Raw genomic sequence first — 113883 nt, forward strand, 5'->3', positions numbered from 1 at the left:
CCAGTTCCCACTAGCACTTACAGAACTGACATCTGTCCCTTATTCTCATTCATCTTATATTTGTCCCAACACAAGTCAAAAGAAACCCCCACAATGAGAGGAAACATACTAGTGGTGATGGCAGGATTTATTTAGCTAAATATATAAACTGAATAGTTTTGTGTTGCTGTTGGAACTCAGCAGGGTTCAGAAATGTTGTTTTCATATTCCCATCCTATTTTGCTTTTATTTCAGCTTCTTAAAATTTTTTCCCTTAGAAATTTGAAGCTGGGCAGAAACATTCAGTCTGGCAAGAAACTATGAGCCACCAGGAACAGAAATAAGGAGCTGATCCTTCTCACTGCCAGAAGCCCTGGTGTCCTACAAGGCAAGGTGCTGGTAGGCAGTTGCAGGCATCAACTGAGAATGATGAACGTGCGCAGTGTTGGTTTCAGTCTCACAAAAAATTACTCAAGCTCTGGAACTCCTTTATAAGAAAGTCAAGGTAGCAAGTAACACCATAGCACTAGAAGTTTTAAAAATACCTACATCTGATGAATTTGGGAAGATAATGCTCTGATCCTGTTGATTTTAAAAGAATTGTAGGCTTCTTCCTCTTCTGTATGCCCATCTCTGGCATGTGAATGTACACGCTGAAAACTTGCAGATAGGTTTCAGGTAGCTTTGAATTTTCTGTTTATCCAGAGAATAGAAAGGGCAGCACGGTTATTTTTTGCTTTGCCTTTCCAACCTAACTCGTAAGGAATGCCTTCAAAATGAGAAGGATATGAAGTTCCTTTCTTACCTCTTCCTTAACATAGGATGGTTGGTGTAACACAACTACAAAAGTGCACTTCATTTCAACAGAAAGTCTAAGCTCTGTACAACAGGAGTTAACATACAACATGACAGAAACAGAAAATTGTAACATTCATTGAGTTTATGTTTCTTTTACTAGAAATGGAATTAATGGCATAAAACGCAGTTTTATGATACACCAATAGTTCTACCCCTATTTTAAAAAGTGGTGGACACTTTTAGTGAGACAGCAAAGGGATTTCATTAAATTGAATAAGTAATTACAGCAAGACTCACAGACATTAATGGAGACCTAGCGTGACCACGGCAGTAGCTGCAGGTCTCCCTGACACTTGTCATAGGGATGATGACTTTGTTGCCCCTTTGTGTCCTCGTGAGTTTGGCCAAAGCAGGTGGAGGGAAGGACAGTATCTTCCGGATTTCCATCTAGAATTCCTAATGTCCGTTGGGTTAGTTTTGCTATAATCGGCTCATTTCCTTGTGTTGATATATGTAAAGGCATTTTGCCACTCTGGCTCCTGTCTTGGAAAATCTCAGCTTGTATTCTTGAGTAGAACATCTTACTAATTTTAAAGAATTACCACAAGACCACAAGATCTGTTCCTTTTTGAAGGCATGAACAGTTCATAGAATGACCTGGCTTCTTCTAGCCATCCCATCTCAACTGTAAAGTAAGTCTGTAAGTGTGAAAAGGTAAGGACATTTACCAGTTATTGATTCCTGGAAGGTAAGTATTTCACTGCCAAACAGTTGTCCTTCCAGTCTTATATTTCTATCAACAAAAATTTCTGGTCTTAGTGTATTTTGGAAGATTTTTATAAAGCTCAGCAGAGTAGGTTTTATATTTAGAAGATATGCATGGTTTTGCATTGAAATCAACATTAATAAAGAAAAAATCCTGCTGTTAGAATCAAACCCTTCTTGGAACCTAAATCTCAAAATGAGATCAGAAGTTAAGATGCTTAGAAACAGATATAACATTTTGCTCAGAACCTCTGGCATTCATAGCACTACACTAACACATCAGTCAGACTATTCAGTGTATAAAATACAATGTATTATGACAGATTACAAAAGATTAATTGTGCCTGCAGCTTTACACCACTGATAGATCATGCCTGCCTTGGGAGCAGTGAAGGTGCCAATGGGGATATTTTATAAAACAGTGCTTCACTGTGTGCAAACTTTTATGTAGTGAGTAAGACACGTGAAGGCACTGGGTTATAAAGTATGTACATGCACATATGAATGCACATACACAAGACACTTGTGTGCTGTGAAGCACACAGTAAAAGTTTGGACATCTACTACCTGAACAGCATCTGTGCACATTTACATCTGGAATATGTCATTCAACTTAGAGTAGATTTTTAAGATTAAATAAAACACCTAAAATAAATACCAGTGAATAAAGACACATTTGCACAGCAGCAACACATGTATTTAAAATAGATATTATTGTATTTGGTCTCTTCATATCTACTACTGGGAATGTTTACTTTCTGCCACTGAAAATTTATATACTGTAAACATTGCTCCAGTTCTGCAAATACTGAAAATTTATATACTGTAAACATTGCTCCAGTTCTGCAAATTCTAACACATGATCTTGAGCCTTTGCAAGACAAGGACTAGGATCCTCAAGTCTTGAGCAAATAGACACTCAGAAACATTTGCTATCTTAAGCCAAGTTGGGCAGATGTTGGGAGATTCGTTAAAGTGCTGCAGCTGGCCAAGAAACTGGTCTTTGAAGAATGCTGGAAAGTCACAGGAAAGGTCACTTTTCACATCAGAATAAAGCACAATAGAAATAAAGTTTCTGTTCAGAAAAATATACCTCTCTCTTCTGTCACTAAAGCATGAGATTCTGTTTAACTTGTTTCTCTGCATAATGCAATAGCTTCAGGTGTTGACAGTCTGCATAATTTAGCTTGAAGGACTGAATTTAAATGGGATATAGTCTTTAGGTTTACTTATCATCCTAAATTTTCATTACTTTTTTTTAAGAGAGAGATCCAGATTCATCTACGAGCACGGTGGTGACTAAATTGCTCTAACCAGCATGATTATTAGAATTTATAATACAGTCTGGAAGTTCTGAAGCACTGTCTCAAGATGAAGCTGAAAGGAGATAAATACAGAAATAACTGAGGCATAGAGTTTGCTAAGTGCCCTATACTCAGCTGCAGCATCTAGTTTATGGTGATCCATGCCCAGGTATGAGTTACCATTTCCAAACTTTCGGATACCAGTTGATCTATATATAAATGCAACCAAATAACTGGTTTTCTAGAGGCCATACTTGTTGATAAAGGCTCTCTGTAGATACAGTGGTGGAGACTGTGGAAACCAAGAGGATTTGGGTTCTGCAGCTTCGTAACACATCAACTTGTAAGCCTGCACAACCTCTCCGGACTCTCTCTCTTCACATATAAACAGAGATAACCAACTTTACACTCAGTTCTGATATGCTCTTAGTAAATCAACATAAGTTCTTTACAGATACTTTTGAGGTATCATATCATTATAATTGGGGAAGTCTATGCCTTGTGTCCCTGCTAGAAAGAGGACATAAAGAATTATGGGTTGGCTTCCCAAGGACCATGTAAAGGGATCTGTAATACCTAATAGATGATATAGCATTTACATACAAGCACTGCAATGACATCTCCTAAAGGATATGGAGTCTGTGTGACTAAAAGGCAGGCAGGAAACCTTGGTAGCACTGTACACCTATTGTTTTCATGGATAGTACACCTACTGTATACTGGGATCCAAATTTATTCTGCAGCTGTATCCAAGCTTCTAACCCCCAAAAGCTAACTGGAAACTTGAGAGAAAAAAGAGGGAGAGAAAGATTTCTTTGTTTATAAAACGTGAAATATTAGGCAACAGCAACACAGACAAACATTTTTCAGTGTCTGGCAGTCTGCAACAGTCTACTAGCTGCAGGGAACTTTTTATTTTATTTATACAGAGTGTTTGCACCTAATTAAATGAAAAAGTAGAAATGTGCAGAGCTACCTGAAAGTAATTCAGGGAGCCGACAAAAAAGGAGAAAATTTTTAAAAAAGGGAAAAGACATATTTCCCCCACTTTGTGGGTGGTGGGTTGAACACAGAGACCTGTGTCATGGAGCTGCTGACCCTAAGAAAGAGTGTGATTCTTACACTTACATCATGTTATGTGGGGTCAGGCGTTGTCATGTGACAGGCCATGACCCTCATATAAATCATTGCCATATAAACTGTAAAAATCACACTTCATTTCTTGGAGACTGAGCAGTCTCAAGAAAAGAATGAAGATATCTGGTCATAAAACAGCAGCTGCAATATTAGTGATACACAAAATCAATTCAATTCTTTCTTCTGACAAACAGAGGTAAACAAAACTTTTGGCTGCTCTTGGTATTATTTGGCTGGGGGAGTGTGGTAGCTTTCACTTCTTCTTTTTTTAAGGCCTTGCAGCACTTTAATGGGTGAAAGTTATGTAGCAGTTTAGAAAAGTACTTAATTTTACCCAAAGTGTTTCTCTTTGTTCTCTGTGGGCATCTGTAAAAGTCTAGGTGGATAAGAATCTAATACCTTGCCTAGATTTCCACGTTGAGCCTGCAGACAAACCACTCCCATTTCACTATTTCATCCAGTTTCTCACACTCTCCAACCTTCACCAGTCTGCAGTTAGATGAGAGAGAGCAATTAAATTCAAGGCTGCCAGCATCTACCCAGTCTATAGCTCCTGAATGCCTCACACTGTGGATATGTGGCATGGCATGAGCATGCATGGAATGTGGCTCACCCTCTCACAGTCCCAGGGCAACAACCAGATACAAGACAGTCCCTTCCTGAGGTCTCACTTGTGCTGTGAGTCTCCTCCAAAGCAGGGTGCCCACACCAGCACCTGTACCTGCACCAGCAGGTGCTGTGCTGCAGTCCCTGCACACACAGGGCCAACAGGAACCAAAACACAACAGCTGACCTTCAGCATTTATCACACAACCTCACACCGTCTCCCTCCACTTCCACTTTGAGTGCCTCCAGCCACCTGTGAGCCGCACTGCATGGAGACCCAGGAATACCACAGGGCCAATGGCAGGAGGACTTTGGCCCCAGCAAATTTTTAAGTTGCCACCTCCCTGGCACACAGCACATGGCATGGAGTTTCCTTCCTCTTGCAGAATTGTGCTCCGGCATCTCAGCTTTGGTTTCCAAAGCGACACGTCCAGTCCTTCCCTTTGCAAACAGACCCTTGCAAATACGGGCGAGTGAGGGGTCCCTCTGAGCTGCAAATGCTCCAAGCTAGCAGTGGGGAATATACAAGGCCATGGTTGTAGTGTTTGTCATGCTTCCAGCATAGAAATTAATCTGTCATTTATTTTACCAGCCACCTAATATTTTGACTTTTGTGTCTCAGCTTCCTTCTCCAGCTATTTCCTAGAAGTTTGTTTAACTGCATTCTCAGGTATGTTCCCTGGACCTTACGGCACCCTAATTTCTCGTTAGGTGTTAGCTCTGCCCTCTAGTGCTGTGTGGGACACAGGGACTGGGTGTTGTGTCACACAGCCGTGGCTGGTGCTCAAAAGCTGACTGGTCAAACGCTAAACTGCCAAAATCTTGCATGTTGACTAAACTGACATTTTTTATGCCTCCTGGGAGTGGGTTACCAGTCTATTTGTAATCGTTTAAACAGCAGGCCTCTTAAATACAGCCTGCCTAAACCTCAGCATTTTACAGCACTGACTGGTTCAACTAAAATCTATTTATTGCACATTTTTGTGGCTCAACCTGTGGCTCTGATCCACCCCACAGGTTCTCAGCTGCTGGGGGTGTGATCAAGTGCTGCGTTGAGCAAAGGCAACTGAGAAAGTTCTTCACCTCAGTGCCTGGAATTCAAGGTCGCAGTGGAAGGAACAGCAGAGCCAAAGGGAGCTCAGGGCTCTGCTGAAGCAGAAGGTTTTTATGGCAGACTGTCACAGTAGCCAGACATGGTATAGTCATGAAATGTAAGTGAGTTTTGGCCTGGATGCTTTGCAGTTTGCAAACCTTATGCAAGAAGTTGTGATAGTGCTTTGCGCTCAGCCAGTAGTATTTTTAAGTAGAGTTTTATGCAAACTCTAAAGTGCTGTGTTTTCCTAATTCCACTTGGGGAAAATGACATTGCTCAAACATGCTGTAGCAGTTAGGATAAAGCTGTCATGTTTCCTAACCCAGCAGAACTGAGGACAGAGAGTTGAAAGCAAGGCTGTTGATACCAATACTTGAAATGCCTTCCCTCCTTGCACAAGCCAAGCATGCCATTATTAAGGTCACTGTAAATTTTCGGTAAGATAATAAATAATAGGAAAGTGGTAAATGCTGAAGAAGCTTTGAGTCTTTCTTGTCATAGCTGCTCATTCATAGTTGGGAAGAAAATAATGTTCCACCCTCCCCATCTTCCCTTTTTCCTAATGTTTTCAAGTCAGACGTCTTTCACACCTCTCCATCATCTTTCCAATATATACAGGTACTTGAGAAGCATGGAACTAAGCATTTGGGAGCATAAGGCTTCTGAGTGATATGTAAAGATCATTGGAAGAATTAGTATAACAGAGAGTAGATCAGAAAAGCTCATGCAGATGCAGATGTTTTCAAGCTACTGTGGGAGTTTGGGGAATTGAAGCGTGAAGAGGATCGAAGGAAAATTATCACGCTCTTTTCCTCTTAGGCTAGGGAAGTCTAATTTCTGTTTTCTCAATTCCCCCACCTCCATCTTTTTAGAAAATATGTTTATCAGATTCCTCTCAATCTCTTCTCCTGCATCTTTTTGCATCTTTCCTCCAACTCTTTAGCTTCTGAGTCTCATGCTGACACTCAGCTCTTCTGGAGTGGGATGTGTGGGTGTGTGTGGGGCATGTCAAACACCCAAGCAACTTACATCAGCAGACCTACCTGCCATCAGTTTTACAATGGTTAGGGTTCACTTTGGGAGCATCACCTTGCGTCTTCTCCCTTTCAATGCACCCTTCAGTTTGTGTCAAGGAAACGGATGAACAACATTCAAACCATGTTCACACTGCCTGCCGAATACCATCCAAAACATCTAAAGTTCATTACACTTCCATCCTTGCAGTAAGCCCAGTAGTCAGGAGCTGACTAACGATTGAACTACTGTTAAGGCAAACCCCACAACCCCCTAAAGGTGATGGGGGTTGGGCAATAACATAATTTGTGTACCAAAATATGGTCTTAACAGTCTATGAGTTACTGTTAGCCCCTTGAACTGGTCAGCTCTTGCAAATGGGTTTGAGTTGAATAATGTAAGGAACTGGTGTGTCCACAAATGCCAGGCTACTAACATTGCAACCACTGATTTTTATTACCCACTACAAAAATAGTAGTGGATTATTATTAGCTAAAAAAACCCTGAAAATATAAATATGTTGTCATGTTAAATTTAAATGGACACCAAAACATGCACTTTTAGCAGTGGAAGTAGGCAGGATATTTTTGATATTAAAATATTTATTCAGAAAAAAAAGACCTATTATCCCTCATTTGGTAAAAAAAAAAAAAAGAAAGAAAAATCAACACTGTGTGTCCTCAAAGAATTGACCATTTTAGCTCCCTAAGAAGAAGGAAATTTGTAATAACTCTCTATTCCTCGGACAGTCCAGGGGTTGAATATTCCTATTGAGAAGATGAGTAATTTATTTTTTAACATTTTAATCATATATTTCATTTGCAAACAAAACTGAACCCTGCCCTAAAGTTTGGAACATCTGCAATTTGTAATTGCACAAAGAAGCTGGGAGAAGAGAATCGAAACAGAAGCTTTTTGTGTGTACGTGCATGCATGCATGCACACCCACATGTGTGGGTGGGTGTACTCGTGTGGGTGTAGGAGAAGGAGGGAGGGAGAGAAAAAGGGAGAAATATTTTCCCTGGTTCTTTACTTTTGCAGCTCAGGAGCTGGCAATAGGTGATTTCCAGGCATGGATCTAATGTTGCAGACCTCATCATATGCTGATAACACCAAAATGACATGGGTGGCTAAGGCTTCCTACTTGGAGAACTTCTGCATTTTTTCTGTGTGCCTCATGAGTATGTGATACGTTTCATTACATATATGAAAAAGATGCTCTAAAGAATGAAATTAAGTTAGATTTAAAGTTCAATATTCGCACAAAAAAAAAAGTCTATGAGCTAGGAAGGTTATCTAGCAAAATACATATGATAGAATATTTTAATAAATAATCCAGTGTTTATTGTACAATAAATATTACCTAATTTCAGTAGCTGAGGTATTGCTGTCCAAATTACTTTACTAAAAGTCAATTTTAAATCCTCAATGAATTATTGACCAACACACAATGCCTGAAATAAGTCCTGTCTCAATCTTGTTTGGTCTTTAGTTATAGCATATTTATCAATCCATCTTTTCTCTTTATTTGCCTGATCATTTTTGGTCTCTTTTGGTCTATTTGTTACCCTTGCAGAGCACAACCAGTACTTACTACTAAGCCAAGGAGTCTTAAGGGAGGAGAGATGAGAGAGAGCTTTGCATGTGAATGCCATGTGCAAATACTCTGTGCCTCTGCGTGCAATAGAGAGAAGTTAATGATAATTCAAGTTTTTTCTGTGTTTCAACCTTTTACTGGTCAGAGTTGCATCACAATAGCCATCTTAGCTTCTCATCCAAGTCACAGAATCAACGCTTCTCTGGTTATGTATTCAGCACTCAGTGAGAACACTTCCTTCCGGGTAGACTGTATACAAGGAGACTTCTTCTAATTTTAGCTTTGCATTTGAAATCGGGGTGGGGGGGGCGGAAATCTGACATTTACCAAGGTTAAATATGGCTCATCAACTACAAGAAGGCTAAATCCAACCTCTCGAACTAGATAACACATTAATTACTCTTCATTCCATAGGGATGTGGGATACATGGAGTGGCTAAGCAGGTACTAAATGTGACACATCTATTTCACAAGCTGTAAGAGTAGATGTTACAGCTACTCAGAACATGTTATGGCTCATGTTACAGAAATCTTACAAACTCACTGACATATTTAAAAGAAGATGGGAGGCAATTCGATGTATATTAAGTAGGACATCTCTGAATTTTGGGGCAGAGAGAGAAATATAAAAGAGTCAGAGCAACAGAAAGACAATTCTACATCACATGAAAGGGATAAGAATGCTACAGGAGACACAGTAGCAAAAATATACGGAACAGTAAAAGGGGAAGAAATTCTAAAATAGAGAAGAACCTTCTACTTTGAAGAAATAGCCAGACTTCTGTGTTTTTCTGAATTGTTCGTTCAAATCTTTTGCAAGTCATGTGTCACATGTACTCAGGCTACCAAAAATCAGACTGTGATAGCCCTCAGCAGAGTTACATACCTGCTAAAGAAAGCAAATTTTGAAGATTTAGTTTCAGACCTAAGAATTTAAAGAGTGTCCCTCCAACTGAACTCTCTAAAAAATCTCGTAATTTCAAGTTAACTTGGCCCTCTAGAAGATACATATATGCAGAACTACACGAGTGTGTAGCATTTAAAACTTTGAAAATACCTGGTCTCCAAAGGTCCACCTGTTGCTGCCATTTACTTTGGCAGGGCTAATCCTTGGCTAAATATTGGCACAACTTCAAATAATTAATTAGAGATACATAGCTATTTATAGCTATTTATAGATTCCAGAGCTCCAAAGCAGCTGTCATACTGAAGGACAGGTATAGGCAGAATTATCTTCGCTCTTTGTTAGCTTTGCTTTCTCCTCCTAAATCTTTCCCGTAGTGAATATTTCCATCCTCCTGCTTCATCTTGGTTTCCACTCTCACCTTCCTTTCTCTTTCTTGTTTCATTAAGTTGTTCCCCTCCTTCCCTAGCTCTCTGTTCTCATGTTTTTATTCATACTAACTTGTCCACTTTCTTTTTCTGCTGTCCTACCCTAGACTACAGCAAACAAAACAAAACACAGGGTAAACAAGATGAACAATTTCACCTGTAGTAAGCTTATTACATATCTTAAGCTATTTGGTACATGAAACCTTAGCACAGGGCTAGGGCTGGACTTGAGAAATACTAATTTTTATTTGGAAAAGAGAAAGCAGCTTTCTAGCACACATGGTTTCTGAGAAAACATATTCTGAGCCTGAAGGCTAAGAAACCAAAGGCAAATAAAAGCAACCTCAAATTGATTATTTTTAAGCCAGAAGGCAAATAAAAAGGAACTCAAAATTGATTATTTTTAAGCCACCCTCATCACGTATGATTTTGGAACACTTAGCACTGGCAACAGTGCAGCACAGATCAAGCAGAAGACTTGCAAAAATCAGCTTGAGCTTTCTCCATGCATTTGCTTCCTCTTCTACTCTTACCTGAAATCTTAGTGGAGGATTTTTTAGGACTGACTGTTAAAATCTACTGCCTGCAAATCAGCAGTGTGCACCCTGAAAATTGGTGAAAAGAAGAAGTGGCAATTGAAATAAGGAATAGAGGAATTTTGTGACTGTTTTGCTTCCCCCCTTCTCAATTCCCAAGTGAGAATGGACTCTGAGTCTGGCCCTGAAAACAATGTACTCTTCTGCATCATTTCTATGGTGGGTCCCCCCAGGCCACCTGGCCTCCTGTGATTGCAGAGATCAAATAATGGCAAAAAAGAGTGGTAGGGTGACAACACTGGCAAGTGGTGAACATTATTTGTCCTGAAGTTCCCAGGGATGAAAAGGGAACATGCTAAGCCACAGCATCATCTTTACCTTGAGTGTGAGGGGTTTTGCTTAGCTTGGTTTTTAACAGCCCCAATGATGTCTCAGTAACAGCTCAGCTTGCATACAAAACTTCTCCAAACTTGATCAGATCTTTGTGATGGGTGAAAAAGTGTTAAATTCTTGTCAATATTTGTATTTTCTACTTTGTTTTGTTATGAGAGGGAGCAGAACCATAAAAAAATTACAAACCTTTGATGATGTTCCCAATCCTCAGTTGTTTCCTTCTGTTTGTGAAGACATAGTGTCTGGCACCCTGATCATACTGGAAATACCCCACAATATGTGCCTCTCTGTGCAGCTGCTGTCTTGTTTTTCAATCACTTCCAGGTGTGAATTTATCTATTCCTCTCTAAGCGGATCTAAAGCTCAGAAATCAGAAACTGTGGAATCCATAAGACAAATAGCATACAAAGACTAAAATCAGCTATTTACAATTATAACGACTGGGGTTTTTCCAAGAAATTTTTATTTTGTGTATTCCTCTGCCCACGATGTTTCAGCTTCTGTGGTGGATAGTTTGATGGATCTGAATTGGAATGGCGTGCAACAGCGACAGGGCAGAAACAAATGCAGAAACCTTGGCAGCGCTGCAGTTGGCTGCCTGCTGGGGTCAAGCATATGGAGGCTAATCGGCGGTGGAGCTCAGGACACAGCGAGTTAGGGCTCAATTGCTGGAAGCCAGCCATGGAAGGGGTTCAGCAACTCCTATCCAAGTAGAACTGAGCAAAAGGGTTTTGTGGGTGTATCAGAGGTGCGTGCCTGCTGTGATTGCGTGTATGGCGTGAGGAGGAAGAATGTCTCTAACGCCTCAGCAATGCTAGGAGATCACAGATTCAGGTTCACCTTTCCAGAAGTGCACCAAGTTCTTTCTGCATGTTAACACCACCCTGTTCCTCCCCTACGTGCAGGCACACCTGTCTCCTTCCTGAACATTCTTGCCATTTATAAGTTTTCATGTTACTGAGTAAATGGGAGTAAAACAGGCTCTAAACTTACCCTGCTTCTTTCCTGACCTGCACAGGAAGATAAGGTGCTTAAAATCTGCAGTAATATCCAAGGGTGCACGGTGCATTTAAAAGCTGGCAGAAAGTGTCCTTTGAAGCAGCACCTTTTTGAGAATCAAAGGGTCTCTCAGAGATAGAGCCAAGATGTTAGAAAAATTCCTGACTGTAACGCTCATTTGTCCAGTTCATAAATCTGCCTCCCTATTCTTCAAAGTGCCAAAAGTTATCTAGCCAGACATCCAGCTTTTATAAGACAGTCTAACAAGCTGTCTGGCTCAATTAGTTGAACTCTGATGGTGCTCCAGATTTTCAGTCAGCAGACCACTTTGTAAGGAAAATATCTACTTGCAGACCCAGTTCCCTTCCAGTACTGGTAGCTTAACCTACGATGTTACAGTTCTTAAATGTTTTTTTCAATGAACCACAAGAAAAAGCTCTGCAGTCCATCCACACACCACAGTTTCAGCTCCTCAGTTCCTCAGCCCCTTTTTTTCTTGGCCTTCTTCACTGTAAATGGTGGAAGCAATATTTTCTAGGGTCTGGTTGTGCAGAACACAATGTAAAACAAAAAGCTACATGCTTGGTTATGACTGAGAAATTCTGAGTACAAAAGTACTATTTAGGGTTTCTTCAGCCTGAGCTCACTCTGTTCTTGGATAATCCTGTAACAGACAGTTCTATATGAACATGAACGTAAATAGTCCCACAGAAGCTGGACTCTATTACCAGGTTAGGCTGTATTGCCAGATTATATCTAATTTCTGTTTCCATTATAACTTCTAGTACAAAGCTGATATGGCTCAGTTAAACAGAAGCAGTCCTTATAAAAGCACAGTTAGGACTTTTGATCAGTAAAGAGTAAAATAACAACTAGAATTACAGACCTGATGTGATGCCTCTTTCTAAAAAATGACACACTTAAGAAAGTAACTTTTTTTACTAACTACCCAATTAACATACATACTGAGAGATTCACTTTCTCTCCAGGCAGACAAGGAGCAGAGATGTTTTGACCTTCCTGTGTTTCTACTGTTCACCACTAATCACTTCAGGAACATTCCCACCAGTAGTCCCAAGAACCTGTCTGCTCTGGTGATCCCTCACTAGTGATGTAGGCAAAAAAAAGTAAGGCAGCCACACAGGCAAAACTTTAAGGTACAAAATCCAACCAGAAACCTGAAAAACTGGAGTTTCATAATAAATTGTTCCCCATCATTTCATGCATGATTTCCTTTTTTTTTACATTGGCCATGCAAAGCTTATTCAAATATGTTCTATCCTCTGACTGAAAGTTGACACTGATAAAATTCTCAGTCATGCAAAACACAAAGAAAAAAGGTAAATACACAGTAGGAATGCAGCGTTATTACAGCACTTATGTGTTCAAGATTTACTACATTTCAGCAAGCAAATTCAGCAAAACCATGTAGATTAATTTTTGTCTGTGTTTAGTTTTTGGATTTTGAACAACCTTTAGCAACACAAAATGAATCCAAATAAGATGCTACTTCTGTATAGTACATCATTAACTTAATTCAGTACAAATTTTTCAACTAAGGGCTTAAAGTATCAGACAACAACTTATCATCCTGTATGAAGAAAGTATCAAGAAGAAAAGCTATTTTTAAACTAGTTGCATTGACTTCAACACACTCTAGAGCAGATCTTATTTTCATAAACTTCACAAGTTAATATGCTATTTTTATGAGAGATAATCAGCAGGATTATGTGGAAAGATGTTGGCACTGTAACGCACACAGTAAAACAATTCTCAAAACACTAGTCATTATTTGCAATTACACTTTCTATTCGATTGTTAGAAGCCAGTCTTGTTGATCCAGCAATATACGCTTGGCTTTGCAGCCACTGTTGCTGCTTAGTAATGTCTTGGGAAATCCTATGCCTTTGAAACTCGATGCAAATCATCTGAAAGGAGCCAACATTAACACTCAGACTGAATTAGAAAATAGAAAAATACATGAAGAAAGTTGTTTAAGGACAAAATTGTCTCCAGTTAAAATTAAGCACTGATTCACAGTGACATTATAAAAACACTAAACTGTACATTAAAATTCCTAAACATTTCTGCTATTCACAACAGGCCAATGCAAACATTTGTTACTTCTCTGTCTGAGAGGGAATTTGTAAGTTAGGAAAATGATGTCAGTATAAAAGAATTCAAAACTAATTTTATCTGATTGGCAAGTGAGTTAAAGTACCGAGATACTAAATAAATATTTGACAGCACCATTCCATAGTATAATTTATTTCACATATGCACTAAATTAAAAGGAAAGCTTTCCTAAACTGCAAGCAATTTCCAGGCAAACCACTAAGCAGGATGATGGTGATCACTGCCATTGTGTCACGGTACAGCAGCTTCTTACCCTTGCAAAGGTCACCAGAGTTTTGAGCAAATAATCAAAACCACAAGGCAGAAATGGTATAGTAGGTTCAGTTTTGTCGCACTTGTGGCAGGGAATTTAATTTTATACCACTGAGCATTTCTGCTTATGAGGATGAGGAAACAATGCTGAATGCCTGGCCTTGTGTTTGTGTCAGTAGGGCTATAGCTATTGATAAGGAATTGAGAGTTTTGCCTAGTAATGGGGCACGATAGGGCTGTTGTTAAGATTCTATTTTAAAACTTCGATGCGTCTCAATAAGGGAGTGCACGGAAATGTGCTATTCATGCAATGACCATTTCTCATGGCTACACAATGGCACAGTGAGAGACACAAGACATGTGCAAGGACTATTAGATGGGATGTACAAACAAACCCAGGACACAGAAATGCCGTCAGAGAGTATACCAAGATAGAGTGTGCGCCATTTCTTCTTGTGTGCCATTTCTTGTTGTGTGCCATTTCTTGTTGTGTGCCAAAATGGCAGTTGCAGAGGTGCTACACATTTAGGTCCCCACAGTTTTGGCAAGGTTGGTTGCTATGCAGTCATTCTTTCCAAAGCAGATTTTCTATGAAAAGTTTGGTTATCTGACATACAAGCAAAGAAGAAATAGTCTCACATCATTACAAGGGTATGGAGCTGCATTTGTAATACTGTAATTATGGAGATAGACAATCAGCCTGGTTTAGACCTTGCTGAAACCCTAGGGTCAAAGTTAGAACTGAAATTCCCTGAAATTGAGAGATTTTTATGAAGGATTTTTATTAAATCCCCTGTGGAGACAATAAATAGCTGCAAAGTTCAGCTGGTTTATATCCCAGAGGACTTATCAAGGGCAAGGTTTATAACTAATTATGGGGAAATATAGGTAACACTTAAAAAATGCAAGCTTTAGCTATATGTAATATCATATGGTTTGTAATATTGTATGCTTTTAAAATTGCTGTACACCTTACAACAATGTTTCGGATATTAAATGCGAAACAAAAAGTATTCAATACTAGTTTCACTTACAAAACAATCATCATAAAATCTGTGCTTTTTTGCCCTTTACAGAAAAAGGAGAGTTGTAGACACCTATTGTCAACAAAACAAAACAAGTGAAATGCAAATGAAAACCTGATTTACACAGTGAGACTAAATTCAGAATGACAATTTTCTTTCTTTCTTTTTTTTTTAATAGTACATTTTATATTTTTTGCTTAATTTTCTCCCATAACTCAGAGAAGCCAGGAATATCTACTGATTATCCTACAAATTATGAAGTCTTAACTAACATGTCTTTAACACTCTTGAACTATTAAAAGGAAAGTGAATACAGATAGCATTGAAGGTTGTACATTATTCTTCGCTCTTAATCTAACAATTTATATCATATGTGAATGTACACGCTCTCCTCTTCTGGACGTACTTTCTGTCATGTACGCAGGGTCCTTTTTCTAGAGAGTGCTAATACAGAAGCATGCATTTGTTGTGAAGCTTCACTAATACAATGCCGGGTCTGTATGGCACTTTGGCATTGTTCTGGGTGAAAAGCATTACATGCACGTAAGCTGTGTCATTAAAAAAAACAATTTGGGAGATTAGACAGCATGAAAGCGAGAAAGAAATTGGTGGTTCTGAAAGAAAATAGTGGTGCTAGGAAGTCAATGATTTATCTTCCTAGGCTTGCAGTGCAACATAATCACCAGTCTGAAGTAGCTGTTCACTTTGTTTATCGTTATAAAATAAACCTTCTTTGTGGGCATGTATGTTCTGTTGCACTTTGGAATTGACTACAAAACATGTCTATGGAAACAGCAGCAACAAACTATTTTCTAACAATGAGCCAGAGGAGTCAGAAGGTTGACTCATAAGTCAGTACTTACTCAGTTACCTACTACTACTAGCCTGATTTCCAAACTTCAGAGGTCTCAATATCTTCTTCTGCAATTTCTCCTGTTTTAAAACTTCTAGCCTAAATGTCCATGCACAGCCGCTATACTTGCAATCTTATGGGCAAGTACACCTGTCCCCAAGCTGGACATGGACTGGATACAACTGTTTGGTTTGTAGAAGTTGAAAGAGTTATTTGAACGACAGGCCTAGGTAATTTGATGTATAATTTGTAGCAGGTGTTTGGACTGTCTGTATTACTTCTAACTACAGGGAAAATAACAACTGTTAAATTTAATAGCATCTCTGAGAATATGAATGCGTGGTATAAAGTTGTGGCATACCGAATGAGAGTTGTTAGTAACACTTTAGTTAAACAGCTACTGTGAATGCCAAATCATGTGTGCCTAAATAGGTGAAATTCAACGAAAATATATTGCAGCTACATCTACCTCTGACCACACTTGGTGTGAGCTGAAGCATGATATATTCTGGTATTTTATTAGGCTAAGTGCTACACAAGAGTGGACTTATTCTTTGGTTACTACAAAATTGACAGAAAACACCTTGTTTTTGGCAGGAAATAATTTCAATAAAGGATATAAAGTATTGTCACCACAATACCTTACTTTTTTCAATGTAATATTACTAAAAATACATTTTTGGTAGGTGAAAAATTTTATCATGGGATCTAAAGTCAATTGCACTTCTCTTCTTCCTCTGAACTTTAAGTACACTGACTTCCAGCTTTTCCTTCATTGTTCACTCCTGTCATGACCCCAGTGCAGTGCTGAGTAGTCCATCAAACTATACTAGTTTCTCTTCTGGCCTTTTTCTGAGTACAGGCTTCACTTCCCGCTGATCTACATGGTGCCTGGAGAATTGGTTAATTTTGAAATGAGGTTGGTTTACCACCCTGTGTTGTAAATGTCACTCTAAACAGTGCAAACACATATGGTGGTTTGGCTTATCCGTGTCTTTCAAATCCTCTATGTTATGCTCCAGTAAATTTTACCACAGAACCTTTGCAACAGGCACATTCCACCCACCCAAAGCCTAATTTTCTACAAATATGCTCACGCAAATGCCTTGCTTCTCAGTATCATTCCCTAGTTTGTTTCTGTAGCTTGGCCATTCTTGCTGCCAAGTGTCATTTTCATCTGGAAAGGGTAAAAAGACAAGCGAAGAAAAACAAATATGTCTACAAAATTAAAAAATAGGTAAGGCAACTGGAACTGATGTTTGTTTGTTAGTGGTCTCAGATTTGCAACAAAGGTGTGAAATTAAGATTCTCAGACTTTTGCTCAGCTGAGGAAAATCAAATGGTGGGAGCAAAGGGATTGCTAAGAAAGATTGTTAAGCCAGTCAGTGCCTGACTCCTGCCTCACTGAACAAGGAACCTATCTGTCTCCATTCACTACAAAGGAAACACACACATGAGTTTATACAACCAGCACATACAATACATGTACTTCTATGGCATCCATTACGCAAAGGCTGCAGCTTACCTGGGAATATCTGCAGCCCTGGATTATCCTTACCTTTTCTGAGAAGAAACACCCTTTGATTCATCCATCTGAAGGACAGCTGGAACCTTCAGGCTCCAGGACCATGCCAACAAAAGAGGTAAGTGGAAGAGATAAAGCCAGAACAAAGTAGCATCTCCTCATCTGGGCCACAGCTCTCTTGTCCTGGGGGTCAGCAAGGCAAAGCATCAGCAGCAACAAAGAAGGCCAACTGCATCCTGGGCTATGTTAACAGGAACACATCCAGCAGTTTCTCCCTTTGCTCAGCACTTATGAGACCAGATCTGGAATACTGCACAAAGTTTTCGATCCCCAGTACAAGATAAATTGGAGTAAGCTCAGTGAAAAGCCACCAAAATTGTTAGAGAAGGTTGGAGTGCTTGTCCTGTGGGAAAAGGCTGAGGGGCCACAGCTTGTTAAGGCTGGAGGACAGAAGAATTTGGACCTAATAGAAGACTGCCTGTACCTCTTGGGAGGCTGTTGAGAAGATAGAGACAGGCTCTTCACACAGTGGTACAGGATGGAAGCACAAGAGACAACAGTTACAAGATAAAAAGCAGGCTTTTACCAGATATTAGGAAATCCTTTTTCTCTATTAGGATGATCAGGGAGTGGAATATGTTACCTAGAAAGACCGTCTCATCTCCGTCATTGGAGGTTTTAAAGACCAAACTGGCTAAAGTCCCAAGCCACCTGCTCTGATCTTAGAGCCAATCCTACTCTGAGCAACAAGTCAGACAGGATGACTGCCTGAGATCCCCTCCAAGCTGAATTACTCTGTGATTCTGTAATACTAAATCATTATGTGTGCTGTTCAGAAAAACAGCTGCTGGAAAAGGCAACTTTAGTTACCTCTTATGTGTTGATTTTACCCTGTCTGACATTCTGCGCTCAGAAGAATGCCGGGTTGCACTCCAAAAAATTTTAAGGCTAGTCCAAAACCATGCCTCTCTTCCCAATTAATAACCTCTATAGAGCTGACTCTTGGGAAATGTAGAGACTTCTTGTGTTTCCATTTGACTTTTTTTCTTCCATCACCCTATGTCCCAAATCCACACCTCAACCCTGTTCTGCTGCTGTAGTCAGTAAATGCCAGGAATACAGCAGGAGGATGACCATGGATAATTCCAGTGCAACCACATAAAATCAGAGGCAAAACATCAGGAATAAATAATGCTGCAGAATGTTATAAAATAAGTATTTTCAAGCCAAGTAATTTAATTGGTATGTAAAAAGATTTTTTCCTACTTTCCTTGCATAAGATTAGCTTGTTTGCTGCCCCTTTATGATTGATGCTTTTTCTCAGAAGATTACACTATACAAAGCCACAGTATACATTATTGGTATTAATAGCTTAGCATCAAAATCACACTTTTAACAGCGATGACTCTTTCTGCCTGAAATCTGCTATTGCTTCACCCTGCTGCCAGCACTCCTCTGTAAAACATCTGTTTTTCATCCATCCTCACTCTCCTCCAAATTCTGACTCTTCTCCCCACAGTTTCAGAGATCCCAAGCCTGCTCATTTTCTGGCTGCTTCCTGCCTTCCTTGTTAGCCAGACAGTGACTGGCAGGAAGTGAAAACATGTAAGGTCAATCAATCTGCTGCAGAAAACATACACAACAGATGCAACAAATGCACAGGCTTCATAATAATCCTATGGATGAACAACACAGGAGGTAAGGCATGATCCAGCAAGTGACCTTAAACAGCACATTAATTGGCATAAGAAAGGAGACATTGCAGTTGAATTGACTATCTGTAAGAATGTGAGAGCTGGCACCCAACATCTGTGCTGTCTGTAGATGTCACTGGTTTTCCCTAGAGGCAGGTGATGTTCAGGGTCTACAAGGAACAACTTGGGGAACATCTGTTTGCCTCCTCCCAGTAATGGGATATCACACCTATGTCAGATGGGACCAACAGCAATTATTCAAGGGATCAGGCCTTCTCCCCACACAAGGTAAATGCTTTTATACCACTTAGCACTGGATCTAAAATGTTCATGGAGTTCCAAGGAAATCATAAACCATGCCAGATCTTGACCCACTGATGTCAGTATCATTTTTCCAATGGACTTACGGAAATTGGGACCTTTCCCTAGAGTAATTAAAGTAATCGTTCCATTCTGTGTCTTTGAAATATTTTCTCTATATCAGGTATACTGTGGGTGTTATTTGACGTAATTCTGGAAAATATCTATTCCTGCAAAGTGCTCGTCCTCCAGAAAATTAAAACAGCATCATACTTTTCTATTTTCCAAATAAAGTACAATCAAAAGAAAAAAATATAAGTGAATTGCAGAGTATGAATTCCTGAACTAATTTCATTAATGCCAGTAGAATCAGAATGCAGATTAATTTAATTCTGTGACTCTTAAGGAAAGAAACTGATAAAGTTATGGATTTTTTTGTTGCGCCTTTATTTTTCTGGTAATGAAGACACAAAAAAATTCTTTCCGTGTGGATCCCTATATTGCCTAAATAACATATTCAATATGAAGTGTGATTCACCCCTCATAATTTATTATTCTCTTCATAAATGTGCTTATTACAACAGGTAGTAGCAGCATTGCTATTAGGATTTTGTCACCATTTCATGAAAACCAAACTGAAAGGTATTTTTATATCTTGAGTATCCAATATTTAAGAGATATTTCCTACATAAAAATGTAGAGATTATGGAAATTCTTTAGAAATATGGTCTTGGCCTTGTTTTCGCATGTTCTTCTATGTTATTGCACACTTTTTTGGATATGTTACAAAATTTCCAATCAACCGTTATTAATAGGTTTAGCAGTTGTTTCAACCTCCCTCAAAATCCTTGCTCTCATTTTTATTCCACAGGAGGCAATTTAGGGATCCATCTGCAAACACTTGATATCCAAAGCAGTGCTTGCTACCATTAATAGTCCTTGTGAAATCAAAGTAGCAAGTACTTTACCTAGTAATGGGAATCTGGAGGACTGGAGATGAGGTTGCAACTGCTCATTTAATTTCGGGAAGACATTCAGGCAGGCCATGTTTCACACTACAAGTGTATACCATGTTCACTAACACCTTCCTTCTAGTTCTAACACTGTCTCTGCCCAGTTGTACGTCATTGAACAGGGGTCACACTGAGTTGTGCTTCAGTTTATCTTGATTTAGAATAGAAACAAAAACTGTTCCTGGGCATTTGGGAACAAAATGCTTCATTAGATAATTTGAGAACTAACAGTGCCAACGACAGAAGTACACTGAAGTTTTCAGTGGAAATGTACCCTTCTGAAAATCCATGAAAAGAAAAAATTTCAAAAGATCTTACCCTATCCATCATTTCTATATGGTCATCACATTTGTGGCTCCCACTGTTTCTATATCCAGTGGTCCCACCCAGGGGTCCATTACACTGAACACTAAACATCCTGACAGCATTAATATTTATGCTTCACTTTGTACATATAATTGTGTTTGTGTCTTGAGACATCTAATTTCAGGCTCCCTATACAATCAATAGGGAGCACGTGGATTCTTTATTTTTCACAGGTGATTATAAAGACAAGATGTTCTTCTAGCCTAAGCAGCTAATTTAGATGCTTAAAACTCAGCTGTGTCCAAAACTGTGCATTGAAGCAACAGAATGCCAATGAAAGAAAAATCTCAGGCATGAAGTTTGAAGGGGTAATTTGGGAAGCAATCATTACCAGAAGGAGCAGTGACTACATAAACAAGGTATCTTTGCTGCCTCTTCATCTGTGTTCTGTACTGTGCTCCAACCTTTTGTTGGCAAGCCACACAAGGACCTCTCTGCATTTAAGTCTAATCCAAAGAGTCCAGGGTTTCACAATGTTTGCTTTTTCAAAGAATCAAGCACATTTTTAAAATTTAAGAAATCACAAATAAGAAATATATGATAACGGAAATGGCAGAGGCATGAAATATCTCTTCTGTTAAAGCAACAGAATGTTTTCAAAGTTTAGAGAAAATAGACATCCTGCCAAGGTATTTGACCACAATAATTTTCATTTTTCATTTAAAATTCTAGTATTTATCTTCTGCTTTGCTTTTATACAATAAAACTCCATTCAGATTTCTACCTACTGAGACAAAAAAGACACAAGGATTTTTAGTTTAGGTGACCAACAACAAACTACATTAAAAGGCTTTTATTTCACAGTTGCAAACTAACATTATTGGAAAATTCCAAGATGCGATTTACAGCATAGAATGGGTTTATCAAATGCAATTTTCAAGCTGCGGAATTGTTGGAAGCTCTGACTCACATGACCTAAATTCAAATTTTAGGTCTCCTAAATTTTATTAATAATTTGAGTGCAACAAGCTGAGATTGTTTTCTGGTACTTTTATGCAAATAAACACATGTGCGTTCCCCCAAAATACAAAGGTCAAGAAAAAAATCTTTGCAAAGCATCTTTAAGAGTTCACACTTGTATCCTTTAGTGAGTGGCTTATAAATGTCCTTAAATTAAAAAGAAAAAAAAACAGAAAGCACTGCAGCACAGTGTATAAACAAAGGATTTTATTGTACTTACAAAGGGTATCCTATTCCATCACTGCTTCTGCCACCCTCATAAGTTCACGACTGCAACAAATGGGAACTAATTCAAAGGAGTATTACATAGAAAGTTTTATTGGCATTTATTATGACACAGACAGAACATTAGGACATGCAATAAAATACCACTCTGCTTGTGAACCTAAGTTTTATTTATATTTTCAACCACACAAATCTTACTACAGTGAGTTTTAATACCTCTAATTTTGCTTCATATTTTTTTAACAGAGCTGCAAGCCAACTATGCTAGGCTACTGGGGAAACCATACATGGTGAAGCTGCTACCAAATGTCTGTACCCTGTGTACTGTTGATACATGTATGCAACAGCAGCTAAACATATGTACTATGTCCTTCTCTGGAACCCAAGTTAACTTCCCGAACTCTTATCAAACTAGTTCTCCCAAACAAATATTTTCTAAGGGCAAATGTGATAGAAATTTCAACACCTCTTATTTAAACTGGAAATTAAATTAAAAACAACTGAGCAGAGATCCTTCTGCATGGCAAATGAAAGCGTGCTCTGAAATGCAATTTAAATATACCGTGTTAGAAGAAGTATATAGTGAGAAAATTCTGGATCTGGATGTGGAGGAACCTCTAAAGCAGCACTCTGGTTTTGTGCTAACTGAAGTATATCAGGAAGTGAGGGAAACTAATCACAGGACTGATGCTGTGGCTTATCAAAGCCTCTCACACAGACGATAACTGTAAAACTTTGCCAACTCATTATTATTATTTGACTGTGGTAAAGTTCAAAGATTTTATCTGGTTGAATCTTTGTTCTTTGTTTCCATAAAGTAATTTTCTGCTGCAAAGATTCACTTACACAAAACTGAGTCTAAAAACACCACTTTTGAATTTTTCTAAAATAATGAGAACACAAAGGAAGGACCAACCTTGGCCTATCAAAACTAAGAAAAACAGGTGTTATGGGAATGTCTTAAACACAAAGCTGTCACACATCTTCATGCCTGAAAATACTGTCTGGTTGACATTCAGAAGACTTCCTGTAACTCCTGTAAGTAAGTGCAGGTTACTCATGACCTTGTCCAGCCGTGTTCTGAAAATCTCCAACATCGGAGACACCATTGTGTATCTGACCCCTGTTCTAGTGCACAGCCACTCTTATTGCTGCAAACCTTCTTATATCCAGTTGGAATTTCCCTTTTTGCAGCTTGTGACCATTACCTCTTAGTCTTTCACAGGACATCTTCAAGGAGAGTCTGGCTACATCTTCTCTACAACCCCCATTTCAGGTAGTAGAAATTAGATCCCACCTGGATGTCTCGTCTAGATTAAATGAACACCTGGTCTCCCCTTGCTTGGCACAGTCTGCAGCCCTCAAACACTATAGTGCTCGTACACTGGATTCTCTCCATTTTGTCAACACCTCTCTGATCATGAGGACCCAGACCTGCTCGAAGCACATCAGATGCAGTTTCTTGGGTGTTGAACAGATGGATACAACCACTTCTCTCAGCCTCCAAGCTACTCCCTTGCTAATGCAGTTTTTTGTTGCTGCCAGAGCTCACTTCTGACTCATGTTCAGCTCATTGTCCACCTGGACCCTCAGGTCCTTTTCTACAGAGCTGCCCCAGACTGTGCTTTTGCAGAGGGATACCTCATCACAGATGCAGGACTTGGCATTTGCCTTTGCTGAGTGTCCTGAGATTCCTATCAGCCCATTTTTGCAGCTTGCAGAGGTCTCTCTGAATGGCTGCCCTGCCTGCCAGCAAGTTACACACTTCTCATGATCCAGGGAGTGAGGTGGCTGAGGATGCACTGTGCCACTTAGTCAGTGTTGGGAGGAATGAGTTAAATGCAGAAAACCAGCAAGGAGGACTGTAAATCACTCAATTGACCTTGCAGCTGGGAATAACTCTTGATGAGCCCGTGTGAAGAGCATCCCAGTGATCCTCTAGCATGGATTGCGTTTAACGGTGTCTGTGTCTCTGCTTGGGTATCTCTGCCCAGGTGTTGCATTGGGGATCCCTTAGTTAGCAAGGTAATGGAAATAAATTTACTCTTAAATTTAAGACTCTTAAAGAAATTATTTTCTAGCTGTGAGATTGTGGTTGTCCCAGCTGCTGGACTCTTTCAGCTCACAGGCTTTTTTTGATTAAAATTTTCTTGAATTTTCAGGTGATACCACACTATAGACAAAAAGGAGTCCAAAAAGTCAGTGGTGTGGTGCTATAACACTATTAGTTGGTCCAGACTCAAAGTGCTGGATTTTTGTCTCTCACATCCTAAATGAATACATAGGTGGCAAATGTATGGCTGTTTTCTCTTTCTTGTGGGAAGAAACAAGGAGCTTTTTTTCATATAGTCTTTTTATACATAAAATATTGATTTAAATCTATTTTGGACTCCTCCTGACAATTTTCAATCAAATGAGAACTGATGTTAGGCAATGGAGAGTCTACTCACACATTTGCCTCCTGTCTTGCAAGACACATCCGAATTTAGTTAATAATCCTGAATTCCTCTTCATTGAAGATGCTTGATATTTTGTAATGCCCCTCCTTTTTGCAAAATCAGATCTTTTTTCCTTTAGGTTGCTGCAACTTGAAATAATTCCCTAGATTTCTTTCTTTTTACTGTGGTGATAGTGAAATTTGTCACTATCCTTATAATACAGTCCAGAGATTTTCCATGTGAACTAAAAAAATATGTATATATATGTATCATGGGGTAATAATTTTTTTTTTTTAAATGTGAACCAATAGAATTTAGAAACTGCTAGCCTGGGCCCTCTGCAGTTCGGCTGAACATATCTAAATTGTTTATACATATTTCACATTTCTGAGGCTTTCTTCCCTACTATACAAACCAGATCAGCTGTATCAACCAGGTCATTCTCCAAAATCTGGAGAGTAGAAGACAGCAGACTCAGAGATGTGCCAACAAATGGTATGTGCATGTACCAACTATTTCCGTGCGGGTTCTGAGAAAGGACAGTTTCGTAAGAAACTATTTTTTACTGTTAATCAAACCAGAATGTTTCATTCCTTAAAGGAATGAATGCAGCCCGTTCCAAATAGCAAACTCCTGTTACTCTGCAACAACCACTTATGATTCTTAGAAATCTGACGGACTGAATCAACAGAAAACAATACCTGCTGGGGCAGTTTTTTCTTCACAATTTTTCCCATCTCCTCATTTTTGCATGTGATACTGTGACTGCGGAACAGATGTGACCCGTAAGTGTGCTACTAACAATGCTGTACTTGGCTTTGACAGTGGTTTTACGCAGAGAGTGTTTGCAGAAGCAAGCCGTGCTCTTACTGACAGCACACATTGCCTGAAAGCTCTTGGCTGGCTGACAGACTGGCTTTTGTGGATTTTTCCGTAGCGATATAGGATATTATCGTCGCCTGGTCATCTATAGTTGTGGTTGCAAGCTGCAGCCCCCGCGGTGGCCAAGGCAGCATCTCGGACTGAACTTGTCAGTGCTCTCCACAACTACCTGATGGGAGGTTGTACCCAGGTGGGAGCTGGCCTCTTCTACCTGCTTGCAGTGAGAGGACCAGAGGAAATGCCCGGAAGCTGAGACAAGGGAGAATTAGATTAGATATTAGAAAAAAAAATTCACTGGTGGTTAGGGTGGTCAGGCATTGGAATAGGCTGCCCAGGGAGGTGGTGGAGCTCCCATCACTGGAGGTGTCTAAGACGTGTCTGGATCTGGCGCCGGGTGATGTAGTTTAGTGGTTTAGGGGTGCCAGTGGTAGTGCTGCGTTGATGGTTGGACTTAACGACAATTAAAGTCTCTTCCAACCTTGACGATTCCATGATTCTGTGTCTCCGGGAGGTCACCCTGCCCAATACAAATACAATGCCAGGCTGCAGACGGGAGGTGCAGGGTGCAGCTACACCCGCGCTGGCAGCACGCAGCCGACCCCCGGGAGGGCCGGCAGCCACCCCGGCCCCTCTCCCGCCCGCAGGGCCGGCTGCCGCCGGACGCCAGCGCCTTCACCCGGGAGGCGGCGCGGGGCGGGCCGGCCCCACGGCGCAGGGGCGGTGCCGGTCACGCGGGAGCGCGGCGGCCCCGCCCCGGCTCCGGCGGCAGCGGCGGCGGCGGGGGCGCGCGGGCGGGTGCACCTGGCGCCCTCCTCGGGGCTCCTCGTCGCCGGGACAACCGGGATCGCCGCCGCCGCGCCTCTGCCATGGTGAGGAGCCCGCGGCGCGGCCCCGCCGCCCGGCTGCAGCGGGCTGGCCCGGCCGCCCGGGGCCCGGGGCGGGGAGCGTGTGCCGGCCGGGCCGTGCGGAGCGGCCCCGGGGCCGGGCGGCTCAGCCCGAGGGGAGGGTGGCGGGCGGGGGAGCGCGGGGCGCGGGCTGTGCGGATGCGGAGCTGGGCGTGCGGCCCCGCGCGGGGCTGCGCCCACCCACGCTGTAGACGAGGGGAAAAGAGTGTCTGTCTGCCCCTCTGTCTGTCTGTGTGCCTGCCCAGAGCAGGTGGGGCCGCGCTGTCCCTCGCTGTAGCACATGCCTGCGTGTCTGTGGTGAGGTGTGACGGGCGCCTTGCCTCCTCCTTCTCCCCGTGTAAGGCCGGAGCAGCCATGGCAGGGCTCTGCCTGGCGTGTGGCGCGGGTCAGGTGTGTTGTCCGCCTGGATAACACAGAAGGGATGGTGTGTTTATACGGGTGTGTAGGGGAGCTGGGGAGGGATGGAGGTGTGTCTTAAAAAGTCGAGAGGAAAAGCCAGGGCGTGTGTCGGTGCACAGGGCAGGGATGGGGTGTCACCGCGTGGATGCACGGGGTGCTGGGTTTGGGCGCTGTGCTGTATCCTTATGCATGTGCCGTGAGCCAGGGTGTGGCCTGGGATACGTGTATACAGCACATATACAATCGGACATGAATGTAGTGCTATGGCTCTGTGTGGGTCTGCTGTGATTTCGGCTTCGGGTATGGTGTGTTTGTGTTGTAGCAGAGATGTGACATTGTGTGCAGGGCCGTGACATGGCATCGTATGTATGTAGTTGTGTCTGCCTGCTGCTGTCTGGTATAGGCTTGTGCCTGTGTGTATATATAGCAGATATTGGGTGTGGCATAATCTGTGGATATTTTTACAGGCATGTATGCTATGGGTGTGGCAAGGATTATCTGTACTTCTGTATGTACATAGCAGATACAGGGTATGGTATTTTGTGTGTACAGAGCAACAGTGTCTTGTGTGTGCAAGCATTCATAGCTGTGATGTTGTGATGTGTGTGCACAGATGCATTTATAATAGACTTGTGGGGTGAGTGTGAGCACAAGGTTTGTTTCACCTGTATGAAGGGATGGCATGAGATGGAGCATATGTGTGTGGAGGGTTGCAGCAGAGGAGGAAGAGTGGCTGTGGTTTGCTCTGTGGGGAGAGCATGTGGGGATGTGACACAGTACGTGTGTGCCATGAGTGGCAGGGCAGAGATGCATCAGGATGTTTGTGAAAGGAAGATGACAAGGCATGTAAGGGGGAATGTGTAGGGACAGGCACAGCATATTTGGAAAGATGATTGGTTTGAGCCCTGTTTTCAATTACAACTTAATTGTCTGATGCCTTACTGCTTCACAGTGATAGTTACAATGATAGATGCAGCAAGAAGGCACAGTTGCCCATCTTTCCCACATGGGGAAATGCACAGTGTTTTAAGGCAGACGATCACTTTATGTGTATGCTTATGTGTGTGTAACGATAGTAGGTTTCCTGTATTAGGTTCTGGGGAAGCGGAGGGAGCGTTCAGCCTCACAAAGGGAAGAGCTATATTCCTGTGGTGTTGCAACTTTTCTTCCTTTGCATGAAGGCTTGTTCATGCACTCCCTCTTTCTTCCCCTACACATTGCCTTCTGTTCCTTCCCAATTCTAGGCTGTATGTTCTGAACCTAAACAAAGCAACCTTGAAAACTAAAATGTGAGGTGGAATTAAAGTATAGATAGACTGTGTATGATTACAGTATACTTCTGTGTAGAATCAGTTTGGATTTGCTTTGCAAAGGTTTTGGGATGTATCTGTTGCTACAGGGAGGAGTAAACCTCAGTGAATGAGGCTGTGGATGGTGTAGCATTGGTGGAGTGATTGTGATATGACTTAGTAACATGTTCTGCTTCATGATATATTCCATCAGAGAAGATGCAGTATCTTAAGTCAGTTGAATAAAATGGATTTATCTCATGTTCTAAATTTAAGGTAGATTACAGACTGAAAAACAACTAACCAAATATTTATAAACTGCACCAGGGGAGGTTCAGGTTGGACATCAGGAAGAATTTCTTCGCTGTAAGGGTTATTAAGCATTGGAATGGGCTTCCCAGGGAGATGGTGGAGTCACCATCCCTGGAGGTGTTCAAGAAACTACTGGATGTGGCACTTCAGAGTTATGGTTTAATTGACCATATGGTGGTGTTCGGACAGAAGTTGGACGCAATCTTGGAGATGTTTTTCATTCTTAATGATTCTATTATTCTAAAAGTAAATATTTTCCATTTACCAAACTCCAGGCATGGAGGTTTCCTTCGTGGTCCGTTTTGACCAATGAGATAGCATTTAGCAGTCTAAACTCAGCAGATGTAGAATCTGCAAAGCAGCATTGGTGCTGTAACTGCACAGGTGAAATCTCAGAAATTATACCATCTGCTGTGCAGATTCTTATATTGGGCAGCTTCTTAGTTGCACTTGATAGCTGTGAAGCTGTTACCACCATTTTTGTTATTATTCTAATATTTTTTAAGGTATTTTATTCAATCCATGCTTATGGTTGAATTGTTCTGTCTTATAGGGTTAGTCCTATTCAAGTTATTCTTTCCTTCCTAATTCTTTATAGCTTCACAGAATTAATTTTGAGCAATTGACCTTTTAGTACAGGGAATATCAATGTTCTTGAAAATCAGGACTATTAGCTTACTGCTTGCTTATTTTGACAACAGACTGGAATATTTAGTCATCCTAGTTAAAATGAGGGATAGCATGGGCCTAGCAGATGTGGAAAGTTTAAAATAAAAGTCAGCTTTTCAGTGAAGCATGGCAACTATTTTTAGGTGAGTGTAGAAAAGTAGTACTAGTCTTGGCACTCTGACAATATTGATCTGAATCCCAGCAGAAGGCTACACATTGACAGTACTTCAGCTGTTTCGTCATTTGGAAGTCAGAATAACTGCATTAATTTCATGTAAATTGTTATCAACTGGTAATTCTGGTAGTCTTTCTACTGAATTAGAAATGCACGTAAGTGGGATATGCTAAGTAGGACAAAACCAGATGAAATTGTACCACCAAAGAGTTCTCCCTCAAGCTAGTTTAGACCATAGCCACAACATTCACTTGCATTCTTTCTAATAATCTTTTTAGGAAGGCAATCCATATTCTCCATAGATTTCTGCTTTCCCTTTTTTTCTTTTTTAACCCCTCCATGTGTTTTAAGACAATGCAAGAACTGTTACAATTTCTGATCATACTTGACCTGTGTATTTTGGGTGACTTGATGTGAATGTGATAAGGCTTGAGTCCAGCTGTTTGCCTGAGCTTTTACAAAGCAGCTTTCCCACTTGAACTTTTAACGCAGCAGGGGACATTCTCATTGTTTGTAAAGCTTCTGAGAAGGAAGATTGTAAACACAGAGTAACTTCTAAATGGTGAAAATCAGATTTGCATTCTTAAAAATGCAGAAAAACATATATGTAAGGCATTAAGAGTATAATGATGAAAAATTCACTACATACTGGTATCTCCTCTGTCAATTCCATTTTTTTTTCAGGATCAAGAAATTACTTGCATGTCTGTCAAACTTAATCTAATTGTTCTTGAGACTGAAGAACAAATAGTTTGTAAAGATCGTTTTTCTCAGCCTAATTTAAAAAAAAAGTACTTTACTATGAATGTCTGAAAATCTGTGTATATAGTGTGATTCTACAAGACTGTGTGGAACCAAATGGATTATTTTTGTGATGAAATTACTTATAATTTGACTACAGTCGCTGTGAATCATTTTGTGGTGGAAGCTGCCTTAGATTCTATTTCAGTATGTCTCTGTAGAATCTCAAAGTTACTTGAGTGGTCAAATGAAAGTATCTTTCTCAGGTGTTTTGAATTTAGGCTTTTGCAACTTACATTTGAGTGTTTGATACTTAAGGAGGGATTTGTTGTTTATCAGGTCAAGGAAAAATAAGCACAGGATCTGTAAGATGCTTAAATTTTGCTGTCTCAAATGACCTCCCTCTTATGCATCTGCCCCCACCCCCCTGAACCAAAACAGAACAAAACCCATCCAAACAAAATTACAGCATGAATTTAAATGTTCAAATGGATTAAAATAATTTCTGTTGGGTAGTGGGAGGTAATGGAAATGCAGCAGTGGTTGATACAAGGGCACCTCAGCTGAAAAAAATGAACTATAGCCAATTTCTTGAGGGATTCCCCCTGAGTTTTTGTCTTCGTGTTAGAGGAACCACTGCTAGAGGAGGACTGGAAATTTGCCCTTTCCTGGACTTGTGCATTTTTGTCTGTTTGGAACTGTGAATCCCTGCTGTGTAGCCCACAAGAAAGTACTCAAAATTTGGTGTCAAGCTGCACCACTTAAAATATTTGCCATACATCATGTTATACTCTTCTTTTTCTATTCCATTGTTTTCCAGTGTTCTCCTTGGTAGGCAGAAGGAAACAGTAAATTTGGTTTCCATTGGATTTGATTGCTGGTTAACCAGTATGTTCTGTAAATTTAAATCAAGGAGACAAGGACATCATCAAATCTGCATAAATGTGAAACTTTACCAGTATGTCAAGTTTGTATGTCTTCAGAGGTTGAAATTGAGGTCAGAGCTTCACAGAGAAAAGCTATGATTTCCATATCATAGCTTGATGTTACGTAGTAGTTATATAAATATTAAGAGGCAAAATGTCTAAGTGCGCTTGTAGATTATAGACTATTTTCAGAACTACTTCTGGAATAAAAGTATCAAGATCATTTTATTTCTGCAGAAATTCAAGAAATGTACATTTTGGCAAATACTGAATGTTCAGTTTCTCTTCTAAATCTCAACCTATTGCCTTTCTTAGAACAGTTTGAAAAAGATGTTTTGGAAATGCTACTATGATGCTATTTCCTTTGAAGCCAAGTGTAACTACTGCTTGTAACCCTGAACAGGTGCCTAATTTTATCTCTTATAATTGAAAGCTTTACATATATGGCAGCTTTTATTAGTTATGCACTACGTACATGGCATGTGTAGCCACAGTGCAGACTTTTTTCTTTTTTTTTTCTGGTTCATTTTCTAGGGAGATTTGCCTTGTAGAGATTTTCCCTTCATAGTAAAGATTTCATGCTCAGTACTAGGAAAAACCTCAGTTCTGACGTAGTGTTTATGAGGCAGATCAAGCACTGATTTGAAATGGCTTTGTAGGAACTATAGAGCCATTCCTGTAATAAGCCATACCTTTTATGTCTCAAATGTGTTTTTGAAGAGCAGTTATGGAGGGAGAGTATTAGTACTCAAAATTTCTGTTTCTCAGGTGCTTAGAACAAGGGTTCTGACTGCTTCAACCATGCAGTCAGTATTAAAATGTAATTTCATTTACAGTTTGAGCTAAGTGCAATAAGAAGAATTGCCTTTCTGGATATGAGATTGCGTGACTGGAGGGAGGACTCCGTCAGTTCAAATTAGAATGGTGCAAACTCCTGGGGAAATGGACCTGCAGAAGAATCTCCGTGTGAACACTCCAGGAGGATTTCAGGTCTCTGTTGTCGTGCCATCAGCCTGTTAGTTTGTGTGCTGATATTGAAGACTGGGAATAAAACTTAGCCATATGTATGTCAGTAAAAACAGCTGTATGCAGAAGTGGGGATTCAGAGGAGTTTTGAAAGGTGTTCTCCTAAGGGCTTGATGAATCTGTGATGTGGATTAAATTTGGGTGGCTGAGACTAAATGGCTATCCCTAAGCAAACATTGCTACATTGAAATGAATGGACGCTAACTTTTCTCTTGGATTGATTTTTTTCAGAAACATATCATGTTCTGAATGCCTTTGAAAATGTGTATTTATAGCATGGTTCTACAAAATTGCATGACACCAGCTGGATTATTTTTGTGGTTACACAATTTGTAATTTGAGCACACAGTCCTTGTGGATGTTGTGATGGAAACTACCTTAGAGTCTTCTCCAGTATTTCTGCTTAGAGTCTCAAAGTTACTTGAGTGGTCAAAGAAAAGAACTTTTCTCAGGTGTTTTGAACTCTAGGCTTTTGCAAATCTCGTTTGAGACTCTGCTTGATGCTTAAGGAGAGATTTGTCATTTACCTGGTCAAGAAATACAGAATCTGTATGCTTAATCAACCTTGTGAGGGGCTACTTTGTACCCTTGTGATGGGTTACAGGCAACAACTGCTTCATCCATCCGATTTTAGTATTCTGCCATTCTCCCATTAATTAATGGGTCTGTTACTCTGAGAGCCCATAAAGATGATGATATGGGTTTCCCCATATTCCACTTGGAAGTACTTTATAGATTAGACTGCTAATTGAATGCTTTATTTTAATTTAGTTCTTTTAGGAACAATGTCTAAATGCATCATCATGTACTGTTTGGAAGGGTATAATCTTAGAAGACGAGTAATGGATAATTATCTGAAAAGGGAAATGTTCAGTCATTATTTTTTTTTAAGACAAAGCAAATTGAAGGAAAGATTTGCCAATCAGTATATGACTAACAGATGATGAGGATAAAACTTCGTCAAACCTGTTTTTTCAGCTGTCTCTCTGCGTATGTGTAGAGAATATATGGGGACACAATTAACAGATTTTTCCAAATTTCTTAGTGTTTAAATGGTAGTTGTTGGATTTTATTTTATTTTTTTTTTTCTTTCCTAATCTGAACTAGACTCTAGTCTCGGAAGATTAGGTAAGGAACAGTTTATTTTTCTATGTGGTTTGGGTTCGTTTTGCCATCTCTGGTAGTGGTTAGAACACGATGCCTTGAAAGGCAAATGTGAGCTGGGTGCACCTGAACGAAGGGTTAATCTTCCACGTAGCTCCTATCTCAGAGTAACATGGGAAAAGCAGAGCTTGCAAGCCTTTTTTGCCAATAGTAGTGTAATGGCTGTTTCTTTCAATGAAGTATTGGATTGAACATGTTTTCTGCCGCGCTGGCTACCAAACACCAGTTACATGATAGCTAGTATTGATAAAATGTTATCTTTCAACTGAATTTTAGACCTGCAAGTAATTAGGTCAAACACTAATTCTGCAAATCATTGGATTTCCCCTTTTTAACAGGCAAAAATAGTAACTATCACACTGGGGTCAGAGGATTGATGGCTGTTTGGTGACGCAGTAGGAGACAAGGCTGAGTGTTGCATTAGAGTATGGGCATCTCAGCTAACAGATCAAGTTAACCTGTTAGACCTTGATACCCTGGCTGTTTGCAGGAATGAAGCTGTACTCTTTAAAAGGCTTGATTGGTGATTTCCAAACACGTTGTTGGCAATAGGTCACTGCCCTTCTGAAAAACACACAGGAAAGGGTGATATGAGCTGTTCGAGCAACTGAGGATGGACTGGTGTCCTCAAGGCAGTAGGAAAGGCAATCTCCAAGCTCCTCCTGCTCTGCACTGGGAGGCACTTGAGTTGGAACAGCCAGAGGCCTCGAGGTAGAGTTGTGCAGCTGCAGACATCAGCTCTGAAGTTCACAAATGACCTTGATCTGTCACCCAGTAAGAACAGGACCTTGCAGAGCCAGGCTGAAGCCCTGCAGTAAAATGTGAATGATGTGGTATGAATACCAGTGCTGGCAAAACAAGAATGATGGCTCTTCTGGAAGAGAATCAAGCAGCAAAGTGGGCAGTGTGGCCAGCTGCTTCTGCCTGGAAGGTTTTATTATGTTGGACAGCACTTATTCTGGGGAAATTTTAAAAACATTATGGCCTTTTTAAGCAGCCTTAGGTCATTGGAAGGCATTAAGGAAAAACAGAGATGTGCTCAGGTGCATTTGTTCTTCTCTGAAGGTGAGCCTTAACTCTTTAAGATGCCCAGCACCATAAGAACAGAAGTATTTGATATGAGATGTTGCTTTTGTTCAGTCAGTTTGTCATCACAGTGTTAGAAGAGAAAATACCCCAAGAAAAGATCAGTGCAAAAGATTCCGGGGGTATCTGGCAGCAAACAAGAAGCTATAAGGCTACTGAAGACCATGTCCTGGGCTCTAGTAGTGTGTGTCCAAAGGGAAGAAAAGGTTAGCAACCACAGCAGACGAGAAGGCTGGATTTTAAAATGCACAAAGGCAAAGCCTGATCCAGAGCAGGGTGAACAGCTGGAGCATAGGAATGAGAGCCTGGAGGGCAGAGAATGTCTGTGTGTTGAAATAAAAAATTTTGCCAGTCTGTCTCTGCTGTAGACAAGCTTGGTTCAAGATGGGATTGCATTTCAAGGTTCACTTTGGTGTGTCTTAGTTTTTATTGATGATAGAGGAAGCTTTACCATGGGTTCTAATTCAGCAGCAGTCCTGTGCCATCAGCTGTTGTGTCTTTGATATCACTTTTTTCAGTTCTGTTGGCAATGTATAGCCTGTCTAACGCTCCTTTTGTTGCCTGGATACGGCTACATTTTGCCACTTGCATGGTGTTAAATGATTCTGCCTGTCTGATGCATTGATTGTACATTTCTGGAGGAAGGCCTGGCTAGCAGCAATTCTCTGAGCATTAGAGAATTTTATACGTTTATACTAGAGTGTAACATGGGATAATCTGAAATTTGTGGTAAAGGAAGCTTGTTTTCCCTCTTCTTCCTCCTCCATTTTTGTGGTGTATTTAAATAGAGAGCTTTTTAGGATGCCATTCATTACTTTAGTTTGCTTGTGAGCTGCTCTGGGTAATAAAGCCAATCTGGTGGCTTTCCTACCACTATAGCACCAGGCGCTTTCAGGCACATGGTAAAAGGAAAATTGCACAGGCAACAATTAGGTGTCTCAACTGAGGAGGAGAGATACGCAGCAGGTTGCTGGGTTTTGTGTTTGGCAACAGAAATCTGCACCCCAAAATCTGCACATCAAAAAGTTGAATAAAAATTTTTTTAAAAATTTGGTTTTATCATGTCTATTACTGCATGAATAATACTTAATAAAAATTGTTCTTGCCAGTGAAAACCTGAAAGACTTGATGCTTTATACATTTGGCTGTATTTACAATTTAAGTAGAATCTGTGCTCTGTCAACCACAGAAAGGAAGGAAATATATGATTCAATTCTAGCCTCCAGTCTCCTTTGGTGAAAATGACCCAACATTGTTTTTTTTTCCTGAATTGATAAATAATTCAGCCTTATTTTCAGTATATATGCCACTAGCTGATGATCTTTAGAGTCTTTCACACTTCATCTTCCCCAAACCTACTCTTGCCCATAATTCCTTTAGCATGCTACTAAGCAAGGCTATTTTTGAGAGTCTGGGTTTTTAATAACTTTTGATTTGAAAAGTTGACAGGTTGGAAGTCCTTATCTACTCTGATTTCAGGGGAAATTAAATACATAAGTATCTCTGTGGAACTGAGCCATAATGGATGAGCTGCTAGCAAAACTGTTTCATCTGTTAAGAAAATAGGCCTCTTCAATAGAGGACCGAATGACAACTGAAATTGCATCGTTAAAAAAAATATAAGGGCTATCATCAAAATTAGCAGTATAACCTTATTTTGATCTTGAAATAACTCTATCAGAAAAGATTTCTTCATTTCATTAATTTTGGTGAGAACAGGAGGCCTTTATCACTAGCTGTTAGAATAGAAGAGATTAATGTGCTGCTTTCAATGGTGGCAGGCTAACTGTGGTGTACCAAGAAGTTAGGTTCTAGGACTAGTGGCAATTAGTATGTTTAATAATATGGAAAGAGAATTACAATGGGGAGGTTATGCTTTTTGGGTTTCACAGATTTACACAATGGATGCTTTATTTATATAATAAAGAGATTTTTTAAAAGTGTAGTTGCTAAAGAAATTTAATGTAGGAAAGTATCAGGTAATTTTTAAAGAAAATAGTCCCTTTTTAGCTCATTAAGTACCGTGAAGATATTACCAAGAGGGGTCAGCTAAGGAATGTAAGAAATGGTCCAAGATTCATGTAATAAACAATTACAGTTTTCTCTTGTGGATTTTGTCTTGTGTTATTTCTTCTCGCAATTCTTTTAAGAATGTAGAGATCTTCTGTGTCTCTTCTTGTATTTACAGAAAATTTAAAACTGGTTTTAGAGTAACATTTATTGCATATGTTCAATCTCATCCTTTTTCCATGTGCAGAGATTCATCCGTTGCGTTTGGGAATTTTATACAGTTAAAACCATACTTTTGTAGAGTTTGAGATACCCTGTCATTAATAGAGTCAAACTTGCTACCAAGTACAAAAGCAAAGAGAGCAGAAATATTCTTTCTATGTTCAGGGTATTCTTAATTGTTATTTTGGATTATTGTGTACAGGTATTCTAAGGGCATGTCATTGTCAGCATGCTCTTTAAGTGAAGGAAAAAATCATATTTGACAGGAATACTGGAATATTTTTTACAGTGATTGAACACTTCCTTAACTGAATGTTTTTGGTGAATGATTTTTTTTTTTATAAATAGAAACAGCAAACTAGAGGGTATGTAATAAAAATTAAGTAAAAAATAACAAGAAATGTACATGAATGTACTAGGGTTTTTGCTTCATTAATGGAAATTTCGAATGATCCGGAACTGTTCTTCATTAATGGACATTTTAAATTATCAGAAACTGTTGAAACAATGAATGTATTGTCCTGTTTGCACCTTCTGTCTTTTCTCTCTGCTTGCATGCATTTCAAATCATGTTACAAATGTTTACCTAGGAAATGACTACTCCAGTTGTCCTGTGTCTGTTCTCTGTTTGGGGGAAAACTTACTGAGGAGCCTTTAAAGCAGCCCCTTTCTTCTTCTGAGATGCAAATGCACTATGGCTCTAGAGGCTAATAAACTTTCACAGATTAAAAGAGTACTATAAAGAGGTGCTTTCATTTTTCTAGATGTGCTTATTCCGTAATAATAATACGTTATTATATGAGAACTGCTGCTAATGTGTACAAGAATGCATAAAAGTTACTGTTTGAGGGAAGACAGCTTTGAATATGTTTGTGGCCTCGTCTGTGGCTGGTGTAGCAGGCATAGTACTTTTTGTGGATGGGCAAGTTGCACACTTCTCATAGTATGTCATAAAAGCTGTGGTTTTTTTCCAGTTTTAACTGGGATTCCTAAATGAACCATATTGGTCAGATATGCTGTCGCGTATTCAAAACAGCTTGTCCATCCAACTTTAACTTTAGAACTATCTTACATAAACATAAAGATTATAAACCTTTTTCCTAAGAGCTGCTGGTTTGGTTGTAGGTTTAGCTTTTCAGCTTTGTCTCAGTAGGAGAATACTTACTACTGTGCTATGATTTGGAGTGATTTCACTTTTGTTGATGAGTTGTTGGAAATACTATTTAACACAAAGAGCTATAACATGTGCTCAAGTCTTTAGAGTAACTTGCCTTATACCTTACTAACTCAAATCCTGTGTTATCCTCACAGAGTGAGCATATATATATGTATATATATGTATATATATGTATGTATCTCTCTCTATATAGATATCTCCATGTTACCGTATACTCAAGAATCTGGTGTAAAGAAAAAAAAGGATAGATTTTTTTTTATATAGGCAAAGTGACAGCACACATGTAAACTAGTAGCAGTCTGCAAAGTAGCTTTATTTAAAAATATATACATGTACGTATCTGCTAGATGATGTAACTTTTGAGGAATTATCTGCAGCTATAGAATACTTTAAGTTAAAAGGGGACTTCTAGGTCTGTGATACTGAATGTTCAGATTCTGAACCAAAATTAATGAGATCTAAGTTCACTTGTCTGTTTTACCACAGACCTTGTGTGCTCTCACGGAGGTGACATCCTTTCTTTGTGGCTTATGTTTCCAACCTGCAATACACAGGAATATTTCCTTACTTGGCTCTTTAGTGATCCTAACTTCTATGAGGATGGCATATATGTCCCTTTTTTCTGAATGAGTTCTGCAGTAAACACAATTGGCATATTGACTATTCTTTAAAAAAAACTCCTGATATATGCTATTGTTTTCAGGCAGTTTTCAGCTGCAAACTTTGAGCAGCATATAATATAAAAATGGCACACGTGTGGATAATTCCTAAACCTGAGTTGTCAAAGTCAGAAGCAGTCAACCAGTTCTAAAAATGTTGTTGATGTACACTGTGTATTTCAGCCTAAAGGCTGAAAATATCACCAGCAATGGGTATTGGATATAAAACAGCCAGAGCAAAGCTGAACCTATGGTCAGTCATGTGGAACTGCTTAAAGCCAATGTCTCTCTTCTGAAGGAGCTAGAATTGTCCTATTGAAATATATCTTCATAGTCGTTTTACATTTTGAATACCTGTAGTCCCTAGTCTGTGAATAAATGTGCTACTCCAGTTGCCAGAAAAGGAAGCTTGATTAAACTTGTCAGTCCTATTGAAAGTTGACAGCTTTATTGTCCTTAGATGTGGGGATAGCCGTGCACAGAGGTAGTAGGTGAAGAAATCTGTGTCAAAATTGAAAAAGTAGTGTGCTGTTAAACTTGAAATCAGTCTAGGATGTACTGGAAGAGAAAAAAGATTCTTGGCAGCAGCCAGGAGGTTCAGATTTTCAAATCTTACAGTATTTTATATTTTCAAAATTCCCAGATGTGTAGTTTTTGCTGTCTCCCTTCTTTTGTGAAGACAGAGCCAAGCTTATATTTGACTTTTTTTTTCATTATTTGCTTTTATGGACCTGTATTCAGAACTACTTTCCTTTTTTCTTTTTTCATTTTCTTTTTGACCAAGAAGCAAAGCAAATAGTTTCCAAGTATTCACTGTGTCTGGATGGTAGGATAAACAAAGGGTGATAGCCTGATGTCAGTAACAGCATATGCTTAATAAAGGGAGAAGATTTCTTCCAGTTGTTTCCATGTTTTGTGTGATTTTCGTATTTACCTTTTAGCATTCACAAAACTCATCTATTTTGGATCCTTCTTCGTAGTTTTTGTTTCTGGTATTATGGACAGCAAGTGGACTCCATAAAGCTCTTCTCTTTACACAGGAAGTGATTGCTTGTGGCTTTGACATCTTCCAGTCTTTGCCATAGTTCCTTAAATTCTAATTCACCTTCTGTTTTGTTTGTTGCTGTGTTCCTCTGGTAAAATTTCTCAAAGTTAAATATTTAGATTAAGTAGTAAATCTGGTCAACATCTTTGTTTTAGTCTTTCTATTTAGCTGTTGACTGTATAACCTTAGAATTGCCTGCTTTTTTCCTTGGGCATTTTCTTCTAGTCTCTTTTTTTTTTTTTTTCCTTAGGATATGTATCAATAATATGAAGTTTGGGTGAGAGGTATTTTCAGTTTTTCTTGTAGGATTTCTTGACATGCTTACTTTGCTTATATAGCTGCTGCCCTATCTGTGGCACTAAATTTTTAAAATGTGTAGATAGTTATATTTTATCTGTGTTCACATACGTGAGCCAAAGTATTTGCACTGTAGACAGTGCAAAGGGGGGGATGACCTGAATACCTGGAAATGTCCAGTTCGTTTTCTGTAATGGGACGGTTTTAGGACTGTGCAGCCAGTGTGTGTTTGTATGTGCTTGCTATTGCTTGAAGTTTCACTACTGCTTAAAATACTTCTTTGTGGAGTGTTAAGTGTGCTTGTTTAATGATTATTAAGTTGCTCCACAATTTTTGTGTGGTTAAATCTTAGCACTAGGGAAGAGCAGGTATATGTGGGGGTGTGGCTTTATTTTGTACACTGAAATAATTTTATAGTGTTGACAACTAACATGTTGAAAACTTGATATTAACGGTAATTTAAGAGAATTAAGCGCCTAAGTAGAAGGTGAGTAGCCTCTTTAAAAGATGTTTTACTTGTTGGTTTTTAAAATAGTGTTTTTTCTTTCTGTTTTAGGTTTTCTCAAATAATGATGAAGCCCTTATTAACAAAAAACTACCCAAAGAACTTCTGTTAAGGTAATTCTACATAACATTGTAAGGAGTAAAAACCTGAGGATTGTATGTTGCTTATGTGTCTTACAAGCTATCAAGTGCTATTCATTCTTTCTTAAATCCTCTTGAAATAAATAATAACACATCTGATTTAGTTCTTGGAATTCTTGAACTTGTTGCTTTGATTTGTTTTAATGTGTTCGAATTATACTATACCGTGGAAGATGCCATTTAATTGTGATTTTTGACTTGCATGTCAAGAAGTGAAATAAAATGTCCAAAAAACTTTGGTGTACCAAGTAGTCAGCTCTTCCACACTGCACAAGCTTTTATATCTGTCTGAAGAGCCTAATTTTCTGTAGTTCACACTCTTTGTGCCGTGAACTTTATTATAACAAAATAAAATACTAATTCGATGTCAGAACTTCCAAAAAAGTCACTGCAGTGAAAAGCTCTATCTATTACCATTACTGGCAGTCTGTGTTATATAAGGTAGAACCAGCAGAGGGATCTTTCTTATTGTAGTCATTGGGTTACTCATAAATTTTATCAGCTTGCTGGTGTGTGAGTAGATCATCTTTGCAAAAGTTACCTAGAACTCCAAGATCCGTAAGTTCAGCCCATGACTGATGGATGTCTCACGCTCTCATATGGTTGGAAGTTGATTTCAAGCAAAGTATAAATCAGCTGCCGAATGTGGAGCTATTGCTTGGTTGGATGTGGCCACTTCAGAGCTGGAACTGAACCAGGTCAGCAACGTCTTCTGTACCTACATAGAGGTTTTGTTATTGACTACTCCTTAAGGTGAAAAAAAAAAAGGAAAAAAAAGTTCACTTGCGATGGTGCAATTACAGTTTTTAGTGTGGTGTTATTAAAATTGAGCTGATGATTTTTTCTTGATATACTGAAGAGATGCTTGGGTCAGCTTGCATGTGTGTCATTGCTTCCAGTCTGATCTGAAGTGCAAGAATGTCTCAATGGTATTTTGCATCTTGTGCCCAAAGAGAATGCTCCTGAAAACATTGTGCCTATCACAATGCTTTCTCAATGTATTAAAAAAGCAGACTGTTGGAAGGAATTGAATTTCAAAAGGTTTTTCATTTTTGTTGAGAAACATTCCTTATGGTGGCAGTCTGTAAATTAGACTCTTAGAACTGTTTAGAAAATGTGATTAAAAGAGACACATCACTGAATGATGCCCTGAACAGAAATTCTCATACATTTGCTTTGTTGCACTCAATGCCACACACGAACCACAAGATAAAAGTCAATGTAGGATGTTGCCTCCTTAGCTAAAAATCATGATCTGCAAGCACTTATTTTCTAACATTACAACTCTCCCAATATTTGTGGAAATTAGTGTCCTTTTCACTGTTACGGATGCTAAGTATCTGATTTATGTAACTGAACAGAATTTGTTGATATGGTGTAGGCAGTGAAAAGTATCATGCACTGAGATAGTAAGGACATCTTCTTTTACAGCATCTTTCTTATGAGAGAGGCTGAGGGAGTTGGGCCTGTTCAGCCTCAAAAGGAGATGACTGAGAGGAGCCCTCATCAATGTTTATCTATACCTGAAAGGAGGGTGCCAAGAGGATGGAGCCAGGCACTTCTCAGTGGTGCCCAACAATAGGACAAGAGGCAACGGGCATAAACTGGAACACAGGAAGTTCCACTTCTTTTCTATAAGGGTGACCAAGCACTGGAGCAGATTGCCTGAAGAGGTTGTGGAGTCTCCCTCACTGGAGATATTCAAGAACCATCTGGATGCAATCCTGTGCCATGGGCTTCAGGATGACCCTGTCTGAGCAGGGAGGTTGGACCAGATGACCCGCTGTGGTCCCTTCCAACCTGACCCATTCTGTGATTCTCTGATTTTAAAGAATTCAGCAGGAGAAAACCCACAAACAAGTCAAAGTAATTAGGCTCTACCAGTGGCTTAGCTGTTTGTTCTTATATTCAAGATAGCTTCTTACAAAGCAACTTGAAGGATGTGTAGGCTTATCTTGGATTTGACCAACTGAGGAAGTGGTGCAGCTAATCCCTGCCACTACGCTGTTATGGCAGTGTCTAAAGAAGCCTTTTGCACGGTTTAAAGGCTTTGTGGGGCTGGAACAGCAATAAAAAATATCCCAGGCCAAGTATACGCAGAACTGATTCAGCCAACCATCTATTTTTTGTGCACATACGTCCTTTTTGCAGTTGCAATTTGATTTACCAAAGTAGTGTTGCAGATGTAGCTAGAAGAGTTGATGATCTGAGAAACTGAACTGGGACTGTCAGCTTTCTCAATAAAGAACATGATGATCTCATGCTGAATGCTGGGACTGGGTTTGCTCTGCCAGAGAGAAATAAAGTGCGTATTTCACTATACCCACAAGATTGTGCTGATCACCAGGGTTTTGGAATGGAGTGGAAGGGAATGGGTGGGAGAGGTGCTCTGTAAACCTCCATTTGAAATTGTACTGCTGCAGGGACAAACTCACAAGGCCAATGGCAGAGCATGTTAGAGAGAGGGACATGCAATTGGATTCTCAACCCTGCCGAGTGTAGATACCTAAGGAAGTTTCAGGGCACAGACCTGCCTCTCTAAAGGTTTATCAGTGGGGAATTTGTTTTATGAGCCTGCATGTAAAGGCTTTTGCAAGACTGAGTCTGAATGCCTTTCGACTCCTGAAACAGTATGTGCTAACGCTGCAACATTTTAAAATTGTCTTGCCCTATGGTTATGACAGGAGAGCTTAAATATTGCTGCACTGAGTGTAATTAATATTCTAATTATTTTTCCTTTATTAGCTATGCAGTCTACCTTTTAATTAAAAGGAGAGTAGACCAGTTGCAGTGGAAACATTTTGCTCACAGAGCTGGAGCTGAGTAGTAAACACCACTGAAAGTGTCATCAAATGCACTTAGTTTGCAGTTTGCTTGTATCAGATATGTATGAAAACTGTTAGAAAGCACTACAGCCCTCTTTAAAAAAACCTCTGTTGGGCTTGTGGAAAAAAAGTGATTAATAGCTTGTTACAAATATATGGAAATTAAATGTAAACACAGTTTCTTCTGTTGTCAGAATTGGTCTTGTTCTCGTTTGCATTGAGTATTTAAATTTATGTAATCTGGCTATAACAAGCAATCAGTCCAATTTTTTTCTCTAAAATTGAAAAACTTCTTGATGGTAGACGGAATAAAACCACTTTGAAATTTATTCATAAAATAGTGTTGCTATACTTGCATACTCTGAAGTTGAACAAAGTAAGTCCTTGGTCTTTTACTGCAGTTCATCATCATCATCATCATCATTAATATTATGATTGCAATTATTATTACTATTACTAATGTAACAACCAGAATTATATTGGAAGGTTTTCAAGCCAGTGTCATGTTTGTTGCACATTTTCTGTGGAGTATCTACCATGCTTGTAAATAAATGATTGAGACCCCCAGCTTCTCAGGCACAAAACTCATTTGAAAGGATAAGAAACCAGAGATTATTTGTTCTTGCTCAGATAACTGGGCAGAGGAGGAAGAGAATTTCTGATTAATATGGATAGTGTTGGTTTTGAAGAAGACCCTTGTTTGCAGGGGCCAGTTATACTTTGAGGTTGGTAGTATAGTTTGAGTGGAGAGAGGGAGTTATTTAATTTATAACTTTTTCTGGTTTATGGACATTTATTTTTATCGGTAGTATTGGAGTATATTTTTACCTGTGAAAGAAACAGTCTGCTTCTAAAAACTTTCTTTTTTAGTATTCAGGCTAAAGGAAAAATTATCACCCCTGTTAGCTGTTGCAGTGCTATTAGTTTGCCAGTTGGCAAGGAATGCTCTTTCCCCTCTGCTATTACATATTGCAAGAATAAATGCTCAGTTGTATGGTGTTTAAGTAAGAATTGTGTGGTGGTGTTATAAATCATGTCATTTAAACAGTTTTTGGATGATTGTAGCTTAATTTTTTTTCTTAGCCTGTGTGTTATGGGAAAGCATCAATTGAATATACAGAACATTCATTGTAGAATTGCATTGGTGTCTAAAATTCATAAACCCATATCTGTCACCAGAAGAATCAGAAATCAAGTCAGGCCAATACAGTTTTAATGGTAACTTTTCTAGTAAGACGTCACAGCCTTTAAGTGGCTCATCTTTGGTTTTGATTCATGTAAATTGCTGGGGAAAAACCCTAGAAAAATGGATTATTACAGTTACAGTGTGAATTTGAAAATAATTTGAAACAAAAAAAAAAATGAAGTGTATGTAATTAATGTTAGAATGCTCTGACAACAGCTTTTTCTTCCTTTCTTTTTTTTTTTTTTGGTGCTTGATAAAAAGCGATAATGCACTTTTGAAAAGGGAGATACAGCCAGTACTTTTGGCATGTAGAAAGATAGATAGCATTTGTTCATTTGTATTTTAACTGCTAATGTTCTGTACTTTTTTTCACAAAAATGGTAAGCTTAGAGAACAGAGATGTTTGTTCCTTTCTGCCACTTAAACTACTTTCAGTTCCTTTCTGCCTACAAAGTACCAACTTCATAAATTGTACCACAAATATAGAAACGATTGTGAGTTGTGCTATAAACCATACTTTTTGAGTGCATGTACTCAGGAATAGATCTTAGCCATCAGTCTCAAAATTTGAGTGGCCAATTAGATTTAGAAGATGATAAGCAAAGTTTTGGGACTGAAATTAGGAGAGGAGTCCAGGAGTGGTGTTCCAGCAGCAGCTCTTCTTTTAGGCAGGAACATGCAGCTTGTGAGTTTAATAATGAAGTATAAGTTTTCATGTTTCTATTCTTTGTTTTTATTACTGCACACTGCTTTTTGCTCGGCTTTTAGTGTGTTCATTGTTGTAGAGAAAAAGTTACTGTAACCTTAAACCTGGTGAAGTCAAACACAGTATTTGATGTATTTGAAGTGATGCTTTACCATCTGTGTGCTTGAATGTGGGGGAAATAAATAAGAAATACAGCAAAGACTACAATAAGAAATTGTCATAATGCCATGGGTATTTCTTAGCTAGGTCCTGGAGGTACTTGGAGGGCCCACAATTATGTAAAATTTGGCTGCTGTATCTTAGCATACAGAGTACTGACTAGTGAGTCAAAGAAATGAAAAATATAAAACTTTTGTCTGGAGCAGTTCTTGATTGGTAAGAATTTTGTAAGCAGAAAAACAATATATGTGTTTTGAAGGGGAAAGGAAAAAACAATCTGTCATCTCAGACATGATTCATTTTCCCCACTACAAGGATTTGTATAATTAAATGGGGAAATATTTCACCCTGAATAGCTGAGACTGCTGTTTAGTGTTTGACAGTCTCAGGGAAATGTTCCAGTTCTATAATGCACATGCAATATTTTATTTTGATTTTAGAGTGTTTTGCAAGTCTTCAAAGTCCCCTATAGTAGTCTGCCAAACAACTGCAGTTTAACTATTTAGAGTTCAAATTGATACAAGTATATAAACTATTCATACAGATTATGAACTGAAGTGATTGTATAGGAGTTTCTTGTGAAAGTAAGACTTCTGTATATTTTCGCAAATCTATGACTTTTGTAAAGCAAATTCTAATAGTGCCTCATACAAGTAATTTTCATTAAGTCTTTTAATTTAGAATGCCTGAAATGCATCTGTCCAAAGAATTAGTGCAGAGCAGCACTAATTCACACTATTCAATATAGCGTAAGTATCCTTTAAATGTTGGCTAACTAGAAATGTGGAGACTAACATTGACAAGAAGCAAGCAGAAACAATGCCATCTGATGACAGCATAGTATCAAATCCTGACTCACTTCTGTGGAATCATATATTCATTTCCTGTGGTCCTTACCTCCAAAACTGCTCAGAAAGTCAAGTGAGTAAGTGATCTGAATGAGCCACAGGCACAGGTCATGGACAAGATACAGCCTTTGGAAATTAGTTAAATATTTTGGTCTTCAGCCAGAGAAACAACAGAATTATAGTTATTTTAGGTCTATATAAGATATATTGGGTTCTTTCAGAAACCTTACGTTCTTCAGCAGCAATTTAAGAAATAATATATTATCAATGCTATTTTTGTTTTAGCATGATTTATGTAGTGTTACAACGTATAGTCATTTAGTTTTTCTGTATCTTCAGAGTTCAAGGTAGTGTATCTAACTTCAAATATACACAAACATTGCAACAAGTTGCCATCTTCTGGTTAATCGTCTTCTGTTAGAAAAATATCCTTTTATTCTGAAGAGGGATAGGGTTTTAAAACTCTCCAGTGACTTATCTCGTATTCAGGACAGAACTTGGGGTCTGCCTGAGGAAACTAAAGACTCAATCAATGCTTGGTGGTCAGCATATCGCTTCAGAATGTGGAGAAGGTCTCATGTTGACCTTTTTTTTTAATACTGCTACATGCATTGTTTGTCTGCTTATGAAATTCTTACGAAGATCAGTTCCAGATGCAAGTTTATATTTTTCAGTTCTTTGCCTCACCAGTCGGCACTTTGTACGCATTTTCCGGCCTCTTTGTATGAGATGCTAAACATTTGCAAATGATTATATGAACAATTCAGTTTGGCCTTTTGAAATTGGAGTAGGTAGCTGCCATCCTCTATTTAGTAGGTTTAAGTGGTTTGGTTTTATTCACAAGCAAGTGCTAGTGTAAGCTCAAAGCGGAATGTTTTGGGCAGCAGTATTTCAGATGGAATTCCTTTAAAAATATGAGTGAGAGGCTTGAAGAACAGAGGCAGAAAGTTGCACACTAGTGCTCTTGTATGCTGTGTTAATGAGGGAGAGGAGATTTGGGAGTGGAAGAGGGGTTTTATTGTGTCAAGGTACCAAGTAAGATTTGTGAATTTTGAAAAGAAATATTTTCTTTAATGTTTCTGCTTGAACAATTGGGGCTTCCTTATAAATGGAGTGCTTCAGCTTTACTTGGTTCAAGTTACAGGTATTATCTCTCAGTAAGAACTTGCTTGTGACAAAGGATTAGTCACACTGGAACAAACAATAGTAAATAAGCATTTGAAGCAGGAGTAACAGCTAAAGGGGATACAGCAATGACTTACACAATCCGTGGAATTGTACTTTACCATTTATTTTGTTTCATTTTGGTTTTAATTTATTTGCTACTAAACCTCTTTTTGGAATCTCATATTTAATGAAGACTTAATTCAATTTAGAGCTTTATTTACCTTGAAACTGGAGTTTATGTAAACTCAGTCTCTTAATTCGCTCATTATCAGAACTAAATGTTCAGAAGTATTAGTGATATAGTGAAGACTGCTATTTATATGGAGCTATGGGAGGCAGAGGGGGAAATACTCTTCCTCATTTCCATGTGAAAAGTGCCATCGAAGAATAAAAGGCAGTCAAAAAATACTCTTTACTTTCTAAAAAGAAAAAAAAATTGAATATTGGTACTGGACGGTTTAAGTAGAAAGCCATACATAAAAATACCTAGACTTTTCTGGTCTGTAATTCATGAAGTATTTACAGGAGAGGTAAGCATTATCTCTGTGTTCATGATGCAGACACAGGCATCAGGAAGAGAAGTCTTTTCTTCAAGATCATCTTCCAGGCCAGTAGCAGAGCTGCAGGTTGGATCAAGTCTACTGAATCCTTCTCCAGCAATTAAGCAAAGCACATAACATCTATGGCAGTAATGATCTTGGTTTATGGAACATCCCTAGGCTGCATGTCACCAGTGCATCATGCTATTCACCCACATCTCTACCCAGCCACTAATGTGCACGGTGGCTATAGTGGATTTCTGGCTGTTTGGTACCCACATTATAATCCCTTCACTCATGGGGAAAAATAGACTGTAGGATAGTTGGAATGGCCAGAAGGTTGGATTAGGACTGTGGGCTGCAAATTAAACCACTGTGAACTAATCATTAGGCTGACTGCTTTTATTTAGTAAGATCTGTTATAGTTGCCAAATTTGTACTTCATAAAATCACTTCATAAAAGTAAAATCTACACTAAAAAATTATAGACTAACTGAGGCCGGAAAATTAAACGGAACTGGCCCTGCTTGAATTTATTATTGGGCATTTTGTTTCAGATACTGTGAGTATCCGAAAAGGTTGCTGTTGACTTATACATGGTCATACTTTACAAATAAGTAAAACTTATTTTTAAAGAATGAGTAATATGATCCATTTGTCTTGCAAGTAACATATAGACCATAAAAAGTTAGATGCTGCCCTCAGTAAAATGAATCCAGCAAAGCTGATTATTTGTAGAAAAAGCTGATTTCTGCTTCAAATGAAAATAGATGTGAAGCATCCTTTAGTCAGCCTGGCATTTTGCAACTGCCAATAGTTATGCCAATGTTCTGTCGCAGTGAGTACCTTGGGGAAAGAAAAGGAGTTTGGCTTGTAAAGAAGTGTTTTTTGATGCCACATTTGTTACTGAAAGACTTGCTATGGAGATCAGCGGAGAAAGACCTGAGTTGTTTACAAGTGGAAGCTGCAGGGTTAAATTACTGGAAACTTTTGGAGTTTCTAGTTTAAGTGCTTCATGTTACAAAATAGCTCATCTGCAGTGAAAAGGGATTTGTTTTAATAATTGACCTGGAAGGTCCAACATTAGGTGAGTCAATGTACTTTGTCTCTCTGTGATACTTTTCCATGCGTGTAGGCTTTACTCTTCCATATTGCATGTGAAGGACATTAATGCGAACGGATTTGCTATGCAAGGAATTGTAGAAATCAGTAAGAAATCTGTAGTGTAAAATGGGGAAGGCATAATAGATTTGTTGTGTGTGTGTTTTGTAACAACTGGATAGTGTGGTAGAGTTGAAAGGATCTTCTAAGCAGGTTATCTAGTTGATGTGCTGTCTTCAGTGAGGCCTTTCTCATCCTTATTTGGTTTTAATGTTGATAAAGTTTGAAAATGAAAAACAGAAGTTCTGAAGTGGAATTGCACTTGCAAGTCAGTTATACACAAAACCATATCTTAGATTTTTGTTTAAAGTTTTTAGAAATTACCAGGTGTTTCTGTCATACCAAATTTTGGGGGTAGGGCCAAAATTTCTAGGAAGTCAAGTATCTGTGTGTGGTGCTCACTGCATGCATCTTGTTATCCACTTTTTATCAATCCTTATAGCATTGTATCAAAACATTTAAAACTAGTAATTGCCAGGCCATTACTTCAAAAGCTTATTCTTCAGGTAGTCAACTTCGGAAGGGCCTTACAAAAGCAAGAGAGAAGCAGTTTGACTCTTGCACAATTTGATTTCTCTCTCTGTAGGAGGTACACTGTACAGTGCTGGGGTTTTGAGAAATAGCTGTTTCTTTCTGTGGCTCCTTGGGGAAGGAAACAATGTTAGGAGTCAGCTGTCTCTGTGTTTGGAAAGACATTGGACAGTCTGTTTAAGCACAAGGGAATAATGAAGCACATGTGGAAATACATGGGAAGATGATGGAGATAGTAGATCACCAATGCTTGTTGGCAGAACCATATAAATTGCAGTGAAAATGCCTCAAAAAGGTGACCTAGAAGGTCTGTGGCTCTCTTATGCTGAGTTTTTGTGAGTCTTGGGTATCAAGAAAATTCCAGACTAGAAGAATATGAATCCTAACTGCAACACTTTTAAGCAGGCAAGAGAGAGATGACCAGAAATCTAGCCTCCTATTCAGTATGCAGTGGAAAAATTCACCATAGATTTGTTTGATTAAAAATTGAGAGAGAGGAATATGACAATTTTGGTTTTCTGGAAAATAAGTCATTTGACAATATCATTCTTTGAAATTAAAAATTTGGTTGGCTTTGCCAACCAAAATTACATGTTTCTACTTACACATTTGGCTTCTAACGTGTGGTGTTTTAATTTTAAAAGTGAACAGTGTGTGTGTGCAGTTTATCAGTGCATGTTAAAGGGATTAACTTATAGGTGACACAGAGGAACTGTAATGGTTAATCCTTATGAAGACATGGCACTCCTAAGGAATTTCATGAATAGCATGATAAATAGTGTGTGTTCAAACAAGATTAATTTTACAGATTAATTTTGCTTGGATAAATATGCAGGAGTAAGGAATGCTACAGAAAGAGCTGTGGCCTGGGCTGTGTACTCCCAGAGCAGGGTGTGATGGTGAAACGGGTGAGATACTGTAAGATTCTTGTCTAATGCTGTGTCTGAAAGGCTGCTACAATGGCCTGAAATGGCATTGAAAATGGGGTTAGGGAAACCATACTTCATGTCTGTGTACAGCTTTTTTGATAATAATAAATTTTTTTAATGCTGCACATGCTTCTGATGTCTACATTTGAAGAAACATGCTGAAAAATAATGGGCAGAGAAAAGGAGATTTACAGAACTAAAGTAAAACGACTGTTAAAATAGGAATTAAAGATGACATGATAAGTGGCTTTTAAACTCGGTGAGGAGAAAGTATGAACTGCTAAAGCACTCTTTAATTTGGTGAAGAAAAGTAGAAAACAGTGTAGAGCTGGAAGTCAGACATTCACCTTGGAAATAAGGGAAACATTTTGACAGAGTGATTAACCAGTGGAACAAACTACCAGAGAAGGTGATGATTTTCCATGTCTTAAAGGCTTTCAAATAAAGAATAGATTCTTTTCTGTAAGTTAGGCTTTAGCCAAATGCAAGTTTGCCATGAGGGAGTTGAGGAACTCTGAGCTTGTACAACTGTTTGTGCCTTTGGCATGACACTCACGTGTGCTGTTAATGTTGAAAGGTCTCCAAGGCCAAACTCATGAGCCACGTGTCCAGAGTGGTGTGTGCCTAGGGATGAAAAGGCTTGAAGGGCTCCAAGTGTTGGTAAGTGTATTTTCCTTCTTGAGCTCAATACAGGCTTACTATGGAGAATTGAATAGTCTGGGATACTAGAAACCAGAATAGATGATCCTAAACATTACTGTGAATTTATTAACTCAATTTCCATTTCCTTGTATTAATACATGCCAAAGACTGAAGTGGAAATGAATCCTGCTGCTGGCTGCATTAGCTTCCACCTCTGTAGCTGTGGTCATAGAGGACAGAAGTGCTATACAACCAGCAGCTGCCCTGCTTGGTAGTTTTTTCCACTTTTTAAAATTGCAAGTGCCTGCTGCTGATGGTCCTTCATCCAAGTGCCAGACAATGTCAGTGTCTGACACTGACAGATGATTGACAATGTCAGTGTTTCCATCTCAGTTTGTTGGTTGCATTTAAAGTCTTTAAACACTCTGAAGTCTTTTAAAGACTTTAAATGACTTTAAACCTGAGAGTCTTGTGCCTCTTGGCTAGTTTTCCTGACTGGTAAGGATTTGCTAGTAATTCTGTGGGACTGCAAGGAGACAAGCAAGTGTGTGTTAGTGGTACCTGTGCAAGACTGTACTATAGGGGGTAAATAAATAGAAAAGCATGGGAAAAAAGTGTTTTTGAGCATGTGTGCAAGATGCCTCATTGGAATTATAAAATTATTTACTGGCATCTCTTGCCTACTGTACTGTTTAAGTGAAAGGTAATAATTGAGCTTTTGCTTGCTGATAATGCATCTTAATGTTGTTACCTGTTTTGATGGGGACAGCTTGGGCTGCCTTGCAGGAAAGTTTCTTCTCTAGAACAAAAAAAAAAACCAACCCTAAAAGCATCACAAGTGTTTACACTTACTAAAATATTTCTTCTCATAACATAGAATAACCACTTTCAGTCTTTGACTTTTTGAAAAGTCACTTCTTACAGAATGAAGCAAAAATAAATACATCTGCTCTCCATTTGGTTTTAATTTAGTTTTTTTTTCACAGAAATCATGCATCAGCGTTAATCTCTTAACATCAATAAACAATGAAACGAAGACAGACTGCCAGACAACTCAGAGTGGTGGGGGTGTATAAAATACCCTTTCTTCAACATCTTACAGTTTCTTCTGTTGTTTCTTAGTTCAGTAGAACTGGATACCTCACTTCTAAAACATGTCACGTTCTTAGGCAAGAGTATTGTGTCACAAGTTCTTTCTTTGTTACAAATAACGTGGAAATCTGTCTTTTGTGCTTCTGTAAATCTGAGATAACCCTCAGGTTCCACTCGCACAGTGGTTCTATGAGGAAGCTTCTGCAAGCCAAGAAGCGTTTGCAGCTCTCTCTTGTGTAGTTTCCACACTGTCACCTGCTGACATTTCCCTTATGGCAGGGAGAAAGGTGATTTCAGAAGAGGGTTCCTGGTGGGTCACTGATGTTTATGCTGCTCTTAAAAGAGAGAGAACACTTTTCAGTGTTTATCTGAACGCTCCAGAGATTTTCTGAGCACATTAACTGTGTACTTTGTGCCTGAAATGCCGCTAAGTTTCCTAAAGTGGACAGGCCTCAGAAAGGGTGTTCAAATCTCAGAATAGATGCTATCAAAATAAATGTTTTATAAACTGTTTCATAGCTTCTGAAAACATCTGTCCTTCTGTTTGCTTGGCTATTAGTTTTTTTGGGAAAATTTATTACTGTATGGTAGAAAAGAGAAAGAATTTCCAGGTGTCGAATGAAATATTGGAAGACTACTATCTGAAGTGATCATAGTAAATGCCCAAAAGGTTGTTATGTTTAAGAAGTACTTTCATTACGTTTTTTTGCTCTTACCACAGCTAAAAATCACAGTACTTAAGATTTTGAGGCATCCATTTTGAGCTCTAGCTTCAGATTTTCATTTGAAGAACAGTAACCAGAATGCTATGTGATTAAATTCAGCATCTCTTACCAGTTGTTTCTTCCTCAATGTTAACATCTCACTATAATATGAAATTCTTCTTATTGCTGTTCATTGTTTTAATGACTGAAAAAGTTCCTTGGCAAGCAGGTAGCAGTTTATCAGTGAATTACAGGAACATCTCTCATTTATTTCATAGCTTTCATTCTCTGTAATAGAAAATTATTTTTGAATAAGGTCTATATTTTATGCTTAAGCTAATGATTTCTTTTTCACTGAGAACATCCTTTGAACCAATTTCATTGATGTTTAGAAATGGTATTTAGCAAAATTCATTTTGACAGTGAAAAATTTCTTTCTGTAAACTATTACGAGTTGACAACCCTGAGAAATTGGTTCCATGATCAGAATAGTAAATCTGAATTTTCAGCTGTAGTTGTTTCTTGTAGAGTAAATTTTAAAGAGAGGTACTGTGTTAGACTTGGTAGTCACTGTGAAACCCTTTCAGAACTTTGGGTCATTGTCCCTTGTATTAATACATAAATTCTTGACCTTGGATTTATCTATGTGTGGTTATCTATTTCTTACTCTTCACCAACCTCTGAAATCTTCATCTGTATTGTGTAAGTTATTTCTTTAATTGTAGCACAATTAAAGGAATATAAGCTAGTTTCTCTGAATTAAGAAGAAAAAAATTATTTGTTATAGTAGGGAGAGGGGAGAGGGAACAGAAAATAGATTTTCAGAAGCAGCACCTGCTGGGTTCTTATATGTTGGTGTTGGCTGTCTTTAGATGATAGCTTTGATATTATTCTGTAAGTCTCAATTACCAAAAATAATTTGGTAAAACACTCATATAGCATTTAATTTGCTTCTTGTGTAACTGATGTCCTTCCATAGAATTACAGAACTGTGGATTCATGTATTAGTCCAAATTTATAATTAAACATTTTAATTGTAGTTGTTTTCCTTTCTTTGTAGAATATTTTCTTTCTTGGACATAGTTACTTTGTGTCGCTGTGCACAAGTTTCCAAGGTATGTATTTCTATTGGGGTTTTTGTGTTGTTCCTTGGGGTGCTATTCTCTTAATTACATACAAATAATGGGATTCATTGCAATCTGCTTCCTGTAAAAAAAAAAAAAAAAAAAAAAAAGTTGTTTTCTGAGTCTCTTAGTTTATTAAAGCAAATTAACAGTGGTCCCAGTTTTGCATTTAGATGTGGACTTAGTTGCTTTGTACAGGACTTCTGTCTAAAGGCTATGGAAACGATATCCAGTTGTGTATGCTCCGTATCTGGAGAAAGGATTAAGCCCAGTTTGGCATGATGGCATTTGCTTTTTATAAAGCATGTGGCTGTATAACATTATTTTTCAGGCGTATTTGCTGCTTAAAATTCCACGTAGTTTGGTTAATGTGCACCATGTGTCTAAGAAGTACATCCATCATTTCCTTGCCAAGTACAAAAGGTGTTAAGTAGATAGACTACCAGTAGAGGAAAAAGGCACACACAAGATATTAGAGAAGGCATGCTAAGTAAGTTTTTATGTTTAGCTTGTCTTCATTTTTTTTTCTTGAAATACAATGAATAGTATTCTGTTTCTACATCAACTGTGTACAATGAACTATATTATTATACAACATGAATGGACTTTATTTCATATTTTTCTTCCTTTCTTACAGCTGGGTTCGGTTTGGGGTTTAATTGGTTTTTTGTTTGTTTGTTTTAATGTATAATTAAGTATACAATTTTTTTGTTCCTATACCCGTATCACCCTGTCCTGCAACTTCAGTAAGTCTTGTGAGTCAGGTAACATCAGGTTTCATCTAAAACCCACAAAACTGCGTAAGAAAACCAAAGTGATTGAATAAATTGTATCTTTCTCTGAGAACTACTGGTCAGCTGGATGCAGTATTCTTTTTTTTCCGATTTTCCGCATATATTTGTGTTTCTCTGGCTTTTTTATTTTGCTTTCCTTTGAACAACTATTGCTTCAACAGTGAAGGACAGGCTCTCAAACACGTACATGTAACTTAGCACGTGTAAAGGAAAGGCCTGGTCCTAATAGTGGAAAGTCAGCAGTTTTCTGAATGGTTTCTGTTTTCTCAGAATAGTAACTAGTAAGGTTGAGGAACTGTGGTTTTATTGAAAGGAATCTCATCTGCAGCTACTTTTTTCCATTTAGATCTAGCAAAAGTAACTCATTAGACTATTTTACAAAAGCTTTTTAAGAATGAAGGATTCAGTCTTTCTGTGTATGTACTTCACATTTAATACCTTGTTTTCCAGTATGTTTTGTAGCCACAAGTTAGCCTTTGAAGTATCATCCATCTAGGAGATTTGAGATTAATTTCTGCAATTTCTATGTTTTTAGCTAGTTGGTACTGTATGACTACTAATACCTGCAATTTTTTTTTTTTTTTTAATGCTACCTGAAATTGTCTCGTTTGTAATATTTGCATTACTGAGAGGAAAATGAGGGGAGCAGGCAGTGGAGGTAATAAATAAACTGTATTTGTTTTCTGTAGGCATGGAATGTTTTAGCGTTGGATGGAAGCAATTGGCAAAGAATAGACCTCTTTAACTTTCAAACGGATATAGAGGTTAGTGTCCTTTTCATTTTTAGGGTATTTTTCATTCCTATGGAGATGTTTAAGAGCATTTTGAGTGCCCCACAGACTCTGCTTGTGTTCACACATTTTAAAGACTAAGTTCAAGGAAATAATACTGTGAAGGAGCAAATGAAATAGAATCTGTATTTGCCTTCTTGGTTTTTTTTTCTTTTTTCTGGATGAGTGTTTCAGTTTTGGTTGCGAGCTGTGTATCATATGATTTTTATTTATCATCTATATATAGAGCTCTAGAAATTCAAACCTGCTCATTTCCAGAACAGAAAGGTGTAAATGGTCCCTCTGGATGGAGTGAGATTCTTGGAATCACTTTTACAATCTAGAGGATAGTTTTGTTCCTGATCCCAAATCTCTCTGTGAGGGGGCCATCTAGTGCTGGAAGCTCACTGGGCACTTGGCTATAAGATTTGAAGATTAAAGCACTAAAGTGCTGAACAACTTTTCTTGCTGCAGACTTGCCTAGATTTGATTTGGTGTGTTTCTGATTACCATTTTATGACCATTTGTTTTATAAGGTTTGAACCTTGTGTGAAATACAGGTACATGTGAAGTAAAGTCCTTTCCAGTATATAATGAAAGGTTTTAGGGCAGACTTGTCTTCTGTAAGAAAAGCATGTCTCCATTAATGCTATTGTAGATGTGCATAACAAAATAAAATAAGACATCTGAAAATGAAGAGAAGTATCAGTGGGGAACAACAATTACTTGATTCAATCTGAACTGGTTTATTATTTGTTGTTTGATACAAATTAAATTTAGACTACAATAATAGATTTCTTTCTGTATTTTATGTTTTAGCTTCTTAGTTGCATGAATAAAATCCAGATGTGTTTAATTTGCTGTATTTTGCTAACCATGGTACAAACTGTTCCTAAAGCTTTACGGTAACATAGAGGGTAAATTTTTTTAACTGCTCTTTTAAAACTTTATTGCCAACTCCTGTGCTCTACTCACCTTAAGCAAGAGGATCTTGCAGAGGTAGGAGAAAGATTTTTGGCATCTGTCAAAGAAGACTTACAGCTTTAGTGTCATATTTTCAGTTGCTTTTAAAAAGCTTGTGTTCCTCATTTGCTAAGAAATGAAGAAAAACTCCACAGGTCTTCTGTTGATAGGCCTTTTCTGTGTCTGCAATCATTTTGGTATTTAGAAACACAGTATTGTATTTTCCAGTTTTCAATATTTTTGTCATATATTTTACCTAGTGGTATTGCCCTCTGAGATGCTATATTTGTAGCATGGGATTCAGGAGGAGGGAAATTAAGTTATGATCTTCTTTTGCTATAAAAAGCTATTGTGGTTTGGAGCAATTCAGTTACTTCAGTGTATTATATTTAAGTACATTTGTAATATAAACCCCTTAAATTTACTCATAAGAGTGTGTTCAATTAGAAATTATTACACAGATTAGCTCTAAAACAAATTACAGCTTCACATTTGGTGTCCAAGAACTCTGTTTAGCTGTTTTAGTAGCATATTTTTTTGTCTATGGATTTAGGACAGGTAAAAGCTGCTAATTGTATTTGACAACTTGGTGCTCAGTTGGACTTTCTGGAGATTTTTCAGATAGTACTTGATCTGAGAATATCAAATAATGCAAAATCAGGTTTTGTGAAATTTTCTGTATTTGAGACCTCATATGGTAGAGAATCAAGTGGGGGGAGGGGGAAACCCTATGAAAAGTGTTTCTTTTCTATCAAAGATGTGTGATCTTGAATTTAAATGTACCTTAGGATTTCTTGGTCTGTGGAACCAATTGTAAGCTGGGGTAGGTTGAAAAACTGGCTTTTGAGTGACAAATTACTCAAACAGCTAACTGCATTTGAATGCACTAAAGTTGTCTTCTTGAGAGGTTTTACATGATTAAAGAAATAAACGGGTTTGGGAAAACTTCTCACTATTCGTTTGCATTTTCTTTGAATAATTTTTTAGGGTTTGCTTTTTTCTGCAATGTAAATTTAACTTGCATTGTATCTTGTTCATGAAAGAATTTATCCTTATAGTAAAAGTAGTTGGCTTTTGCTGAGCAATAATTCTGATTAATTGAAATGCTTTAAAAAAGATATGATTTTCGGTTTGTTTGTTTTGGTGTAAATTCCTCTGAGCGATAATATAAGCAATGTTACTTACGGACCAAGAAACAGGCTCTGATAAGAAAATATTTTCCCATAGTGATGGCCAGGACATTAGTATTAGAGAAGGGCAATAAAATATAACAACATGACAACAAAAAATCCACTGACCTGTAATTTTATAGGTATTTTTAGATTCAAAAAATAAAGGGAGAGAAAAAAATGCACAGTGCTGTTAGGTATTAGTCCTGTTTTTGCTTCTCCCACCAAGACGTTTGGCACCTTTTGATTGCAACCATCCCAATGGCAGGAGCTGTAAAACAGGAACTTAGTGAAGTCTGTCGTGACGTACTCAGGTCTCCGTGGGCAATTTAAACTTGCATGCTGTAGGAGTGACTGGGACTCTTGAGGAGTGGCCAAGCCTCCCATTCTACCTCTGGGGCAGTTCCTTACACATCTGACAAAACTTGAAGATCATTTTAGTAGTCTTAGTAGGCAGGGTCTGCTGTGACAAAAAGTTGAGCTGTGTGCGAGTGAGTGAAGAAAGAGAGAATTAAAGATTTAATTGAATAGCACTTAAATGTGAGGGGAGATTCTCAACATGTAACTAACTATTCTTTCTTAAAGTAGCAGAAGAAATTCAAAGAGTTGTAGTTCTGATGGGGTACAGCTGGGGCTGGTCTTAACTCCTGGGATTTTTAATTTGGTTAGAATATTATGTCAGAATAAAGCTCAGCTAAATCTTCCTTTTATTTGGTTTAAGGGTCGTGTTGTGGAAAATATATCGAAAAGGTGTGGTGGGTTCCTGCGACAGCTTAGTCTGAGAGGATGTCTTGGTGTTGGAGACTCCTCTTTAAAGTAAGTAAAATCCTTGACAGAGGCGTCACTTATGTCCTGATGTCCATACCAAATGCAATTGGAGTACTGTTACATTTGCTTGTATTTCTGAGTGATGACCAAAATGGGATACTTAGGTAAGTACTAAATACCTTAATAATGGCCAAATGAGTCCTTGGCTTGAGATCAAAAGATAGCTTCTCTTATTTTCTAGGAATGAACTAAGAAATGAAAGCTGTGCTTTTCAGGAACATGTCTTTTTCTTCCATTAGGATTATGTTGATATTGCTCCATTTTCAAGTGGTTAAAATGTTTTCAGTCTATGATCTGGCATCCTACAATAGTAAGAGTATCAAGATTAGGGGTTGTTTTATAGTTTGTCATCTAGTTTGGACAAGAGGTGACCCTAGCAGTAGGAGGAAGGATGAAGACTGATACAACTGAGTGCCTACAAATTCAGGAAAGACGTGGGATTCTCATCTTGGTTTAAATAAGAACAGGCAGGCAACAAGAACATCTTGGGAGACTCTAGAGAGAGCAATGATGCTTCTTTTACACAGTATATGAACTGAACTGTGCAGTTTGTTCCTAGAAGAATGTTTGAATCTATATAAGCTTTTTCCAGTGCAAACTGTTTAGCCAGGTTCCTCTGGATATTTCTGAGTGTTTAAACCCAAAGATCCTACCTCCAGCTGAAGGGTCCTTAAACCATAAGTGCTTTAGGGCTCACGGAACATTTGGAGGAGGGCTTGGGATCTGGCTTTTTGCAGTTATGCTTTCTCCCTCTGTCCCCAGAGCCTGGGCTGGATGATGTTCAGTCTGATGTAGTGTGGCCATTCTCAGGTTGCACATATAAGCACAAAGATTTTGTTAAGCAGTGGGCATTAAGCTAGTGTCCTGTGACCTGTAGCTTTTTCTAGAATTTATAACTATCTAAGTCAATTCATTAACTTTTGTCTCTAGAGTAAATTCATGCAGTGCTAATTTTCAGATACTTGTTCTGAAAGTGATTTTTCCTGTAGGGCTATTTGTCTTGAGTTGTTTCCAGATCCATTAGTTTTGTGGGTGATACTAATTTCTCTATTTATCCTTCTTCTACATCAACTTTTGTGTAAAATAGCCAATTACTGATGTAGGTATTGGCCATGTAAGCACTGAATGTTTGTGGCAGGTCTGTCAGGATATGCCCCACACTTTAATCTCAGACGCAGTTTGCTGTTCCTCCAGAGTGAAACATCTTTCCAAGTGATTTGACAAGTGTCTTGATTGTAAATCTCCCTCCAGTACATGAATTTTGGAATAGCTGTTTTGAGAATTCATGTGGAAACTCTTGCCAGTATAACTGCTTGCTGGGGTTTTTTCCATTGTTTTCAATCCACGCTGGAGAGCCAGAAGTTGTTACCAGCTGAGTGTGTAGTCGGATCAGTTAACCTGGGCAAGCCTCCAGACAAAACTGGTTTTGTGTGTTTCCTTCCCCCCTGCCAATAAAATCCATGCAGTTGAAGGAAACATGGGCATAAAAACAGTGTTCTGAAATGCAACGCAGCTGTAAATATTACTTTGCAGAGATGAAAAGAAAGTTTATGTATTTCTTCAGGGTAATTATTATAATGATACATACAGGCTCTCAGCAGTATAATAGCTCCAATCATCCTTAAAGTTCATACCCAGTAGTGCACACTGATGCTTTTTAATTTCTAAAATAATAAAGAAGCAATTTGCAGCCTACAGGGCTGGCCATTGGTAGTCCAATAGGCTTAGGTCACACTTGGGTATTGTACCAGGTGTGTCCCTTTCCATTTGCTGTGGGAGCAAGCTCCTTATTAAGACCTGCAAAGGCGTCAGTAATGAGATGTGCAAAATCTCTCCCCAGAAGCCTAATGTTTATCTGATGTGACACTTGAAGCTTTCTGTTTATGCCCTTTGAATTTTTAGTTTTTACGGTATTTGAAGCAAGTTCTGGCTTACATATGGCAGAAATAACCAGCTTTCCCAAGTGGTAACACTTGCCTAAGACCAAAAACTTGCAGTAGGAAAAGGAAAAAGCAACCACTGAGACAGATGTATTTGAGGCACACTTTGCAATTACTCTGTGGCTTGGAGATCAGGCTTTTCCACCAAGGTGGGAGGAGGTGCGGGTCAGAGCGTGCTCTAGTGACTGCATCGCACTTGGGACATTCTATCAATTCAGCTTTTCCTTGCTGTTTCAGGACCTTTGCGCAGAACTGCAGAAACATCGAACACTTAAATCTGAATGGGTGCACAAAAATCACTGACAGGTAAGTCAAAGGGGTTTTTTGATTGATGGGGAAATTTGGAAAAAGAAGTAGCTGAAGGTATTTTTAGTGTGTCTGCTGTTTTGCAGCACGTGTTACAGTCTTAGCAGATTCTGTTCCAAGCTGAAACATCTGGATCTGACATCTTGCGTAGCCATCACGAACAGTTCTTTAAAAGGCTTAAGGTAAGAAGATTCCGTGTTCTGTGTTAAAGAAAAGTGGTTAAAGAGCTGTTCAGCATTTAATAAAGTTTAAAAATTGGTGCTGAACCTTAATATTGTGAATCAGCACTGGCTGTATTCTGTATCTAGGACTTCTTGGGTGTAGACTATGGTGTTTGTGTGTGGTCTTTTCTCATGACTTTTCTGTGGAGGCCTAGCACAGTCTACTGGCTATCATTAATTTCTAACAGTGTGTTTAATTTGGGTTTCCCACTGTTATGACTATTTGAAGGCTGGATTTAACTTTATGTATTTTTTTAATTCTCCCAGTGAGGGTTGCAGAAATCTGGAACATTTGAATCTTTCCTGGTGTGATCAGATTACGAAGGATGGTATTGAAGCACTGGTGAAAGGGTGTAGTGGACTAAAAGCTCTATTTCTTAGAGGTTGCACACAGGTACATAATTGCTTGGGTGATCCTTTAGGAATAAAATTTTATTTTGGGTTTTTGAAATCTCCATGAATTAAAAAATACCATTTTTGTTATAGTATTTTGTTCAATATTGCAAGATGTGTACATTCTTTGGGCTGCTTTTCTGTGCTTTTAATTTCTTGTTTCTTTTCCTATGTCCAATTTAATTACTGAATACAGTTAGAAGATGAAGCATTGAAACACATTCAAAATCACTGTCATGAGCTTGTAATCCTGAATTTGCAATCGTGTACAGTAAGTATTTGAAGCTTCCAAAGGTACATTCTCTAAGAATCAGAAATCATTTTTGAATGCTAATGAATTGATCTGCTGCACACTTACTTAAGTCAGATAGTACATTTCTGCAGTTTACAGGATTTTGTGTGGAATAGTGGGTTTAAATGAGCTGGCTGTTTCTCGAGCTGATTTTTGACTTGAAGTGTTGGGTTATTTTTTTTCCCCTCATTACGTCTTTTAACTGTGGTAAACTCTAGAGTAAGAACTAACTGTATTCATTCAAATTCCATGAGCTGCGTAGCATTTTGGTCTATTCATAATTCTAACATTTCTAATTGAGCAGAAGTCATGTTCTGGGCCACATAATTGGGAGTAAAATGTAATGGCATCATAACTGAAGATGATTCAGAGCCATCTAAGTAGCAGAAGGGCATGCCTTTCCAATATTAATGGAAGAACACATTCATTAGTAATGAAACAACTGGGAATCATTCATGTACTTTTAATTCTGCTTAGAGAACACAAATTATCTTTGCTCCAGTTTATATTTGCTTTTTTGTTGTTTCTGATGTGACTTTTCAGGAACGGGAAAGGCCTTGTTTTAGGTTTTAAATATCTAAGTCATTCTTTCCCTGCAAATAAGCCTTAGAAAATATTGAAATAAATTAGAATTTCAGCATTTCAGTCATGCAGATTTGAAGAATGAAATTATATTTTTGTTTGTTTGTTTTTGAAGTTTTCTAGTTTTATTGCTAGAAGGTGTCATAAAAACCTGCAAAACTTTCAGATCTGTTTTACAGGATTATTCCAGAATGAATGTGGCATGGGAACATTTTTTGTTGATATTGAACCTAATAGATTTCTTTAAAGTGTTGGATATTTTTGAGTGTTAAGGATAATTAAAAGTTACATTAAAATTGCAGAAAATAAGAACAATACAAATACAAAGCTTGAGATTCCATGATCCAGATGTTTAGTGAAAGAGAATTTTTCAGTCTGAATGTAGGTGCCAACTGAAGCTGGGCAGTTAAAGATAACAGCAGGGAAAGGAAGTTCCTTCTTTTGATCACAACCACAAATAAATGAAGTCAGTACATAATTTCCTCCCCTTTTACTCTTTCTTTTGCTGTCCTCCTTCTCCCAAGTTCTTTTTCTGTTGTGTTTTTCCTGAGACTAATGACATATATCAAGGCCAGCCTTTTCTGACTAATTTTATGGAAGGCTCTCAAGATGTCTGATGGTAATTAGTTCCTATCTCTCCCACTTAACAGTGGCATTGGCATAGAAGTGCACCAGAGCTTTCCCTTGGTCAGGGTATCTGTTGTTATGTAGTACAAACAAAAAAAACCTCCCGAGGGAAAGTATTTTTCTTTTGAGTTTTTTGAGCTGCTAGTCTGTGTGTCCTACCTAATTACATGTGCTTTAAAGCTTTGTTTAACTGGAGGTGTGTTCTGCTTGCTATGGCTTGGAAGCACAATTCCAGAAGCATCCAGGCTCCTTATGATCAAAGGGATTTTTACACAGCAGGTGTCCTTGTGCTTTATATGGCCCTCACTGTAATTCTAGTGACTGTGTCTTATGGGCTGTGTAAAATGCCAGGCCAGCTCCAGCAGCTATGGAGTGAACTTATATTAGCTCTGGAAACTGCACATCTGAAAGGTCCCATCTTTAGAGAAAGATTTTAGAAACTGGGGACTTGCAGGCATTTTTCAAACACTTTTCTTTCCTGACAGGGATATGGGCATTGAAATCACAAGCAATTTCAGAGTGGGGAATTTTCATATATAACTTGAGGGCTTTTTACAGCAGCATAAAATTTACATAGTCCTTACCTTCAAAGCAGTCCCTTTTCCCAGTAATAGCGTCATGAGTATTTCTCAAAGGAAATGAAATAGTTCCAGAAAGTAACATGGTTTTGGAGAGTCAAATCCAGAAGTACCTGTCTGATTTGGACAAAACTCCAAAACTTATCTTCTTACTTGTAGATTATGCAAATCCTTCTGGATCCCCAAAAAGAAAATGAGACTTCTAGTTTTCTGCCTATAATAAGTTGACTGAACTAGTTGCAAATCTAAACTTCTGATATTAAAATGTGCTGGGCTGGGGAGGGGAGGGGAGCATAAGGTAATCTCCCTTTGTGCTGAACTAGTACTATTCCTCATCCTGTTTTCATCTAGGAAAGGTTATGTTTGTGGTAATAGCATCAGAAATAGGCTACAGTTGTATGAGCGTACTCACGTGAGGGGCTTATACAAGGATTGTGTATTTTCTATTAAAAATACAGTGTTAGTCTTTGCTACTATTGCAAGAGTAATATTAAGCCAGGAAGTAAAACAACTTGTTCCAGACAGAAGAAAAATTAAATTCATAGTGTTAGGAGGAGGAGGAGAGAGCTTTTTCCAGAATAGAAGATTTGTAAACAAAATCATATTTGCACACACACAGTAATCCAGTTCCTCTTGCTATTTTGTGTGCAGCTGCAATGGGCCTATTTCTTATAGTTCCTGTTTCAGAGAGAAAATTTGTTTATTCATATTCCAAATTTAAAGTTACTCCTTATGGAATATCTACTACAAAACAATTTTGAGAAATGAAAAGTCCTCTTTTGAGTTAAATCTTTCATCTCAAGACAGCTGTATAGGTAGGGCGAACCTGGCTTTTACACTTACCTTCTGTAAAGAATGGATTATGTGTAATTTTTTCCCTGTAACTCTTGCTTCAAAAATTATCAGAAGGTGAAGGATTTTGCCCTTGGGTCCTACTGGTCCAGTGCAAATTTGGTAGTTAGCTCTCCTGCTGTGGAGCTTTAAAATCTCTTTTGCACTGTTCCCAAAAAAAAAAGTGAAAAATTATAGAACAAAAGCAAAGTGAAAGAAGAAGACAACAACAAACAACACTCACTCACTCTGTGCTTCAGACTGCCTTAGAGTAGACTTAAGGTCTGCAGAAAAATTCATAATTAAGTAGGAATTGTAAGTGTTGATTATCTTCAGTGTTATCATTGTATGTGGTTTAAAAACTGTATTTTTTGAAAATCTGGGTTGCCTTGGTTATATACAGTGTGACAGTGGCAGTTCAGTAGCAGTGTCTTGAGTTTTGTTCTTGGCTGATTACTTGATAAGGAAGTAACTTCAACCTTCTTCTGTGTTGCAGCAAATTTCAGATGAAGGCATTGTGAAAATCTGTAGAGGATGTCATAGACTGCAGTCACTCTGTGTTTCAGGCTGTAGCAACCTGACAGATGCTTCTCTCACAGCCCTTGGTCTAAACTGTCCAAGGCTGAAGTGAGTATGTCATGAGTGTGTTGTATGTCATGTTCTTACTGGCCTGATCTGAGAAATTAACTTCTGAAGATGAGCTGCATTTGCAATCAAAACATTAAGTTAGAAGTACATAAACTTGAGGGCTGGTCCTCTGTAGCTGTCATATTAATGTAGTTCACTGTATATTGGAAAAACAAGAGTTAATATATGACAAAACATGCTGAACTAGCATTTTAATTCTCTGCTTCTAGCTAAATATTTTAGGTACTAATTACAAGCAAGAAAAAAAATATATGTAAAGCCCATTCTTTTCTTTAAAGGTAAAAATATCTGTGGTTGTGTTGTGTCTTGTGATGTTTGTACTCTGATGTAGTTTTATGCAGTCATCTGTCTTACAAAAAAAATAGCTACATCATATCTGATTATTATATTTAAAGATATTTTTATTATAAGAGTGCTTTTAATATGCTCTGCAGTACTGCCTGGTGTTCTTAAACTCTAGTATAAAGTGTGCTCATGTCTTTGCAAGCACTGGGGACTAATATTTATGAGAGATGTTTTGAACAATAGGGGCTTAGCAGTTAAAAATAATATAAACTTCCACATTGGTGTGATTTGTACAAACATGTATGTTATGGTGGGCTTTAAAACCAAAGCTCAGTTATGCAGCAGCTCCCTGATTGTGGAGACATATTGTACACACATATAATACTTCTTCTAATTTTAATGTAAAGTAAATAAAAAGATAAGATTTTTGGGTGACAAATTGCCATTTATGACAGGAACATGCGGGAGTCAGAACTTGCTATCCTTAAATCACAGATAGTGGAGGAATGTGTAGTCTGTAAAAATCAAGGGATGCTGCATTCAAATGCCAGTGTACCATATGCTGACACAGAGTGTTCCTTTAGCTGAATGAGTGAAAAAGAGCTTTTGTGACTGTAGAAAACCTGTTCTTAAGACAATTCCAGGCTGACAGTCCCCTTTGTGCCACTGTTCATATTTATTAGGGGCTTAGGAGTCTTCCGACACACTTAGAGGTTTTCCCTAGAAAGCTGTGCTGGTCTTTTGCCACCATTTCTCTCATTTTCTCGATTAACATCTCAGATGGGAAATAAAAGGAGGTCTAAATTGCTGTTAGTTGTGCAGTTCTTTCCAAGGGCAGTACAAGTGCAGCAGGAATTGTTTTAGCCTTGGTAGGTGAACTGTCAGCCCTGTCTGTGCCACGAGGGGGAAGGCGTCCGCCACTCTCCTCCTGTAATGAGGAACAGCATAAGGAAAGAAAACGACCCTCTGCAGTGATTGCTGCTGAGGATTACTGTGTGTTGGAAGGACAGAGGATACAGCTGGTTGCATCTAGACTTTTGGGATCATGGATGGAAAGTACTTGAAATTGTCTTGGAAAAAATTATCTTGGAAATCAAAGGGAAATGTAATTCCACATTTGTTTTGTACCTTCTGAATATTTCAGTGTTGAGTGTGAAAGAAAACTCTGCTGCCTCTGTTGGACTTGCTGGCTCTGTTAGGAAATATTGGAGTATTTTCTGTGCTGTGCTACTCTCACTTCAGGATCTATGCTGCTTTCCATGATACTGCTGCATTTCCATGATACTGCTGCATTTCCATGATGCAGCTGTTACCAGTCACAAATATGTCCTCGAACAAAAACTTAGGTCAAGCTTTCAGCAGACCCTTCAGCTGTATTTCTTATCTCACATCAACATAGGGGTGTCTTGTCATCCATCTTTACATTTACTCTTTCAGGTGCTTGGCACCTTCTCTTTTTTTTTCTTTATTAGCACTTTTTAATGCAAAAATACCGGTAGGTATTTTGGCAAGGCTTGTCAAGAAAGCGCCTGTGAACCATGAATGTCTTTGTCTGGGTGGGGCTGTGGAAGTTAGGATCATGTTCCTTTTAGCCCCACCAGCTGCTAATTCCACAGAAGTAGGGAGGTGTTGAGTGCAGAGACATTCCAGGTGTGCCCAAAAGGCAGCTGTAGGCAATGAATGCAACTCTGAGTCTGCCTCATAGAAAATTTCTTCATAAGAGTGGATAATCTGCTTTGGATGTCATTTTGCCTGATTAGCTCCCATGTTAGGTACTTTTCCACAAATCACTGGGTGAGAAATTCATGTCAGCTGTAAGAGGAAAAAAGAAGAGCCCTCTGTATTTAAGCACAGTCACTAAAACAAAAGCAAAAATTAGAACTTTGCTCATTATTTCCATGCTGCCCAGTGCCTTCCCACCTGTTTTTTCATACTGGGGCCTGATTGATGTAGCAGGTGTGTATACAGCTCACTCCCCATTCTCATGTCCTGACTGTCTGCACACCCAATTTCAGGAAAACTAGAGGTGCTAATCTTCTGGTTTCTTGTTCCTCTGTTTCTATACTATTCTTTTCTACTGGGTATGCAGTAAGTAGCATCCTCACTATTCTGGATGTTGCAGATGTCATTCCCTCTCCACCCCTCTTTAAAGTCAGCCATGTAATGAGATGGGATTTGTAGCAACTAATCAATGAAAGGAGGTAGAAGGATAACAAATGTGACCTGAAAGATGGGGTTTTTTTCTGGTGGCGTTTTTCCCCTTCCTATTTGGTATCATAGGCAATTTTCAGAGTAGCTGAGAGTATTTTATGATAGACTGCAAACTGCCCTTGATGGAAGGGCACAGAATTCTTGAACATGAGTCTGAAGAAAGTCCAGAGGCATTAGAACCATCCATTTGGGAGGAGGTGCCTGTCTAATACTTGGCTTAAGTTTCTCTCATACTTCTGAACGTTGTTGAAGACTGTAACTCTGAAAGTGGTTTTTCAAGCCTGTGGGGCTGCTCAGCTCTAAACTTGGCTGCCCTCTTGCTTTTTGCTTGGAAGAGGCTGATCCAGCAAAGTCATAGTCAGAGCCCCACATCCTGTACTTTGGTGGGGTTTTAATCTGCTCATGCACCCAGTGTGGCTTTTCCCTTTGCACTTTCTCTCTAGAGAGGGAGTGTTCTAATGACCTCCTAAAGCAATGGAAGGATCTGGAGGCCTCTCAATATTGCCACAAAAAGTTCTTTTGTGCCTCTTTCCCTGCCTCCTCCCCACAGCCCCAGTATAGCAGCAGTGTTTGCTGTGGTAAGTTGCACTTAGTTTGTGCTGCTCATCCCATGGCGCTGTGGTTTCGTCTTATTCATCTTGATACTCACTCCACCTGCAAAGGAAATTGTCCATTAAAAAAAGGACAAAGAAAACAAAGACAACAAAACATTAGTGGGATGGAGGCCTGTTGGGCATACTAGTGGTGCTGTTGGGGGCACTTGACCTCTTGGGGAGTTTTTTTGTCAGTATTGCTTCCCAGTTATCTTTCCAAAACACTGTATTTTCTTTAAGGTTGTATTGGTATAGTTTATTGGTTTTACTGTGGGATTGGAGATTTTAAGCTCCTTGCTTTCTGGTAAGTTGCTTCACTGTGCTTCATGCAGAGGCTCTGAGGGGATTTCTGATAAGTACTTTCTCAGTTTTATGGCTTCCCAGCAGCCTTTGTTTAGATAACAGGTTTTAGATGCAGGCTTCATCTGCATTTTCCTTAACTCAGGGTTTATTTTCCCATATCTTGCCTCAGATAACACATGAGAAAACTTGGTCATTATGCTTTTACTGAAACAAGAGGTTAAAATGCCTCTAATTGTGTGTAATTTTTTTCCACTAAATGTTCTGTGACTGTCAGAATCTTCTGATAAACTGGATTAAAAGTCTGCTTTTTAATTTCAAATCACTGTGAAAAATAGGGGTGGGTGTGTATGTGTATATATATATATATATATACACATTTGCTATTGACAACTTCTAAGTTGCAGAAGACAGATTTATATCTCAAATACACTTGCTTTTCTCAATATTTTCTTTAACATTTTAAACTTTTCTAGGATTTTGGAAGCTGCAAGATGTTCACATCTTACAGATGCTGGGTTTACCCTTCTAGCACGGGTAAGGGTCATTTCAGAAGGTTACAGCTCGCCCTGTTTCATTGCTGCTGAGCAGCTGTGAGTTGACGTAGTCCTGCTGGGAAGCAATATGAGAAGAGGAAAATTAAAGTAGAAAGAAGCCAGTGGAGGAGGGGACTAAAAAGCTATTTTATGTCTGGATTATACTTAGATCTGCAACTTGATCTAATTTGCCATCTATCATTGAATTTGTCATTTTTTTCCTCTTTTTCAGTTTGTTTCAATTGAATTTATTATGCTTAACATAATTCTAAACTTGTATTATGCATTCTAGCCAAATTTCCCTTACATTGATGACACACTCCCTTGTGATATTTACATCCAAAAAATCAGCATATAATAGATTGTTCTGAGGATAACTTTAAATTACAGAACACTTACATTATACATAATAGACTATAAGCACTAGTGCCCTGGTTCCTGCTGTAAATAAGAATATTGGTGGTGTCAAATGCTTTGTGTTAGACTTGTGAATTGCTGGTTGGGAAATTCGAACACAAAAATTATACTCTGTAAATGGGATTCATTTATGCTGCTGGTATTCAATGTGAATAAAAAGGGGTTTTTTTTTGTAGCCACAGCAGTTAAACAGAGTGGTTTTCTAACTGTTCAGCACTACAGCTTCAGGCTCTTGGTGGTCACCTCAACCCTGCTCTTGGGGGCTGCAAGTTACACTTTTTTTCCTATTCCTGGAAAAAATGGATTGGGAATTGAGCCAAGCTGTGGCACTATGTGGTCTGGTGCAAGGCCACAAGGTTACGTCCTTTCCTTGAAATTAGTCATGATTAGATGTTGAAAGCACTTCTGAAAGCTTGCTGGGGGTCTCTCAGAATGTTGAGAAAATTGCTTGTGTAGGTGTGACATGCAGCTTTCTCCCATCCTTAAAGTAGACCCTATTTTGGTATTTTCAGCATTTATTGGCAAAGCAATTTGGTTTTAAGGCTTCTTTCTAATGTATGACAACGAAGAGAGATGTGCCATGGGCTTAAGTGTATTCCAGATGAGTTTGGTGCAGGCTGATAAACGCGGAATTGGCTTTAGTGCATGGGGTGTAAATCCCGTTTGGAGTGAGGGGGGAAGGGAAGCAGGGGTGCTGAGCACTGGTATGTCCTGTTCAAACCTTACAGGGCAAGAGAGAGACATTTCACCTAGTAAGAGAAAGGCTAAAATGTCGACATTTGAGAGGAAGGTGGGGTATTGGCTTGTTAATTTATCTGTTTTTTCTTTTAACACTTTTTTTTGTCTTTTGATGGTGATCAAATATTTGAAGGGATTTATATCACAGTTTCCCCTTGCAAGCTGTGCTATCCCATATTATTAGCCCCGTGCATGATTTTATGTCTCGATGTTGTTTTATTTAATTTTTTTGTTTATCTGTCCATGTTTTGTTTATTGTAGAATTGCCATGAGCTGGAGAAGATGGACTTGGAAGAGTGTGTTTTGGTGAGATTTAATATGAAAAGGAATATTGAATGTGCAGTGTAAGGATGCAACACATTAACACCTTCATCTAGATGTTCTTTGGTTTTTATAAATAGTGTTGTGTTTATGGTAGGAAATAAAATAATTATTGGGAAATTCTATACAGGGAAATACTTGGAAAGTAACAGGTGATAGGTTGTTCTCCAGAAATAACAGAACCCTCATCTGGTAGAGAAGGAGATACCTTTTTGGAGGGTTGCCTCTTCTGCTATCTGTTGCTTATGGCTTACGTCTGGTTTCTTTTATTCCCAGATAACTGACAGCACATTGATCCAACTTTCCATACACTGTCCTAAGCTGCAAGCACTGGTAAGTGTAACTCCTGGTCTGTAGCCTGTGATACTGCCCCCAAAGCACACACACAGACTGCTCCTGCAGTACAAGCCCAGGCTGTTCAGTCTTTGTCTAGAAATCATTCCTGATGTACAGTGATACTGTCAAAACATGTGCAAGTTTCATAAGTATTCTCAAAGCAGCACATTACTCCTGAAATATTTACATGCATTGTGTGATTAAAAAAATGTTACCAAATCAGTGAGTAATAACCAGAAATCTTTCATTTTATGGTTAACATCCTTCCTATTTGATTCCTTACATATTTGATTCAACTTAAAGCACTTAGATCCTTTATGGATACTGTGAAGTGTTCAGTAATGGTTTTCTTAGGGGGTCTGGCACTTCACATCAAATATTGAATAAACAAAACCACCTAGAGAAGACAAATATAATCACTCTGTAAGCAGTTTTGCATGCAAGTACTTTTTTCCAAGAACTACATTTACATAATAAATTATGGAAGGTTTCCTTGGATTTGACTTTTAAACATAATTGGAGAGGATTGAGTGGGGTACTCTGTTTACTGGATTTCAAAGAACTGTTTTCTAGGGAGTGGTGGCTTAGATCTTTCAGATCATCAAAACCAATTTGAGGTAACATAAATTTGTCTGTTCTTCAGTCAAGATACTTGAAAATTACTGGATTGTTCTTACAGTAGGAGCTCCTGTATTTCAGGCCAGTTGTCCTTTAGTGTAGATTTGTTATAACTACTTAAATCTATGTGAGAGAACAAGTATCTTTATAATCTGTTCTTAGATGGGATTAAAGGAAGGTGTTCTGCTTCCTTAATTAAATTGTGTTATGATTAGTGTTACTCAGCGTTACTAAGGTAGCAGCATGAGGAAAGATGGCTTTTCAAAGGAGCTTGGTCACTATTTTTTATTGTTATTTTTTTATTTTTCCTTATCAACTGTCCAGCTTAACTTCTGAACCATCATTCTTGATGATAAACCAAATGAGTTGTCAGGAGATGTGGAGCCATTTATATGGGATATGTTTTTGTATTGTAATTCCAGTTGCAACCAGTTCTTGCACGAGATCTTTTGTACCAGTTCTGTCAGTGCTTCAACAGAGATACCACAAAACATCATAATGCCAAAGCATATTTTTTCTGAGTCTGCTCCTGTTTGCTGGCCCTTGTGTGTTTGCCCACAGACAGGGAGTGTGACATTGGTAAAACATCACGGCTTTTCTAAGGAAACCAGGAAACTTGATTTCTTTGGTATATATATATATATCTTTAAATATAACCTATGGGTGGGAAGGATACATACTCAGAGATTGTGTGTGAACAGCAATGGCTGAGAATTACAGGAAAAGACATGACAAGACTGGCAGGTGCCAAATACACTGCATGAACTAATCTTGGTGCTTCCAGTGTCCTGTAAACTCCTGTGCACTGTGCTTTAGTGTATTTGCAGTTAGAACAAACATTTTGGAGTTGCAGAGATCAACTTTGAATTTGCTTTTGTTGTGTTTGGAGACTCAGTAGATGCTGGAAATAGGCAAATCTTCCTCAGTATCAGAGTATTCAAGGGCTTTATTGCCTAATGTACTTAAGAAGTAATTTCTGGTTAAAGTATTTAATTGTACATTTAAATTAGTAGAGAAACTGTGAAATATTCATGGTGGTCCTGAAGATGAGAAGGCGAGTGAATTCTTCACAGCATGTGAAGTTCTCATAGTATGTCTTGCCGTGCTTGATTTATACACAGCATTAAGTATGTGTTAACAAAAAAATAATAATTTGACCATATCTCTTTGTTCTCAAGATTTCAAGCAATTGTGTTAGTAAAATTCCTTATTATTAATGATTTTTAGAAGGCTTATGAAGTCAGAAAAATCCTGTGGTTTAATATGAAGTGAGTATAATTTGGCATATTTGTTCTACAAAGTTCTACGAACTCAGCTGTACATCCTGTATTGTCCTTGCAGCACCAAATACCGCGTCCCAGGAAAGCTGATTTTATAAGCTGCTTACTTCCTGGGGTGGAATACTCCTAATTAGCCAACAGCTTCACAGAACCTCCTGTCCTTCCTTGGAACAGCAGGTCTGTTATGAATGTTGGTTAACCCTGCAGCTGCTGATTGTTCCCAGGCTCTGAGCCAAACCAAGCGCTCAGAGCACGTACATAGAGAAAGGAGGTACAGGAGAGAGCTGATGTGTTTGAAGACTTGAGAGACTGCCAGAATGGGTGTTAGGAGTTAAAACACTGTTGGTAGGGGCAAGCACTTCATTTCTTTTGTCTTTTGGAGACAGTTTGCACTCGTTGTGGTGTTTCTTGGAGTCCCTGCTGGCTGCTCACGCTTGGTGTGTAAAATCGGACCAGCTGGAGCTGAAGGGAAGCTGCCAAGGTAGCTTCCTGTCAGACTCCAGAGGAGGTGCAGACCTGTCTCCCAGCCTTTCTCTGGTTCCCTGTTCATCCTGTATAGCAAAGGAGAAAAAAGCTGAGGACAAATTGTTTTAAAGAGCAGGACAGACCCCGTGTGTCTGGTAGCAGGCAGGAAATGCTTGTGATGTAGCTGAGGTGAAGTAAGATTGGTAGTCCCCAGGCTGCCCTGTCAGGCTGGAATGAAAAGATGAGTTGTACCCAGAGAGGGGCAAGGTTACATGTTAGTCAGGGGATTGGCAGGAGGTCCTTTTGAGCACTATTGTTTGCTTGCTCTGAGTTAAAAAGTGCTTTTGGACTGCTGCAAGTGTTTCTTCATCAGTTGCTGTCTGAAAAAAACAACCTAGGGCAAGGAAATGCTACTTCAGAACCAGGCACTGTTAGGTACAAGTAAAGGCAAAACACAGGGCTGAGAATAAAGCGAGGCGCTAGCTCAGAGCCCAGGGCAAGGGGAGTAGAGTTCACAGATGCTGCACATTTCACTGGGGAAGACTTTGAGAGCATTCATTTCAGTGGTGAGAGAGAGTGGTTTCTCAAGCCGCCTCTGAGGAATGTCTGTTTCCTGTTGTTGTCATCATCCGTGCTTCTCCAAAAGTCATGAATTCCCTAAAGAAATGAGGGGAGTGCTCTATGTGGTGCCACTGCCTGAGAGGCAGCATCATTTTACATGTTCTTGAAATTCAAGGGAGTAAAAAAATATGCTGAAGAGGAGGAGATTTTTTTGGTTTATTATGCTGACTGTTGCAGAAGACTGCTCCTGCAGCTGTACAAGATGTTTATTGCTCCTTGTCTGTACAGCCTGAGGTGCCAAGTGCTCATGGCTTGTATTTTTTGAAATCATTATTTGGCAAATCAGTCCATTGTGATTGTTCTTTATCTGTGCGGACTTGCACAGGCTTGGTCCTGGTGTATGTCTGAGAACATAGCAGCTGTGAAACAGTAACCCCTGAGTAGATACTCATCTATTCCCATATGTTCTCAATCATCCTTTAAAGTTGTTTCTGGATGTTTGCACTGTGGGACAATGGGAAAAGAATACTCACATTCATAGAGAGCAAAGGGGCCTGAGGAGTTCTGCCAGTGATGTGTTTTGGGACTCAACTTGTTTTGAAGCAAAGTTTAAAAGCAAGTACAGCAGTTTTGTTAAGTAAAGCAGTTTCTTTTTTTACTCTTCTGGATTTCAGCTGTATATTATTTGTAGTTAACCACTGGAGTGAAGGAGGTTGAAGAGGACTTCTGATGTCCAGAGGCTCAAGTCACTTAGGACTGAGGGATGTTGTTAATTGTTTGCCTTTCTGTTTTAGAGCTTATCTCACTGTGAACTGATCACTGATGATGGGATTCTTCACCTGAGCAACAGCACGTGTGGGCATGAGAGGCTGCAGGTGCTGGAACTCGATAACTGTCTCCTCATCACGGACGTGACTCTGGAACACCTGGAGAACTGCCACAACCTGGAGAGAATTGAGCTGTACGACTGCCAGCAAGTCACACGAGCTGGAATCAAACGGATCAGAGTATGTGTTTCCTGGCTTGTTCCCATGGAAATGCCAGAGCTGTTGCTTCTGCTTAAGATTGTAGGAGTCCTACAGGTCCCAGGCAAGGAAGGCTGGATAAACAGTCTGACTATCCTTCTGTTAGGTCCCCATGTGTGTAATTTCCCTATATGAGCAGCAATAATTTTCAGTTCTGACTCATGACATTTTGCTATTGGAATGATGAGCTCTTATCTTCTGCTTTGGTATAGTGGCATGCTTTATCCTAAATACATGTTATATATCTATCTATCTATCTATATATATCCTAAAATACATGTTAATACACAGAGCCAGTAGTCAAACATCTGCATGGATATTTCCATTGATGGGCTGTAGGGCCCTCAGGCCCTGGAATCCAGCCCCAAACCTTTTCCCTGCATATCTCACCCATGAGGTCAGGGACCACCTGCATTGCGGGGGCAGCGTTTTAGCCTTGAAGTGAAACTTGTCTGCAGCTTCGTATCCCAAGTTTGTGTCCAAACACTTTTGCAGCTGGAAAGCTCATCCCTAATAGTGACTCAAATTGAGGGCAGAAGCACAATTCTATTTCATGCTGCTTTCCAGGATGAGAGCAGCAGAGGGGAGTATGGGAGACAAGGTACGAACAAGTTGTCCTTCAGCAGCCAGGGTCCATCCCTCTTGCCCCTGCAGCAAAATATGTGCCTCTCCTGATGTGGAGCTGTCTGGGCTCATCAGTGCTTTGTTGGGAAACCAGGGGGAGCCCTGTGCAAGTTGGTGTGCCATAGGTGGATGGGTCAAGAGGAATTACATGTGAGAAGACAGCTTGGCTGGTATTCACTCTATAGATGCTTTCTTTACAGCTAACTAACCTTAACGAGAGAGCACTTGTTGGCACAACAGTTGAGGTGTGCTGCTTCTCTTTTCAATTCTGTTCTTCCTCTCCCATTATAATGCAGCCTTTTCACCCACAGGCTCATCTACCTCACGTGAAAGTTCATGCTTACTTTGCTCCAGTAACTCCCCCTCCATCGGTCGGAGGGAGCGGACAGCGCCTCTGCAGATGCTGTGTTATCCTTTGACAGTGAGTGCAGCCACACAGAAAATGTTGTTGTTGAAGAATGGGATGGCAAGTCAGCAGAAGGAGTCAGTTTCCTGACAAGTCCTAATGGTGGTGTTTGGTCATCCAGTTTTGTGACAAGAAAAGCGCTTTTTTTTTTCCAGGTAAAAATCCTAACGTAATGTGCAGCTGTGGATTAAGTTGGTGATGCTGTGGTTTGTATTAGTAACTCCTTCCTTCTGTTGGCATGAGAACTGCAGTACCGTGTCAAATGTGTGGGCATTGCAGCGTAGCAGCTTCTTGGTGGAAGTTCACGAAACTTGGAAGTTAAATTGCATTTGTCAGCACTACTTGGTGTGAAGTTCTGATGTAACATGGGGCTCGAGGCTGCCACGCCAAAGAACTGAGCCTGCTGTTCTGTAATATACACCACAGATCAAATATCAGGTTTAAGGACAAATCAGCTTTAGCAGATGTTGACCAAAAAATGCAAAGTAATCATAAGCTCTTACAGTGAAACAGCAGCTTGTTCTTTTTCATGATTCAGCTTCGTATTTAATTATGTAACAGGACATAATAGGTAATGTCAAAAGGTAAGGTAGTACCTCAAGATACCCATAGGACTAGAAATACTTCTCAAGTTTTTGTACTTGGTTCAGTTGAACTCTGCTCGTATAAAGGTTGCCCGTCACCGACACGTTCTGCCCGATGCCATTGGCCTTGAACTGTGGTAGAGCCTGTGCACTCTACTGTACCTGCTGCCACAACCATCCATGGTGCTCTCGGTAACGCCATCCCCGTGTCCTCCAGGACCTCCGCGGGGTGCAAGGAAAGGATGCAGCACTTCCAGGAAGAGGGGTGTAGCACACGTGCTTTTCTACAGATGAATGGAAAACAGGTTCAGCTACAGAAAAAGGATGGAGCAAGGAATTCAGTTCATCCCACCCATTTTAGCAACAAGCATATGGGCTCATCAGTCTGTAAGCAGTTGAACCAAACCAAACCTGTGGTTTTCAAATGTAGAAAGCCAAACTCTTCACATTTGATTAAGAAGCTGTCAACTTCTGAATGATAATAATGATAAAAATCTGTGTATCAACTCTTAAGGCCATGCTTTCATCCTTAGTTTTTCAGTGCTAGACAATTAGATAAACTTTTTTATATTAAGCAATTTAATTATCTGAGAGAAACTACTTGACAGTTCAGAAAGCTTTTTTTGTGTAAGTTTGATTGTGTGTGTGTGTTTGAAGAGTTCAGGGCCTGTGTTTACCGAAAATTAAAAAGCAGTTGGAAAAGCTACTACTGGATAGTACTGCCATTGCCCCCCTGCAAATTTTAAACACTTCTAAAAAGGAGTGAGTGTGAACATGAACTTCAACAGCCAGCAATGGCTGGGTTATGTTGATGACACACAGAGGATGGGGACAGTAAATGAAGATCTCAGCTTTGGGGTTAAATTACAGCTTGGACTACAGTACATGAATTTCTTTAGTACTACAAAGTAAGCCATCCTGGGCTTCTTTTGCACAGTAGTGGAGTGCTGTTACAATCATACTTAGAGTTCCATTGAGACACTGCTGGTGTAATGAGAGTTTTAACCAGATTTTATTCTCAACTGTACCAGGGCAGTCATTAGTACCAATATGTCAAGATGTGTTTTCTAAGAACATAATGAACCTTGTAAGTCTATTGCATTGAAGATGTACAAAAACAAATGGAACCTACTCTGATATAGGACACTTAAATAAACAATCAGCTGATGTCAAACTTGAATTTGTTGGAATTATTTCAAATCTAAGCAAGATTTCTACTAGAAGCAGAAGATCCATGTGAATAAACAGGGCTGGTTTACTTCACTCCCTTACCTTGACCTACCATGCTTGCTAGGACAGGTCTTGCAATTAATCTGAATCTTAACAATGGACTGTCTCTAATGCGGGTGTGGGAAAAAAAGAAGTAAACAAAAAGAAAAGCACATTTACAAAATTATTGAAAAACATTTATTATACTTAAATTGAAATGTGTACATCTTACTAAAAAACAAAAGCCATTTGCTGGTGCCATAATTTAATTCCAATTTCAAGTGAGCTGGACAAACTACTGTACAACTTTCAATATTCTTTAAAATTAGGTATTTGGATACTTTCCAATCAAGGATTTTTCCACTTTTATAAAACATTTGGATTTGAATATGGTGTGAGCTAAAAAGACACAAGTGTCAGTTGAGGGAAATACTAGGACCAGACAATACCCAAAGATGAACAACTTATAGGCAGAAATGTTTAAGTACATAAAATTTTACTTTCAGTGCAGAAAAAAACAAAAACAGGAAAAAAACTAGGTTTGATGAATTTAAATTTTCAAAATGCTACAGCTTTCAGAAGCTTTTCTGATAAGCACTTGAGCCAGTTATGAAAGGGGAAATGAAAAAAATCAAAGTTGCTTTTTTACATGCTGTAGTATTGGTTTACATGGAACACCGCAGCATAAAAAGCAAACTATTCCCAAGCTTTTAATCCAGAGATCAAGGTGAAACTTTCCAAAGGCACAGGATGACAGCTCTGAAATTGCCACCTAATATCTTTGGAAATACTCCCCTTTTAAGTACCTAACCAATTGAAACTTAATGTTACCCTAGGAAATGCTGTGCCATGACTCTGCAAGACACATCCAAAATACTGAGAAAGCACATTGCCTGTTTCAGAGAAAAGTAAATATTTGGTCATATGGAAGAGGCACTGTAACAGGTGTACAGTGTGGATGGATGGGGTGTGCAGGAAGGTCAACAGAAAAGGTAAGAGATTTGTCCAGAATAGGAACGCCAGCAGGGCATTCACGTGCTGGCAAGGAGACTTACAGGGTGTGTATTTAGTGTTTCTCAAGCAATTTATTCGATGCTGCTGAAAGCTATGACAGCCCTGTGGTGCCAGTGGGTCATCTTCCCTCATCAGCATAATTCCACTGAAAACCCCACTCCTCACTGCCAGTATTTTTAAACCCACAATTTTACAAGCAAAGAGTTAAACTGCAGCAGTGCTCCGCAGAGAACCTAGGAAACTAAACATAAAGGATGCATAGGCAATTTTTTCCATTAAATTCATTAAAGCAAAACACAATTACTTGGTACCCCATAGGATTTATATTAATCCCTCCAGTAAGGTACTATTGATAATGCAGTTTGCTGCATGCATATATTGCATCTGTCTAGGGCTTCTTAAGAGCCCTGTTCTGGCATTTACACTTCTTACATACACTCTTATACACAATTTACACGGGAAGCTGTTTTGACAGCTTTACTCTCAAAGACCTGACAACCTGATCACTATCACCTTAACTACTCATCTCCACACAGATTAGCATGTGCTCTGCTAACATCAAAAAATAAAACCAGCATAAGGTACAAGCACGTAATAGACAAACTGGCACAGAAAGGTAAATGCCCCAAAATAAGTTTACATTCATCTCCAACTGGATACAGATAATAGAAAAGCAGCACTGCTTCACTTCTATAAACTGTATCTACTGGCCATAGTTTGCCTTATTTCAGTGAAGGGCAAGCACCTTTGCTTACATTGTCTTCCATGCCTGTACAGAAGCTGTCATGGCATTATACCTCTCATGAGGACACTTAGCTATGGCAGTGATAAGAAAGTTCACCTATCAAACAGCTCATTAGAAAGGTCATTTTGTGTTTTCAATATGAAACATCTTATACAGTGAAGTTAGATCCTAAGGTTTTGGACGATCTTCATAATCTTTAGGCAGGACTTCATTCTGCATTGGAGTATCAGTCTAGCAAGTGTGTGATGTCACTTCAGAATTATATGGAAGCCTTCTCCATTTTCAGCTGAAAAAAGAAGGAAATGTCAGTCTGTCTTTCTTGACCAGAATCACAGAAATACAAGCCAATGCACCAAAACACCCAAGGATAGACTTAGTTTTGAAAATAAACTCATCCACAACAAAAACAGCTTTTAGAAGTTTCCTACTTGTGCTAAACAAAAATGTTATGATTAATGATTTGTAACTGGATCTTCGAAGTTGGGACAGTTTCTGTAGGTAAAGTTTGCACAGAGTTAAACTTGTCCACTGATTAGAGCCAATGCTGGCACCTTGTACCAGAAATAAATTGGACTTCTAAAGAAGAGTGGGATTCAACAACAGCCTACTGAAGGTGACCACTGACTAGCAGAGAAAGAACAGAATGTTATGCTCAGTTCTGCTGACTCTCAGGACGCAGCTCAGATGCAGTGTCTGAACTTCAGAGGTGCTACACTGCCAGGATTTTTAATTTTTTTTTTTTTAACCTATTTTGAAACGTCACCATTCTCAACAATTATTAGCAGCGTCACTGTCCAGTGATGGCTGACTGAATTTTGCGTAAGGTTTGCTACTGAATCCTGCAACAGTTCTGAACTGAAAGCTTGGAGAAGAGCCTGAGATGCTACACAGAGGCTGAAATCTGCTAGGAGAGGAAGAACTCTGGGATATTTTCTGCCACTGTGTAAGCAGATCTTTCATTATTTTTAAAAAAGGCTCCTTGCTGGAGTAAGCAATTAAATTTTAAACTGTCAGAAAAGTCAACGTACCTTTTATTGTGGTGAATAAGAAACAACTCTCATCTTGAAAGTTTTGAACCATCTACAAAAAAAAAAGTTTCAAAACCCTCTGGAGTATGACCAATACAAAACACAAAACAGTAACAACCTCAACAACCCTGATATTAAACACAGCCTTTTGTGAGCAATTGTGTATTTTTAGTTTTGTTCAGCAAGTGACAGGCTTATACTAAATTAAAAACCATTACTATCAAAGTACTGCTTTTTACTCTTGTGACAACCAGTTGGGAGCCTATTACTACTGGCTGTGTTTTTGGAACTCTGTGGAGCAGACACTCAAATAAGTAGAGTTCAACAGTGTTTAAATGCCCCCTGCCTTTGGGGGTGCTCAAAATAAATACTTACTAAATAATTACTGCAGCATCTCAGAGTTATATAAACCTGCTGCTTCTGTCTTCTCATAGTTTCAGTTTAGTCAGGCAGAGGAAGAGTCATATTTAAAGAATTCTTCTGCTCATTTTATTGTAAAGGAAAAAAAACTCTAAATGCCAGAAAATACTAGGGTTGCATTATCAAACAGAAAAAACAGTAATAAATAAGCAAACATAAGAAAACCCTCCACTCCAAGTCATAAATAAAATGCCAAGAAAATAAAATTTCAATTACCTGATCACTAACAAGAATGTGGATGCCTGTGGGACCCTGTCTGTAAACTTGGTTGATCTGATGCAAAGGAATATTAAATGCCAAAGCAAGCTTGCGTGTGACTTCTGAGGCTGCCATCTCCTCTAAGTAGATTGCATGATAAACTACAAGAAAAAATAATTTATGTAAGCATGGTACTAGTGGGTAACAATACCTGTATGAACAAATCTGAATTTGCTTATGCTCCAGGCTTTCAAAAATTTTTGAAAGCTAAAATGTTTAGTTTACTCTCTCCCTGTTCTCACTAAAAGCACAACTCTGACAAGGGGGAGGCTTCTATATGCTCTGAGGCTGAAGGCAACTTCCACATTTTTTCCTGTATCCTGCACAAAAAGGCACAGTCATGTCAAACAGACTTAAAAATGGATCTTTAGAGAGTCACCTAAAGATGGTTTTGGAAGTAATCTTGTGCAGTCTTAAAAGAATCAGGTAATACTTACAAGCCCGCTTATATGCCTAAGCTGTTGCTTTAAATGCAGATGTAGATTTTGGATTTTTTGGTAAATAAAGCCTTTTGCAACTGTCTGAATAAACTTTCTACAGATCACCTCAGAGTTGAATGCAACACAGCAAACAGAACAGTAAGACAAAGCAGCTGTTCAGTTTGGTGCTGTATTTACAGTTCTATAGCTCTATTTAACAGTGCTAGAAGCCCTCGGCAGCTCCATGTTTGCACATTGTTCTGGCTGAAGATATCCTGAGGGAAAACATGTATTTGACAGCAGCAGTATTTATTTACAGATCCTCCTCCACCTCAATTCTTGCACGGAAAATCCACAAGCACTACTGCAGTAGCCTGTACACATTTTGGCTGGGGAGAGAGCTCTCAAAGCCAAGAGCAAGAAAATAATAATTTCAAATAGATCCATTCTCTTAATTGTAAGAGTGACATGAATTTATGAATAAACAGTTACATTCCCATCTGTGTTGAATCAACAGCTGTCAGGAAAATACTAAAACAAGGAGCCCATTCACTACTTGGCTATTTTTCCTTGTCCAGGCTCTACAGTTTTAGTTCAGTTGCACAGAAAATGACAGCAAAATATAGCAGAAAATGGGAAAAAAATTGTTTTATTTGCATGTAGCTTTTACATGTACCTACATTTATATGGTTGATACCTTGTAACAACATGCACAGCTGACTCCAGAGCTCCTCAATTCACTACCATGTACCTAGTTAATCAAAAGACTGAAAATGCTCAATGATTTAACCTTGAGAGGTTTCAGGTTTTGTTTGCTCTGTGCTGTTAAAGCAGTGATACCTCTGTGACACAACTTCCCATGATTTCTTTGTACACCAGAAACAGCACCTCAGCCTCTTCAGTCTCACTTTCCCCTTGCTGCTTCTCCCGTTTTCCTGCTGCAAGCCCCAGGCGCGGCCTGCTGTAAGCCCCGCGTGCCGCGCCGTACCGTATATTGCACCGTTGCTGTCTCCGCCGCCCGCGTCCTGTCGTTCCAGTTGTAAGCTCTGTAAGGGCTCCTGGCACACGTAGATTGTTAAACGGGGCCTCACAGATCTGCAAGCCAAGGACATCACATGTCAGAGGAAAGGCTACGTGCGCTGCAAATACAGAAGCTGATATGCCATAAATGGAGCTTTGTTATGCTAACAGGACACTTGATATGTTTTTTCTCACTGAGCCCAAAAAAATTAAATTAATCTCTAAGTAAGTGGTCTCTCAGACGCTATTGCATTTAAACAAAATTTCAATCCATTCAGAGCTCCTGAGGATGCTGCTTGTTGGACTCCTGGAACAGGACTGCTGAGTAACAATGGCCGTTCTTCCAGAAGGGCCATTGGTACCAAACGCCCATTTCAGACGGAATCAGACACTCCCGGGACGTTGCCTGTGTTAGCACTCAACACCTGTAACCTCAAAAAGCCTCAGGCTGTTCTTAGCTCTCTGAACCACCAGTTTTGTGTCTTGGCAACAAATCCATCCGTATCCAAGAAACTGGCAGGGCCCAACTGCATGGGTGCAGCCTTACTGCCCACCTGCACCTCACCTGGGCCTGCCCTGAAGGTGTGCACAGGAGGAGAGTTTTAAACACATTGCTGCCAACTCCTGAGGCAGATCACACCAAGGCACCAAGGCCCCTCCTGACACTAACTTCCCAAATCCCCAGTTTGAGAATCCCCCATCTAAACCCACTCAGCCTCACAGTCAGCGCATCACCTGGATTTCAGTGCATTATACAGCCGAATTCCATCAGCTGGACCACAGATTTGTACCAGATCTTCTCTTGTCAGCTTTAATAAATCAGCACCTGGACAAACACAAGAGGATTTAATGGAGATTGCTGTAGCACATGAATTCTTTCTACAATAAATTGTATGTTCATTTAAACCGAGAGTAACAAACTTCACCATGACAAAAATGGAATTTGGGATACAGGAATAAGTAAAATTCAGACCAGGCTCCAGTGAATGCCAAATAAATCAGTGTGTTTTCCAAAGGTGCTGAGTTACACTTTATGGTGTTTACAGCTTTGAAAAGTAGGAGTCTGCAGAGCACATAATTCTGTGGAGAGAGATGACTGTTCTAGAGACAAACAGTGATTTTTGCTGGCATCCAAGGCAGTATATTTTGAATACATGCAAAATATAGAGCAAAAATACTCCATGGTTTGTTACTCAATGAATTATCCCAGGCATTCAACTCATCCATCATTTCCTCTGTGCACTTAAGTTATTACAATGCACTCGAGTACAGAAGGTGCTGCTGAAGCAGAAAATGGGAGAACGGATTCTTCTGAGAAGCAGCATGAGTGTCAGCAAAGAAAACAACACTCTGAAATATCAGTCACTGTAGCAGATGAGTGGGAAAACAGGAAAAAGAATAGTCTTTATGCATGAAAATACTCCACAGACTATCCAGCAACGTACAAATAAAAGCCAGCAAAAATAATTTATCATAGCCCTTAAATACTGTAATAAAAAAAACCCCAGACCTGAGGTAGTATAATAGAAGTCACATATACCACACCTCCTTCTTCAAAAAAAAGTAGCCAGCTAGTACTTGACTTTTATAAAGATGATAATGAAAAAGAAGAAAAGTTTTCCAAGAGTCTTTGTCAGAAATTTGGTACTAAAGTTTATTGAGAAAGCTCAGCAACCCTCATAATACAAGAAACACAGGTCAAAACCTAACTGGCAGTAGAAGAATAAACTTTCCCAGAGAAGAAGCCTGGTACAAAGGAAATCCTGACGGAAGAATGAGCTAAGCCAAGAGGCAGAGCTGGCATCATACACAACACTGTCCCCATCATGTGCCACCGAAGAAAAAGGAATTTTACTTATGGTGTGTACTGTGTCATGCCACCCTTTACACAATTCCGTGGAAGACTGAAGAAGCAAACAGCAAAACACAGCCCCACAAAGTGCATCTCTTGCCATGTCTTGTGCCCAGACATACAGTGGGAACTGCACTGCTCTTTAACAAGCAACTTAGTAAACAAACAGGTATAAATATGTATACCATAATGTTCTTAGAGAACTCTTTTCCCACACAGAACTTGCTCAGTAACACAAAGAAAGAAAAAAAGTAAACTATAGATACCTGAGAAATTTGAAAAAAGCCTTGTATAGGCAGAGAACCTATTCTTGAGCAACCATTGCTGAGTTTCCTGGATTGTGGCTGAAGGATGAAGCTGCTGTAAGAAATAAGATTGGATATGATAATTTGGATACTAAAAAACCCAAACAAAATCCAAGCCATTAAAAAATCTCCCTCAGTTCAACACTTTCTTAGTACCTATTAACACTATTAACATCAAATGTAAATCAAATATTCTGACACAGCTATACAAATACAGTCATGATCAATACCAGAAAGCAAACACTCACATCTCCTGACCCTTGAGAGGTTCCATCTCCTTGATGATTTGGGGAAGAAGAATTGCTAGAGATTATAAAACAAAAAAAAGTATTACTAGAATTCCATAAACCAAAATATTTAAGCATTGTTGAAAAGTAACTTGAAATTCCCAAAACAATAAATACCACAGTTGAAAGAATTAAAATACTGAAACTTGTTAAAAGAGAAAGACCATTCCACAGTATATGGACCAGACCATACCACTGTAAATAATTTTTGGATGAAGTTCAAGTTTCATTTTAGTAGTTTAATTAATGCCTCAATACAAAATGGTTTCACCAATGCAATTTTTGTTGAAAAGCTTTTGAAGATATTTGTTGGAGGGTTTTCTTGCAAATTATACTGTGTATGATAGAAATGAAGACTGTTCTTACTGAGAGAAAAGCTAAAACTAGTTTCCATAGACAAGGATTAAATTACAACAGTGAAAAGGTAAAGTATTTCCTATATGACAAACGACAAGAAGTTGTTTTGAAAAATAGTAGTAAAAAAGAAAAATGGTGAGGCAGAAGTAATTACCTTATAACTGAACCATGTGATACAAATGGGATACTCTAATATATAGGTCAAAACAATCTCCCAGTTTCCCAGTGGAAACAGAACACAGCTGAATTTACTCAGAAAACATTCTGAATAAGCCTGATTGAAATGTTGCCTTTAGTGGGGTACAGAATAGAAACCCACCTGTCTGGGACACTGTAGGTGTTATGCTGAGCAGAGGTGAAAGTTGGAGCAGGAGTAGGACTGTTGTTTACAAATGTTGTCGGAGTATCAGGCCATGGTGAGCACTGAAGATAAAGAATTAAAACTTAAGTTTCTCTGGACAATACATTTTTTACTCTGATGCACACTTCTGTCATTTAAAGCCAGGGGTTTATCCACAGCGTACTCTGATTTGCAATTCCAAATAAACACTCCCTCTATCCCACATATTACATGCAGATATTCCAGGCAAAAATCAGCTCTGTTTTATCTTGGTTTTTTTTGAAGACTTCTATTTATACTGTCTTCTCTTTAAAAAAACTGAAGGTATTATTGGTGAAAGTGACAAAAGACCTGTACAGATTATTCAGTTTTAACCAAAACCAACCAACGCCCAGCCACCTGCTGGAACAAAAGTCTTTTATCCCGCACAGGGTGAAAGGGCTGTTTAAACTGCAGGGATAATGACACGACAAAAAGTGTTCAGTAAGAGTAAGTAAAGCTATGAAGCTAGATTGCACCTTGTGGATAAATTTAATGTCTCTGCCCTGACAGCAATCAAATACAAACGGAATTTTCAGTAGAAATTTTGTAAATTCAGAATTTTAAATAATTTACTGCAGGACTAAAATTATGCTTAGTTACATGGACTGATTTTTCTGAACTGCTTGGTAAACCAGAATTTTTTACACAAACTTAAGTCATCACACGTATATGGTAAGACAGCTGTCCAATTCTGTCAGTCTTTTTCTGGATATTTTTTAAAATCATCATGATAAAGCTTTTCAAAACAAGGCTACCTTTTAGTGCTTCCAACAGTATTAAAAATACAGTATTTTAAAGAAAAACAAAAAACACCGAATAGGTTTTTATATGTTCAAAGACATGATTAAAATGAGCAAGTAGCCCAAGATTAGGTAAGCTAAGACCATGCCTGTTAAGACAACAAAGACTTCTGATATATTTATCATGCACCAGCTAAACACCTTGTAAGAAATTTCCAGATTTGTATCACGGCCCTGTAGAACAGAGAGGAAGGAGGAGGGGAACTATGACTTAATATCAATGGAAACTTGTTTCAACAATTTTGTGTTGAAAAATCCTTCCTCTGTCTGGGGAAACAGTAAATAAGTGAACACCAGCTGGCATCTTCTGTAAGAGAGTTAACAACATTTCGGTGCTGGACCCCATTTTTCACTTGTCAGCATAAGATGGCAAGTTCCCCAGCATGGCACATGGAATTAAAATAAATTTGTCTTGCATGCAAATAGCTTAAACATGAGGAACTTCCTTTATCTGTCCAAGATTTGACTCAAAGCAGGCCTTTTTGTTAGCCACAGTGTCCAGTCTTTGATTATGTGGTCAAAGCCACCCTTTGGGCTACAAACAGTGCCCCCTGCACAGAGCATGCTCCTCTATGACCTTGCAAGGTGACACTTTCCTCCTCCAATTCTGTATATTCCCACCTGTTGTCTCTCTTCTCAAGCTCATTTTAATGTTACATTAAAAATGTTACATTACATCAGGTAGTTAGAAGTAGCCTTCATTCCAAATATGTGGTCCAAAGCTGTAATTTTAAAATCAAAGCTCAACATAGTAATGTTAACTTTGTTCTTCTGAAATATTTTGGAAGTGCAATTAAAATTCTTAGATTTTGTGACATTCTCTTCCTAAATTTTAATCCAAGATGTTTATGTGGACACACAAATCCAAGTTTCACATCCTTAGCCACCATTCCCTTACAAGATTCTAGCCACCATATATTTAAATTCAGGGGCAGAGAAGAATGCACTGGTGCCAGAGAACAACTTTTGAGCCATTCCCAAGGTAGGTACTGCAGTCAGTGTTTCTGTCCTTCAAACCCAGCTGAAGTTCTTCACAACGAAGCTCTGGGTTTAAATCCAGGAAGAAGCACATTTGAAGCATTCAGAAAAATAAAATCCCAACCCGAAGCAAGCTGCCTTTCTTCTCCCATAAACTTTCTTTCCTAGCTTGTCTCCTATGCCAGCAAAAACACCACTAACTATCCACTGAGACTCAACAGGCTGGTTAAAAGAAAAAATAAATAGTAAATGTAATACTACTGCAACACATCTATTGCCTCCATTCTCCTTTTTCTGTCTTACAGGTTGTGGAGGGAAAAATGAGTATTTGAGCACTGAGATAATTCTGAAAGGTTCAAGGAACAAGAAAATCTTCCTGCAATTCACCTGAGCTGATTATGCTTTTGGAATCACTCTCATGCACAAAGGTCCTGCACTTCACAAACTGGACTAAGCAAATGCCTGGCCACCAAATCCATTAACACTACAAAAACTAAGCAAGGATGTCTTTTCTAACATACTGCATGACGATTCTGGATTGAGGGGGGTGAGGGTTACAAGGGAAATGGATCACAGAAAGTGACACTGCTTCCCTGAAAAAGCAGCTGCCATTGTCACTGTCAGTGACAGAACACTGGACTTCATCCTTGTGCTCTGATAGATCAGGATGTTTCTTATATTCCTAAGCCAAAACTGAGTTAACCAAAGGACATTCAGCAAGCTAATGATGCTAATACAGAAGTCCCTGACCAATGGACACAAACCTAGGAGAAAATGTCACCCTGTCACAAGGAAGCATTCAACTCCACAAAAAGCCCTCAGAGAAGGAAGAGTGGCATTATACCTTTACCTGTAATAAACAACTAATATATACTGATGAATTTACCAAGATCATGTTTTTGAGGTCTCAAGACTAACTGCCCTTCATTACTAGCACACTGCTACTGATACTACTATACTCCAGAAACTGTCCTATTTCCAAACATGGATTAATTCAGAAGGAGAAAACTATTTTGGTTTCAGATGTTGAACAGCCTTCTGTATAGGCCATGAATGAAGTTACGAAGTTTTCTGAGTTAAAAAAAGAGATAAGAAATCTTTCTAAGTATGACTTATCAGATTTAGGACATATAGCATTTAAACTCAGAACATTCCTAACTGCAGAGGAATTGCAAAATCTCAAGTTATTCTAAGCCATGGTTTAATGTAATATCCCTTCCTACTCCCAATGTACCGGAATCTGCCCAAATTTGTGCCTTACAAGAGAGCAAAACTGAACCTTGGCAAAGAACTCCATACTATATTCAAAGTATATAAAGAACTCCATACTATGTTCAAATAAACATGAAAACAAAATACAAAACCAAAATACAGTAAGTCTAATTTGTTCTCCAACTTAGACTTAATATATACTTGGACACACAGCACCTCCTTAGAGAACAAAGCATCAATTTTCTTATACATGGTACGGAGCTTTTTCAATCTTTCACGTCCATAACTTAACGTTCCAATTTATTTCAAGGTCTATACCTGGAAGTCTTTTAACTTCCATGTGCTCTGTAATCAGCTCTGTCTGCAAAAAATGACCATTTGACAAAGTTTAATCAAATAGTAGTGTATATATTCTAGCTTGTGACATATAATATACACTAATATAAAAATCAACCAAAACACCACAGACAGAAAAAAGTGCGAAGGCCCAACTACCACAACACAAATTTTCCCACATTTACAAATTCAAAGCAGGGGACAGAAACTGGTGGAGTTTTTTCCCTTTTTCATTACATAAGCACTAACTTTTATATACTAAGAAGAAAAGAAAGTGCCTCCTTCATAAAATGACCCCTGAATGAAGGTCACCTGTACGTAAACATCCCCTTTGAGGTCCAGAAGGCAAGGTTCAATTTGTAGCCGTTTATATTTACAGAAAAAGTTAACACTCCATAGTTTGAAGAAGAGTCTAACAAACAGTTTAACTGTGTGTCTTGTCTGTTTGGACAATACTGAGATAAACACTGCAGAAACTGCAGTGAATGCACTGAATTTCAATACATCCGGTGAATTCAGAGAAGTAATGGAAAAGCTTATCTAGATGGTATTCATATGAAAATAAGTGATAAGGGAAAGATGGGTGATGGTAGTTAGAAAAAAACCCCTCTGGTTCTTTGAAAGGACAGAAAAGCAGAGTAGAACGACCATTCTGAAAGGAAGCTTCACCAAACTCCTTGCTTTGTGTTAGAAACACATACAAATTAAATTGGAAAGAAAACACATTAGATTCAATGATTTTCTGGAGAAAGCATAGTAAGAAACCAATCTGTCCAAATCCAATTGTGACTGAGCTGGAAATAATCACATAGGAGAAAAAGAAAAAAAAGAAACAAAAATGCAAATATCTAACAAATAAAACAGCAGAATCTTGGGAGAGGTAAAATAAAAAAGCCAACATACAAAATGTGATGCAAAAGGCAATAATGAAAAGGAAAGGTTAGGTTAGGTGTAGTAGGAAGATAAGAATTCACAGCTTTAAAAAGGCAGAGAACTATAGATTGGATCAACATTAATGTCTGGAATTCAAGAGAAGGTAACAGAGTACTATTTCTGGGCATCTAGGAAGCAGCACAGACTAAGGAACAGTCAGCAGTCTTGACTGCATCTAGTAAAATACATTCCAAATAATTCTGGTTTGGTTTTTTTTTTCTCTAATAGAGCTACAGCTCCTACAGGACACACGAAGTAAAAAGATCCATCATATAGAAACACGTAACATGTGAAAGAATGTCCAACTCATACTTAAAACATCGGGAAACACATCTTCACTTTCTGTCTCAGCACCTCTGTGACAACATTACCGCATATACGGAACATTTGATCTGCACGTCTCAGGCAAGTCTGGAAGCAGCCAAAGCTTCCGATGGCCACATTTGGGAAGACAGATTTGCAAGGACAGAATTGCTTTAAGTAGAAAATTTATCACCCCTTTTTACAGGTTCCATATTTACAGAGCCCACAAGAATAAGCCTGTCTGGTGACAAGAGAAAAAGGCCAGTGAATTGGCCTTCAAGATGTAGATCAGATACTCCTTTTCTAGATCAAAAAAACAAGTTTTACATTCAACTTCTATATTTAATACCAGTACTGAGTGCATAGCAATTACCAAGGCTTCACTACGAATACAGAAAAAATAGTGCTTCTTGGTATTTTTTATGGGCTTGGTGATTTCTAATAATTTTGCTAATGATAAAAATCATTGTAATGATGGAAATACCATGTGTTGAAATCTGCAAACAATACCAAGTTAGCAAGGCTGAAAGGATTTCATGTAACATGGATAAAATTCAAAATGGTCTCAACAAACTGACCAAATTATCTCAAGACAGCATTTTATCACAGGCAAATGAGAAACAGGAATAGTGAGCTGCACAATTAAGAGAAGGAAAGCTGTACATAGCTGCTATTCAAAATAGGCTGTGGGTCATTATCCTTTGTGTGCTTTGGGAAAGGCATCAGAAGTCCAGTAATGTCCTACCTAAGCTTTTCTTCACTACAATTGAGGTAATGTAGAATTAAGGTACTTCATAGAAGCTTAGTCTTCCAAGAGATTGTTAAGGAAGGGTTAGACAACTTCTAGGTAGGATTTAGCTAAGGTTTGTCCTACTCTGGACAATGGATTTGTCTTACCTGTTTAAAAATACCTTTCTCTATTATTCTTCCTATAAGCAACAATCATTCAATGAAATACTTGTAACAGCAGGAGAAGAGAAAGACACAGAAATCCATCCAAGGACAAGCTTCAAAAAATGCTTTATAAGCAAAAGTGATAAAAGCCTGTTTTCTCCTGCCTCTCCCCCAGGGCCAGCTGGAACAAGTAAAAGAATGTACTGCCAAAGAATCATAAAGGTGCACCTTAAAATAAAGAATAAAAACCAAAAAAACCCAACAGTCAAGAATAGTAGAAGGTAAATTCAGACAGCGTAGTGCATACAATAGTTTTGGGTTCACAAAACAGAAAATCCAAATATCCTCCAAAGAACCAATCTGACTAATATTGCTTGTTCCTTCCCACCCACTTGCATGGGTTATAAACAGCAAGAGGCATACGCTGAAGTATTTTAAAACCTAAATGTAAAACCTTATACATCACTTTCACAGATCATAAATACAAACCAAATCATGCCTGAGGGACAGGAGTCAGACAGTCATTGCTTAAGCACTGTTTGGAAAGAGCTTCAACACAGTATGCCTGTTTAAAGAACAGTCAAATAATTGCCTTCCACAGTCACATTATTAATTGACATTTAAACCTGCCAAATGAAAGATGTAGAATTGTTCCTCCTTAAGGAACAGCATTTAAGAAATCTAAAATGCTAATAACCCTTGGCAGGACGACTGCACAGGACATATGTCAGGGAGGGCACAGGATACATGTCAGATTCCTTCTGAGGTGCACATATAGGGTTAACATTAACACAGATCATGAAGATGAGCTGACTCTTCTGAACTGCATTAAACCTGCTTGGAGCACAGTATGTAGACAGCTAAAGGAAAAATCACTAAGAAGCATCTGCAACACAACGTGGCTTCTTAAAAGTACTGAGGTACATGAAAATTTCTACTGAATCTAAGTACAAATAGGAACAAACCACTAAATGTCACTGTTCTTACTTCCACTAATTACACATGGATAGGAAAGAAAAAAGCTGTTTCATTTAATGCCATATAAACTGAAAGTTCTTGATTTTTAAGTTACACAGTCCCTCTGCAACAGTTTAAGTGTTAGATTTAGGAAGGATTCCTTTGCTGAAAATAAACATGGAGTAATTGGGATACATAGAAGTGAATAAAATTAAGACACAGCAATCAAAGTATTTTTACTTTACATAATGGAAGTTTCTCCTATATCTAACACTGCACAAGGTATCTTGCATAATCAAAAGGTAAGCAGAAGTCCCTTACACTGCCTCGCTTTGCCAGAGAATCACCGTAGTCTGCTGGCAAAGTCCGCTTGCTGGACTTTTTCTGCTCATGTTCAACTGCATCTTCAATTATAGGCTCAAGCCTCATCTGGACAAACACCAAAGATGTGGATCAATTTCTTTTCATTATACAGTGAGGAAAGATCTAAAAGCCTTTTAAAAACTTCTGAAATATTTAGAAAACTGCATAGAACTCACTGATGTTTTAATAAAAAAACCTACTGAGGCTCTGGCCTTAAATTCAGTAATCTCTGAAAAATAGACTTTGAAGCTCAAACTTGGAAATTAAACTTTAGAGTCCCCCCTTTTTTTTTCCTTTTCATCTGCAAGATTTTGAAATCTGTATCAAAAGTCTTGCTCAAGGGTTCAGTACAGTTAGTCAAACAGTGTTCAATCTAAAGTGTGTTTTAATACAAGCATCTACTGAGTATCTAAATCCAAGTTTACTAAACAAAATCTTAAAATTTCATGTTGCTGCTTGCTGGAAAAGTTTGTCAAATAAAAAGCTTATCTGTGCAGAACTAATTCTTCCCCAACCCTTCCAAGACTGCAGCTAAGTAATGTGCTGTATCTACATATAATCTCTTCAGTCAGCAGATGCAATTTTATGTTGTTACCTCTGTAAGAACTGTGGTGTCATATGAAGGCTGATACTTCTCTTTTTCATGTGCAGTTCGCTTTTCCATCTTTTCTCTGTCTGTTTTCTGTTTTCTGTCTGCTCCTTTGGGCTAAAAATGAACAGTTATGTGAACATGAACACAAGTGGAATATGGTTTTATAACTGACATCTGATCTCGGACATGAACCATTACAAGCAGTAATATAACGATTTCCCATATGTTTATGAGAACTTTACTTAGAGACTTAAGGATCTGTTTTCTAATGTTACCTTAAAAACTTTGATTTGACAACTGGCTGAATGCAGATGATCTGTATATTCTCCATTTTCAGTCTGTTTAAAGGTGTCAACCTGAATCCTAAAAGGAACTCCTTTCTCTCCTCCGTGTTTACGAGGGGTAAATTCAGTGCTGATACAATGTACCTGAAAAAAAAACCAATGACCAAACAAAAAGGACCCTCAGAAGCATTTCAGGCATGAACTTTATTATATGTTACACACATCACATAAACAGCTTCTTGTAAGTATTAGCAGAGCTATAAAAGGTCACTGACTGGAAGAGTTTTTCATCTCATGCACCCTCATCTCAGGGTATTTTCAAATATGCCCAACTCCTTTAAAAGTCCACAGACCTTTTAATCATGTGTGTAATTGCTTCAGGTGCTACATCAGAATGAAGACTGGGTTTATAAGCTATAAAGACCCCTTAAGGATATCTAAGGAGAAAATCAGGGCAATACAAGGAATTATGAACAATGTCACTGGACAGTGCTCCCAATTTTTTGCTTCCTTATGGAATTTTAAGCGAGCCTTTAGAATGAGTGAATTATACTTGCATAATATCAGTTCCATTTTCAGTTTTTTATCTTTCTTATAAGGAAATGCATTAAAAAAATTTCCATAATTTATCTCACAGTTCTTCAAGATAACCACATTTTAGCAATTATGTAACTCCCACTAAAAAAAGTATCTTTTATTGTACTAGGTCAAAGTTAATTTACTGACAATACAGAATTTAACCTATTTTGACAGCCAGAGTAAGGAATATTGCTACCTGAAACTTTACACCTATACTTTTTTTATAATGAAATCAGATCTGAGACAAAAGTAAGCAATGTGAATATGAGCATTCTATCTAAATAATTTACAAAGGACGTTCAGTTGCCCTGAATATCAAATACACAAATAATAGAATTCCTATAAGGAAACCTACTGACATAGTAAGAAACCTCTTTTTGAGTGTCTGATTTAGAACCCTTTTTTTGTAGGACAATAATTTTCATTTTGAATCCTTAAGCCAAGCTTCTGCTGGAAGTAGTAGTGAGAGTTACTGAGAGGAATGTAAGTTAATTCTTACACTTCCTACAACTGAATAGTTTAACCATGAGAGCTTTCTTCAAAGAGCTTTTTGAAAGCTTTTTATCTATATTTTGCTATAAACCAAAATTAAACAGAAAAATCTTACTAGGGACTCTAACAGACCTGTGAACCTGTGTTTTTTCACAAAGATAGTATTTAATGGCCATCCCACAAATAATAAATCAAGAAGCTTTGCAGTTCAAATATACTGCTGTTTGTGACCTGAAAGGCACCAAACACAGACATCCAGTCAAATAAAGTTTCAAACCTGAATAAAAGCAGATGTACATTTTGTTGGATCCCATAAAAATTCAACTGCATTGAGCTGGCTTGGATTTGTCTTGATGTCAATGACTCCAACAGACATTGGAATATCTATTAAAATAAGTAGCATACATTTCAGAACAATCATGCAGCAAGAAAACACTATAAATAAATTGTAATAAAAGGTTACCATCAGCATACACAAGGTAGGATGGAAAAATGTGGGCTTTGGTGGCTTGACCAGTTTCTTAGAACTGATACACAGAATATTAGTATATTCAACATACAGAGTGCTCAAGGTTTTGGGTGCTTTTTCGTTCTCCTCCCCTGCTGCGACCCCTGAAGTCATGCACTAAAAATGATCAAGTTACACAAAGTACCAAATACATGTTTGTACCATTTTCACAGTCTAATAGAGAAAGTTACTTTTGCATGTGTTCTAATTACTGCAACACTTAGCAACTGAAATTAGAAAGATTATCAAACGTGTAGGGTTGCAGAGTTGCTATCTTACTTTAACAGCACTTAAAAGTTCGAAAAAAATGTTAAAGTGGTAAGAACATTTATATTCAAAACACACATTATGACAAAGCAGCATCCAAAAATCTGGTCTGTCCTTTTTCACCAGCCCCAGCATAAATGTGAACGTGATCAACTTAAATTTGGAAATTGAATGCTATAATGGCAACAAATAGAAACAATTGTACCTAAGTCGAGAAGTCTGTCCCCAGGGCGGTTCCACTTCCAACCCTCTAGCTGCTGGTGCTCTGTATACTGCAACCTTCTGTCATGGAACACAACTCTTATAATGCTCTAAAAAAGAAGAAAACAAGCCTGTGATGAGCCACAGAGTCACTACACATTTAGAAACAGACTAAAGATAAAGCACTAAAACACCCCAAAATAGCCACAGTGCCAATAAATACATATATACAGCAAAAATTCTGGCAACCATCAGTATGCCAAAATATTCCAGAACACAGAAATAGAACTGAGCAGTAGGAGATACTTGAAAATGTGGTAAAAATGCAAGGGAGAATGACGTCTGATCGGATGCTCTAAAGGTCACTATGAATTACATACAGTGAACTGAGCAACACTGACAGCACAGTATCAACGCTGTGTAGACAACACCAAATTATTTAAGAAAGCAAATACCAAAGATTCCATTTATTATGAAAAGTGGTGAATATTACTTGATCATTCTTTCACTGGGAATTCTCTGAATTTCTGTAACACATTTTAAGAAACAAAATAGGAAATTCCCTTCCTAGTACTTGTAAGATATTTACAAAAAATCTTTGATTTTAATTAATAGAAAGAATTTAAAAGTTCCAAATAAAAAGTTCCAAACTTTCTCAACTACTCTAGATGAAATATTCATCCAGAGCAACTACAACATAATTAACTTTATTCAGCTAGAAGCAATTATCTAACAATACCTATTTTTGTGGCCAGTTTTGGTGCTGCTAAATTAATGCACATACAAAGCAATTTGTTACACAGAGGCTGGGAAAATTACTGTACACATTGATTGTTACCCAACAAATAGATTGCAGACAAATTTGCATTTTTTTTTCCATTTTTCTAGTCTTCCTTGTACTAACAGCAGCTAAAAGTGTCCACAAAACCCAAGAACTTTTAAATGGAGTGCCTCTTCCAGATGGATTGCATTTCCTTGGGTTTATTTCAAAGATAACAGAAAGCAAATGTGTGTGTGCATGTACACGTACAAACACACACAAACACACCATTCCTTCTGCACTGCAAACTGGCAAGTCTGGAACTTGGAAATATCCACAGCCACCTTCAATGCCATGAAACGACTTCTTTGGTAAAGTACTGGGATTCCAATATTTGTCTGAAGGGGAGAATTTATTGATGCACCATTACAACACCTTGCTGTGGTAGAATTTACTTTTCTAAACTTTTATGCTGCTTTACCCTATTCTACCTACCAAACAACTCATCACCCACATACAAACCTAGGAAATTACAGCAGAGAGACACCCCAGGGCTACAAGGACATAGCACCTAAGGGGGCAAAATAGTCCACATGCTTATTACAGCAAGTCACCATGCCAGGTTGTAAAACGTTTAATTACACAATTCTCAAATCTCATTTTTATGCTCATGCTTAATTCTTCCTGAAATGATCCCTGAACAAGCATCCCACAAACAATTAAGAACAAGGCACAGAACTCTGCAAGCAAGCCAAAGCTGACAAATTACAGAGCCCAAAGCTGGCAGGTAAAGATTCAGCCTCCCCCAGGCACACTGTTCTGGTGCATTTATCAGCACCACTTTCAAAGTGACTTTAATTGAAGTTTTTCCCTTCTTTACTAATACCTGAATAAGATTTTTTTGAGAATTCAATAAAATCAATAATCATCAGGTCCTTAGAAGAAAAATCCAAACCCCTCCATCAGTTCTTTTAATCATTCGTACTCTTAATTGGGTAGTTTTTCAGTTTGCCTCATTTTCATAGCTCATACAATACCTCAGATCCACAGTACTTTCTACTAACATTGAAGTACAAGGAGACAAACCTGGAATTGAGGAAAGGGGCTCAGCTGTGGAATAAACAGCTCAACAAGCAGCAAAATTAGAGATCCATTCTCCTATGGATATATCTCCAATATCCCACTGCTGCAAAACTCACAGGTTGGCTCCATGTGTTTTCTGCGACATTTCTTACGAAACATGCTCACAATACCTCCACTTCTATCTAAATGATCCTCTACCTTCATGTCACCTCTCCTAATCACTTGAAATGGACAATGTGATGGCTCAAAAGACACTGGACACAAAATCTACAGACAACTATCTTAAGCTGTGCATAAATACTTAGGTCTTCAGTGCACACAAGTGTGCATTGGATACTCATATCCATACGTTTTTATTTGTAAACATCGCTGGTCCACATATTCTGACCAAATACCTAGTGACAGCACAAAAAAAAAATCCATAAAATAGACAATCTCTTGTTTGTTAGTAATGCTATCTAGTGAACTTAAAACTCACCTTCACCAGCTTTCCATTGATCTCTGGTATGTCTCCAGCTTTCCGATTATCTAGCATCCGTATCTCATAGGACTGACCTTTAAAGAGAAAAAAGCCTGCATCAGTAAAAGAGTAGGAGCACAAGGCTATTCTGTGTTTAATGCATTTAGATTACCTTTGGTTCACAGTAGACAAGGACACCAGTACCTGAAACCTGAGTTTGAGAGATCCAGATAGCAACGTGCACTTCGCAGCATGCAAATTAACAAAACAAAGTAAAACTTTTTGGTCCCTCTAAAACTAGAGATAATTTCAAAGTTCAATTATCTCATTTTGCATCAAGTGTAAGTACTTGCTTCTCTGTTTGTTTGTCTGAAGACAAACATTTCAAGGCTGAATTCCTTTCTTTTTTAAAACTGATGAACGGCAACATACTGAGAACCATTAATTGGTCTTCCAAAACAAACTCTTGCAGAGTTTTTATACTTTTCCCAAAACATAAATACTATTCTCCCATGTTTAATTTTGTCCATGTACCTGTTGCCTTTGTATAATTTTTATGCTTTGTAAGATTTCAGAAATAGACCTCTAAAAGAGACAGCTACTGGTTATATCAACAGTATGAGCAAACCTATCTTTCCAGTGAATATGATGAACTGTTGTGCTTCAAAAGAGGCAAAGCTCGTACCAATTTATTTAACTACAAGGATTTTTTTCCTTCCAGAATGAGGAGCACATATTAATTTGCAAAATCACATCTCCCCAACTAAAACACGTTCACTAAGATGAAATGCAGTAAAATATTCACCTACACTGCCTTTCAGGCTACCTTTACGGTCCAGTGTATAACACCTTAAAAGACATTCTGAGTTGCCCTACAAGGCAATAACCCTGTGAATGAGCAAATGATTTCTTCATCTCCTTTCAGTTTTCATAGACTGATGTTACTTCCAACTATAGACCATTTCAGGGGTTTTTTTGCTGGACACAATTAGCATATTTATGGATATACTCTACACATATACAGGCTTTCTTCACCCAAGCATCACGTGAACATTGATACAGTCATTGATGACATAAATCCATACGAAACAGATGTTCACCTAGTGCAGCTGAGTAAAAAATACAAAACTTCTCCTCCTACATATAACAGGAGGAAACTTTTCCTGTTAGTGTGATTCGTTCAATTACCAGTCTTATTCTACCCACACAGCTATAACATGTAAGTTCAACTGTATTTAACGTCAGCATTTTTCAATTCTAGCAATATTAATAAACTTTCTCAAGTATTTCTCTGTTCTCTCTCAACATTTTTTTTGGGAGGTAGGGAGGTGGGTGAAGAAAAAAAATTCTGCTTGTTTCCTCAAGAAGTGTGGCTAACCTTTTATAGGTACAAAATAATATTAAGACAGTAGATTTGATAAAGGTAAAAATCAAAGAATACAAGACTTGAAAATGTAGAAACAGGTCTGGAAATTTTCAAGACAGATGAACAGATACATTCCATTTTGGAGTTTTGGACATGTAGCTGCTCTTGAAAGTGTGAAAAGCACCACAGCACTGATTTTTACCATCCCTACATGAGACCTATATATGCTTTTCTCTCTGCTCTTTCCTGGAGAGCAGCCAGAGGGGCAAGGCAACACAAGCTACGGACAGTAACTGCCCCCTGCTACACACTGAATCTGTGGTAATTCGGTCACAAAAATCCCAGAATGTTCAGGTTTGGAAGGGACTTCTGGAGGTAATCTTGGCCAATCCCCCTGCTCAAGGCAAGGCCACCTACAGCCAATTGCCCAGCACTAAGCCTGGCTGGTTCTGAGTATCTCAAAGGATGCTCATCCAGCCCATTTTTCTTTTCTCTGTAAAGATCTTATGGGAGAAACCAGCAAAAGCCTTACTGAAGGAAATCACTTGTAAACAATACCTACTACCCTCCCCTGGTCTACCAAGCCACCCAGTCCATCGAAGGTATTTATCAAGCTGGCCAAGCATGATACCCCCTTGGGAAACCTGTGCTGACTACTCCTGATGATTCATGTACCAGGAAATGGTTCCCAGGAAACATTGCTCCATCACCTTCCCAGGAAGCCTGTAGTTCCCTGGCTCCTTTTTGAAGATCAACATTAGCTTTCCTGTAGTCTCAAGTACCTCTCCTAGTCACCAAGATCATTCAACGACTATCAAGAGTGGCCTCACAGTGATATAGGGCACTGCCCTCAGCACTTGTGGGTGCGTCCCATCAGAACCTGAGGATTTATGTATGTTCAGTTTGCTTAAGTATTCCCTGACCTGTTCCTCTTCCACCAAGAGCACATATTCCTTGCTTCAGACTCTCCCCTCATGTCTAGGGCCTAGGACTCCTACAGACCAGTGATACCAGAAAAGACTGAGGCTAAGAAGGCATTGAGTACTTCAGCCTTTTCCATGTCCTGTGTCACCATGGCCTCTGTCCCGTTCAGCAGGGGGCCCATTTTAAATAGTCTTCCTCTTGCCGTTTACGTACTTACAGAAGACCATCTTGCTTTTGACATTCCTCACCAGATTCAGTTCCAGCTGGGCTTTGGCTTTTCTGATTGCATCCCTGCAGGCTTGGACAGTATCTCTGTACTCCTCTCAGGTTACCGGTCCCTGCTTCCATGTTCTGTATGCCTATCTTTTGTATTTGAGTTCCCTTGCTTACCCATGCAAGCCTCCTGCCATTTTTTGCCTGACTTCCTGTTCATTGGGATTTGCTGCTCTTGAGTTTGGAAGAGCTGATCCTTGAATGTTAACTAGCTATCTTGGGCCTCTCTTCCCTCCAAATCTTTATCCCATGGGACTTTGCTGTCCTGAAGTCCAAGATGTGATCTTGGTCTTCTGCCCTGCTTCTTTCTTTCAGAATCATGAAGTCCACCATCTTGAAGGTGGACAAGCCTGACTGACCTTGAAAGTCACAACCCCAATGAGCCCTTCCCTGTTTCATGAGGTACAGCAGAGCTATCCTCTATCACTTGGGTCAGGAAGCTGTCAATCAGGACTTTCCAGTAACCTCCTGGGTTGCTCATGCCCTGCTGCGCTGTCCCTGCAGGAGACATCAGGGTGGTTGAGGTCATCCTACTAAGAGCATGGCCTGTGAATGTGAGGCTACTTCTAGCTCTTCAAAAAAGGTCTCATCTACTTGTTCTTCCTGGTCAGGTGGCCTACAGCAGGCACTCACTACAATGTCATCCACATTGTCCTACTCTTTAATTCTTACCCATAAGCTCTCAATTGGCACATCACCTATCCCCTCTGCAGAGCTCCAGACATTGCAGCTGTTCTCCCACGTAATGCCTAACTTCCCCTCCCTTATCCTCTTGCTCTGCCTTTCCTGAAGAGCCAATATCCCCACACTGTAATATGGCACTTTGCAAGCCATCCCATCATGACTCCATGATGCCAAGATCACACGGATGTCTTAATTCCTCATCTTTATGAGGAATAGCACTACAGACATGTGCACTTCAGAGGCACCTCACCACACTCACTTACCACAAAGGGCTTTGGTGTTCCCTTGGAATGACATTCTACAGGCAGTTACTTGCTTACATGCAAATGCTGGAGATGACCCTGTTTAAGCCTCCTTTTGTTGATGCTGTGTTCCCTTTCATGCTCTTTGCTTATGAACCATGTCCATCACTCCCTCACAGTGCTGCTTGTCAGTCACTCCCTCCCTCCCTACCTGTTCTACTTCAAAGCCCTCTTTACCAGGTCAGCCATGAGCTGGCAAAGGCACCTTCACTGCCCTTTCCAAGCTGGATTCCATCTCTCCCAAGCAGTTCTCTACATTCACGGAACTCCAAGCTTTGTGGCACTGTGTAAACCAACCTAAAAAATGCTTCCCCTTTAAAAGCAATTCTCTTCCACATCACTTTGCTATTCCAGATACATCTAGCTGAAGAGCAACCAACTCAAAACACTGTCCCACAACTCCAGTATGCATTCTCAATGGACCTATTTAACAGATTTCACAGTAAGAACCCTGCAAACCCCTGAACAACCAACCATCATCACTCCAAGATCTGAACTTCTAGAATCAGCTTCAGCTGAACATCTAATTACATTAAATATTCCATCAGCTCACAGAGTATGTCAAGTTGGAAGGAACACACAGGAATTGAATACAACAACCTGCTCCTCACAGGACTACCAAAACCTCAATCACATGACTAAGAGCATCAGCCAGATGCTCCTTGAACTCTGAGTGACACTATTAGCTATACTAATTAAAAAACTAACAGAGGGTAAAGTCAGGACTTGTTTAAGTATTGCCTTAGGGAATGTCACCACAGCTTAACAGACAGGGCAAATATTCCCACTGCTTCTGATATTCCCAAACCAGGAAACTAAAACAACTGCTGACGAAATTAAAGAGGGTACTTCCTTTTGAAAATTATTTAAGGCAAGCCACTGCCTGAAAATGGGGCCAAACTAGAAACCAGACAGCTGAATAACCAGGATATAGATTATAAATTACTCTTTTGCTAGAGGACTCAATCCAACTCATTACATAAATGTATCTATCAGCACAACTCAGTGCTGCAAACCGATCCTTATTTTAAACTGCCTTCAGTATGAAAGAAATCAAGTCTCACAACATTTTTCATGTATCACAAAATCTGCTGAGTTGGAAGGGACCCACCAGAATCATTGAGTCCAACTTCCGGTCCTACATAGGACACCCCAAGAGTCACACCATGTGCCTGAGATCATTGTCCAAATGCTTCTTGAACTGTCAGGCTTGGTGCTATGACCACTTCCCTGGGGAGCTGTTCCAGTGCCCAACCATCCTCTGGGTATATACATATATATACACACATTAACTAGCTAGTAGAGAAATTTTAATGAAAAGGTCTTAACCTGGGCAGTAAATGTACTGTCTTTCTGTCTGAAGCACTAGCACGGAAAGGAAGTTGGCCAACTGCTTTTTTCTTCCCATATTTATTTAAGCAAAGGGGTTATACCAATGTCCTCATTTTTCAACATCAGGAAAAGTTACCCAGGACACTGAAAAACACCAAAACTTCTTTGCCAATGAAATCTTTATATTAAAAGATATTTTCAAGGACAGATGAAACATTTTACAGTCATTTTAGACACAGCCACTTTAAATGGCAAGCTGTTCTCAGAAGCAATATGGCAAGCACTTTTTTCCTTCAGCCTGCTGCCTTGTGCTCTGTCTTCAAATTACAGCACAGTCTATTGAGATTTCGAGTCAAAACCCACAAGGAAAAGAAAGCTGAACTAGGTACAGGAATGGAGATCCTAGGGCATTAGAGCCAGAAGAGAGGGATGAAGGGCTGGGAGGGTACAAAGCCACTGATAAGGTCCAAAACAAATGACAAATTATTTTAGTTGAGTTCAGAATACTAGCTGACTAAACTTAGGACACCAATGTAATTCTCAGAGGTGAGGAAGGTTTTATCATATGGCAATGACTTCATTCAGATTATTTTACCCAGCAGTCAGTGCTCTCTCTCTAGGGGGGAAAAAAAAAAAAAAAAAAAAAAAAAAAAAAAAAAAAAAAAAAAAAAAAATCAATTTTCATGCAAATTAACCACAAGCTATGAGGAAGAAAACCCAGCCTGATTCACATGAAGTATTTATCTAGTTAATTTCTGATAAATGTACAGGAACAATGAAATAGACACAAACTCCAAAGGTAACTGCACTTGTGTTCATGTTCAAACATAATACTGTTCTGGACAGACATGTCTGGCTAATTTGAGAGCAATTACAGAGGCATCTTTTGTGTAACACTTCTTGTTCAGGAACTGACATTTTAACATTTATTATGACTTCTGAGGGCTGTTTGTGTGTACCTCAAGCAAATATCCAATTAACTTGCTCTTATCAATCAAATTTAAACAGAAATGCAAAATTAGTCCTGAATTTTCAGCTTTACTACCTGAAATTTGTCTCCTAAAAGCTCTATTGGCTTGATTTTATTGGGGGATGAGGGGGATGGAGAGGGGCAACACACAACAGGAAAAAATCCCAAAACTCAAACCAACAAAGGAAAAAAAAAAACCCACCCCACCAGAATCCAAAGGGGAAGTAACACCATACTATAGCTGTGAGCCTACAAGTTGGACAAAAAAAGACTGCTAGTAAGGTATCCAACCTCATTTCTGACATGCATTTATTTTGGATATACACAATGTATCAAAACATGAAATACCATTCCAATTTCAGACTTGCACCACAAGCCACATCCACATATGTATACCAACCTTGATTCAAGTATGTGAGAGTTTCATCATATAATTTTACTGCTGGAGATGTTGCAGCACACATAACATATTGGAAAGGTGGATGTTTGGTCTCATTTTCTTGTGGAAGGCTGGAATCTTCCTGTTTGAAAATAGGCAGTGCCAAAACATCACTGAAAAGAAAAATAAAAAACAACTTTGAGACTGTTGGCGCTGTTTGGATTGAAGTTAAAGAAAAAAAGTTGTTTGCGACTTAAAGAAATGCACAGTGAAATACACACAGAATTTTGTTACTCATTTTATTAGTAAAATCTATATCAGCAGTATCCAAAACATTTTCTGATAGAACTTTAGGCTAGGATACATAAACCTGGAACCGAAGCAGACAAACAGTTGTGCTGATCCTCTGAAAATTTAATCTTTGTTTTCTTGTCTCCATTGAAAAAATTCAGCTCTCTCAACTTTTCACCTGTCAACACAGCCAAGCTTGCCTAATAAACACACAAATGAAAGCAAGGCTTTTATTTTCTTCTTTGAAATAATGTATTCCCCAAAGTAAGCTACCTACACGGGCAAGGTATCTCTCTTCTCATTTAGTACCATTATATCTAACCTATTAATTCTGTTCACATTGTCAATCTTTTCTTAGGCTTTAGCACACTGATTAGCCCAAAAATTATTAAGCAGCATATTCACAAAACATAAGCTATAGAAAGTTTATGCCAAGATTCACTTCACTTATCTAAGATTCACAACCACCAGAAAAACTTTGGAAATGCTAAGTTTCTAGAGAATAAAGAGTAATCCACGTTGTCCACAAGCTGTGGTAAGAAAGCTTCACCACAACTAGCAAGTACATATTCTGCTTTCTACAGAAATTAGTAATCTGTATTAGCAATAGATTAATTTTCCCTGCATACAGAAATCTTTCATAAATTAAAATTCTAAGAGTTTGCCTTGCACTGAATTTTCGTTGATGATTAAATCATCTGCAGATCCTTGCTACTTTCTTTAAAAATGTTTCTAAAGCGAACTAAGATCTCACACCCCCTCACCTGTTCATTCAGTTTTTAACCAACATGTATCTTGTTTGTATCTCTTGCACTGATCACAAACATAGATTTAATATATTTCGTAAAACAATTATAAATGTCTGTATTGCACTACTCTTTGTACATTGTACCCTAAACTTTTTGAAGTAAAACTGCTTATTTTTACTGTTCCTCATTTCTGCAAGAGTTTGCTTTATTTAAAGAGAACTCTATTATTCCTCTTGAATTCCAGCGCATATCTGAAGAATCAAAAAAATGTATCATAATAAATTCAAAAAGTGAAATCACAGCCAATATTTTTGTGTCACATAGGGTTAGAAAGTAAGACTTGGTCTACTTAAGTCTTAATTATGCAGAGTAGAGGTGGAACATCCTAACTTTTCTTTCAGAGCAAGTGCCACATTCAATAAGGGATGTCACTCCCCAGGCTACCTGGAAGATGTTGGAACAAGAAAATATTTAGGAAGGGTGAAAAAGTCTAAGAAATTTGTCTCTACCTGGTAGAGACTGGACAATGTCTCCCCAAAAAGCCAGCTGGAATTAAAAAAAGAGACCAAAAAAAAGACACCCATACAGGTTCCCTTTTACTAGGAAGAAACCACAGGAGATGCTACAAAGACTGATGCAAGCAGGACAAGGCAGTACACTGTCCAAAACAGCATTACAAGCCTACTGAACTGTGTCCTAACTACTTCTGATGTCATCTCCCCAAATTGGAGCCCAGAGAAGACTTAAGTAAGTGCCAAGGAAGATGTGAAATAACCACTTAGGATAAGTGGACACCCCTAAAAGAGTTTACTTATACAGAGACAAGGATCCGTGAGTAGGACAGCAAAATCCATAGATTGGTGACTGCTCCCTGAGGATGACTCACAAGAAACAAGGAGATGCTTCAAGCCCTGATGTCAGTCAGGAGGGCAGCAGGAGCAGCCCAACACAAGAGGGAGCGCCATGACAAGCTGAGGGAAGCGTGGTCCCATGACAGGACGGCTACACCAGGAACCCATGCTCACCACACACTTCGGCACACACAACACGAGTGCTTTTATGAGGAGGAACTTTAAAATGGCAAGAACACGGAAACAATGGCAATGTTTAAGATACACACACAAGTCCAAGTGCAACGACGGCATGCAAAATACCTCACCAAATAAATTACCTGTAATCCTCTACTAAGTTCTGCAGCACTTGCCTTCACATAACACACAAGATTAAAGAGAAGTCTTCTGTGTATTCATGAAAAATATATTTAAAGCCTTCATTTGCCACTCACAATTTAAAGTTAAAAATGTAGCTGGTCTGGCTTAAGAAAGCATGATGTGGTTAATGAATTAGATAAGAGACACAGCACTGGAAGCCTACAACTACACCAATTTAGGCAGCTTTAAACCAGCTTTTGCTAACACAAAGCATAATGACTAACTGCCACTAGAATAAGGAGAAATAAAGACATCCAACTCTACAACCCTACAATTTAGCTGTAAAGAGAGCTTAATGTTCATTCTTAAATGCCACCATTCCAAAAAGCATTCCAGAAGACAGCAAAAGGCAAATTTCTCTTACAAAAGTCTTCTGGGTACTAGTACATTCCAAAGGAAAAGAGAAGCCAATGCAATGTAAACTCCTTCCCAGAGCATCTTTAAATACCATTTAAATAACATTTTGATTCATTCACTTTCAAAGAATGAAATATCAGTGTTTCTCTCATTTCAACATATGCTCTTTCCCCATCTAAAAACAGATCAAAGCTGCAGACAATTAAAACAGTCAATAAGGTATGAGTAAAGTATTTCAAATTAAGACCTGAAGTGTCAGTTTAAATAGGGACTACCTATATTTCACAGTGACAAGCATTTTCTACAAAATAAAATTCATTGCTCATGCAGCACAACTGAAGAAAAGATGCAAAGACTGCTCATAATTCAGAGAAGGAAACCGATGGGAAACAGAAATATAATATTTTTAATAGTGCTCTTTACTTAAGCTAAAGATGATAAACTGCATATAATATATGCTATTGTGTCAATCACATTCCCAGAAACTATGGAGATGCTTAATCTTTTTACCACCTCTAATCTTACAGTGATTCTATTTTAACACCCAACAAAACAAAAAACCAAACAAAACGCAAAGAAATCCCACGAACAAACACAACCCAGAGAAGATCAGCCTTGCCAGTTCCAGCCTTCTTCCCCTCAGACCCCCGTTACAATTTCTGCATTTATAATGAGACAATGGCCCAGCAGTACAAATCATGTGCCCACAGTCAATCCCTGGCAGCCTCCGTGTTTGTGTATACTTACGTAAGGCATCCTTTAGTCATTTTCCTACTCACCTGGTGAAATCTTATTTTTGCTAGTCCAGTAGAGATTAGAGACAGGCACTTGTAGTGCCAGCTTTGCTTAAGTTATTTCACACAGCAAAGAACCTCTTACCTAAAGTGAAGTGCCCACTGACAGAGCAGCCCAGATAGACGAAAAGCCAACTGTTCCAAAATAGCTACTGTTGACATTATTTCAGACTACAGGAGAACAGAGCGCTTTAAGAGACTGATTCTATTCTTTTTTTGCCATTGTTAACTTTTGATCTTGTGAAAACTTGTTTACTTCACTTGTCTCATTTAAGTGAACTTTAGAACTACCAGCAAGCTGATGTATGGGTGAGTAGTAACATTCTGAAGGACAAGTAGCATCTTTTGTTGTATTTTTCAGTATCATTTGAGAAAGTCCATCTGCCAAGGTTTATTCTCCTGATGGAAGGAACCCTGAGACCAAGACTTTGAAATTATTAGCTCTAGTAAGAAAAGTCTTACTTCAGTTCCTGAGAATGTGTTATCTAAAGCATTCAAACAAAAGGCATTCTTTTCTTCCCACAGGGAGGAGGAAAATTTAGCCAGAAAAAAAAACCCAACAGAAACAGTCTTCATTACACCCCAAATCAGGCAGTAAACATATCTTCCATCACAAGTCTTAGCTACTCAGGCTACAGAGGTGCATACATGAAACATGACCATACAAAAGCAGGAAAGCTTAGGAGAAGCAGCAAGGTGAATGTTACCACTTGAACTAAAGCATCCAGTAGGATCCACCACATATGAGAAGCTATCCTATGTCATGTAGCTTACATGAGCATAGTACAAAAAGACCAAGAAAAATGTAATTTATCCCCCCATGCTTGTGAAATGTTTGTAAGCCTTCAAAATCACCTTCCTTACAAATTTAAAACCCTCTTTCCACACTTTGTCCAAAGCATTTTAAAAAAAGCCTAACACACACATACAAAAAACCCCTCCCTAATAATAATAATAAGGTCAAAAAATAAATGAAGAACTTCCTGTCCTTACAAGAACAGAAACTACTATGTCATCAAAATTCAAACTGATGTTCCATCAATCATCTGCCTTATCTATCTTCTGGATTGTATACTCTTGGGTGTGAGTACTAAAGCATCCCAAGAACACACAGGCCTTTTGAAACTTTAAGGCATGGTTTTTACGAGGACAAATACCTTAAGAAAAATGTTTCTCAAGCAGTATTTGAATTAAGAGTTATGATCTCAAAGCCAAGCTCTGAACTGTTCAGAGGTGGGAGCAAGCCTTAAATGCAAGGCAATGGGAGACCTGATGCTTCCTAACACTTTCCCTATGTCCACAGAAACAAGTTTGATGGGACGCAAGACCCTTGGAATTAATTTCTGGGGAACAAATTTCTCTGCAGCAACCATCCAAGAAGTCCAACATGAATGAGAAACAGGTGCAAACATAATGCTGTTCCTAGGAATCCCACAGACCCTCACACAGAAACTCAGATGGTGAAAGGTTTCAATTCAAGAGGAGTCTGGCACAAAATACAAGAAACCACCAATCAAAGAAAGAAGAAAATGCCAAAACCAAAACCTGTGTCCTTCCTACCAAGGAAAAGAAGTAAGAATGTTCACCACAACAAATCCACAGTTTCGCATCCACTCCTCTGACACAGGGAGGTCAGGCAGCTGCTCTAACTTGCAGCAGCTCCAGTACAGACAGCTCCCACATAGGAGAACACCCGAAGAGCAAACGAAGGCAGACCTGCTGCCCTGCTCTCAATCTGGTATGTCACTCCAACACGAGACGTGACAGGGAACAAAGACAGTTCTGCACTTTGAAGTCTTTCCCTTAAAAATTAAACTGGCCCCTAACTTTTTGTAATGTATTCACACACTCAACTTGGAAGAAAAGAAAACAACAACAAAAAACCCTAAAGCCAATGTCAATGATCTAGAACATGAGGTTTATCTTTCAACATGTTTTATCTGTGGTAACAAAGCAAGGATGCTTAGGTTTGTGGATTCTCTTTTTCTTCAAATGCCTATTTCCTGAGAGGCATTTACATATTTGTGTGCTTACACAAAGAATCAAGCTCCAATTCTAATCAGTACAAAGCATTTTATTTTAGAGTGTAGATGTCAGTGAAAATTATTTTTTCTACAGAGCAATGTATAAAAAAATAGAACAGACCAGTGAAACAGAAGCTTTATAATGTATCCTGCAGAAAACACTATGTACATCTAAAAAAGAAAAAGAAAAGAAAAAATTCAAGATACCTTAATTAAGTATTCCTCTTTCAAAAATCCTATATAACCAGCAGTAAAGTCTTAAAAGTGTGGGAGACATTAGGGGAAGCATAAACAGCAATTTTGTCTGTCATAATGTAACAGCAGCCAAAACCAGGGTGTGAATGAGATAACTCTTATTTGGTTTTGCACAGCAACTAGGAAGTTAAGGCAGTAACTGTTGTGACCCAATCATGTTTATCAGAAGCCAAAAAAGGATGTCAGGGACCCAAAAGCTGTTAGAAGACAACACTCTCCCTCTCTTCACCTGAAAAGAGAGCTCTAAGTTGTAAGACAATGTTCCCCCAACTCCTGACTGACCATCTCAGGGTTACTTCAGCCTGAACTGTGCTTGAGAGGTGGTACACAAAGTCCTCTCACCATCCCACAGCACAGTAAGGAAACAAGACTGAAGACTGCATTAGGCTTTCCTTCTTTTCAACCAAGGCAGCAGACCAAAGACAATTAAGTGCTCGGGAGATGCAGCAGAGTCAAACTGACTTGATTCTCCAAAAGTGGAGGATTGTCTGGATATATTTTCATAGTCTTTTGTAGAGAGTTTCCCATTTCAGAACCAAAAGTCTTTTTTTTTAAACCTAGTTTGATGAACTCCAGGTTTTAACCTACAAATACATACCAAAGCAGCTACTCCTGAAAAAAGTATCAAGTTCCCCATGACAGGATTGAATTGTAGCACTACAAACACCATTGGAACTGCAAGCATTTAAATAAATCCATATACCAAGCTTCCAGATTACACATAAAAATTCAGTCATTAAGGTATTTTTCTGTCTATTAATGCTCAATTAACCCAATTTATATTGATTCATTAATCTAATAATTCATCAGATGAAAAATGGAATTCTGCTAGAAAGATGACAGATGTTTCTTTGAAACTTGTCTTATCAATTAAATAGCCTCCATTTTTTAGCAGTGCATAGCAACCATCAGTGGTCCTCGAAAGTACACAACTGCTGTTGTGTTACAATGGTTATTATGAGGGATTCATAAGAAAACATGATGGGTGTCATTATCAACCGAAATTAACATTAACTCCCTGAAATTAACTCAAAACTCACTACCACTAAGGGGTACAATGTTTTTATATAGGTTTTGGTGCAGGTGTTATTTGACACATCTGACAACTGTTATTATCAACTGAATTTAGTTTTGTGATTATAGGCAGATTCTTATTGCATGAGAAGATGCTAGAAAAGCAATCAGAAAAAATGGGTTTCAAGGCTTTATAAGCAAATTTTGAAAACTATATAAAACCATGTGAATCTGCAGGGAAATTTAGGAGGCATTTAGCTGCCTTCTAAAAAAACCCAAAAATCCTACAATGGATTGACGATCAATGATCACGTGCAACTTTCTTAGTAAGAATAAGCACAGGAGTAATGCCATATATTCTACCTAAGGGCACTGACTCATCATCATTGCCAGGAAGCATCAACTCCTTTATATATAATCCCAATAGTTAGAAGAATTACATGCAGATCTTCCTAACAAAATCAAAGGGGCATATACCTTGAGGAGCTCTCCCAGCACTCTCCTCTAGGCAACATTTCATTTTCTTCTATCTTATTTTGTAAGAAAGTGACAAGTAATTAACTTCTATTGGCACACTGAACAGTCACAGAGCAGTATCTCTCCTGCTCATGCTTTGCCAGTTCTCTTGGTTCTCCCCTCTCACATCACTGAACAGACCATAATTTCTCTAAACTACAAATCTAACCAATACATAGAATAACTTACACATGAGCTGAAAATCACTCTGAATTCAGCAAACGCTAATGGCAACTAGGTGATCCCTTTAACTGTGGGGTCCATGATTAAAGTTACAAAAACTACTACTACTACTGTGTAAGTTTTCCAAAAATACACTGCAGACAAAGTGTGTAACAAGATCCAAGACAAATATATAGCTTAGCTTATACAATATTACTTTTTCAGTGCTGTTTTTAATGGCTACAACTCCTTCTGTGCTAATTCAGAATGTCCTAATAGGCATATGTAGCAAAAAGCCACTTAGGATTGCTACCCACCATAAGATGATAGGACCAGAAAAAACAATATATCCAACAACGGTAAGGATGATAATTCTTACAGTTCCTAGAAACTGAAGTGTGCGCATTACTGCGATAAGAAATGAAGTTATGAAAACACAAGAAAATATAAAAAAAATCTAACAGTCAAAACGCAAAATTTTTTATCATAAGAGATCCCAGAAAGAACTGAATTGAGATAGAGAAGAGCAGTTCTTGAACAGGAGCACATGCACTTTCCATTGGTGTCTGCACACTAAGAAGCCATCCAGGCAACAACCACACAGCTGCCCACAAAAACCTGGCATGCCACTTCATGGGATGAATGTCTGAAGGTTTGCTGAGACAGAAATGGGACAGAAGTGGGACAAAATCCAGACAAGCTGAATATAAAATCAAGAGTATTCTCATCAAGAGAGATGAATCACCTTGTTCTCTGAACTGCCAAGGTCTCAACTTTATTTTTAATTTAAAAAAACCCAAACCAAACAAAAAAAACCACCAAAAAACCCAACAAAACAAACAAACAAAAAAACCAACCAAACCCTAAACCCACACAGAACAAAACCCCCATCAAATACATGTCCCACCATAAACGCACTGAACTCGCAATAGCAAATACTATCAGAAGGGTCCTCATTTCTATCCAGCAGAAGCCCTTTTTTGTAACTTCCAGCAAAGACACTGCACTTCCAAACATTACCTGGGAAGTACTGCCTTAAAATACACATAATAGATGAAGTTTGTGGTCACGTGCAAGTTTCAGTTTCCCCTGATAGAGAACGCGCCTTTTATAGAGGCTAGGCCATCACAACTATCAAACGCAACCGTTTTACTTCTCCAGACTTAAAACACTAACCCTGATGAACACCTTGGACTTAGAATGTCTCTCGGTGCCTCCAAAACAGTTTTTCTTTTCCCCTCTAACTCGTCACTCAGGAATCCACACATTCCGCCCACGAGCGAGATAAAATTTACTCAAACAAGTACAGTTTTATCTTAGCTTCGAAAAGGGACATCCAAACGCTACTCAAACACTCTAACCTTGTAAAACCTGGAAAACGATCAAAAGGAAGGAAACCGCCAAGTTGACTATGAACAGAAAGAGCTACACGGCAAGATCAAGTCCCCATCACTAAAGCCATACTACAAAGAAGAAAACCCCATCACTACACAGAAATACAGAATAAACAGAGGGAATAAAGTACAACCATGCTACTACCTTATTAACGACAACCTTCATCTGCTCGAGAAAGAACATTTTTAAACCCGGCAGAAAACACCTACTGTTCATTATGAACAAGAACTGCATTTGTCGAGTATAAGATGATATCGTTTGGAACGTAGGGTCCGGTTACATCCCACAGAGACAGCGAAATGTCAGTTTTAGGGCAGGGATTTCGCATATAAAGGGAACAGCACCCCAGCACCGGCAGCTGCCCGCCCTTCCCGAGCGGCCACCTGCCAGCAGCACGGGAGAGCAGGGCGGGAGCCCCTCCGACACGTGCCCACTCCTTTTTTTATTGCGAAAAGCTTTCGCAATAAAAAAAAAAAAAAAGAGGGCGAAAAGGAGAAACCCCGGCTCCTTCCCGCGCAGCGTGCCCAGCGGCACGGCCAGGGCTGCGCGGCCCGAGGAAGCCGGCGGGGACGCGGCGCCCAGCGCCGGGGATGAGCTGCGGGACGAGTTACCTCATGCTGTAGGCACCGGCTCCCAGCTCCTGCCCGATGCCGGAGAGGCTGGCGTCGAAGTCGTGCACCAGCCCGGACTCGATCACTTCATCCATCTTCAGCACCCACGCCATGTTCCGCCGGCCCCGCCGCGCTCCCGCCGCGGGAGGAGCCGGACGGGGCGGAGCCGCTCGGCACCGGCGCCGCCGGGGAGGCGGTGCCGGGAAGGCGAGGGGGCTGGAGGAGACGGGGTAAGAGGGAGGGAAAAGCACGTGCGGGGCGGGGGGACAGCGGCGACTCCGCGCTCAGCCCCGGGGGGGCCCTTTCCTCGCGGCGCGACCAGGGCGCGGGGTCGCTCTCAGCATCCTGCGCCCGCCCGGCCGCCGCTGGGCGCTGGGGACCGGGCGGCCGCCGCCTCCTCCTCCGACCGGACACTGCCCAGCGCCGCCACCGCCGCTTCTGCCGCCGCCCGAGCTCCGACCCAGCCCAGCGGCGCCTCCCGCCGCATCATTCGCAGGGGGGAGGCTGCGGCGGCAGCAGCAGCAGCAACACCACCGCAGGCGCCCGCCGGGAAGGAGCCGCCGCCGCCGCCGGAGGTCACGGCCGCCCCGGGGGCTCGCGCCCGCCGCTCCGGCGCGTCCCGCAGCGCCGCCGCCGCCGCTGCTCACGACAACATGGCGGCGGCTTCCACCCCCGAGCGCCTGCCGGGGCGGTGCCTGCCCGCGCTCGGCGCCGCCGATTGGCTGGGCCCCGCCGGGACGGCAAATCAGGGCCGGGCGCGGAGGGGTGAGGGGGAAGCCCGGCCAATGAGGGGGCACTTCCTCACGCCAGGTGACGTCAGCGCTGACGAGCGCGGGCGATCCCGTCCCTCCGCCCCCGGGCCCGCGGCATGGCGGGAGCGCGCGCCCCGGAAGCGGCGGCGGCCGGAGGCGCAGGGGCGGGAGCGGGAAGTGGCGGCGGGTCCCGCCCGCCCCCGGGAATGGCGGCTGCCTGCGCCCCGGGCGGGCCACGCCCGGCCCCGCTCGCTCCCCAGCTACCCTCCGGGGCGGTGACCGGTATAAGCAGCCTGCTCCGGTGGAAGGTGTCCCGGGCTGGGGGGCTGGAACGAGATAAGCTTTAAGGTCCCTTCCCAACCCCAACCGTTGCATGGCTCGTTCTTCCAGAGAACACCGA

At 39.1% G+C, this 113883-nt stretch overlaps 2 protein-coding genes across 6 annotated transcripts; one reads left to right on the forward strand and one right to left on the reverse strand.

Moving 5' to 3' along the window:
- The first annotated feature begins 25982 nt into the window (after window positions 1-25982).
- On the forward strand, window positions 25983-77004 carry FBXL2 (F-box and leucine rich repeat protein 2). Of its 3 annotated transcripts, none has more exons than XM_048297999.1 (15): window positions 25983-26091; window positions 39881-39942; window positions 53519-53573; window positions 55066-55140; window positions 58000-58094; window positions 60284-60352; window positions 60439-60534; window positions 60841-60967; window positions 61163-61237; window positions 64373-64503; window positions 68390-68450; window positions 69866-69910; window positions 70202-70258; window positions 73980-74192; window positions 75146-77004. In XM_048297999.1, exons 1-15 carry the CDS (start codon window positions 26089-26091, stop codon window positions 75251-75253), a joined length of 1272 nt encoding a protein of 423 aa, XP_048153956.1. In that variant the 5' UTR covers window positions 25983-26088; the 3' UTR covers window positions 75254-77004. The 3 variants fall into 3 exon arrangements, with proteins under 3 accessions (XP_048153956.1, XP_048153948.1, XP_048153965.1); XM_048297991.1 differs by lacking the exon at window positions 25983-26091 and adding an exon at window positions 31495-31628; XM_048298008.1 differs by lacking the exons at window positions 25983-26091; window positions 39881-39942; window positions 53519-53573; window positions 55066-55140 and having other exon boundaries at window positions 58007-58094; window positions 60420-60534.
- Window positions 77005-77208: 204 nt separating this feature from the next.
- On the reverse strand, window positions 77209-113066 carry UBP1 (upstream binding protein 1). Of its 3 annotated transcripts, none has more exons than XM_048297968.1 (16): window positions 112732-113066; window positions 103374-103525; window positions 97141-97217; window positions 94824-94929; window positions 94121-94227; window positions 92764-92916; window positions 92492-92602; window positions 91855-91962; window positions 85058-85161; window positions 84343-84397; window positions 84056-84146; window positions 82673-82763; window positions 81906-82012; window positions 80457-80599; window positions 79821-79872; window positions 77209-79078 (listed from the first exon to the last, which is right to left on the reverse strand). In XM_048297968.1, exons 1-16 carry the CDS (start codon window positions 112842-112844, stop codon window positions 79041-79043), a joined length of 1608 nt encoding a protein of 535 aa, XP_048153925.1. In that variant the 5' UTR covers window positions 112845-113066; the 3' UTR covers window positions 77209-79040. The 3 variants fall into 3 exon arrangements, with proteins under 3 accessions (XP_048153925.1, XP_048153914.1, XP_048153933.1); XM_048297957.1 differs by having other exon boundaries at window positions 84056-84149; XM_048297976.1 differs by lacking the exon at window positions 91855-91962 and having other exon boundaries at window positions 84056-84149; window positions 112732-112989.
- Window positions 113067-113883: the final 817 nt, after the last annotated feature.

This window comes from Corvus hawaiiensis, chromosome 1, assembly GCF_020740725.1.
Source record: "Corvus hawaiiensis isolate bCorHaw1 chromosome 1, bCorHaw1.pri.cur, whole genome shotgun sequence".
Taxonomy (NCBI): Eukaryota; Metazoa; Chordata; class Aves; order Passeriformes; family Corvidae; genus Corvus; species Corvus hawaiiensis.

Bases quoted from the DNA above. Each gene is read 5' to 3' on its own strand.
- FBXL2 (XM_048297991.1), top strand. From the start codon at position 31,560: ATGGTGCAAACTCCTGGGGAAATGGACCTGCAGAAGAATCTCCGTGTG. The intron at 55,141-57,999 runs GTTAGTGTCCTT...ATTTGGTTTAAG, and splicing joins ACTTTCAAACGGATATAGAG to GGTCGTGTTGTGGAAAATAT. The intron at 61,238-64,372 runs GTAAGTATTTGA...TCTGTGTTGCAG, and splicing joins TGAATTTGCAATCGTGTACA to CAAATTTCAGATGAAGGCAT.
- UBP1 (XM_048297957.1), bottom strand. From the start codon at position 112,844: ATGGCGTGGGTGCTGAAGATGGATGAAGTGATCGAGTCCGGGCTGGTG. The intron at 94,930-97,140 runs GTGAGTTTTAAG...CTTCTTTTTTAG, and splicing joins TCAATGGAAAGCTGGTGAAG to AGCATTATAAGAGTTGTGTT. The intron at 92,603-92,763 runs GTAACATTAGAA...GTTCATTTTTAG, and splicing joins GTCAAATCAAAGTTTTTAAG to CCCAAAGGAGCAGACAGAAA.